Genomic DNA, 144,179 nt, shown 5'->3' with positions numbered 1-144,179 from the left:
TACGGATGAACCTTGAGGACATTACGCTCAGTGAAATAAATCAGTCACCAAAAGACACATACTGCATGATTCTACTTGTGTGAAGTACCTGGAGTAGTCAAAATTGTGAAAATAAAAAGTAGAGTGGCAGTTGCCAGGGACCGAGAAAGAGGGGAAAGAAAAGTTATTGTTCAATGAGTGCAGAGTTCTATTTTGCAAGATGAAAAAGCTCTGGAGTTCTGTTTTACAGCAGTGTGAATATACCTAACACTACTGAACTGTTCACTTAAAAATGATTAATACATTTTATGTTGTGTTTTTTAACACAATAAAAAACATCAATGTAATAAATGCCTCAAAAAGCTAAGATAAATTGTCAGATGGAGAAATGGACAGATAGGTGATAAAACAATAAAATGTTCATTGTAGAATCTAGATGATGGGTATATAGATATTTTCTGTAAAACTCCTTCAACGTTTTTGTAGCTTTGAAATTTTTTATAGGGAAATGTTGGCAGAGAATGAAAAAGTAAATCAATGTAGTGATTAAAATTTATATACATGCACTCTACATATAATACATATACTACACATATGTAGCTAATATTTTTAATTATGGCACATTTTTCTTAAAAATAATTAAACCTCTCTGGAAGAGTAGGCTATTATAAATATAAAAGAGAGACTTTTTATGACATAAATTTGCTTAACATTTTTTCATCAGATAACACGACCACACTGGTTTTAGAAAATCAGTTAGAGTGAAAAGGTCCTTAGAGGGACTATTCACTGACTTCTGTTCAAATCTCTGCCCCCCCAGTCCCGCTCCCCAGAGCAAAGTGGATTTCCTCACTTCTGTTTTTTGTTTCTCATGGTAATTTCCCTATCTTTAACTAAAATGCTTATACCGCAGTTTCTCATTTTATCAACTTTAGACACTGTCTGTTGCCTTCCTGCCCTGAGAGACGCAGGCCTGACCCCCATACATGACCCCCATCTCCCAACCCCCACCCACGCCACCCCCTGAAACACCACCCTCCCCCTCTTCTTCCTTCCCTGCTAATTACCCCCACCCCCTCCGTCCCTCCGCTGGTTAGCTCCACAACTTCAAACCGGTACCCAGGCCTCCATTTTTTATGCTACCATCTCTCAAGTCTCTGTGAGGGAGAGTTTTTATATTCCCAACCCCCCATTCTCCTCCTCCCATTCACCTGCCAGGCCTCAGATTGTTCACCGTGCCTTTACTCGTATATCATTGTGCCATTATATCAGTTTGAATGGGTCAAACAGAAACAAAAACCCCGCAACAACCCCATGTTGCAAATTCCTTCCAAAAGGGTGAAGAAGCACACCGCCAAGAATATAGTAGGCACTTTGCGAACACCTGGACAGTCAGGTGGTGGTTGTGTTGGCCAGCCCTAAGCTCCCAAAATGGGCCTTGCCATAGCCTCCTTAGCCCTGGGAGGCAGACAGCAAGTTCATCACGAGCCCAAGTGGGAATGCAGGTGAAAGGCATTTCACAAACTTCTCTCTCTGTTGTATAAACATCTACTCCGCATCCTTTCCAAGTGCTGCATTAGATTTTTAAAAGTGAGATTAAATAAGTTAAAGGAAGATAGGACCAGAATGGACTATTAGAGGAAAAGGAGGCAAATTGAAGGGATATCCTCAGTTTGTCTGAGCTGTTCCCCAAACTGCTTCTTCGTGTCTCTATGAGAGACACAGAACGGCCTGGATGGATTGAGGCATGAGCCCTGTAGCATGTTCCTCCTGCAGTGGTGGCCCTAATTCACCCTGCCACGCGTTCGAGTCCTGCATGTGCTGATTCTGTCACTAAATTATATAGAGCGCGAATCCAGGGATTCAGGGGTTTCAAGCATCTTTGTCTTCTCTTCCTCTCCTCATCATTCTCTTTCTGTCACTACGCTAAAGCCCAAGGCTCCCGAAATGCAGGCAAGTTCACTCTACAACCTTGCTTGACAATGTCAAACCCAGCGTATTGATCCGGGAGCTAGTTTATCAGAAACAGGTTGTTTATGATGTGCCCTGACATGCACCAGCCTCCCTGTGCCCTTTCCCCCCAGGATACTGCAAACAGCTTGTCCCAGGATTTCCTATACTGTTCATATAATGTAAGGGCCTCAGATTGCTGTCTGACATGGTGAACGGAGTGGAGAATATTTCCTACTTTTCTTATTTGACCAAAGGATAAAGTTCAGAGCACTTCCAGGCTTCTCTCTAATCATGCAAGTTTGCTGACACTTCTAAGGTGTGCATTGACCTCTGTTGATTCCAAGTCTAGAATCCTGGCCTCTATCTACCCCCAATAATATCCACCTTTGAATCTCTGGAAGCTGTGAATATGTTATCGAATAAGGCACAAAGGTCTTTCATATGTAGTTAAAGTTAAAAACTTTGACATGAGGAGATTTTTCTGGATTATCCAGGTAAATCCAACCTAATCACTTGAATCCTTAAAAACGGAGACCTTCCCTGACTGTGGGGAGAATGAGGCTTCAGCAGGACGGGGTCCGATTGATGCAATGTGGGAAGGACTCGGCCAGCTATTGCTGGCTTTCCAGATGGATGGAGGCCATGCGCCAAGGAGTGTGGGCGGCCTCTAGAAGTTGGAAAAGGCATGGAAATGGCTTCTCTCCTAGAGTCTACAGAAAAGAACACAGTTCTGCCAACACCTTGAATTCTGTGTGACCTGTTTGGGACTTCTGACCTCCAGAACTGTAAGATAAGTGGGTGTTGTTTTAGATGACTAAGTTTATTGTAATTTGCTTCAGCAGTATTAGACAGTACCCTGCCCTAGTCCAAATGGGCATGCCCTCAAACTATATGAATGTAACCAACTCTTCATAGTGACTAGGTGCTTGAGAGTTGTTTATAAACCATGTATGGAGAAATCTCTGTCATCTGGGACTCTTGCAGCATCTGCCATGGAGATAACTGAGTTTTTCCAAGTAGCTGAGGATTTATTCATTTAAGACATGAAACATTTATTTTAAACATTTTGGAAGATGAGTATTTTTAGCTTTTAAGGAAGCTTAAATTTTAATATTTTAAACACTCAAGTTTAATATTTTAACCTGTAGAAAGATTAAATCCTTTATAATCCTATATATATCTCTCCATATATATTCCTTCATATATATAGATAGATAGTTATGTACACATACATATATATTCCTTTCTACTTAAATGGAATACATTAAACTTCATTGAACATTTTCATGATGTATGGGTTTTATTTTATGTTAAGCATTACTTATTACCCAATACTATAGCGTTGCCCTTGGGGATGACTAAATATTGGAAAACTTCCCTATATGGCAGGTTTTCTGGAATGACTGTAATATTAAATATTTTGTCTTACTTTCCTTTTCCTTCTCAGCTTACCTTTCCTGACTTTCGGCCACAGTCACTATGGCTGTGAGTAAGGCTACTTGGCCTCACGATGGAGGCCCCCACTGTTATCCAACAGGGAATCCTGAACCATGTCTTTGCCTTGAATAAATTTTTAAAAGAACTCTGCTGTTGCTTTCCTGTTGGTTACCTTTCAACCCTGATTCATACTTTTGGGCACAGCTTTTCAGTTGGTGGTATCACCCTCACTGGGTGGCCGGCCAGTGAGAGGCGGTGGCCGAGGCCCAGGAAGTTCCCTGGCAATGGAGTCGAGCAGCAGATGTGTGGCAGGGCCTCAGAGGAAACTCAGAATCCCTTAGGCCTCCCTCTGTCCTGCGACCTGGTGAATCTGCAGTCTTGCTTTGAACGCCAGTGGCCAAGCATGAATCTCTCCTAAGAAGTTCTTTAACTGAGACTAGAATCAAGCCAGTGCGATTATGATCCCCCCTCCTCAAAATAATGCTCCTGCTCCAAACACAGCTTCAGAAAATCTAATTCAGCACAGGCCCCCAAACTCCAACCACAACCCTCTGAGATATGAGAGGTTCCCTTTCTTAGCAATCTGGCTGCTGAAGTCACCACCGGCGCAACTGACTGACAGAGGAGGCCCTTTTCAGGGGGTGACGTGGCTGGAACCCATTTTGCGTATGAGGCCCTCCCAGCATCTTGGCCCTGAGCCTCAGACCTATTAGATGAACTGAGACTCCTCTATGGTTACTAATCACTGTTAATGCAAAGAGGGTCAACAAGCTACCCAAGGTTAACTTAGGTTGGCCCAGAGAGTGTGCTGGTGCGTGCGTGTGCCCACATGTGTGCATTTTCTGTGTGTGAGTGTGTGACTCAGTGTGAGTGTAAACTGTGTGGGATTGTGCACATGTGCATGCATCAATGGCATGTGTGTGCATGTTTCTGTGTTATTGTGTGTGGCTCTGAGTGCAACCTTGTGTGGAGTTGTGCAAGTGTTTTGCATGTGTATGCATGTGTGTGCACATTCCTCTGTGTGGCTCTGTGAGTGTGAACTCATGTGGGGTTGTGTGTGTGTATGCATGTGTACGCGTGCATGTGTGTATGGCATGTGTGTTCACGCATGCAACCGAAGGGAAAACAGAGAGAGGAAGAGATAGAAGCACGGAAAGAAAAAGAGAGCCAACAAAGGAAGGCAGAGAAGTGGAGACTGGCAGGGACAGACAGAGAATGAGTGAGTGAGAGAAGCAAGGGGACACACGTGGCCGAGCGAAGGCCGAGAACAGGACACAGGACAGAAGTGAACAGAGGTGCTGGTCCCGTGTCATTTCCAGGGTTAAGAAATGCTCCCAAGGGGAAGCAGGCAGACTCCAAAACTCTCAGAAGAGTAATGTCCTTCCCCTGCCATTGGTCCGTCTCCTTGTGACACCATTGCTGTCTTCATGTGCTGGTGGTTCTTGTCACCCAGCTCCACCCCCATGGGAGACAGTGCTGCCCGGTCCAACCTAAAATTTCAGTGTGAAGCCTGTGGTTTCGTTTTTTTTCTAATAACTTAGCAACATCAAACAAAGGAAGTCATACTTGCCCTCTGCCTCAGCAAGGCAAACAGTGGCTGCCCCGGCCTGGGGACCTCCCTCCAAGGCTTCGCAGGGGAGGCTGGGCCGGAGGAGCTCGCGGGGGCCTGGGGTCTGTGGGGCTGAGGCGGCAGGAGTCTCTATATGAGAACAACCAAAACCAAGTCAGGCACTTGGTGCTGAGCTGTGAAGAGGGGGGGAGGAGTTGCCTGGGAAGGGACATGGCCATGCAGGAGCCTTCTCAAGCCTGTGGACAGACTGTCTGCTTGGGGACTCAGGAGGGATGTAGGCCCAGCTCCCCCACAGATCCCTGTGTGAGCTGGAAGTGAGGCTTTCCTGTGTAGGCCTGGGTGTTTTTCGTGTGCTGGAGGAGTTGCCCTGAATGAGCGGCTTCCAAATGTCTCTGGGGATTCCACAGAGCACCCTCGGGGCCTGTGGATGGCGGCGGGCGAGTGAGCAGGGTGTCCGGCTTCTCCTCTGCACTGACCTGAAGTGCCCCGTGTTTACACGCGACTTTTGTTTGAAGACTGGGAGCAAGTGTGCCGTCCATCTCGCCACCCCGAGCTGGACGCTGTCAGCATCGCCGCCAGCCCCAGCTTAATGACTCACCTTCCTACTGCAGAGGGTAGAGCAGGGGGGTGCGTGGCACCTTTGGGACTCTGGGAGAGAGTTGGCAGTGAATATTAGCAGGGGAAAGACTCATTTATTCACTTGATTAGGGGATTAGATTCTTCTTGGCTGGCCCCCAGTGCGGGAAAGTGACGTGCAGAAACTGATTCCTTGGGACTAAGGCACAGCTGCACACCAGCTGGAGAAGGAAAAAGGGTGCTCCCCACCCCGAAGGGCACAGTCTCGGCACCGTGGAATTTCTGGGCTGGGCAAACCATTAGTGGATGCAGTATTGGGCCATAAAGAAAAAGAGGGGTGATTTCCTTAAAATCAATGCTACCTTGATGATTGTAAATTCTGAGGAAACCAGGGGAAACCCAGGTGAGATGACTGTCCCAGGTTAGAAGGCCAGGTGCAAGCTCCATCAGATGTTGGTGGCCATACTTTACTGCCAGCTGACTGTTTTGTGTGTGGAGGCGTCCCAGCTGGTCCAGCCCAGCTCTGTCCTTCCACACCTCACTGTGACCCACCCACTTTGTCAACAAACAGACGTTATCCCTTAGGATATGCCATTTAGGCATACGTCATTTCTAGGCTCCTGAGCTGCCCGTCTCCTGTCACAGGTGGATTGGCCACCCACCTCATGTTCTGGAAGGATCAGAAAGCAGGCAACCGATGGAAAAAATCAACCCTCCCCTGTTGGATTCCCTCTGAGCTTTTCTGTTGGACTCGGGAGCTACCTGTTTTGCTGGAGGGGGTGGGGCGAAGCGTTCACCGCCAGACTGAAAAATGACCAACTGCTCAAAAGCCAGGTGGATAAATCTGCCAAGTCAGTGAAATGACACCCTGTGCCATTCAGAGGGTACAGCAAACACAGATGTACAAAGCAGAGGGGTAATTACATCTCAGAAGAAGGTGCTAAATATTTCAATGCGTGCCGGGTGCCGATTCTTATTAGAGGAAGTTTTTGACATTGGGTTTTACAGGCAGTGAGCCTGTGTACAGAGTTATGTTTTCCTCTCTCTTAGAAAGTGCAGTGTCCATATTTTACCATGTAGCAGGTTAATAGCTACGTTCCCCTTATGTAAATCATCAGTTACCTCCAACCTCGGCCTTAGCTCTCACACTGGAGCGTTCATTGCAGCAGCTGTCTCTTCGCTAGGGAAATCTCTCCATAATTGGACCACAGTTTATTTCTGTTTCCAGGGGCAACCACTTCAGATTGCTAGCATGGGGGCGGTTTGCACACATGAGTCATGCTGATGCGATGTGGCTCCTGAAGAACCAGCCGCGTCCTTGTGCCAGGTGAGGAGCGTCCCCTCCGCGCTCTGGGCCAGGGAGGCTGGCCCCACCGCTGCAGGAGCCACAAAGGCCGCTCAGAGGCCAGCGCGACTGCCACAGGGAAATGTGCGGATGGCCCTCGTGTTTCAGCTCATAGCTCAGCGTTTCCTGCCTTCACCTTGTTCTGTCTTCCTTCTTGCACTCCTATAGGGGTTTTCCAGAAAGGCACTCCTTCCAGACATCAAATGCCTCACATTCCTTCTCAGGCTCTGCTTTTGGCACCTGAACTAAGGCAGTAAGTCTCTATGCCCAGGGCCCTGAAGAGCCTGGCAGGCCCACGGCTCACCGGGCATCTTAGGCAGCTGCCCCAAGCCAGTCTGGAGCCTCTGTCCCCTTCAGAATGCTGCCTGGGCAGCAGAGGTGATCACAGTGACTCCACTCCAGCACAGAACAGGGGACAGCAGATCAATCACATCATTGGAGAGTGCTGTGCCCACTGGCCTCCGCCTCAGTAGATGGATTCTTTCTAGGATGTATCCACAAGGTGAAGTGTTTCAGATCTGAAGCCCAGGGGCTTATGGAGACGGACCCAGATGAACCCCAATGCTTTTCTGCAGACATCTAAGGGGCTGCTGTGAACGGGGTCTCCCGTACCAGACTGCATCTGTGTCTTCGTCCCCTCTGTCTGCGCTAACAGAATACCACAGACCGGCGGATTATAAGAAAGCCATTTCTCACTCTTCTGGACGCTGGGGAGTCCACACTCAAAGTGCCAGCACAATCTATATCTGGCGAAGGCCTTCTTCCTAGTTCACAGATGGACATCTTGCATGGTGTAAGGGACAAGAGAATTCTTCAGGGTCTCTTTTATAAGGGAGCTAACCCCATTCCATGAGGGTTCCATCCTCACCACCTAATTAGCTCCCAAAGGCCCCACCTCCACATATCATCACATTGGAAATTAGGTTTCAACATAGGAATTCTGGGGAACACCAGCATTCACTCTAGCGCAGGCTGTCATCTGAAATTCTACTTCTGGTTAGTTCTGTATGTTGAATTAGCTTGCCCCACAGTCTGGAGGGACAGCTGGTCCAGGCTGCTCAGGATGGGGGAGACCGGCGAGTCTCTCTTCCCTCTCCAGGCTCCTCCCTGCCCTGGCTCTGCCCCAGTCTGCCTGCCTTCTTCCTTCCTTTCAGATTCCCCTATCACCTTCTAGGACATTAGCCATTGTTTTTGTTCCCCCAAAGCCTATCTTGTTCATTGCTCTCATTACTTGATCAGCATAAGGCCCAGAGGTGGGTGTGGGGGTATATGCTAGGCCAAAGGGAATCCGATGCGTAGGGTGGGAATTGAGGTCACTGGGGGAAGGATAGTGAACAGTTTCTAAATTACAATCAATACACTTCTGATACAGTTTTTTGGGGTTTTTTTTTCCCCTTGTCCAGTCAGGGTTCTTATCCTTTATTTCTCAGGTTTTATGTGTTTGGGTCCTTGAAGGGGTAGAATATAATTCAGCTCAACAAATCCAATAGAATTCACTGGAACCCACCACATCCAGGGTGTCACTGAAAGGGTCAGAAATGTGCTATGGACTGAATTCTTCTGTCCATAACCTCCCTGTTGGGGGTTAGGGCTTCAACATAGGAATTTGTGTGTGTTGGGTGGGGCCTCTGCCCTCAAGCTGTTGATGGGATGGGCAAAAGGACACGGATGGTAAACTGAGGGTTCTCCCCAGGTCACACTTAGCCTGGTGACTCAGTCTCAGTGGAAGCTCCCACTAAGCAGAAAGGGGTCTTCAGAAAAACATCCATCTGTTATAATGGGGCTCTTGAGCCCTAGTTTTGATGACCGATGTCTCTCCCATGGAGGGTGTCTCCGCATTTCAGGACATTTAGCAGCCCTGCTCCCAAGTACCAGATGCTGGGCACACCTCTCCAACCTGTTGTTTCAGGAATCCTTCAGCAGGTGCCCACACATGTCAGGTGCTCCTGGGGAGGGGTGCTGCCTGATGGAGAACCACCGGACCTGGGGTAGGTACAGCTCCTTCCCCAGGTGTAGCTCTCCAAGGCATGTGACCTAGGAACTGCCCCACGCCTCTTATGCCCCAAAGCCAGAACAAAAGTGAGAAAGAGGGGATTGGATATGATGGAATGAGGGCTTAGGGAGCAGCAAGGGCACCTGGAGGTGCAGCCTGGAGGTCAGCGTGGCCTGAGGAAGAAGGCCGCTGGGACTGGGGAAGTACCTGCAGGGTCACAGGAGCTGCCGGGTAGAGGGACCAGCAAGGGCCCTGCAAGAGCTTCAGCCTGACCTCTGCCAGGTCCAAGGGCAGGGCCCAGCGGAGGAGCCCGCATTATAATAGGAACTGTCTTCCTCCCCTGCTTCTCTTCTCGCCCTCCAGCTGGCAGGTGAGTGCGGAGAGAGTAAAGATCAGGAGAATCATGCCCCCAGACCCAACAGGCTTCCCAACCAAAAAATAGCTCCACACTGGACAACGTGGGAGGACGATCTATTTGCCAGATCAGGTCTGTGTGGACCCCCAGGGGACTGTAGGCTGCGGAAAGCCCCGCGCCGCTGCCGGACTCCTCACCCAGCTGTAGGGAGGGGAAGGCTGCCTTCACCAGATATAATTCAAAGAGATGAAAAGTATCAATTGTGTTTAGATCATGATCCAATGCCAAGAGTTTATGTAGGTTTTATATAAATGAGTTTCAGAATATTTATCCTAACTCCACCCCAGCGTGCTCCTCGCAGAAACATGACCAGCTTGCTTAGTAGGCAGTGGAGACTCTGGCAGTGATACAGATTTTAGAATCACCCCCCACCCCGGCCCCGAATTCAGTGCCAGCTTCTGTAATTAGCATATTGTCATCAACCGGAATGTCTGTCCAAGCTGAAAAATGCAATGTGTAATTTATTGTGACTGGTTTTCCTTGAATGAAATGGAAAAAAAGTAAATTAGCCATAAATTTAGAGAGATGGCACATGGTGAGGCCTGATGGAAACCAGGCAATTGGCAGTCAGAGAAAAGGCCAGCTCCCGGAAACACACAGGGGAAAATTTACTTCCTGTGACGCTCCCCTAAATCCTGTGAGTGTAAGAAATGCTGGTATGAGCTTTGGATGTGTAAGGACTGGTGGTTCAGTTTGTCTAAGGGAGAAAGAAATAACATGCTGAAGGCTCTGGATGTTCCGGGCTGCAAAGGGCTATCCCCCGTGATAGGCATGCAGTGAGGAATTGACGCAAACCCGTCAGAGCTGTTTGTGGTCCAGGCCAGGATCTGACAGGGGACTGACCCGCTGGGAGGTTAGTCCTTCAAGGCCTGGCCAGTACAACTATGACGTCTTAGTCAGGTCAGGCAGCTACAACAAAATACCACAGACTGGGTGGCTTAAGCAACACATCTAGATTTCTCTCGGTTCTGGAGTCTGAGAAGTCCAAGACCAAGGTGCCGGCAGATTCAACTCTTGGTGTGGACCCTTTTCCCAGTGTGCAGACAGCCAGCTTCTTGCTGGTCCTCATGTGGTGGAAAGAGGAAGCTCTGGGGTCTCTGCCTCTTCTTACCAGGGCACCGATCCCGCCATGGGGGCTCACTCTCATCACCTCACCTAAACCTGACTTCCTCCCACAGGCCCACCTCCGAATACCACCCTGCTGGGGGTTAGGGCTTCAACATAGGAATTTGTGTGTGTTGGGTGGGGCAGACAGAAGAATTCAGTCCAGAGCACATGGAAATTTTTCCCGGGGCACAGATAACAGACCTTCTGTCAGAAGTTCTCTGTATTCCATCCGGTTGAGAACATAGATGGTGACGAGGTTAAGACTGAACTGTCACCTTTCACACACTCCACGCTTCTGGGAAACAACATGGGAGGGAGAAAAACACCAGAACAGTGGCGTGATCGACGAGAGCCTTCAAATATCATCTGCTGGGGTGCGTGTGTTTGTGTGTGTCTTGTTCCAAAAATAATTTAAGGTGGCTTACAAAGATAAAAACATTACAAGTCACTGAGAGAGATGAGGTAAAGAGACAATGAGAATATGGACAAAATTATAGGGCCAAGCCTTAAAATAGAAGGGAAATTAAATCTATTTTGCTTCAGTAGGGAAAAATGCCATGTTTTCTGGGAAGCCAGTGGCATTCTGTTCCATCTCTTTTAAATGAAGAGTAAGCAGTGTGAGTCTCAATTTAGGGACCTGCATTTTGATGAGTTTGTTCTGTTTTCATTTTGTTTGGTTCCCTGACCTTAAATCTCCATTTCAATGAGAAAATCGGGCTCCATCACAGGCCCTTGACAGTTTTCTTGTAAGTGCCTTCCTCTAGGGATCTTTTGGTAAGGAACTGGGCCACTCAGGAGGGTAGCAGACGAGGTCAAAGGTTCAGAAGGGATCGGAAGGACTGTACAAGACAGGAACTACAAAAAGAAAATTCTGGAGGGAACATTCATTTCACCTCTAGCATTTAGATGGCTCAGGATTTAATTATTTTCTAAGAGGAAATAAGACTAGGTAGGCCACCTCCACGAGAGCTAGAAGCTCCATAAATACAACAGGATTATCTGGATAATTGACTTGACTTTTTGCTTTAGCTGTGTAGGCACAGTGAAGCTGGGTAGTGTTTATTTAATCCTGTGATATTTTTATTTGGTGGAACAAAGGCTATCTTTTTTTCCAACCTCAAGACTTGTTTGCTGAGATTATCTTCATTTAAGTGCTCCATATTAATAAGCAACAGCTCTGTAGTCTCACGTAGAATAGTCATTTTTAGCCTCCAGAATTTAAAAGCAAAAGAAATAAGAAACAAGGAAGTTACACAAGTATATCAATACTTCCTAATGATTCCCCACTATCTACAGGGTCAAGTTCATTTTCTTAGCCACAGATGAAAGGATTTGCTGCATCCTCACCTTTCTAATTTGGTACCCCACTTTTCCTCCAAAAACTTCCCTCAAGGGACCCTTGGCCCCATTTAAAAGTCTTTGACTGGTGTCTCAGATCCAGGTACTGGCCCTCATGCCCTCAGTCAGTCAGGCGTGGGTGGGGGTGAGGCAGCAGGAAGTGCCAGAGAAGTAATGCCTCTTCCTGCACCTCCACGGGAATCAGTTAGAATCACTTGGGAGATTTTAGGACCTCACTTGGACTGAATTGTGTCCTGCCCCCACCGCCACCAAAATTCACATGTTGAAGCCATAACCCCCAGTACCTAAAAATGTGCTGTATTTGGAGATAGATCTTTAAACAGGCGATTAAGCTAAAATGAGGTCCTTAGGGTGAACCTAATCCAACTTGAATGGTGTCCTTATAAGAGGAGATTTGGGTGCACAGAGAGCACCTGGGATGCACACACAGAGGAAAGATCATGGGAGGACTCAATGAGAACAGAGGCCACATGAAAAAACAAACTTGCTCACACCGTGATATTGGGCTTCCAGCCTCCATAACTGTGAGAAAATAAATGCCTGTTGTTTAGGCCATACCATCTGTGGCATTTTCCTATCGTGACCTAAGACGACTAACTTAGGCATCCTCCACAAAGATTTTCTTTTCATCCAAAGTTCATTGTAATTATCCTCCTTCTCAAGTCATCATAATTATTTTCTGTGCCAATCTGAAAATAAAGCATGAAGCTTTGAAATTATTTTATTTAATTCTTTGCATTTTTTTCCTCTCCAATTCTTCATTCAGTCATCAACCAAATCGTTCTTGAGCACTACTATGTCCTGTTCTAAAGCAAGGAGTTTGCCTGTCTTTAGTTCAGCTGTGAATCCACCACAGAATCAGATAAAGCCTGGGACCCTCCAGGGCCTAGAAATGCAATGAGTTTCTTTTTGGGAGTCGTCTTTTTCTGATTATTAAAGTAACTGGAATTATGAAAGAATTTGGACAATACATAAAAAAAGTATGACTATAAAATAAAAATCACTCATAAATGCCACTACTTGGGAGAAATTACTGTTGAAATTTTAAAGAATTTTCTTCCAGTTTGAAAAACAGACACTGGGAACGCTTTCCCTTGTTGCAAAGAAGCTATTTAAAGAAATTTTCAATGCTGTAACAATATTCCATTGCATGGGTTTACTCTATCTATCTATTGACCTATCTAGCTATCTATTTTACCATTCACCTATTACTGGACATCTGACTTTTTCCAATGATGATGATAATAATGGTGATGTGGTTAAGTAGCTTGGCTTATTAACACTCCATATAAATCTTTGTTCAAGCTTCTGCTAATTTCCTTCTGATGGATTTCAAGAAGGGAACCACAGGCTCATGGGAGATGGAACTTTACAATTCTTGATAGACATAACCGAACTGCTCCCCTGGGGTGGTTGCACAAACCAGATATGGTTTTAATTATAATAATCAGGTACATGCTACAAGATCTTCCACTGCTTAGATTTGATAACCGCAAACTTAAAAGATGAAAAATCTTTATAAGGGAGTCAGAAAACTCCTACATAATATCAGGAAGTTGACTACAAAATGTTCAATTTTTTCCTTATTACACCTTAATTATGGCACATCATTAAGCTTGCCGTAATCAAGATGCAATACTAAAAATCCAGAGTTTTTTCAAGTCTAGAATTTTAACTCTAGTACAAAAAGTAAAAGGAATTTTAGAAGCCCCCTACCAACTTTATAAATTACAAAATTGCAGGCCAGGGGAGTGGATTTCTTAACGTCATGCAGTTACTTGTCAAAGAGATGGTACTGGCTTTCATGTCTCCTGAGGACCAGTCATAGAAATTTCTCTTAGCAGATTCCAGTTAGGGCAGCACATAGCAATAAGGATATGACCTGTTCTTAAACATTTCCTACCAGAGCTATCACTAACTCAGCTGCTTTCCAAGGACCTTCTCTTAATTGGTTAATTAGGGGAAGAGTGGTTTTACAAAGAGGATTCTGAAATAATGAATGTTCCTAAGAGGTACAGTTGGAAATGAAAATCACCCACTGCAGGAACTACCATGGCTTGTCTGAAGAGAAAAATGAAAACTTAATTCCTTTTGGAGCTTTTGACAGGCTGATGAAAGCCCCATGCTTACCTCCATTCTCAGAGCTTCGGGGATGAACAACTAGTGAGAAGTAAATGATTGCTCTCACTTACCTTGCAACCCGGGAGGAATGGATTGAATGTCCAAGGAAGGTGGGCAAGGCAAGATGTCGGTCTTCCTTGTCTGAATTTAGAGACTTAGAAGTCATTCTAAGAAAACTAAGTTTTATATCAGCACCATCCAATAGCATGTCTTGTGAGTCATAAATGTAATTTTAAATTTCCTAGTTGTCATTAACAAAAATTAATTTTTGTAATATATTTTGTTTAACCCGATATATCCCAAACATTATCATTTCAACATGTAACTGGCATAAAAATTATTGCGCTATTTTGCATTTCTTTGTCATATTGTCTTTGAAAGCCAGCATGTATTTACACTTATAACCCACCTCCGTTTGAACTAGCCGCATTTCGAGCGCTCAGCAGCCACAGGTGGTAAGCAGCTTCCATACTGGACAGCAGAGCCATACGCAGAAGAACTTAGTCTCCGGCGGGTCCATGGCTGTGAGTGTTGTCACCAAAGTAGAAGAGGTATCTTAGAATAGAAAAGACGATATGATCCTTTTCATCTTTTTAAACTGTCTAGAAGGCGATGTGCATAAGCTGTTATTGAGAAGTGGGTATGGGAGAAAGAGAGAAGTTAACTGAAGTTAATCAGTCTCAGCCGAGCACATATTGCACACTTGGCTGGAGCTTGAATTCCTGTCCCGGAGCCCCAAATGTCGCCCAGTGCTGACTGTGCAGCGACCACCCAAAGGCCGCCCAGCCCCCACACTGCCTTCATCACGCCCAGGGAAGCTCCGAGGGCTTTGCCAGAGAGAGGGGTGGCAGGGCTGCTCTGCAACAGGAGGCCGCCCTGGGCAGAATGTTTTTCTTACCAAGAACTCAGTCAAAAAAAGAAAGTCTCCCTCTTTAGGGAGGGTGTCTTTTATTTGCTTCTCTTTTTCTCTTCTAGCTGAAGGGAGTTCCTGGGAAAGATGAGTGCCACCGGAAGCGGAAATTCTTGGCCATAAAGAAAAACACTGCCCTGTGCAGCACATACCCTTCCCAAGCCAGGGTCTCGGCCTCAAAGCACTCAGCCAGGGTCCGGGCCCGGCTGCGCAAGGGCAGGCCCCGGAGAGCCGACGGCCAGGAGGGCTGTTCCTGGCGCGCGCTTGCCCACGGGCCAGGTCTGCCTTGAAAGCAAGTGGGCCCAGAGCCGCCCTTGCCAGTTTGGAAGGGGGATAACCAGCAAGGCCAGGGGCACCTCGATGCTCTCGGATTCCACACGTGAGGAAGCCTGGAAGCTGGGACTGAGGAAGCTAGAGGACACCTGGAGATGCCCACGCCCAAGAGAAGCGTCTAAAGAGGCAGAAGGCCTTGCCCAGGTCACCCAGCTGGGTAACAGCCAAGCCGGGGAATCAAATGTGACTCTCTGCCTGGCAGCACCTGCACGTGGAAGTAGATCCTTTTCTGTGATTTACTGCAGAAGGATCACTGTGTGTTTGCGGTTATTGGGAGTGCGGGCTTCTAGAGAGGGAGGACCATTCACTGGGAGCCCCTCCGCAGGTCATCACCAGGGCCGTGTGTGGAGATGCTCACGGCCACCAAGGAAACGCTGAATCCCAGACTTGCCACTTCATCAGGAAGAAATAAACACACAGCGCCTACTGTGTGCCTGGTACTGCTCCAGACACTAGGGATAGGCGGTGAACAAAAGGGGCAGGACCCCGGCTCTCGCTTTCCTCCTAGTGAGGGGAACAAACAATAAGCAAAATAGTAAATTACATAGTAGGTTAGAAGATGACAAGCCAGGATGGGGGACAAAGAGGACAGACAAGGGGAGGGTTGCCACTCACATAGGCTGGTGAGGGAAGGCCTCACCCAGAAGGTGACGTGCGAGCACAGTCTTCGCAGGTGTGGAATGTTCAGGCAAGCTCATTACTTTTCTGGACTCTTACAACAACAGTAGAAATAATAATAATAGTAATAATTATAATAGATAAATGTATTTAGAATGCTTACTCTACACCCTTCAAAGTTATTTGCGTGCATGAAACTCTCTTTAATCCCCATAATCCCATGAGACAGGTGCACTATTAACTCCATTTTACAGAGTAGAAAATAGGGGCAGAAACACATGAAGTGAGTCGGCCTGAGATCACATGGTAATAGCTCAGGGGGCAGGTTAACTCCAGAGCCTGCCCCTTTCTCTGCCAGCCTTAGAAGGGAGTGATCTCCAACCGAGATCTCTTAGGTCTTTCCCAGCTTGATGAGGCCCTTGGAGAGGAAGTGTTTCCGAGCTGAGTGTTGCCCAAGCTCGGGATTTACCTGGGCAGATTGCTCTTGGTGCTTCAGCGTTTTCTATTTTTCCATCTCCAAAATCAATGATTGCATGCTGTTCAAATATCTACTGTTTCTGGAGCGTCATGGGGGGCTTTGCAGAGGATACACAGATGTGGCACCGGTCCTCACAAGCGAGCCCTCAGAAACAGATCTCCACTTTGAGCAGAAAGGAGCCAGTGTGTTAGGAAGGTAGGCAGGACAAGATACCATCAAGAGGTTGTGCAACCAATGCCCAAGGTGGTCAGCTGCCATGGGGCGGACAAGCCTTGTTCGGGAGATTGGGGGAAGGGGAGGTTCTTGACGGCCAGGAGGATGTGAGTAGAAGGAAAGGTGTCACACAGATGGGACAGCACAGGTATGGGGGGGGCCACGCAAGATGAGTTTGTTTATCAAAACAACCCAATTCTAAAGTCTGTTTCCTAGAGGTATCAAGGTTAAAAAGTACAAAAGTGCTCCCAAATCCTGATTATCTGTTCCCATTTAGGGGCTAAGAAACTGCCAAATCAACAACATCAGCAAACCCCAAAGTAAATCCAGCTGGTGTGGGAATGCAGCTGATTTGACTTCCAGTTACATGGCCTCCTGGGACGCCCATTAGCTTGGCCAGGTGGGAAACCCTTGTGGACGGCGAGGAGAACCCATCTCTGCAGTAGAGGGGAGAGCTCTGGGTCGGAGCCTAGCCAGGTGAGCTTTGCACACCTTGTTATTTATACTGAGTGTGTGACCTTTGGTACAGCTTGTTTGTGTGTGTGTGTGTGTGTGTGTGTGTGTGTTATTTTTATTTTTTCAATTACAGTTTGCTTTCAATATTATTTGGTATTGGTTTCAGATGTCCAGCAAAGTGGCTAGATAATATCATACCTTACAAAGTGTTCCCCCTGATATTTCCAGTACCCACCTGGCACCATACAGAGTTATCACTATATTATTGGCTATATTTCCTGTGCTGGAATTTACATCTGCACGACTACATTGGGTAGAGCTTGTCTTTATCTTAGCTTCCCCATTCTGTAAATGGAGGAGGGAAGGCCACCTGCCTCCCTGCGTTGTTTAGGGACCCGCTGAGCTAGCCTAAGTGTAGCAGACACTGCCATTGCTGCACTCAGTCCTCCTTGGAGCCCTCTTGCTGGTTCCGTGTGCCTGTCCCCCAGTTTCTGAGGGCTTTGCTTCCAGAGGCTCCCACCTGACCCCTCCTTTGGGGCCGCTTCTCCCTCCTTCCCCTCCCCCCCCACCTACTTCTCACAGAGGCACCTCCATGGTAAATCACTTGCCCATAAATCTGCTTCAGGGGAACCCAAGTGAAGACAACTTATGAAAGCATTTTGAAAATTTGCAAGTGAAACATACTTGTAAGGAATTACCATTTGAAGTCACTGCAGAACTGACTGTACAAATCTTACATCTCTAAATTATTGGGGTCAGGACAGAACAAGAGGTCAAAAGGAGAGCTAAAGCTAGTTGTTCCATAACTTAACCACAACCAGCCTCCGTGACTAGCCACTCGTGGTTTTGTGCCAGCTGCCAAATCAGCTGGGAGCCTTCATCTTTCCTGGCCTCTGGGGACCTTCAGGGGCCTCCACTGAAGGCTGCGCTGTTTTCCACCCAGGGGTCTTCAGCTTATTCCCACGACACTCCCTGCGTGACCTTTCTCAGGGCTTCAGGAGAAAACCGAAGTCCTGAGTCTAGGACATGGGCCCAGGCAAGATTCAGTTCTAAGAGCTGAATGCGGAAGGCTCGCTTTTGGAAGTTGTTAAGGGGGCAAATCGTGCACCCAGATTTCTGATCAACAAAACTTAAATAGAAACCAAGGCCATTTGTTATATCACCAGATTTACTACTTTTAACAAGAAACACGCATGCTTTAAAAATAGGTCCTCAAAATTCAAAGTCTTGTTTTGATCTCTCTCATCCGGCTGATGATTTCCATGTTTTAGTGACGTCCATGGGAGCCTGGGGACGAGATGGACCCGTCACCATGTTCAAATCCTCAGAGTTTTCTTCTTTCTCATTTAGTGGGCACATTTCAACTCCCTTTCAAAAGCAGATCCCTTTAAGGCATTAGTAAATAATCAAGCTTACCTATGAGGCCCAGCTGCCTCATTTTCTCATTTCCAATTCTTCGCACCCTGTCCTGTTTACTTCTCATGCCAACAGCCAAAGAGCTAATGCATGTGCTTGCCGATCTGTGCATAGCACTTCTTTAAATTATGTGCGTCAGCCTGGCCCCCCCTGACTTTCAGAAACTAGGATAAGCTTAATCTGGAACTGGACTCAATCAAGGGTTGGAAGAGGAATGGGGAGTAACGAGTAGGAAGGCAGGAGGGCAGACCTAGCTGAAACTGGGAGGAAAGCCAGAGAGCAATTTAGTTCAGTGGTCCCCAATCTTGGCAGGGCATCATCTTCGGGACCTGAATGCACACAGACGTAGAGAATCAGAACCCCCACGCACTTCACCCCAACACAGCCAGGAGAGCCTTCAGCTCTGGAGAGGTCTAGCCCAAGATTTCCCTGTGTCCCAGGAAGTGGGCAGGACACAGGGAATCCAGAGCTCAGCACTAGAGAGGTCTGATTTAGGCAGGCTTATGGGGGACAGAGAGTGCATGTGCGGAAGAGAACAAGTAGGAAACCTGATAGGCGGTTCTGTTGCTTTTTACCCCGTAGGTACCGAAGAGCAAGGCGTAGACACCAACCTAGGAAATGGGCAGTTGGCATGAGTTGAAGCTGAGAGCTTAAATCCCTCCTGGCTTTTGAAGATCCGGCCAGGGCTGAGCCTTTCCTAGGGAGTCAGGCAGGGATTGAATGGACCCAAATGCAAACCCAGGTCCCCTGATTTTTGTTCAGTGACTCCATTAAGTGAGGCTCCCCAGGACTAAATACCAGAAAATAACTAGCTTCAATCTGCTACCCGGTCAGCCTGCCTTGAGACCAGAAGGTGATTGTTACATGGGTCCCTTCTGGAGATGCAGAAAGAGAAATGGGCTGGGTGTTTGTGGAACATTTACTGAGCATGAATCTGGTATAGGAGTACAAAACACTCAACCAGGGCCAGCTAAATCAACAGATCACTTATTGATAAGTCAAAAATCTTTTTCCAGTTGAACACATCAAACCACATGAATGCAAATTTTAAAATCTCTAGGTTCTGCTGGAATTTTTGTCGTAGCAAATATTGACTGATGTTGGTGGGCTCCTGGCAGGGTCCTGTCAATGGTCTGGTTATCTGGAAACTCTAACGGGTAGTGGTGGGAAGGGACAATCACAGGGAGTCAGGAGGCCCCACTAGATTCTGTCCTTGGATAACCCCCTTCAACTTACTGCCACAAGCACCCTCCCAGTTTCCCCCTTGGTGGGTTGAGGGTGTTGACTTAGAAGATCTCCAAGATCCTTTCTAGCTCTAAAAATGCTGATTTTTATGACAAATGGAGGCACCATGGAGAAAATCATCTGATGTTAATTTGGACTTAAAATCATTCTGATAAATGTTTTCAGGCTTGGGAGGTGGCCAGGGGTGCATTTGCCAGATCCAGATTGACCTCTTCCAAACCCCGTGTCTACATAAGGCTTGTGGCCTTGGGGAACCATTTGGAGTCTCTGGGTTGGGCAGATGGTGCAGAATTTGGTGCCACTGACAATAAAGGTTGGCCCATATCTGGCTGGACCCTCTAGTAAAGAACATATCCTGTGTTTTATTTCCCTTTTGAGCTGGATGGGGCTCTGGGCAAACAGACTGGAAAATCCAAAGTATTTTAATAGATACTTTGTCAAAAACAAACTCCTTCAAGGGATGCTCCAGACCTCGAACCGCACTGGCACAGGCCCGAGTCTAAACTGTCATATGGGCTTGGAGACCCTGCTTGGAGACATCCAGGAGAAGCAGGCCCAGGCCCACATGGGAACTGTCTTGCGGAGAGACTGGTCTCTAGCAGGGTCTGACCGCCATCTCTACATCTGCTGCTCTCCTCCTCTTCCTTTTTTTTTTTTTTTTTTTAAGAGGGTAAAGTGAAGAAATGTTTTTCTTGTAGGGGAATGTCAAAGCAGTCATGACAGTGGGTGGCCATCCTTTTGTATGAGTCTTTGACAAACAGTCTAATGTCATTGTAGAGGGAACTCTGCTTTAAAAAAACACTGTTCACAAAATAAAGAGTAAAAGGAATTTTTTCTGTCTTCTAAAGGATGTACTCTAAGTTCACTTATGTAGGGTGAGGTTTCCCAAAAGACTGCTCACAGGCAGAAAGGAGGCCCTTCGGTCTGAGTGTGATAAGTGATGGTTGGAGGCGACTGGCTCTCTTAAACACTCCCTGTGTGAGGCCATCCCTTTGCCGTGTCTCCTGTGTTCCTGTGCATTTATGATGTGGGTTTTTCCAATTGTAAAACTTTTATCCGGTGTACAGAAGGACCCAGAGCTAAAAGTGGGCTCACTGCAACACTTGGACACATTCAACATACCTCTTATCCCGCAATGATGGTGGTGAAGAGTGACCTAGATATCTCAAAATCACAGATAGTCCAGAAATAATTTCTATCAAGCTTATGATTGTCTTGTATTGTGTCTATAGTCCTGTTATAGAATCACATATTTTTAGAATGAGAAGATTAGTTGGTTCCCTTCCCTTTTTTTTAAAAAAAAAAAGTGATGAAAAAACATAACACAAATTTACCCTCTTAACAGTTTTTTTTTAAGGCTGAATAATATTCCATTGTATGTATATGCCACATTTTGTTTCTCCATTCATCTGTTGAGGAATATTTAGGTTGCTTCCTCCTCTTGGCTATTATAAATAATGCTAGTGAACATGGGTGTGCGAATATCTCTTCAAGACCCTGTTCTTTTGGATGGTTACTCAGAAGTGGAATTGCTGGGTCATATGGTAGTTTTCAATTTTTGAGAAACCTTCATACTGTTTCCCATAGCAGCTGCACCAATTTACACTCCCACTAACCATGCTTGAGGGTTCCCTTTTCTCTATGTCTTCACCAACGCTTATTTCTTGTCTTCTTGAAAACAGCCTTTCTGACAGGCGTGAGGCGATGGCTCACGGGGTTGATCTGCATTTTCCTGATGCCGGTGATGCTGCGCACCTTTTCATGTACTTGTTGGCCATCTGTATGTCTTTGGAAAAAAGTCTGTTTATATCCTCTGCTCGTTTTTTAATCAGCTTGGTTTTGGTTTTTGGTTTTTCCTGCTATTGAGTTGTGTACATTTTTTTAATATATTTTTGATATTAACCCCTTATCAAATACATGGGGTTAATAAACATATGATTTACAAATATTTTCTCCCATTGTGTAAGTTGTCTTTTAATTTGGTTGATTTTTTTTTTTTTGCTTTGCAAAAGTTTTATGGTTTGATGTAGTCCCCATTGTTTATTTTTGCTTTTGTTGCCTTTGCTTTTGTTACCAAATCCAAAAAATTGTTGCCAGGACTCATGCCAAGGAGCTTATTGCCTATGTTTTCTTCTAGGAGTTTTGTGGTTTCAGATCTTGTGTCCAAGTCTTTATCCTGAGTTAATTTTGTGTATGGTGTAAGATAGTGGTTGGGTTGCATTCCTTTGCATGTGGCTGTCCAGTTTTCCCATGCCATTTGTTGAAGAGACTATGCTTGCCCCACTGTATATTCTTGGCTCCTTTGTCATAAATTAATTGACCATATTTGTGTGGGTTTATTTCTGGGCTGGGCTCTGTAATCTGTTCCATTGCTGTGTGTCTGATTTTTCTGCCAGTACCATACTGTTTTGGTTACTCTAGCTTTGCAATGTAGTTGGAAATCAGGAAATGGGATGCCTTCAGCTTTGTTCTTCTTTCTCAAGATTGCTTGGGCTATGTGAAGTGTTTTGTGGTCTCATAAAATTGTAGGATTTTTTTTTCTTTCTGTGACAAATGTCTTTGGAATTTTGTAGGGATTTCATTGAATCTGTAGATTACTTCAGGTAGTATGGGCATTTTAACTATATTTGTTGTTCCAATCCATGAGCATGGAATATATTTCCATTTATTTATATTTTCAGTTTCTTTTATATAGTTTTCAATGATAAGATTTACCTCCTTGATTAAATTAATTCCCAGATATTTAATTTTTTAAGTGTAATTGTAAATTTTTTAATTTCTCTTTTTAATAGTTTATTATGAGTACATAGAAATTCAAGTGACTTTTATATATTGATTTTTGTATCCTGCAACTTCACTGCATTTATTAGTTACAAGTTTTTTTCCCCATGGCATTTTTAGCATTTTCTATATGTAATATCATGTCATCTGCAAATAGAGACAGTTTCTAAAGACTTCTTCCCTTTTGACTTGTCTACCTTTTATTGTATTTTCTTGCCTACTTGCTCTGGTTAGGACTTCCAATATTATGTTGAATAAAAGTAGTGAGAGTGAGCGTCCTTGTCTTTTTCTTGTTCTTAGAAGAAGAGCTTTCAGCCTCTCATCACTGAATATAACATTAGCTATGGGGTTGTTATACATGGCCTTTATGTTAAGGTATATTTCTTCTATACCCACTTTGTTGAGAGATTTTATCATGATCTTTTTTTTCTTAATGCACAAAGATGGATCTGTAGTTGGGGAGGGATTCAGAGAAAAATCTCTTAGCATCAAAAAGGTAGATGACCATGGTTTTCCCCTTGGTGGATAGGGAAACTGGAGCTTGGGAACCCTCACACATAGAGAGAGGGTCCTAGTGGGGAGTGGCCAAGAAAAAAGGGACAAAGGAAAAACGACAAGGAGAGAGCCTTGATGATGGGACAGGGCATATTGGGGAAGTGATGCCCGATGTTGAATTATTGCCAAGTTCGTGCTGTCCTTCAGCCCATGAGCTTCAAACCCTCCCTAAAGATAAATTGCTGCACACATGGTGCTGTTGCTGGGGGTGGGGGAGGAGGAGCAGTAGGGGCTAATGTGGGGCAGGACCAGGAGAGCAGCTGCAGGGAGGGGCCTGGAGCCCGAACGGGAGTAGGGGCGATGGTGCAGGTGTGCGCTGCTAGGAGAGCCAGGCAGTCTGGAGATGGTGCTGGCTCTCACTCTGCGCAGGGGAATGCATTTTGTTCTGTTATTAAAGAAAAACGGGGCTCAGGAAGGCTAAAGGGGACACTGTCCCTAAAGGTGACAACAACCAGTGAGGGGGAGAAAATGTGTATGTACCCATGTACATATGCGCAGGAAATTACCTGGTAACTAAGGCAGCAAATGTGAAAACGCCTGTTTATGGAGAAGCAAAGACAGGAAATGTTTCGAGAGTTTAGAGTTGAGAGAGATTCCTTTGGCCGGAGTCAGTGGTACTGCTGGTAAATGTTTACCAACCATCTTCCTGGGAAGAAAATAAAAGCTCCACTTTGTAGCATTTGCCACTTTCCTTGGTGTAAACAGAGTAGTTCCACCACAGTGGTGCAATAGATATAAATAAACTCAAGCATAGATTATAGTCAAATGCATTGTAGTAATTCAGAAGGGATGAGTTCTGAGCATTCACTGCCTTTGTCTCTAATATTTATTTCATTGTAAGTTTACGTAATTTGATTTTTAATAATGCCTGTGTTCAATAACCAGCTCTCAACATTCCTGAAAAATTACCAGTTTGCTTTTGTGAACTGGTATGAGCCAGCTCGAGCACACCACAGGCTGGAGCGTCAGGGGGTGCTTTGTGAAGGAGGTGGGACTAACGCTGGGCTTTGGAGGGTGGATAGGAGTTTGGTAGGCTTGGCAGAAGGCATTCTAAGCAAGGGAAAAATGTGGCAAAGGAGTGGCCAGTAAAGCAGACAGCATGAGTAATAACAGGCTAAGAAATTACTTTTTTTAACAAAAAAATAAAAAAGGATGAGAAAAACAATTAGGCATTAAATATTCATAACATATACAATGCATACCAGGCACCAAGTATTCATGATACATTAAATATGCGTAAGTTATATGAGGCATTCAGTATTTATAAGGTTCTAAATAGCCACAGATTGCTCTTACCCATTCTGGTCTCATGTGTCCCCTGCCAGGAAACAAAATCATACTGCTCAACAGGGTAATTGACAAGCTATAGCTGTGACCATGAGTACTTGGCCCTGCATGGCCCCCACAGAGCAAGTGAGTGTTATTGCCCAGGTACCTGCTGCCTGTGAGCCCCTTTGCTCAAACTTCAACTCTGGTCTCTGTGATCAAACCGTCAGCTGGGAAGGCTGATGTGGCTCAGAGAGAAACTGGATGTGTGAATGCTGCCTAATGCAGGGCTCAGGTACTCAGGCAGTGTGGTCCTTCACCTTACTTGTACCCTATGCCATCTCTTCCCTCTTGTTTCTCAATTTTTAAATTGATTTAGAAACTGTATTAAAGCTTTTAGTCTGTTTGGGTTGCTATAACAGAATACTTTAGACTGGGTGGCTTATAAACAACAGAAATTTATTTCTCACGGTTCTGGAGGCCAGGAAGTCCAAAATCAAGGTGCTGCCAGATGTCTGATGAAGTCCCAGTTCCTTGTTCATAGATGACTCTTGTCTCTGTGTCCTCGCATGGTGGAAAGAGCAAGAGAGCTCTCTGGGGTCTCTTATAAGAGCATTCATTAATCTCATTCATGAGGGCTTCATCCTTATGACCTAATCACCTCCCAAAGGCCTCATCCTCATCTCCTAATGAATATTATCACACTAGGGATTGAATTTGGGGGAAGGGGGGACAGAAACATTCAGTCTATAGCAATTAAGTGTCTATGGCTGTGTAAAAAAAAAAAATTACTCCCAAACCAACATCTTAAAATAAAAAAGGTATATTCTCTTATAATTTCTGCAGGTTGGGAATCTGGTCTGTCACACGCTGTGATCAAGGTGTTGGCTGGGCCTGCAGGCCTCTCAAGGCTGACTGGGCAGGGGGCGGGGGGAGGGGGCGGGGATGCTGCGTCTCAGCTCTCTTACGTGGGGTTGGCAGGATCCTCCAGCTTCTCGTGGGCTGCTGGCCCGAGGTCTCCCTCAGTTCTTGGCCCGCGGGCCTCTCCATAAGGCAGCTTACCACACAGCAGCTGTCTCCCATCACAGCAATGGGGCGAGAACGCAAGAGAGAGGGTGAGCAAGACAGAGCCAGAGTCATCTTATAACCTCATCTCAGGAGTGACAGCTCATTGCATTTGCCAGATTCCTTAGAAGTAGGTCTCTCAGTTCAGTCAATATTCAAGGAAGGTGTGAATACCAGGACGCAGGGAGCACTGGGGCTGCCTTAAAAGCTGCCTTAGATGCTGCCCACCACCTGATGTTCTGTGACTTCCTGTTTAGCCAGCCTAGAAGTCAACTGGGAGGCTGCCGTTGCATCAAGGTAATTCCCACACCATGACTTCCATAGTCTTCATCACTCTAGTCTCACAACAACCTTGAAGCATAGGTATTGTTATTGTTGTTGTTATCATTCCCACTTTATAGTAAAGGCATTGAGAGGTTGATGACTTGTCTAAGTTCACATAACTAACAAGTAAAAGAGTCCAACCTTGAACCCAGGTCTCCTGACATCTAGGCTGTGGCCTTTGCCTTTTGTTGTACTGTACTAGGTTGACAAAATGCATGTCAACTCAGAACTTTAGAATGTGACCTTATTTGGAACTAGGGTCTTTGCAGATATATTTAATTAAGATGAGGTCATACTGGATTAAGGTGGGCCCTAAAGCTATGGATTTGTGTCTTTACAAGAAGGTCCCATGAAGACACAGAGACCCGCATAGGCACCATGGCCATGTGATGATGGAGGCAGAAATTGGAGTGATGCAGCCACAAACCAAGGAATCCCAGGAATTGCTAGCAACCACCAAAAGACAAGGAAGAAGTCTGTGTCACAGCCTTCAGAGGGAATAAACCCTGCCCACACCTTGTTTCCGATTTCCAGCTACCAGAATAGTCTGTCTTGTTTTAAGCCACTCAGTTTGTAGTTATTTGTAATGGCAGTCCCAGGACACTAATTCATGTATTATCTCCCTGGAAGAAGATTCCAGCTGCCAACTTCCCCCATGTCTACCTTATGTTGAAGGGCTTCTGAGAGTAGATCAAGATGCCCAGCTACCCCAGCTTAGGCCCCCTCTATCAGCCCCTGGAGACTCCATCTAGAATTCAGTCTTCTGTTTTCACTCCTGTAAACACAAGGTTTCTGCTCAAATTCCAAGCCAGTTGCTCTAACCCAGGGCTAGGAGAGGAAAAGGGACTCAGAGGATAGTTTCATTGGCTGAGATCTCAGATGATGAACATTATAGGACACAAGCTATAGTGTGTGAGATTTTCTTCTTTCATGGTCTTGAACTTGAATGCCCTTGGAGCAATTTGCTCAGAGCAACTCTGTGTATATGTGTAGAGTTTTTGTTAGTCTCTGTCACTGCATAATTGTAATGGCTTATACTAAGAAGCAGAGGTCGGGTTTCAGCTGGAAAAGGGCTGGGTGTGGGATGGCTGTGGGACGCATTGTTCTTTGCCTCTACGTTGGCAGGTTCATGCAGAGGAATCAGCAGCATTTTCCAAAGGAGAGGGAGGCTGAAAGAATGTTGTTCAGATTCAGTGCGATGGTACCAGGCTCTCGCTCGTGTTTGCAGAGTTTTTGAAATACAAGCATTTCGTCCTGTAGGATAACAAATAGCTCCTCATGTAAATGATGATGAAAATTTAAAGATTATCCTTAAAATAGCACTCAAAAATGCCTGCCACTCTCCAGCTGATCTGATGAAGGCAGCTGTACCGCCTGTATTAACCAGAGCCCAATGACTACAAGTCCACCATTTGTAGTTCAATAGGCTTTCAAGCTGGAAAGAACCTTAAAGATGACCTAAACACACTCCTTGGGCAGAAGCAAAAACACAGAGAATCCCTTCTGTCTATCTAGAGCCTTCTTGGTCTTCCCTCCAAACCAGGTGGCCCAAGGGCTCTCTGCTCTCCATTTCTCTCCCTACTTGCTTCTCTACTGTTTTCTTCTTAAATCTACATTTTTTTTCCTCTACAATCTCTGTCCCTACAGTACCTATTATTTAAGTTGTGGGCACCACTAGGATATATCCATCCATCTATCCACTTACTTGTCTATCCATCTATCCCGTATTTATTGAGCAAACTGCTATGGGTCTGCCACTATGAACTATAGATGTGGAAAGTATTAGGGCAAGATCCTTGCTATCAACGAACTTGCAGTCTAATCATAGAGATAAAACTTGTATTCAAGTAACTAGACTCCAACTTGATTCCTTCAATGGAATACAGACTAGCTCCCCATCTGGCAAATCATTTGGAGCATTAGAGAAAAAATTGTTTTAGTAGAGGACATGGTTAGTTTTACAAGTTAGTGAAATGTATGTCAACCATATATAGTGAATTTTTCAAAATATCTCTGATTTAAAATATTCCACTGTCTCTTCAGTTGATGTGTCCCAACTGCTGGTCAGGAAAAGCTGAATGCCACGCAGTCTGGATTGTCTGCACCCAATCTGTGTTCTCTGCCACCTGCCTCCTCTGCCTCAGACAGAGTCATTCTTATTGCAAAGTCTCTATCCTAGGCCGTATATCAGCTACATCTTCATCAACTACTTGAAGTCCCACTTCGGACGGGGTGCTGCAGTGGGGGCAGCGGGTCTGCGGAGCTAAATGGGAGACTGAATCTCATGACTGTCATGCATTTAAATAGGCACCAAGAGAATGCCTCGGGGATGATATCGCTGGGACTTGGAGCCGGTATTGGGGATGAGTGGGAAGATACCCTGGGCAGTGGGACAGAATCGGAGAGATTCTCTCCGCCATTTCATCGCTTTACCCAGTGTCAGCTTGCTTGGCAGGGGCTCACTGGCTGGGGGCCTGGAGACACAAACCTTTGTAAGCAGAGTCTTGAAAGTCTTTGCATTTCAGTTTTATAAGTAAACGGAGCCCTGCTCTCTCTTTCCCCAGTTCATCTCTCTTAGAGAGGAAAACAAGACAACAGTGACTTTCAGATTAGTGCAAACACCTCTCCTTTCCATATGGGGACAGCTGGCTTTCCCGAGAGGGAAATGTCCACTCAACCATGGACAGATTTAATCAGAAACTAGGGAGCATGTCAGGGAATGGCCTCAAGGTATCCACGGTCTTATCCAGGCTGGTAGCCCTGACACATGTCCCTTTGCTATCACAGATGTTCGTTTCCCCCAAAAGAATTGACCTTACTGGTCTTTCAACTCCAATTGTCAAGGTAATTTTAAGAGACATTGTATACAATATGCACATTTGAAGTGAATATATAAATGTATAATAGGTTTTTGTTAAAGACAGACATCGTCCCTCAATAAAACTTACTGTGTTCATTCAAACATTTTTGAGCATGAACTGTGTTCTAACCACTAAAAAACCAAGTCACTGGGATGAGGCGTGACATAGCAGCTTTCTGGGAAAGTTGTTCTTCCTCCCTGCTCAGAGTTTCCTGTTTAGACCTGAAATGTACTCTCTCAGCCAAGTTCAGCTGGAGCTTCCCCATGAGCACCCTTAAATTCCACGACAAGGAACTCAAAGGCATTGTCCCAAGGCACTTGTTGATTGATATTGTCCGAAATAAGGTTCAGAAAACCTCTCTTCGTTAAATGTTTTGACTGCAGGCACGTAACTGATTGTCTTTTGCAGGGGCGCTTCAAGCACTTGGCAGCTCACATTTCCCTAGTCCTCTGTCCTGCCCAGGTTCCAGGGAAGACCTCTGAGCAAGGCCCAGAGGAGCTCCCTGGCCTCCTCTAGGATGGAAAGTGAGTTAGGATGCCTGAGCAGTATTGGTTTATAGCATCTCAGGCTGGAAAAGACCTTAGATACCTAACTTGTGTCAAGGTTCTCACTTTCCAGATAAGGAAAGCGAGGCCTGGAGTGGGTTATTGATTGTCCAAAGCCCTGGAGTCCTAGATTCTTTGAGTGGGAAGACACTTTTAGCCTTTTGTTACCTGGTTTCACCTCTAACCCAAAGGAACAGCACTTTCCATGTGCTCTTTGCCAGTTGATCACTGATCTCTACTCGGAAATGTCGGGCAATAGGGAGTGCGTGACTTTTTCTGTCCACTCTGTTTTCAGCTATGACTAATTGTTGTCCAGCTCTTCCCTATAATCAAAGGGAATCTGATTTCCTGTTGTATCCACTGACTACCTTTCAGAACCACCAGAACAAAATCAGAGCCTTCTGCATCCCAGGAGAATTATTCTCCCCAGGGGTCCCTTGACCAGACTAGACCATTCAGCTTGCCCTGCCATAGTTTCCCGGAAGGGTGAGGTCCACACTGACTGGCTTTCTTAGCGTGGCTTAGTGCCGCATGTTTGTTTATTTTGCTTTTATTTATTAATGATAACCATCACCATCTTTAAGTCTCACCCACATCCCCCCTTCTTTGCAGGTGCAGAAGGCTCTCATTAGAACATCAATGAGTTCAGCACATGTGTTAAAACCAGGGCAACAAAGAAAGCTGAGTGTGCTTCCTTTGACAAGACTGCTTAAGTATAATCATAGATCTGTCACAAAACATGCAGGCTTATGAGGGGTTGTCAAAGTCTTTCCTGAAGAAGTAGATGGTTGGTGGGAAAAGAAAAATTTTTTAGATGAACTGAAAAAGAACAAAGAAGACAAAAATCACAGATTAAATGATTTTATGAAAGTTTTGCAGAGCTGCAATGTTGCAAACTTGGCCTCGATTAATGATAATGCTGACGGTAACTGAAAAAGAGAAAAATGAAGTTCTGAGCTGTGTGTGTAATTGGTTTTGACATTTCCATTCTATGTGGTTTTTGTTCTCTTAACTTAGTGAGGGAGCGTAAGTTTTTACTCTCTTAATCCAGGGAAAGTGCTCATTTTCCGTCATCCACATTCCAACCCATGGTTCTGATGGGAGTAGAGGAAAGGGCAGGCACTTCATAAGCACTTGGCTTTCCTTAAGCCGTGTCCTGCTCAGATGATTCCAGTTATTAGGTTGCATCCTGAACCATGACTCAAAGGGGTTTATAGACGCTTAAGCATTTCTTTAAAAAGATTTTAAAAAATTTTTAAAGCCACTTGAACTTGTCTATCAACATGAAGAATTCAGATCCTCTGGATTCCGTAGCTGGGATCATGGAGGGTGTTCTAGTTTTCTTTGTTTCTCAGGCAGCCTCTTTGAGGTCCTGTGGTCGGACCGACCTAATCCTAAATGGGTCCCTCTCTGGCCTGAGCATCTGGTTGCTTCAAGGGCCAGCATCAACACGGCCCCAGGTCACATGACCTTGGGAGGAGCAATTTTAAAAAGAGCAAGCGATGACTGGAACTGGTGCTGGGCTCCCTCTGTGGCTGTCAGACTCCTCCGTGGGGCCTCATCGCTTCATTGCTCCCTTCGCATCCTCTGAGGTTGATGCGCCCACGCACCCCGCTGATTTCTAAGCCTCCTGCAACTCTTGAGCATAAATAAAGTTTCAGAATTCTTCCCCGTGTCAGCTGCGCTTTCCACTCTCTCACCCTGGCTTGCCCTGAATGAGAACTGCATCAGTGGAGAGAGTCGCAGGCCCTCGAACTGCCCCTCTGGCAGACTTCTCTATCTTCTAGTTCTCCAGGGAACTTCTCCTTCCCCTTTCTTCTTCACACACCCAGGCTCACTGAGAGAGCCTGACGTTCAGACGCAGCGGAACCGCTCTGCTTGGACAGAGAGCTTTGCGAAAATCAGCTTACCCTTTCCTCCAAATGACAAAGCAATTCCCCCCTTTAAAATTCCCAGTGATTGTAGTGAGGATTACGAACAAGCACTGCAGAGATCAGCTTTCAAATGAAATAGAAGTACTTTTTCCAGTGCCCTGCCCTAATTGCGGACTAGAGCAGAATGATTGAAGTTGGTTTTAAAAACTAGGTTGATGATGCTTCCAATTAAATTACATTGTCCTTGCGCATGCAAAAGAAAGGGACATCAAAGAGAAAATCCATTTGGCTGGCAAACAGAAATAAATGCCGGGCACAGACACTGAAGACACCTGGCATTTCTGGAGCCTGATGTTTGTTTCTTAGGTGAGGACAGTGAGTGACTTTAATGGAGCTGGGCGTGGCTATGTTTGTCCTCTAACTTGACTGTGAGTCTGTTATTAAAACCTATTTCCAGACAGAATAGATGTATTGATTGTCTATTTGTTTCTCTTTAAAACTTCTTTCTTATATTTTAATAAAGAAAAGTCATCTTTCAGGCAAGAAGTCAAGGTCGGGCTGAATGCATGTGAGGTGAGGGTTAGGCAATTCTAAAGGAAGTGCTGTTCCCTTCCTTTCAACCAAGAGAAATAGAAAATTGCTTGACCTTTAGGCAGTCTGTTCAAATGGAGAAATAACAAATATTTGTAATTAATATGTCATTTGTCTTTTTTACAGACTTTGACGTGTTTTGAATTTGTTCTCGTATGTAATTTTAACATTACCTCCTAAGATATTTTTAGACTTTGATTTATGCCTATCTAAAATGCATGTGATTCTAAATTGACATTTTAGCGAAAGAGGGTTTTGTCGCCCACTGTGAAGCAGTACCAGTGGCCCTGGAGTCACGGGGACCCTGGGCTGAGTCTCGGCTCCACAGCACTGTCTGGGTAACTCATGGCGGTCATTTAACAGCTCCTGGGTTCCGATTCCTCTGTGGTAAATGGGATAATGGCAGCCCTCGCTTCCTGGTGGTGTTGTGGAGATAAGATAGCACAGTGAGCGTGGCCACTTATACCAGGGCTGGGCACATACGTAAGGAGCATTAGCTGGTGTCCAGGGATGTCTGAGAACAGTGACAGCGAGGCTCTTCATTGGGCAAATGCCTCCATCTGAAAAGATCTCTGATCTCCACCGCCCTTCCCAGGAGGAAACGAGACAGCAAAGACACCTCCTGTGTGCCCAGGTTTAAGCCCTAAGTAAATAACAGATTTAATCTCATGGGAAACAAGCGTATTTTGTTATGGGTACAAAAACATTTTATCAGTGTTCAGACAAAGTAAACGACAGATGAAAGGATGTCACTTTTCCAATTTTCCTAACATGTAGGGCAAGGAAATGGCAGTGCGAGTTTCTCAGCAGCCTTAGGGGCACCCATGGTACAATAAATAAGACATGACGTCACTGCACAGTAAGAGCCCTGGACGGGCCTTTCCGGATGCCTGGGTTCTAAGCCCCTGTTCTGCCATTAACAATGGGACTGTGGGTAAGTCATAGGCGCCCTGGGCTGGATTCCCCTTAGAACATGATGGATCAGGTAGTCAGTCCCCAGAGTCCTGTGACCTTCTGAGTCCTCCAGCCAGCTCTCACCGGCTGTCATCTCCCACTTTGGGAGCTGATAAACACACTGTGTGACAGCAGCAGGACCATCTATCTTACAAAAGATCCCAGGCAAGATATGCTTTTCCTACATCCCGGGGGAAGACCCCCTCATGGCTGAGCTCTGAGGTGACATAAAGTGGCAGCCACCTTTTCTCACAGGGATTGGTTTGGGGATGTTCCTTTCAGGGTTACTGTCCAGTATCAGGGGGACGGGAGCCGTCCACGGTGAAATGGAGGTGGAGTGTAGGTCCTCTCTTTGGAGAAAAAATGATGTCCATGAAGAGATTTATCCAGATGGCCAACAAAACTTACCCATAGAACCTTCCATTTTTAGCTCCACGCTGCATGTCCTTGTCTCTGCATTGCAAGCCAGCCAGCTGTCTCTTGGCGGAAGTGTGTGCTGCCATTTCTTCCCCACGTGGGTTTCCTTGACGCAGTTGTGCACACTCCCTTTGAAAACACAGTCCAGTCCCCCTCACTGGTAAATCCAACACGGATCACTGTTGCTTTTAGATGAGGAAGCTCTCTCTTGCTGGGAAATGGGCCACCCGTTCAGTCATGCCTCTGGTTTGACTGCTCATGATTTGTGAAGTTATACATATCATTGTAAAGGGCCACGTAAGCAGAATACAAGCTCAGTACCAAACCGTTAGAATGAACACGAAGAATTCCCCTCCCTAATTTGCTCCTTCCTCCAGCCCACCAGCCACCATGACACCGGCAGTCAGGAAGCCACAAGAAGTTCAGGCTTTGTTGCCACGTTGGGCTTGCTTTCCACAAAACAGGTGATGCTCTTGTTGTGCTCTTCGTGGTTATTCAGTTTGCTCTATGTAAAAGACTGGAGTTTAAAGAAAGACAGTCTTTTGTAATCCACTACTTATTAAAAGTGAAGGCTGTATTATTGAACCTAAGTTTATGTGCCTGATGCTTTAAAAGGCTAAAACTCAAAACATTAGAGTATGGAGTAAAGGTTTATTGATCAAGAAGATGGGAGACCTGACCCTGTCTGGGTAGCTCAGTTGCTTCCCATATGCTGGGGTTGCAGGTTCGATCCCTGGTTAGGGAACGTACAAGATTCAACCAATGAATGCATAAATAAGGGGAACAACAGATCAATGTTCCTCTCTCCTCACCAAAAAAAAAAAAAAAAAAAAAAAAAAATCAGTAAAAAGAAGAAGAGGAAGAAAATGGGAGACCTAAAGAGTCTCAAATCCATTTTGCTCACTGAATTAGGTTAAACGTTTTTAAGGGGTCAGAGGGAAAAGACATGTGAAAGCGCTGGTGGGGCAAGTTTTAATTTCAGGACCTTGGAAGTTGGCCATTTATGGTAAAAGGGTATCAACACTGGACCTTCCTGGACAGTGGGCTCTTTGCTTCTGAAGGAGTTCAGGGGTTCAAGTCCTGGTTTTGTCATGGTACTTTGGTTCCATCTGTGGGGGGGCAAAGGGGGCTGGTGAGACTTTGGTTCTGGGCGCAGCTGGAGGCCGGAGTTCCCCCTTTTGCACGCGCTTTGGCTGCGTACTCACGGTTTTGCTCTGTTGTCTCTGAAAAGCAACTCAGTGTCTTCTTTAACAGGATAGGACCATTTTGAGCTGGTTCTGTATTGAGTTAGATCTGTATTGAGACAATATTAAATGTGTGGTTTATAAGTGGCACACTTGTATATAAATGGCCTCAATGGTTCAACGTATGATTTTTTGATTTTACAATGGTGTGAAAGTGAAAAGCATTCAGTAGACACCATACTTTGAGTCTTGATCTTTCCCAGTGCTAGTCAGTTGTAGCATGATATTCATGTGATGCTGAGCCACAAGCTACAGCTCCCAGCCAGGTGATTGCAAGGGTACACAACCAATTCTCTCCAGTACATGCATTGCGTTAGATGACTTTGCCTGAATGAAGACTAATGGAAGTGTCATGAGCATGTTTAAGGGAGGCAAGGTTAAGCTATGATGTTTGGTAAGTTAGCTGTACTAGATGCATTTGTGACTTAATGGTATTTTCAAGTTACGAAGGGCTTATTGGGACGTAACCCCCTTGTAAGTCAAGGGGCATCTCTACTGGGCGAGGCTGAATGCAGGGTGAATGTAAGAAAGAAAACACTGAACTAGGAAGCTACGACAAACCATCCAGGAATCAATGAGAGCCTTCGGCCCAAGCCTGGTGCCATCCATGGAGCACATGGCCCCGGCCTTTGGACTTACCTTTCCAGCCTTTTCAAGGACAGTGACTTTATAAAGTAGGTTGATTCAATACTAACACCTTTTCTGGACCAAGGCAGAAGGGACTCCGAGGCCTGCTTTTCTTTTTTCTTCCTCCCTCCCCCCTTTTCTCTTTCTTTATTTTTTTTAAAACTAGAACTTCCTACCGTATTAGTTTTCTATGCTGTTGTAATAAATTACCACCAACTCAGTGGCTTAAAACAACACAGATTTAGTATCTCACAGGTCTCGAGGTCAAAAGTGAGCTAAAATGAGGTCGCTGGCCAGCCTGCCTTCCTCCTGGGGGCTCAGGGAAAGAACATGTTCTTGCCCTATCCAGGTCCTAAGGCCACCCTCTTCCCTGGTGACATATTCATGGGTTCCAGGACTAGGACGTGGTAATCTTCTGGGGTGTGGGCACCCTTCTGCCTACCACGCAACCAGGTTCACTGCATGTTGCTGGGTGGGGGGTGGCGCAGACAGGACAGTGATGGTCCATGGCGGTGAGGTTTATGTCATACTTCTTTAGCTGTTGGAATAAACCAGGAGTCCAAAAATTCTGGAATGAATTAGGACCAAACCTGGCATTCTGGCTTCTTGCTTGCAAAATCACATAGCACTGCACCAAAACATGAGCTCGGCTGACATGATGGAAACAAGCATATATCAGTATTTAAAAAAATTATCCAGCATGTTTTACGAATGTCAAGGCACCCAAGAGACAAAAGGAGAAGATTTGCTGTTGAATTCAGCTCTTGCCTTCACTGGTAGGCAAGTCTTTCAGGTGAGAGTTCAGTGGGGGGCTTGTGTCTGTAGTGGAAGCTGCGGACAATCCCAGTGTGCTTTTGAAGGGAGTAAACGGAGCTTCTCCAGTGGCGGTGTTGACTCTTGCCCTGCCCTTATTTACCATTGTCTGTCCCTATTCCTGACACTGCAGGAAATAAAAATCAGATGTTTCTTTAAGCAGAGCCCTTGCTGCGTTTCCCTCCATCAAACAAATAGCCACCACTGCTCCCGAGAACAAGAGCAATAGCCATATTCCTATGCCTCTGGGACAATTTACATTTTTAAAGAAAATAGTGTTGGGGAGGACCTCAAGTTATCTTTAAACGATTCCTTCCCTTTCCCCCTATCAGAATCACAATCTCCAAAAGAATATTCTATAAGAAGGAGGGAGGTGAGATAGATGGGAAACTTCCTCCAGGTCTTTCTTTCTTTTCTGAGGGCCAGCAGCCAACAGCAAGTGAGATTATGTGATCAAATCTGAGGCTACGAAGAGGCAAGCTAATAGACCTTCCACAGACCTATTTTGTGTCCTTGTTTTAACCTTTAATCTGGTTACCATATGTTGTTGCTACAGGATTAGTTAATTAAAGGGCCTTAATTTCAGAACAAGGGTCTGGATTTGCATTTGCAATATCCCTGAAAAAAATGAGAAGAAATAAGTAAAATTGTTGACTGCAGAAGTCTGAAAAATCCTTAATTTTTTTAAATAAAAAAATTTAAAAATTAATCTGGGCTGGACAGAGAATGTAGAATTTACTCTAAATTTAGGAGCATTTTAACCCACAAGAAACGAATACTCACACTTTTTTCAAAGAACGTGATTATCCATTGGCAATAATAAAAACAGTGCCTATAGGTTTGGGACACCTCTAAGTAAACATTGTTTCCCACCCAGTTAGACAATGGTAAATATTTGCACAGAGTTCATTTAAATAGAGTCTGTGATTGTTTCCTAAGGCTGCCATAGCAAAGCACCTCAGACTTGCTGGCTTAAAACAACAAACATTTTCTCTCGCAGCTCTGGAGGCTGTAAGTGTTAACACCATGTGTTGACAGGACCGCTCTTCCTCTGCAGTTCCAGAGCATTGTTCCATTTCTTTCTCCTAGCTTCTGGGGGCTTCTGGAAATCTTTTGTATTCTTTAGCTTTTCCTTCCGCCCCGTCCCCCCTCCATTTAATATATCTTTTACTAACTCTTAAAAGGTCAGCATTTTTCATTGAATTTATCAGGGTCACATTGGTTAAAACCATACAGATTTCAAGTCTACAATATACACTGCATCCTACACTCATTGCCCAAAGTAAAGTCTCTTTCCACCCCTTTCATCCTCACTTGGCCCACTTCTGCCTCCTTCCACCCACGGGTCCCTCTGGCTACCACCATACAGTTGGCTCTGTCTGTCTGTCTCATGTGTATATATTGTGCTAATCCTGTCTCTCTCAACCTTTGCCTCTGTCTTTGTATAGCCTTCTCCCTGTGTGTGTCTGGGTTTTCGCATGGCCTTCTTGCTCATATGTCTGTGTCCAAATTTCTCTTTTTATAAGGACATTGGTCATTGGATTAGGACCACCCTGATACATTATGACCTCATCTTAATTAATTACATATGCAAAGACCTTATTTCCACATAAGGTCATAAATGAAGTTCCAGGTGGCCATGGATTTGGAGGAACGCTATTCAGCCTGGTACAGTTACCATTTCACTGGCTCAGCTTCTTCATCCGTAAAATGGGAATCATATTGCTTGTTCATGTTTGGTTTTAGTGTAATGGATAAATTATTAGTTTTCTTCAATAAGGCTCATTCTTTCAGTCTTACTCCTGAAATCTAGTAAGATTGGAATCTCAGCTTCTTCTGGAATTATTTTTATGTAAATTGAAAACCATTAAGCAGGGAATCTTTTTTTCTTTTTTTTTTTTCTTCATGTAATCTCTTTAGACTAGCATTTCCCAGAACACATGTTGGGAAATATCTATTTAATAATTTGGCCTATGTGTAAAGTAAAAATAATGAAACTAGAGATATAAGTGGTGTAGTCTGAATACTTGGGTCCTGCCCACCCTGAAAAGTCATCTGCTGAAATTCTAACCCCCAAAATGATGGTATTAGGAGGTGAGGCCTTAGGGAAGTGCTTAGGTCACAGTGGTGGAACCTTCATGAATGGGATTAGTGTCCTTAGAACAGAGACCCCAGGGAGTTAGCCCCACCTCTCTACCATGTGAGGATACAGAGAGAAATTAGCAATCTACAACCCGGAAGGGGATTTTTGCCAGAGTCTGACTGTGCTGGCAACTTGATCTTGGACTTACAGCCTCCAGAACTGTGAAAAATAAATTCACGTTGCCCAGTCTGTGATACTGTCTTATAGCAGCCTGAACAGACTAAAACAGTAAGTAATATTCTTGTCCTCAAATCTTTGTCCTTTACACACACACTTTGAACTGTTGAACACTGTGAGTTTTTGGCTTCAGGAGGGCTGTTTTGGAATTTCTACAAGTGCTGCTCGACTTTTCATTAGCGATTGGGTAACAGCCTCCTTTCTTTGACAACATTCAAAGACCCAGGATGCAGATGACAGCCAGTGGGGGGCGGGAGGTTAGAGGGTAGAGGGACTGAGCAAAAAGGAAAAAGGACCCATGGACATGGACGACAGTGTACTGATTGCTGGGGGGGCGGGGGGGAGGGGTGTAAGGGGACTGGATGGTAATGGAGAAGAAATACATAAAGATGAAATAAAAAATAAAATAAAGACCCAGGATGACTTTGGAGATGGCTACGAAGGACCATCATAAAGGAAGTGTGTATCTCATGAATACAAGGCAAGGACTGGGGTCCTTGCCTGGAGTACAACACAGGCATCCGTTACGCTCAAATCACTGTCCTGGAAGAGGTAACTGACTTCCAGAATGACTGTGTGGAACTCTGTTGACATATTCCCTTACAAAACTGGCCAAAATTATAAAAAGCAACCAGTTAAAGGCTCTAAAAATGGCCCTAAGGCCAAGCAGTGAGGGAAACTCCACAAAGATTTGGTAAAAAGTTGAGAGCCAGTGGCATTTGAAATAAGATTGCTGTCTCCCTCATCCCTCCAGCTCAGCAAGGTGAGGCTTCCACTCCTGACTGGCAGCTGGGAACAAAGGACTCCATTACCCTTGGCTCTCAGCTGGAGGGCTTTCTTCCAGGAGGAATGGGACTAGCATTTCCCATCCCCAGCTACCTGTTGCTGAAGCTCATCTGTGGGCAAATGTGGTTGGGAGGTGGGGGCTCCCTCTGCCCCAGTCTAGCTCATGGAGTGAAGGCTCTACCTTGGGTAAAGTGCACTGAGAGCACTGGGGCTCCCCAACAACCCCTGCCCTGGCTGATGAGGTGGTGGCTCCTTGCTGGGAGAGGCAAGCCAGGAGGGCCTCAGGCGGCAGCCTCTCCACCTTGCATAGAGTACTTAGCCACAAGAGTAGGAACGTGGCTCAGAATGAAGCTTCTGTTGTGCCATTCCCAGTTTCAGAGACCTCCATGCAAGATTTTGTCTGGAAGAGGGGAGGAGAAGCAGTGTGTAAAAACAGTCCCTAATCTCTTCCCAAAGGAACTGATTTCATTTACAACAGAGGGTGAAAGAGTTTCAATGTATGGGAATTCTCAAGGACAGTGGAGGTTGTGATTAAAGGCAACTTGGAGACGTGATTCATGGATTTAATGGACAAGACTGGATGTAGGCTGGCTAGTTTGCAGGAGAGAATGGAGGAATTAGAAAGCTGGGCGAAGCTCGCCTGAGGTCAGAACAAATGTCAAACACTAACCTGAGAAACTATTCTTTCAAAGGAGCCACAATTTGATTGGATTCATTTGTAGAGTAATTTATGCCTAGGGGCCCTGTGGACAATAGAGCAATCAGTAGGAGTTTCTTAGCTGGTTGTCATCAGTAGGAGAGGAAGAAACTCCTACTAATATCACAGTCAACCCAGGGTAACTGTAGGCAAAAAAAAAAAAAAAAAAAAGGTTGGGCCTCTTTGGGAAGCAGTATCAGAGGCTCAGAGGCTTAACAGTTTGTGTGTGCATGTGACTTCAATAAAATAATAAAATGATACAGTCAGTTGCTAAAATTAAACAAGTAACTAAGTGGAGTGCCAGTATCCAGAGTTGCCACAATGTTATCTAGAATGTTCATTTTCCAACAAAAGGAATGCAGTGAAGCAGGGAAGTATGACCCTTACACCAGGAAATAAGTAGGCAATAGCAACTGTCTGTGAGAGCAACCAGATGTTGAATTTAACAAAGACAAGACCTCACAATAGCCCCTATAAATATGTTCATGGAACTAAAGTATGATTAAAGTACTAAAGGAAGGTATGATGACAGTGTTGACTGAAATAGAGAATATCAATGAAGGGAGAGCAATTATAAAAAAGAAGCAAATAGAAGTTCTGGACTTTAAAAATACAATAATTGACATAAAATATTTCAAGAGTTGGGAAGACAAACCACTGAGTGGGAGCAAATATTTGCAGAAGATACTTCTGATAAAGAATATTATCTAAGAACTCAAGTATAAGAAAATGAGCACTCTGATTTTGAAAAGGGCAAAACATCTGAACAGACACCTCACCAAAGAAGAAATTCAGATGGTAAATAAGCATATGAAAAGATGCTTATCATGACATGCCACCAGGGAAATGCAAATTAAAACAATAAGCTACCACCACACAAGTATTAGAATGACCAAATTCTAGAACACCAAAAACCCTGAATGCTGATGAAGAGGTGGAGCAACAGGAACCTTTATTCATTGCTAGTGGGATGCAAAATGGTACAGCCCCTCCGGAACACAGTTTGGCAGTTCCTTACATAACCAAACATACTCTTACTATTTGATCCAGCAATTGCACTCCTTGGTATTTACCCAAATGTGTTGAAACCTTATGCCTATTTTAAGACCTGCGCACAAATGTTTATAGAAGGTTTATTCACAATTGCCAAAATTTGGAAGCATTCAGTAGGTGAATGGATAAACTGTGACAAATCCAGACAATATAATATTACTGGCACTAAAACAAATGAGGTATCAAACTATAAAAAGACATGAAAAAAATTTAAATACATACAACTAAGTAAAATAAACCAATCTGAGAGGCTATATACTGTATGATTCCAACTATATGACATTCTGGAAGAGAAAACCATAGAGAGAGTGAAAAAAATCAGCCATTTTCAAAGGCTAGTCTGGAGAGAGGAATAAACAGGAAGAGAAGATTTTTAGAGTAGTAATATTATTCTGTGTGATACTATAATGTGGATACATATTATTATGCCTTTGTACATACCAATAGAATGTACAACACCAAGAGTGAACCCTGGTGGAAGCTATGGACTCAGGTGATGATGTGTTAATGTAGGTTCATTGGTTGTAACAAAGGTACACACTCTGTACAGGATGTGCTTGCATGGAGGCAAGAGATATATGGGCACTGCCTGTACTCTCTGCTCAATTTTTCTGTGAATTTAAAACTGCTCTAAAAAGTCATTGAAAAAATTAACTAGCAGAAGGAAAGATTAGTGAACTTGAAGATAAATCAATATAAATTATGCCAACTGAAGCACAGATAGAAAAAAGAATGTAGAAAATAAACAGCTTCATAGAAAAGGGAGACATCATCAGTTACATTAACATACATCATAGGACTCCTGGCAGTAGAGGAGAGAGAGAAAGCAGGAAAAAATAATAATAAAAAAAAATTAAACAGAAACTTCCCAAATTTATTGAAAAACAATAACCTACACATCCAGAAAATTCAATGAACTCCAAATAGTATAAATGCAAAGAAATCCACAAATGGACACATCATGATAAAAATGATGCATGTCAAAGACAAGATAAAATCTTAAAAGCAGCAAGAGAAGAATAACTTGTCACACGCAAAGGTGTTCCCGTAAGATTAACAGCCAACTTCTCAACAGAAACAATGAGGTCAGACACAGTGGAATAACATATTCAAAGTGCTCAAAAATAAACACTATCAACCCGGCAGTTGATAGCATACACTCCACAAGTTAAAGGGCAGAGTTCATAAAGAGACTGGTGTAATGTCAGGGCCACATGTCCAGGGGGTTCCTGTGACCCTTTTGGGCTTAATAATTTGCAGATTGCAGGAAAACACTATACTTACAGTGAAATTTACTGTGAGGTCTAAGAGGATACCAAACACAGAGGTTCAGAGACTTCTCCCCATGGCACCAGTATGTGTCACCCTCCTGGCACATTGATTTATACACTACCCAGGAAACTCCACCAATTATGTCCAGAGTTTTTAGTAGGGTTTCATTACATAGGCATGATTTATTTAACAGTGGCCATATGATTGAACTCTATCTCCAGCTTACCCCTCCTTTTTCCCTCCTTGAAGGTCAGGAGGTCAGGTTAATATATGGCTCAAAGGTTCAGCTCTCTAATCATATAGTTGGTCTTTACAGCATGACCAGCCCCATCTTGAAGCTACGTAATGGCTCCCTGTGAGTCACCTCATTAGCATAATAAAATTAGGCAAGATCCAAGGGGTTTATAAATAGCAAAGACACTTCAGGAATTCCAAGGGTTTTTGAAGATCCATGCTAGAAACTTTGGGTAAAGACCAAATTCGTTATGTAAGACTCATGGCATGTCATCCTTTTTATATCTTGTTAGATTCAGTTTGCTAATATTTTTATTAAGAGATATTGGTTTGTAGTTTTCTTGTGATGTCTTTGTCTTGTTGTGGTATCAGGCTCATAGAAGGGGTTGGGAAGTGTTCTACTTTTTGAAAAAGTTTTGTGAAGAGTTGCTATTAATTCCTCTTTAAACATTTGGTAGAATTTACCAGTGAAACCATCTGTTATTGGGGTTGCTTGTATGTGAGGGACGTTTTTAAATTACTAGTGCAATCTACTTATTTTTATAAATATGTTAAATTTTCCTGTTTCTTACCAAATCAGTTTCAATCATTTTGGTCTTCGTAGAAATTTCTTCATTTCATCTAAGTTATATTATCGATTCAAAATCCTTTTTACTTCTGTAAGTTCAGTAATAATGTCTCCTCTTTCATTTCTGCTTCTCTGTATTGCTGTTCTGAAGATGGGCACGAGGAGAGTGCCCTGCTTTCTTTGGACAGGTACTCATACTTTGTGAGCATGGCACTGGGCAGGGGCAATGGCCTCTGGTCTTTTTGGCTTGTGTTTCCTGCTATGGAACCTCTGCCCTATGAGTGAGGTGAGGCGAAGGTGTTCGGGGCCCCAGTACTCTTGGCCTGCGATGGCCTGGGGTAGACCCTTCAGCATGTGAGTGTGTGGAAAGGGAGTCCCAGACCTCTTGTCTGTACGCACCTGGAATTTAGCCTTTGCAACACAGTGGGGTGCAGGGAGAATGAGAATGCTGGCAGCGGGCCTTCCTGAGGAACTACTGTAGCTCTTTACCTGGAAGGAAGCGGGAAGGAATCTAGTCTTCTTGACCACACCCACCTGGAGTGAAGCTCCTTGTACTGACCTGGGGCAGGGGGAGCAAAGGAGTGGGTCATGGCACTAGCGCCACAGATTCTTAAGGTTTTCATAGATTTTCTTGAATAAATGTCCCTTCATTTCCAGTTTGCCCTTGGAATAGTTAACAATTCATAAATAATTTTTATCAGTTATTCACTGGAAAGCAGGTCCTCCGAGCTCCTCACGTGATGTTTTGGAAGCAATGCTTCATCTCTGATGTTGGTGTATCTACCCAGAGAATGCGTTCTTAACCCCTGGCTTCATAACTTGGGGTGACCACGAACATTTCATACACGGCTAACAAAAGGCAGCAGACTGAGAAAAGGAACTTAGAAGGCATGTGGGTGAGGAATTAATATTGAAGAAAATGTTAAAGTATGAAATGATTGACTTTGATTAGTGAAGGTTAAGGTTATGAAGAGCTAGTATAGGTGTTCATTGAGCAACAATTGAAAAGCTTACATGCAGCGCAAGGTACACAGATTAGATGCAGGAAACAATCTCTTTGCCAGGCTGGTCACTAATAGGTTGCACTGCACATAAAGGTTGCAGAATAGCATTTTAAAACATGCCAGATCTTTTAGATGGCTGATCTCAAAAGCGACTAAAATGCAGCTCCTCTAACACCTTATTCATTATAGAATTTGGCAGGGGCACTTTATTAGAAGGAATTATTAAAATAACTTCAGTTTTGTCCCTTTCACCTACAACGCTGAACCATAGCAAAACACCCAAGAGTACTTTAAAGTTTACAACAGCAAGGTGCAAGTAAACCAAACAAGGTTCTGGGCCCCATGGATGTTTACTTTGTCCTTCCTCCAGAAAGGCAAACCAACAAAAGCAGCTGTCTTCCTACTTGACTTTGTGCAAGACTGACTTAGTCTGTGTTGCTGCCCAAAGATGGGGCACAGGGTAAACAGCTTCATCAGATTCCTCGCAATGATTGGATTCTTAGGGCACATCAGTTTCCTGAACATGGGCAAGCTATTGTTTTCCCCTTTTCAGGATGTGGAGATAAACTAGACTTCAAATATTTATCCTCCTTATCTTGCTTATTCTAATAAGCTTGTGGTGGCATTTCAAGTGAAATGCCAAATCCAGAACAATTTCAATTTAAAGAGATAGCTATTATTAAATGAGCTAATTCTTTTCAAATTAAAATCTTAAAAATATTAGGGGACGTGAATGCTCTTGTTGTTGGCAGGATTATACAAGTTGGCCTTTCCTAGGATTCCCCCCCACCCCCAATCTTCTCATGGCAGTTCAGTGACTTCTTCAATAAGAGGTAGAAGTAGCAGCAGGAACAGTGATACTTTCAGCTTCTCTTACCAACAAAATTAAAATATGCTGGGCCTATATTGCAATCATGATTTGCAAAGTATGATCAAATTTACTACTTATGAATGTTGTGATCTAAGATTGACTAGAACTTGAATTTTGGGTCAAAAGGGGAAACTAGAAACTATAGCTGGTCAAATATACAAATTATGCATACTAATACATATATACACACACACGCATGCCGCAATTTTTAAAATATCTATTTCTATTGTATATAGATTGATGGATAAGACATCTATAGTGATAACTAATTTGAAGCAGTCCTGTTCCTTTGGGGCACTTATACCCGCTGGGAAAATAATGAGCCAGCACTAACACATCGCTGGGTGAGAGGTTGCTTCACAGACTGAAAGGTGAATTTCAGATTGCAGGAGTTTGGAAATTTATTTGCTTGCCATTTCAGCTTTCCAAGCTCCTTGATTATATCTGCTCAACACCTGACAAGGCAAGAACTGAACACAAAATATCATCGATATCTAGATATATTCCATGTGTGATAAAACAAATCACGTAATAAAAAAGTATTTTTTGGAAAGCTTAAGAGCAAGGTCACATCTGTAAACTAGCACAATGACAAGTTGGATAGCCCATGGTTTCTTATAAACTTTCATTTTAAAGGAGTTTTAAAATATTCTAAGCAAGGTTTTATATACATAAAGGGTATCTGAAATCTTTTTTTTTTGGTGGCATATCCATAAAGAAAATAAGGGAAGGAGATGAATACTCGATCTCCCCACCTTCCCGCGATCCTTCTGTTACAAGTGTCTTACCTAGTTAGGAGTCTAAATATGCAATTGAATTAGCTAAGGATTGGAGTTACACAAAATTATTTATACTAACAAGGCTGCACTTAATTAGTTAAATGTTTTAAATAATTTTGAGTCTTACTAAAAATCTGTGAATGTACCAGTATTTATGTTGGTTTCTGGTATGTGTTTCATTCTAGAAAATATTATAAAATGCGAAGGAGTAACAAATTAGTTTGAAGGAAAACTAAATGATTTTTCATATATATATCTATAGATATAGAGATATCTCTCTATATCTATATATAAAATCTCAGGATTTTAGAATGACTCAGTACTTGAGGTCATCTGGTTCCAGTTCTCACCCACTGTGATAAATACTTGGATCAATTATCTTACAACCTCTTTTTGAAGACATTCACAGGCAGAGAACTCAGGGCGCAATGTTTGGAGCATTTACTGGTTGTTTTACGATAATACTTTTCTAACATTACCATAAAACAATTCATGAGGTATTTACACTCAGTTTTTATAGGTGAGGAAACTGAATATTGATGGAGGTGAAGTAACTTGCTCAAGGCCATTCTGTTAAGTGATGGTGTCAGGTTAGTTGGCACAAAATTGGTGTTTTGGATATGACACTATGCTGTGTGACAAATTTACTCTCATTTGACATGATTTCACATATTCTAAGATAGCCAGCATAGGCTCCTCCAACTTTTACTTATTTGGCACAGTTTGTTTCTCGTTACTCTTCTGGTCTCCTGTTCCAGGCACACACACAGCAGAAAATGCCATCATGGGAAACATGATCTTTTCCCACTTTAGTCTGCTCTACAAAAAATTCACAGTATTCATTGGTAAAAAGTCAAACAAGTATATATGGTAATACTAGTCCCTATAACCTGTACTGAACTCTGCAGTTATTAGGTGTTTGTTGTGTCTTTCCATTGATTTTTGTGCACGATTTCAGTTACTATGGTTTAAATCAACACAATTCCAAGTTCAGCTGCGACGGGATATTAACTTAGATGCAATTACCTAAGTACAATCTTCACTGTTAGCTCTTTTGGCCCACAAATCGCTTTGTAATAACAGGTTGTGTGTCCCATGATCAGCAACAATGTTACTTCTTTCAAAGTCTGTTGATGACTGGTCACTGTGCATGTTACTTCATGCAAATTGTGTAGTTGTGTTGCCGTCCTGTGTCCTAGTGATAGAGCTACGTGACAATGTTACAGATAATCAAAAGAGGAAACTGGCCTATAAGACAAAAAGTACAGCAAAGAAATGAAAAGTGAAAACACTGGAAGGGAAATTTGAATTGAATGCAAAGAGTTACAGGGAAAATAGCTGACCATGAGAATGTTCGATAGACTCTAGATTCACAAGCAGAGAAACTTAGTGAAGGTGAATTTACTGGCATACATCAGCAAAGAGGCTGTGACGAAAAGGGTGATGATATCCCACAGGAAGTGAATCTGGCAAAAAAATTTCACACTAACGGAATGCTTGGAAATATAGCACAACATTGAAAGCATGAAGATTAAAAGATAAGTGGATCCAAACTCAGAAGTATGACAATATGCCAGGGCAGAGAAAAGATGCTTGCTCTGTATCATAAATTTTATGAAAGGCAAGCAAGCATTGTTTAAATTCTCTTGATAAGTTTTCTTACAATAAAGTAAAAACTTTAGTTCTCAATATTTGTACTGTTTTAAGTTACAGTGTACTAAACATTAGCTTTACTTTTTCATTTTCCATACATTTATCACTGACGCTGAATCTTTAATATTTTAACATACATTTTTAAGGGTCATGGGATAATCCTATTTTCCCCACCGATTCAGCTTGCAGTCATTGCAGGGATCATCTATGTATTTGTATGTGTGGTATAAACAAATATGAACAGGTTAGAGCTGTTATTTTTTAACCAAAGTTTGTACCTTTTGACCCTCTTCACCCATTTTGTGCCTCTCCCTCATCCTCTGGCAACCACCGACCTGTTCTCTGTATCTATGAGCTCAGTTTTATTTTTAGATCCCCACCCCCAACACTATAGGCTCCTTTATTTCTTCTGGCATTTTTGTGTATTTTTTACATTGTCATTAATTCCTCTCAAAGTCTGTGTATGGTGTTAAGTAGAGTTCTTTCTTTTTTTCATTTCAAATAGTCTCAGTATCATTTACTGAATAGAGCACCTTTTCTAAATGTATTTAGAAAAATCTATTGGCATTATGATGGCATTTCGTTTTTGAATTATTTGCTTGCAAGCTTTTGTGTCTTTTTTAAACCAAGTCTTATGTTCATTTCTCCAAGAGTTCAAATAAGAAATCATGACTTTCATGTTTGTAAGCAGGAAGATTATCTCATGATATACTTTAAAAGCAGATTAAAAAGCAGAAACGTGGCTTCAGAGAGAAAATATTTAATGTTTCATGAAAAAATGTACAAAGCTTTAGAAAAGAGTTATTAGGTTTGTGTACAGTATGAGCACATTCTTGCTTTCTATCATCACACGTCTTACACTTCCTCTGATTCAGTAACGAGGGCCACTGTGCACTCATTCCAAACAGTCTTCTGTTAACACGTGTATTGAGAAAGTCACTGAGAATAGTCCAGAAATAAATTTAGAAATACAGTGTTGTATAAAAATATATTAATCTGTCTACAGGAAATGCTTAGAAATGCAAATCCAATCAATTTTTGAAGAGCTAGACCATGTCTAGAAACATCAATATATATCCTTGTATATTTGATTTTCATTGCATTTTTTTCATATTTGGAGAAAAATATAATCAAACCTTTGGAATGATAGGCATGAAGTCAGCACAGCAGACCAACTCTAGTCTCAGACATAAAACCACAACTTTATCAACACAAAATTTAAAATTTGACAAATTTATGAATTGTTACAATTTGAAATTATATATATATGTGTCACACAAAAAAACTTTGATTTGTCCATAATCCACATGTAAAATAATGATAAACATCTAATGACAAACAACTAAAATATTTCTAAGCTAGCTCTCAATGGGCCTAACAGTGCCATAACAGTGGGCTAATATAGTGGTAATTTAAAATTTTTTTGTATTAACCTACCTAAAATATAATTAGGAAGGTATGCCTCAAAACAGAGAGAAATTAATTTCAAAATCACATAGGGTACTTTTCCTTTGAAAACTGACATATTAGGAATTCTAGAAAAGAAAATTTACCACAACAAAATCACTGTTCTATATCTGGTATTTGAGCAACGAAAGTTCCTCAGCAAAGCCTCTACAGAAACTACATTGTTTTTAAAGAGAGGAAGCCTAAGGTATGGAGAGAGAGTGGTAGTGTATTTTTTTTACAGGTAAACCTGGATGATAAATATCAGAGGCATGCATGAACAAAACATTCTGACTCTATACAAACCAACACTTGTTAGCAATTTTGGATACTGTAATGAACACAATGTACAAAACTCTCACAGAATGAATAAATTTCTGTTGAGACTAAAAATAATGATTACAAATTCTAAAAATAGCAGATAGCTCCATGGTAGAGTCCTACATTTTCAGAAAAAGAACATTCTATTTTTACTCTCCATTACCATAATTTATCAACTAAGGTTTTATCCTATGTACCTTAACATTTTTCATGAGCATAGCACATGTAAGAATCATAAAAATACTGTTTAACCTGGGCATACTTAAACGAGAGACCTAATTTTTTTTCTCTATTTCTTAGTATTATGAGGCCTCATCTTCCTGTATTTTGAATGTAAATATGTAATGATATGCATTGAGCAAATGTAGTATTTTCTGTTTGCCCATCTAACCCAGTTTCAGAATTTCCACATTAAAAAAAAAAATCTGACAATTTTGCTTAACTCTGTATTACTGAAAACCACCAGGTCTGTAAGTCACCGCTCAGAGGAAGGAATGCCTGCCACACCCTCAGTTATACAATGCTCTGACTCCAAGGTTCTACGCTCCATGGTGCTTGTGCTGGGCTTTGCAGTGTGTGGTTGCTGGCACAGGCCAGGAAGTGTATTTGGAAATGCTTGTGATTCTTTTTTTGGTTTGGTGGTTTTTTTTTTTTGGTTGTGGAGCTTTCAATGGAATGAAACATCCTTTGGTCATACACTTGAGAGCAACGTGCCAGCAAAGAGGGACACACCAAGCAATGAGTAACTTTAACTAGCAAACATTCCGCAACAGGTATCTAGGGTTTTCACTTTCCAACTCTAACCTTGGAGATAATTAAAGTAAATCAGCAAGGGAAGGGGTGCAGTCGGTGGGGCTGCCGAGCGCTGCCTCCCGCCTGTCCCAGGGCTCTCTGCGGCCACACCCGCGGAGAGCCAGCTGCACCAGTCTGTCCCGCAGCCCCCGTAGTGAAAGGGCCGAGCTTGCTGCGCAGGAAGTACCTGCGGCAGATGAGCACCTGCGGCAGATGAGCCGAGCCTTTCTACCTTGTAACACCACTGTTTATGTTACCCTATTGCAAGGAGATGGGAAAAAAAATTTAATTATTCAGGACCAAATAGTGACTTGTGGTGAATGTGAATTCTTTACTTACATAAATGCCCTTACGTGAATGCTACTTCTAAAGTATATTATCACTACTCTTTTAAGTTAATATGCAAGTCCTTATGCATTTCAGAAAAGAGATTTTATAACAAAATTAACAAATTTTAGTAATACTTAATTTAAATTAGAAAACTAAGAATGAAAAGATGTTTCTATTTTTGTACCTTGATGATCACAAATTATAATCCAGTGGTACACAGCATTTTGTTTCATTCCTTCCAATAGTAGCTAAATTTGGAATGATAGGTTGACCTGGGGAAAACTTTACTGTTACAGAATTGCACGTACAGGGTCTGGCACAAATAACGCCCCTCTTTATTATTTACAGAATCTTTTACTACAAAATCATAGGCAGGTAATTCTGTAACAATGCCACACTCAAGCACACCATATAACATTTTAGGTGAAATGTTCAAATTAGAACTATAAATTATTATGCCCATATTTATTACCCTGCCAACCACACTCAAGCAGGTGTTACTTCTGCCGGACCCTATATTTAGGTCACTGTTGAGCCTTTATGTGTGTTAATGGACTGGCCAAATACTGTGTTTCTAGAGATCACTTTCCTTATTAAAACAAAATTTTCTTACATATAAATGAGTTTGTGGCATTTGAGACAGTTTAGTGCTAAGAACACAGTTAAACTTTATAAGGTCTTATGATTGCCTTTTGAAGACCAATTAAAATAGCATTCTTGGAACAAATCCTGAAAAGTTATTTAATTCATTAATACATCCATCTACCAAGAAAAACTCTGGATAACATAGGAATTTGAGAAAGAATGGTACAGAAAATCTTCTGGGAAACAGCAATTACAAACTGTCCCAAACCCTGAAAGAGTGTATAATGAAAAATCCAAAAAGCTAATCTAATTAAATGGATTTAAATTTTAAAACCAATAATCACCAGGACTTTTTGGGTTCTTTAGTTATTATATATAACTACGAAAGATGGGTTTTTAGGAAAACTACTTTGAGAGACATGGTAGATGAGCAGACTCCGCGGGCTCAGGCCCTCCCTAAATGTGGATCTGTTAGGCTTGGGTAACTGCTTATGACTTGTTTCTCAGTTTCCTCAGCAGTGAAATAAAAAATAGTGCTTCCCCCTCATAAGGTAGTTGTGAAAGTTAAAGGAGTAAATACATATAAAGCACTTAGAAAAGTGCCAGGCACATAGTAATCACCCAATAAACTTAGCTATTATCCTTACTGCTTTATTTAAATACTGCAAAGGCTTAAGAAAGCATTCATAAAAGGAAATGAGTACTCTTAATTTCTCAGTTTGTTTTCACTCTTCTAGAAGTGCCAAGGACTTAGGAGACCTATGTTCAAAGAAATGATCCATCCCTCACTACCCTTCAGTTATTCAACAGCACTGGCTGAACAAATGCTCACGCTGGACAGGGCTGCAGCATCAGGCATTATCCTGGGAGCTCTGATCCTGACATGTCACCGAAATTCCAAAGCTGTTTCCGGTTCTGCAAAATGGCCCTAACATCTGCTTGTCTGATTCAGCAGGTTACCCTGAAGCTCAATCGAGGCAAAATGCATAGAAGTACCTTGAAGATTCTGTAGAGCACCGTCAGAGTACGTTAGGAGAGTGTGGTCTGGGGTGAGTATGCCGGGGCCCTCTCAAAGGAAGTTTATTACTCGTCGTGGCAGAAGGTCTTTAAAATTTTTAAAAAATAAAACTGCAAGTATGCTTCTTTATAACTATTATATCACTTATAAAATAGTAATATCCTTTATTATAAAACTATTTCTTTCCTTGAGTCCCAACTCTGTGGAGAATTTAACATCAAATTGTTGGTTTTGTCTTGAAAACCAACTTAAGAAAGTTTCTTTTAGAACTTGTGGTTGAAGAGACGTCAAGCCATGTGTATATGGTCATAAATTATTATTAACTAAGCCAATAATTAGCATTCTCATTAATTACTAAATGCTTCACAAACACTATTTCATTGAATCTTTACAGCAACCCCAGGAGGCAGGGAGAGTGGCCCCATTTAAATAACCAGTTAGAAATCCAATGACCGCAAAGTCCCACTCTTAACCTCTACATTCCACTACACAATAAAAACACCAGAAGCAGCAGCAGCCATAAACATTCCTGTCTTCACCAAAGCACATATGTAATCTGGTAGATCTAAGAGACCTAAAACTATGTTGTCATCTTTGGTAATAAAAGTAGCTTTAGAAAAGGTATCATATGGTAAGTGCTTATTATTCAGCTCATTTAAAATTGTTAAAGAACATTTCCTGTTGTTTTATTTTTTTTAAATAACACATTGCTCATTGAAAAAATACAGGAAAATAGTTAAAATAAAAATATTCATAATTCCACCATTCAGGAGAACCAATGTTGACATACTCTGTCTGTATATATTTTTATGTAATTGTGAATGATGGAATTTAGTTGATTTTTGATGATTGTCCTTAAACATGATGCTGAATACGATGGCTACACTGAACTTGTTTTAATTGGCAGATACAAGCTAATAGTAAATTTTGTGCAAGCAGAAAATTATGTTACAAAGTATTATAAATATCTTCCCCAATTTTTCAACTATAGAGAAACAAGCAGAGAGTAACTTATTTCAGTGGTGTTAGCTCAAAAAACATATTGGCCATAAGAGAAACTTAGGTGAGAAATTCCTGAGTTTATCTTTGTATCTGTTTATGTATATACATGCACTCACTCACACATATTAAACCCCTTTTTTAGCTGTAAGATTTACAGCTTTCTACAGGCCTGATAACAAATATATTATTAGACCCATTAGGGAGAAAATTGGTTTTATTTTTTAGTCACTGAACTTTGCCAAAGTGACACTTATGGGTGACTAAACTGTAAAGTATTCCCTTGTGCATAGTTGTTAAATATTTGCTTGAGACAGCATATTCAAGATAAATAAAATTCGTTTCAGGGATCCTATCAATCCAGAGCATAAATGTAGGGGGAAAAAAGTGAAATGGTATCAGAGAGTGGTAGAAAAAATAGTGACAAACCAGTAGGATAATTTAGGGCAAGGATTCCAGGTATTACATCAAAGTGTTTGTAATGCCACACTCCTGGCACTTTGATTAGGTGACTTATACTACTGTCATTGGATATCATTATTTATGCATGAAAAAATAGCAAAAGTTAAAAATACAGAAGTTCCTACAGAAAACAGAAGGCAGACAAGGATCAAGAAATTTTTTGAAGTAATCTTTCTTGTACTTCCTCTTATGTGACAGATGTGTTAGTCATAAATTCTATGAACCTATTTATATTGCTTTAGTATAATTTACAAAAAGTTATACTAATTATATAAATATTTTGACTGTAAAAAATAATGCAGACTGGTGGATGGGTAAGATTAAGAATGTTCATTAAAACTATATTTTGAAAGTCAAAATGAAACACTGTCTAGACAAATGAAACATTAATAGATTCTAAGAAATATTTTTGGATTTTTAGTGTACATAAAAATGCTCACCATATGTGTGCAATATTGAAAAATTAATTATCAGATATACTTCAATTAGCAAGATAAAATTTTATAAACTCCTTTAGAGAGTGAAACTGTTTATGTCCTTAAATAGAAAAAGATAAAACCAAAAGATTCTCGGCCTATCCAACTGGAAATGAGTAGTATAATAATCAAATGATATTAAAAAATGACTATGGCCTCTTCTACGTAAGAGAATATTAATGTTATACACCCTTTTATTACAAAACATTTTTCTTGGAGAGGAAAGATTTATGAGGTAATTACATATGATTTTAAACAGAATTCTTAACATTTATACCTCTTTCGATAGCTTTAGCAGGTTACAAATTCAAAGTCATGATCTGTGCATTTCCTTACTTCAGAGATTTAGGTCACCTGAATAAAAGAGAATATTCAAAACTATATTTCAAAAAAGATATAAGAAAATAGTCAGATGGTGCTTAAAAGATTATACTTCAAACCTAGCACTGTTTTTGACGGGAAAGGCATATGCCATATTATTTATAAATATTTATTGAATATCGTTCACCTGATTTTAAAAAATCTTGTAATATGATTAAATCACAAACATATTGAATTAGTTTTAGTAAAAATAAGAATATGCTTTTAAATATTTATATAGAGAAATTATGATAAAAACTTTCAATATATTCGGGGCTAAAAAAAACCCCAGTGTTATCAAATCCCTGTATATTTCAGCCTTAATATTTTGAAGAGTAACATATTAGGATATATTATACATATCTATAGCATGAAGGTGCAACACATAGAAATTTCAATTTAAAGGTTTAAAAGTGATTTAAAAAAAAATCATAATAAATGGTCGAAACTTAAATTCTGAATATGGGAACTGAAATTACCAAAACCCAACAAATCTGCATTTAATGTTTACAAGTAAAATGTAAATTTCTAAAACAAACATACCCATTTACATCATTATCAGCTGTCACAATTCTTTATCATTACATAGTATCACAGTAATATGTCCCAAAGTCCCTTGGTCCTTGGAAGTCCTATTTCTGAGGACTCCTTCATTCTCTGGTAAGACTGCTTGTTCAAAAAACAGTTAAGGGAGTGAGTCTGTGTGTGTTTAGAAACTTTTCTGTATAGCGTTATAAGGCATTAATCATGGTAAGTTAGAATAGCAAATAATATAATAAAAATAGATACAAATTCTCTTTTCCACATATCTCAACTGAGAAAACCGCAGAAGAGAACAAAGACCACATTTACTGCCCAGGTACTCTCAAAGCTTCTACTCTGATGAAGGACTTTCTGGGGAGGAGGAGGCTTAGAACAGACTGTATGCCCTAGACGTCAGGTGTCCTTATAACCAGCTTGACTGAATCTTGGGCTCTCTTTAAAGTTATTGTGAAATCTGCACATTCAAATGTGCTGCTCACTATTAACAAATGTAGAAAAAGTGAGTTAAAATATTTGGTATCGTTATCAGTAATCACTGCAAATTATCTCAGGATAATATTCCATACTGTAAGTGCGGACTTAAGTCATGTGGCAATAGCAGCATAGATTACATCATGGTTCAGGTGACGGTCAGTGACTTAGCTGGTACCCAGCCAGAATGAAGGAATTCGTTTATAATAAATAATTAAATAAGGAGCAGAGCTGCGCTTTAATGTCAGTTGCTAGAACTGAGCAGTGAGTTTCTCGGGGTCCAGAGGCGGAAGTCAAGTTTCTTGTCATGAGTTACAGTGGCGGCGAGGAGGGAGGACAGGCGGCCGTGGCCACCCGGCTGCTAGCCGGCTCGCTCGCTAAAACACGTACTTGAGCTCTACCGGAGCCAGGCAGCCCTGCTGCGCACAAGTTATCTGCAAGGGCTGACTGAACAAAATCGCCTTCGTCATACAGGCGCCGCTGTCTGCGCTGCAGTAATACAGAAACACGCGGACAGATACGACGGCTTCAGGGGACGAGCAGTCCCCAGGAACCTGCAGCGAGATGGTTGGCTGGTTGGAGATACTCTCTATTTCTCCAGATGGTACCTGTCCTTGAAGAAGCCATTCATTGTCTAAAAAATACAAGGTAAATTGTTCAGACTGTATAAGAAAGATAAAAGTATTCAGAAACATAATATGAAAACTACAAAACAAGCTAGGGTCTACAAGTGCTTGTATAACTCTGCAGTGACTTACTTGCAAAATAAGACTATAATAAATTATTGACTATCAAAAGGTAATAATCACAAAATAACACTGATTTTTTTTAGACTTAAGTAACATGGCATATATTACTCTAATGGGCTAAACAATGTAAAAACTAGAAGATTTTGTTTACCTTTAACACATAAAACTTTTCCAAGACATAAATACATATGTTATCTATATATCTACCCATATAGATATATATAACAAAAGTTTAATAAACCATTAAAAACTTTAACCTTTTAGTATTTAAAAATTTTTAACGTCTTTATTCACCTGGTGCCTTCTGTTAGAGGAAGCACATACTTTCTTGGAGACGGTAGCTTTAGAGGGGGTTGGATGCTAAGAGCCAGCATTTGGTAGGCACAGGGTGTGCTTGCCTGCCTTCCTAAATAGAATGCAGTGAAATAATCTAATGATTTGCCAATGACTCGGGCCGTCGGTACAAAAACTGAGCCCCTACTGAGTGGTGATGGAACTCCATGCCTACTCATTAGCGTGCCTGTCTCTTTTTGACCTCAGAATGAGCCAACACTCAGAGCACCTGTCTCTGTTGGTCCTCTGCATCTTTTTAGTTTACTGCTTCTAATATTCTGTTGACTGAAAAATGAAATTTGAGAAATACATGTCAAACAAGAGTAAGGAGAAGGTGGAAGGTGAAAATCTAAAGAGTTAAACTAAGTCCAGAGTTTCGAACAATTATTAAAAATTATCTTTAAAATTCTGTGGCCTTCTTTATTTCTGGACTGAGGAGTATGTTTTATTTTATTGAATGTCTGATGGTGAGGAACTTCTTATGTTTTAAATCAAACAACAAAGTAAACTGGGCTGTTTTAATGTCTAGTTCTGGAAATAAAACATAGAAAATGTTTCTTTAGATATTTTTCAGATGCGTTACACATGGGGTTTGTGAAGTTATAATATACTAGTTGTGCTTTTATGCTGCTTTTCTCTTTGGCTTAAAACCTTCACATATGCTGAAAACTTTAAAATTATACAGACCAAAATTTAGTTAAAAATAAGTGGTTCTCTCTCTCTCAATAACTGGCCAAGAGAAAAAAAATGTTCTTTATCATAAGTGTACACATGTACCCTATTTTCAAAATAATTTTCAAAAATCCTAAATTATTGGAATTCTTGTATGAAACTTTATTGGCTCCCACACAATAAAAATGGGCAAGTGATAAAATAGCAAAGAATTTGCGCTACAGACTCTTTCACTTTCCTTTAATACTATCCATATTTATATTCTAGTGACTCAGTATTAATTTGTATGTTTGACAGTTATAGCAAACATGCTAATGTGTCATATTCTACTTTAAAAATTCATATCCCGCTCTTTAATTTCACACAGAGAAATGAAATTAACAGTGATCCCCAACGGATGCAACAGTGCTGGACGAATGGACCTAGGCAGAAGGGTTCGACAGGCTGCCGAGCACTTGGTCTGACCCTCCGGAGGATGAGGAGTGGCCAGGGTTTGAGGACACTTCTGCCCACAGAGCCAGCGCCACACGCCCTCCCGGCACGGCATGGCTCAGCCCTCTCCTGGGTGCGGGTTCCCCACAGGCTCAGTCACCCCAGAACCAGACTTCCAAATTCTAACCCAGCAGTTCCTCCTGGCCAGTCCACCAAGATCTCTCTGATCTTGTGGTGTGAACACCAAGTGTGTCGTTGCAGGACAGAGGCTGCCACCCTGAGACGGCCAAGGTAGGAAGGCCCAGAGCCTGGGTCTGGGGAATGGACAAAAGAAAACTGTGTGAGAGGGCAGGAGGGAGGAGGGGCCGAGGAGGAAATGGAAGACTGAGTGAGAACATGTGAAAGGGCGTGGGAGACCAGGACAGAGGAAGATGACGAGCGACGAGAAGTCAGAATTCAGTTCTGGCTGCCTAATATCTTACTGTAAAATTAACGTCCAGACTATCAGATGCGGGAAAGCCCTGTTAGAAGGCAGGCAGGATGCTGTTTCCTTACTATAAATTAGTAAGTTCATAACTAATTGAAAAACACATTCAAATCTTTATATAACTTACAGTAATTAAATACTTTGAGAATTGGCTCAAGCAGAAAGTGTTCTTAAAAGATCGCAAATTGGTAGACAGTGAGGACAAAGGCTCTGCCTGGATTCTGACTGAAGTAATTCATTTGCATTCAATTATATATCCTCCTGCAATGTTTATTCTTCTGCTTGAATGGCATATTTTTAAAATATAGCTTTGGAACCCATTTTCTTGCAGTAAGCCAGTAATGGAGTGTAAATTTACCCCTGGCATTTCTAAAGAAGAAAATGCTGCTTCAGGCTTAATAACTGGTAAGTTAAGTCTTAATGATACTATTATATTGAAATGAAATGAACAGCAATTGAAATCTCTCAAACACTTGATAGGTGCTATCTGGAAAAGTAAAAGATAATAAAACAGCCAAAGAACTGAATTGGAGGAGATTATGTCAGGTTACTTCAGTAAAAACAAAGCGATGCTTTTAAGAAAATCATACTCTGGGGGAAAATCAATTTAATACTTTAGAATCTGTGAGATTCTATCACGGCGTTACTGAAAGGTACAGCAGTAAACACAGTTAATACTGGACCAGGATTCCGAAGGCCTAAGTTGATGGCACATTACTTAGCTGTCTGCCATGGGAGCAGACCAGCTTATTAGCACTATTCAGTCAGTGCTGCCCTGCACTGCCTGCACCCTGGGGCTGCCCTTGGCCAAGCAGCCTCTGCGCGCACTGGCCTGGCTTTCCACTCACGACAGCTAGCCTCAAGCTGGTCAGCAATCACACTGTGTTTGCCTCATGTACTTACCCTTCTCTCCTCTCTCAGTTCATGGTCTGTGCTCCCCAGGGTACTCAGAAAACAGAGGCATCGGGAAAAAGCTTCCACAAGCACCTTCCTCCTCTGCCACCCATCTAGACCTCTGGGCCACACAAGGGGCCTTGTCTCCTCATTGTGCAAATGTCCACATTCCTGGCAGAGGCCAGCTTTCTACTTGTACACTTGGTCCCGTCCCCTCTCAAATCCTAAAGGATACTCACCCCACCACATATCAAACTCTCTTCTCTGCTGGATCTTCGACACCGATAAACATGCTTTTCTCTAAGCAACACTCCCCTTTCTAGCAACTACTCTATTTCCTATTAATTTTGTAGCTAAACTCCTGAATTATCTGTATTTTGTTTCTCTAGTTCTTTTCTTTCTATTCTTTTTTAACCTCTTCAATATCTCCTCCATCACTCTGAAACAGCTGAGGCTGAGGACATCAGCTAACTCTATAACATTAAATCAATGATCAATTCCTCATCCTTATCTTACCTGGTCTATCAATAGCACTTGACACGGCTGGTCACTCACTCCTTAAACCACGGGGTAACTACTCTCCCGGTTGTGCTCCTCCTTGCTATTTGCTCACCTGTCTCCTTTTCTGGTCCCCTCGTCCCTCTGCACTCCCACTGTTACAGTGCTCTGGACGGTGCGACTCCAAGGACAGTCCGTGGACTGGTTGGTGCTCACCCAACAGACCAGGGTTAAATCACACACAGAAACTGAGAGTAAGGTTTAGAAACTTTTATAACATTCAGATGTGTAATTGGTGGCTTTGAACTTCGTCTTTTTAAATAAATGAAATTAATTTTCAGGGCTAATCGTCCTAGAGCTAGTTTGAGAGGGAGCAGCACAATGAAAAAGACACTACACTAAGAACAAGCAGAACTGGGCTCAAATTCCATTCTTTGACCTAATTCAATGTATGCTCTTGAGCATTTATGATAATCAGCATATTAAGCATTTATTTTAATCACTATCTCTTTGAGTCGTTAATGTCCCCATAATATATAGTGCATGTTTTCATGGCTTTCATATTCGAGGACCTATGATTCTGAGACTGGAGAAGTCTGCCCCATGTGATGAACTTGCCTAGCAGAGAATGGGGACGATTATGATTGAGTTATTTTGGGTAAGTTACACTGTTCTTTAATAAAAGAGAAAGAAGAATTTCTAAGACTGAAGAAAACTGCTAAAGCTGGGTTAGATCTGGCCCTATGACTTCCGTCAAATCCTGCCCAACTATAGAGTAAAACATCATATACAAATGAGAAAGATTACTAAACATCAAGAACTTATGAACTATTCGCGAGGTTAGTCTCATACCTTCAGCTGTCAGAAACCAGCAACTGGGTGCTCCTTCAGTTAGCTTTGTTCCTGGAGGGAGGTCCAACCTGAGCTTGAACTGAAGAGTCTGACCTGGAGAGGCAGCCACTGGGGCAAGTCTGATGCTTGGAGCTGATCTGGGTAGTTTGGGCACTGTCTTCTGGTTTTCTGCCGGGGATGGGCCATCTACGACAGCATTTCCATCTCTGAAGACCGGGAGCTATGAAATGAGAGAATTTGTTTATTAAAGCACAGGTACTTTAAAGTAATTATAGAGTGAGAGAGTTTATTTTTAGACTTCAGTCAAAAATGAGGTTCAGGAATATATTTCATTTTGGCAGAAAGATTACCAACACTTAGGAGTGAAACAATTAAATAATTGTTCAGTATGTTTATAAGTGACAGGAAATTAAAATAAAACTAGGAGTGAAACAATTAAATAGTTGTTCAATATGTTTATAAGTGACAGGAAATTAAAATAAAACTATCAATTTCAATGGAGTGGATATAATATACATCCTCTTAAAATTTTCATTGTGAACTGTATGATGTCACTTGTATCAGAGCTCTATGATGACAGAAATGACAAATGATGATGACAATCTTTTTATTTTAAAATATATCTTGGAAATGCCTAGCATTTTAGAAAAAAAAACTTGCATTTCTTTTTTAGGCAGATGTGATAGATCAAGAAAGAACTTAAAATTTATTAGAGACCATGACTATATCTTTAAAAATTGATTAGAACTCATTTTTCTTTCAATCTTATTTTCAATGTTTTGAGAAATGTGGCTTCTACACTTCTGTGGAAGATTATTTCATAATGAATCCACCATAGTAAACAAAGATTACACGTTAATCCAAGAATCATTAAAAATAAGACTAAACAACCCACTCCACATAGTATGTGTGCACAGCATGTGTCAGGAGGTGCACATATTTATTCGTGTAAATGATTCATAAGTTTTACTTATTTTTTATTTTCACTGTTTATACTATTGCAGATGTCCCATTCCCCCCCTTTACCTGCATAAAGACAGATGACTCTTCTTTTTGCCTTTCTGAAAGTTCAAATAAAATTCTTTCCAACTTTCAGTATCTTTTTCAAGCACTCTTAATATAAATGGAATTTTTTACTTTAAAACTAATGATGTCCTTCAGACATTCACTTACTACTCTACCTACGCTTCACTTTCACCACCAGACAGCAACTAACCAAAAGTGCCTGTCAGTGCTGTGAGGATCTTAGAATCATTCATAAAATGATACCTTTTTAACTTACACTTTAGGGTTACTTACCACAGAAATTGTTTTTGTTTCTAAATCCATCACTTTAATTTGATGATTATTCGTGTCTGCTACATATAATAACTGGCCATTCTCTCCAATACACAAGCCTCCTGGTTCATTAAAAGTTGACTCAGTAAAACTGGAACTGACATTACTTGCATCTCCAGTTCCTGCTAATGTTACACAGTTTTTTGTTTTTGGATCCACAACTTTAATCTAAAAAAGAAATAATAATAAATTATACACCTGAGGCTCAATCTCATGTTTGTAGGATGGAAAAGTACACTATCAAGCAAGCCAGAGAATCCTACTTGTCATTAATATTCTTTAAAAAAAAAATTACAGAAAAAGAAGAGACACTTCCATATTTTCTTGAAAAAGCCAAACATTCAAATTATGGCCTAAGGAGAGATACTCCATTCTGAGTGCTGAAAACTATGTAAAATCCCCAGTTACATCTTGTCCTCTGGAAGCAATGTTTGATGAAATTATTTATGAAATTAAAAAAATTTCAAAATGTTATTTTTTCTTGCAATGGGACACAGTTGAACTGACTTTTCTCATGCGCATGTAACACGGGCTGAGGATTTGCTACTTATGTTAAACTTAACGATTTCTGTTCTTTCAACTGTATTAAATTTATAGTCTCATCACAAAACGTTTTCCACTTTTATAAAAAATAAAAATAGAAATAGTTGGATAGTCAATGAAATGCTCCTTTTAATTCCATTTTAATGGAATTATTTGCTAATAGGTGCTGCAACGATGCAACAGCTCCAAAATGTTCATTAGTTAAAAAACATTAATTTCTGTGCTACCTGCCTTCTCCTTATTTACTGAGTTTGTACTAAGCAGCTTTGATAGGCTGCAATGTGCAATTGTGGCTCTCGCCTTAGGAATGCGCTTATTAGTCCTTTCCCGAGCTCAGAGGAGCATCATAACCTCTTTGTAAAGAAAGGACCAAGAAAAGAACAGAAAGGCTTATGTGTAGTTGTCAAAGACTGTTACTCCCCTTTGTATTTTAGAGTGGCAACTGGAGGAGGCTCACAGATTTTTCAGCATTTTAAATACCACAGATGAAAAGCAAAGTGTTACATAATTCTGTCAGGACTCACCTTGTGATTATAAGAGTCTGCCACATAAAGTAAATTCCTTTTCTTGTCCCACGTTACTCCAAGTGGGTGCTGAAGCTTTGCACTGATTCCTACTCCATCAATGTCACCGAAAGCAAATAAATTCTTTGTTTTAAAAAAAGAAAAATACAGCACGTATTAAAATTTTTACAGTGTTTTGTTAGCATATACAGTGAAAATTAAGATGACTGTACATGCTACTTAAGTTAAAGGGGAAAAGATCTAATTTCCTATAAACAGAGCTGGGCATTTGATTCAGACAGGAAAAACATGATAGAATTTTGAACCTGTACTAATCTCTGGTGTTTAGTTTTACAGACAATAATCACACATCTGGTCAGGAAAAGGTCAGGTCTATCAACCTGATCCTCTTTCCACCATCCTGCCTAACGTGTAATGTACATTTTCCTCTTCTTTCATTAATCAATATTTTATCCGTCCTCTCCTCTCTGGCTTTGACATTTGTCTATAATCGAGGAGAGTAAGTTTACTTTTCTTAGCTGGTTTCGTTTGTGTTTCTTTATATGCACATTTCCTTTTGATTTGACTTCCACATTAACCTACGGACAGGCCAAGAACTCTCTCTCTTTCTCTCTCTCTCACATTTTATGAACTATTCAAAATTCAGAAAACTGCAGACTTGGTCGGCGGTGGGCACACTGTGCAGAGGGACCTTCATTACCGTGGGGTCCCTTTCTCCCCCGACAAGGTGCTTCACAGCCCCGTCGGTCAGCGAGACGGTCCTCACGGCACTGCTCTCACTGTCGGCTACAAACAGGCAGCCCCAGGGGCCCTCGGAGGCCAGAGCGAGCCCGGAAGGCTGGGCGAAGCCCGCCTTGTGCGGATACGCATTATTTCGATTCTCTTCATTTCCGCTTCCAGCGAACCGGAGGCAGGTTCCTTTTTTTAACTCACTGAAAGAGAAAGACAAGATCGACATTGTTATATTGTATCCAATTCAATTATTAAACAAATGAATGTAAATGAGGAAATAAATGGTGATAAGCATTGTAAAAATAAAAATCTAGTGATCTTGGCTCAGTTAGATTGTGCAAGTCAGATTCCACTGCAGTTTTTCTAATCATTAACTTATTTATCTATGGTGTAGGGACCTTTCTACTTTTTTTGGCATACTCAGACTGTGTATTGGAGAGAACGGCCAGTTATTATATGTAGCAGTCACGAATAATCATCAAATTAAAGTGATGGGTTTAGAAACAAAAATGGTCAAATAGGAAATCCCTGGCAAGGTCAGAATTATAATACGGATCGTATCATTGATGGGACAGAGTTTTTTTCCTCCAAATATGCAGAGATAGGTACAGCTAGATCCTAATTTAAGCTACTTCTCAGCTTCATGTAATATTAGGTTCTGAAAGGGAATTAAAAAGATTATCAGAGGATCCAAGATGTGGTGTAGTAGGTGGGAGCTACACTCTCCTCCTCCCAGGACCAAAGTGGAATTACAGCTAAATTATAGATCATCCTGAATAACCAACTGAAGAGCAGCTGAAGAGGAGGCATATAACCAAGGATTGACAGAAGACGCCACGTTGAGACTGGCAGAAAGGATAGAGATGTGAACAGGGTCCACCCACTCTCCCATGGGCAGTGGCTAAGGTTCCAGCAGGCTGTCTCACATGTGGGGGTTCTACCTGAGAAGCATGGGGTCTAACTCCCAAGTCAGGCTCCACCTCCTGGAGCATCAGAGCCAGGAAGAGGTGCTCACATAACATCTGGCTGTGAAAAGAAAGAAATGGCTAGAGACACAAAGCCAGAGAGGAATAAAATTTCTTTGCAGCCACTCACCCTAGGCTCTGGCAGAGGGAGTGTGAGCAGAGTCTGGGATTGTGGCTCTGGGGGGAGAGGTGGAGAGTCAGCTGCCAGGATCCCTGTGCTGAGCCATTCACCTACGCTGCAGACTCCTCTCTTAGGTGGAGCACACCCCTCCTTATGGAATCAGCATAGGGGAAAGCAACAGCCCCCTTTCACCCTCTAGATCTCCTCTCACCCTACCACGTAGTGTTACATCCTGCTGAGGGGTACAGCCAGAGGCCCCTTCAGTGACTCGAGCCTAACAGGCAGCTGGCAGAGATGGATCTCAGGGTGCTTTGGGACTTTTGCTGAACTGCTCTGGGTCTGGGCTGATGAAAGCTGTCCTTGGTACGCAGTTTAGTCCTTCCCATGTACACCCAAGCCCAGAAGAGGCAGCCACAAACTGGATTGCTGTTAGCTCCGAACAGGTCGCCCAGGGCCAGTCACAGGCAGCATCTGACGTTGGTCTACACCATAGCTCCTCCCAAGAGGCCCCAAACCAACACACCCAGTGGCCAGTTTCAGACAACAACAGAGAATGATCCAATAAGCTTCACAAGCAACATATACAAAGGAAGATCTCAGCAGGCATCAAACCCTGCTCAGGCGAATTGTTTTGTGCGGTCAGCACCTGCGTGGCATCTTGTATACCGTCGTTGGGGGTGACCCTCACAGTTGGCCAGCTGGAGGGTTGACTCCACAGATGAATGAGCCAATAGAAACCAAGATCAATTACGGCAGGAGGGCTCACATAACCCACACAAAGGACACTCCCAGGGCACCCAGCTCAAGTGACCAAGGGGACTATACAGAACAAAAACACATCCAAAATGAGGAGATAAAGAAACAGGCCCCAAATGAAAGAACAGGAGAAATCTCCAGAAAAAGACCTAAAGAAATGGAGATAAGCAATTTATTAGCTATAGTGTTCAAAAGTAATGGCTGTAAGGAGGTTTAACAGCATGAAAAAGGACCAGTCAAAATGAAGAATACACTGGAAGGAATAAATAGGTTGGATGAAGCAGAGGATCAAATCAGCGACTTGGAAGACAAGGTAGAAAAAAGTCCAATCAGCAGCAAAAAGAAAAAAGAATTTTAAAAAAATGAGGATAGTTTAAGGGACCTTTGGGACAACATGAAGTGCAACTACATCCACATCACAGGGATACCAGAAAGAGAAGAGAGCAAGGGATTGAGAACCTTTTTGAAGAAATAATAAAACACTTACCTAGCCTGGTGAAGGAAAAAGACACACAGGTCTATGAAGTAGAGAGAGTTCCAAACAAGATGGACCCAAAGAAGCCCACACCAAGACACATCATAATTAAAATGGCAAAGATTAAAGACAAAGAATCTTAAAAGCCACAAGAGAAAGACAGTTAACTACAAGGGAGCTCTCATAAGACTGTCAGCTGATTTTTCAAACATTTCAGGCAAGAAGGGATTGCCATGAAATATTAAAAATAATGAAAAGCAAGGACTTACAACCCAGACTACTTTACCAAGCAAGGTTATCATTTAAAATTGAAGGAGAAACAAAGAGCATCCCAAACAAGAAAAAAAATAAAGGAGTTTGTTACCACCAAAACAGTATTACAAGAAATGTTAAAGGGCCTGTTTTAAAAAGAAGAACAAACAGGAACATAGTTAAAAATATTATTTGGCTCTTGATAGTTTAAAGCTTAAATTTCCAAGAAAAATGTTTTGTTTTCTTGTACACAGTAGAGACTAGCAAAATAAATAGAAAGAAAACTTTTGAAAGATAATTAGATCAAGCATTATCTATTTTAAGAAACAGATATAGGATGATTATGCATGCTCTTTAACTAATCAATTATACAAATCAATTTCTTCTATACATTAGGGAAATTTCTACATAAAGGATTACTGCAATGATTCCTTTTGTAAGTTTATGCCAGAGAGACTATAAGGAATATTTGGTTGTATCTTGTATGGAGGAAAGGGTTGAAGCTGACTTAGAAGCAAAATAACAAAAGACTATATGCATATCACATCCAAATATGGCACAACATGCAAAAGTCCAAAAGTTGATATGCTCAGTTAGGCAGGGAGCAGAGGACAGAGGTAAAGGGATACAGAATGTATAAAATATGGTCACTTATTCAAAGACCTTGTAAAAATATTCTAGTCAGAGAAATAGAGGTAATAACATGTCAGACAAATATGTTAAAAGATAATTACTAAGGAGTCTTAATCTAAAAAAGGAGTTCCCTTAGGTATATAAGACATAGAAAGAGTAGGGAGAAAGAGTAATTTCTATAATGTTAGGAATCAGTACCACTTGTAGTTCTGTAATAAAGATAAGCATCCTTAAAATTATGATACAGGTCAATGTGATCTGGTGGACATTTTCCTATTAAGAATGAGAGTGCCCACTCTACTTATTTTGAAATTTAGTCCACTCTTGACCATCTAGGTCCAATACAGCCATCTCTTAGAACATTCTGGTCATCTCTCATTTCGTTTTATAATTATGTCCACGTGAAATGCTACTGGTCACTCCACTGTTCAGGCTACACTGTCATCTCCTGCCTGGATAGTAACAATAGCCGCCTCACTGATATCTGTGTCTCTACTCTTGTCTCTCTCCAAATGCTAGCTGTGTTCTTTCAAAAACACAAATCTTATGTCACTTCCCAGCATAAAATTTTCTAGAAAGGCATGGAGAATAATGTTCAAATCTTTTAAAAGGGCTCACAAGGAACTTTGTGATCTGGCTTCTACTGACAACTCCAGAGTCAATTCTTGCCTGGAAAACCCAGTCTAACTGGGCTCCCAGTCTAACTCCTACTCCTCTATCAGGTTTTAATTTAGTAGTTTCTTCCAGGAAGCCTTCCTTGATGGATTTGAGGTGTCCTTATTTACCTAAGGGACAACTTAATGTAAAGGACTACTGCAGTGCTTCCTTTCACACACAGCACCTGTACTTCCCAACTATGTTTTGTTTGCTAATCTGATTCTTCCTCTGCAAGCCCACGGAGGACAGCACCCACATTTTCTAATTTTATTCTTCATTAGTGAACATATTTCATCCCTCTTGCCTAGCATGTAGTATGTTTAATAAACAGCTGTTAGATGATTAATGAATGAATGAATGAGCTCTAGACGGTGGCTGCCATGTCAGCCTGCGTGGCAGAGCAGCGCTCCCCGCGAACCTATATGGGTGGGTGAGCAAGAAAACAAACCTTGTCTTAATCCACCACGCATCTGAGCTGTTTGTTAGGGCAGTGTATGTATATCCTGACATACCCTGACGAGTACAGTAAGTGCTGAAAGGGTGGAGGCTTGGGAAAGGGAATTCTGTGAACTCCAAGTTGTGCAGTTTACCCAAAAAGAGGTGTTGCCACTTACTTTTTCTTTAGGAGTCGGCTGCAGTCCAGCAGAAGCGCCCATATCTGATGAGTCCCCGCCATGGCTATCCAGAGGATGTCATCTCTTTGCGCCTCTAAATCTTTACAAAAATAAATAGGAAATATTATATACATATTTGGTTCATACAAAAACACCAATTTTTTGAGAAAGTTAAGGGAAGACAGCAAGATATTTATAAATCATCTGATAGAAAAAAAAATACAGCAATGTTTCAAGTTGTTTTTGAAAATTTTCTATTTCCCTTTTCAAAGATATACTTCTTTAGACTTATAAATTTACCTGTAAGTTCATGGAAAGTCTAAGTATTCTTAATAGTAATATGTTCCTGCATCTGTGGGCACAATGTTTCTAAACATTTGATTTTTTATTTTATGTGATAAAAGAAATGGGTTGACACACACTTTACAAAGAAACTGGCAGTCAAATACCTAGCACTAACCACCTAAATTATATACTTGGTAACAGGCTCTTTGAACAATTTCTCATGAAGAAACTGTCTCTTTTAATAGCTTAAGAAATGTGTATTTCTGGCATAGTACCAGTTTTTAGACTTAGATATACACCACAGCTGCAATTAAATATCAACTGCTTCATTTGTTAGGAAATTTTTTCAAAAAGATATAGCTGATATGCAAAAAAGCTAAGAGTACAATATATTACAATATAGCTGTTTATGAAAATTAGTAAGAAATGTTTGCTAAAAATAAATAATTAAAATGAATAAATAATAGTTGTAAAAACTAATTTACAACCTATTACAATGCGACAAGGCTCTATTTCTCAAATTAATTTTATTAAAATATTCAAGTATTTTAATTTTAGATGTATTCTGAGGTTACTTTTACATGTATCTGAGACATTTTAACTAAAATAACTTGTTTATGCATACACTCTAAGAAATATTTTAGCAAGGCTATTTTATGTATATTTTCTTTAACTTCAAGTAGTTTGTATTCAAAAGGAACTTTTCTTCCTTAACTTGCATTACTTTAAAGTGTCTTTCAATTTAACAGCAACAGCAACAACAAAAAAATGAAGATGGTTCTCAAACTGTGGTTGCTAAGCACTTTACAGAGGTTATCATTTAAGTTTTCTCAAAGCCCCAGCAGACAGGTAGAGCCATTAGGTCCTTTTTACAGATGAAGAAACTGAGGATTAGAGAGGTTAGGTAACTTGACAGAATCACAGAGCTGGTAAATGAAGGAAGGAATCTGAACCCAGGCAGTCCAACAGAAAAAATCTATTTCATGTGCTTTTTTTCTCTGTGTTCTTAACTGCTATCCTATAAAATATAAAGGAAAATAGTTTATTTCAATTTAATTTTTCATAGTCAAATATTTTTATAAACATAAATTGTATTAAAAGTGACAATGGCTTCCATTTATTCTGAGCACTCAGTCTCTGTTTAGTTATTTTAAAACTAAATCAAAACTTTTCGTAATTATTTTACTTTGCCCCTTCCATGTGAGGACAAAGTGGGAAGGTGACTATGAGCCAAAAGGGAGCTCTTCCTGGAAACCAGTCATGCTGGCACATTGACCTTAGACTTCTAGCCTTCAGAACTGTGAGAAAATAAATTTCTGCCGTTTAAACAACCCAGTCTGTGGTATTTAGTTATGGTAGCCTGAGCTAAGACATTCCTAGAGAACAGAAATGAGATGAGGAAATCTGCTACAGACACTTATTTAGTATCATATAGAGGTCCTAATACGTACAACAAGAAAAAGAACCAAAAAGTATGAAGATCAGAAATAAAACTATAATCATGACATGATAACAGGCTTTGAAAGCCGCTACCCTGCCAAAAAAGAGCTGTGCTGTGGTATGTACGGGAAAGACCAAGTCAGGTCTCCATTACCTAGTTCTCCCAGCAGGCCAGTCTAGTTCCACTAGGGTCTACCGTGTGGGGACAAAAGCTTTAGCATCTTGGTCTCTGCAACCTTATTTCCTTTGAAAGCTTAAGGAATGAGAAAAAGTGACCAGGCTGTGTCAGGTCAGGGGTCAGGTGTTTGGGATTCCACATGGCAATTAACGCTGGCGGTGGCAGCGAGAATGGTAACCGCCCAGAACACTTCCCATGTTTAAGGTGCTGAGATAATAAACATTTTACACAAAGTATTTCCTTTAGTAATTTAATATTTCCTGCCAAGCTCAGGAAGTCTAGTATCATCTCTATTTTATTTTTTTAAAAAATGAAATTCAATGGAGTTAAGTAATTCATTGAAATTCACATAGCTAAACCTTGAATAGTAATACACTAGTAAGTCTGATTGCAGATTATCAGTGTTCTCATCAAAACGAAGGAATACAGAAGTGAGCCCATGCTCCTCTGGCCAATTCGTGCTTGACCTGATCTCTTCTCCCTCCCTTCTGCCCCTGCCCCATGGATTCGGCTCTGGCTTCAAGTATCCAACTGCACTATCAAGTGCGATCAGAGATACCAATCTGATCAAGTAAACCAGGCTTTCTGCTCCAGGTTCACTCCGTATGCCCTTCTCTCCCTATAGCTTCTGGCTGACCAATCTTTTACAAGTAGCTTTTCCAGTCCTTTGCCTTTCCGTTTTTGGTTTGGTTCAGCTTGTCAACATCTCTTTGTGACTTTTATGATGAGACTCCATTCTTACCACAGACAATGATAATGACATTTACATATTAAACATTGTATGTTTGCCAAACACTCTTCTAAGTGCCTTCCATATATTCTCATAATTCTCACAATGAGCCTTTGATTTAGGTACTATCAGTAATTTCAATTTAGATGAGGAAATTGAGGCAAAAAGTCTAAAGTTACTTGTCCAAAGTCACACAACCACTAAGATGAGAAACGAATGAGAGCCAGGCGGTCTGGACCCAGCCCTAACCACCGTGCTATGCCGTCTTTCAAGAAGTGTTTCCCTGCCTGATCATTTATTTCATTGAGGGCTGGAGAATTTGTTCTTATAAATAAAACAAGAGTTTTTTTAAAAAAGGTAGTCTTTTATAATGTCTATCAAACTAACACAAATCATAGTAATAATTTATATTCATCTAAACTCTAAAGCACAAAGTTGTATCACTAAGTATGGGTATTAGTTTAGTTCCTTCTAACATGCGTGCAACAATCATGAACATTTCAATTTTAAATTAAAAGTACACTCACCATCACTGACTTTCAACAATCGCAAATTAAAAATAAAAAAGGCTAATGCCAAAAGCTAAAAAGGTTTTGCGAGTGTTTTTAAAGGCAAAACCTTCATAATTATTGCATCAATAAAGGTTAATAAAAGTTTCAGAAACAAGAATTAAATCAGCAAATGAAATATAAAAATCAAAAAATGACCTGCAATCCAGCTTTTAAATATTCTGTGTTATTTCAAGCAACTATGATCAAAAGAGGCCACTAACTAGAACCCTCCATAGCATCTGTGACAGCGTCCATTAGTGTAAATAGTTTTTCTCCATAGTCTCTAAACCTCCTAGGAAGCAAAGCCTGAAGCCATTAGGAAAAAGCAGCAAAGCGCACTGCCCCCCAGGGCACAGGAAAGACCCATTTGAGAAATGGAAGGAGAGTAGATGGAAAAAATCTCTCTGCCTCTGGGGGCAGGGCAGGGAACTGTCTTTGGCCAAAGACTCCACAGTGACACCTAACAGAGGTCCCCACTGCAGGGAGAAAGGCAAGAACCTCTTCAAAACCACTCACAGATTCAAGGCAGAGTTCAGCTGCTGAAGAGAAAAGGAACAGAAACAATGGAAAAAAGCTCCCCACCTCCATTCCCGGACCAGCACACAGGGCGTCCCTAACTCGAGGCTGATTAGAACAGCTGACAGCACTCCCTCAGCTCCAGTGCAGCCCAGTACAGAACGACCAGCAGCAGTTTGCCCTCGCGGAGCTGGCAAGGGTGGAGAGAAGCGCTCAGGGGTTCAGGTGAGGAGCAGCACAACACTGTGGAAACCCCGCCTGCCTCCAGGCCCACAGCTGGAGGACTTCAGAAGCTATGCTGAGCGACAGAACTCCCGGCAATAACGAAACCCAAACCCGGCCCAGCGTCTGAATGCCCTGACTCAGCCCCCCACAGTAATTGCATAAATACTATCAATCTCAGCCTCTATCGTTCCATACCAGATGACTGGGCTTTAATTCAAATTGAAAAGACAAACACAAACTAAGCAAACAAAACAACACAACTAAAAACATCTCAAACCAAACAAACTCCAACAATAAATACTAGTATCTCAGCCCCTATAGTTTCACACAAGATGACTGAAATTTATATAAAAATGAAAGATAAGCTTTATAAAGCAAGCTAAATAAATAAGCAAACCACCATCCAAATGAAACAAAACAGAAAAAACCTCCCATCAAAACCAAACAAGAAAACATTTTCAAGAGACAATGCAATTAACAGAAACAGACTCAGAGATGACCTGAAATCTGGAACTATATGACATGGGCTTGAAATTACTACGCTTACTATGTTAAAGAATCCAAAGAAAAATGTGGCCCACCTGTCTAAGTAGGTGAAGAATTTAACCAGATAAATGGAATCTAAGAAATAGTAATATGGAAATGCCATAAAAAATATAAGATGGAATTTCTTTCAATACTCTTGTAGTTGACTAGACACAACTCAGGAAACAATGACCATAAAGGTAAGTCAATAAAAATGATCCATACTGAGCCCTGGCTGGTGTGGCTCAGTGGACTGAGCTCCGGCCTGCGAACCAAAGGGTCATGGGCTCCATCCCCGGTCAGGACCTGTGCCTGGGGTGCGGGGGAGGCTCCCAGCCGGCGGCGCATGAGAGGCAGCCACAATTGACATGCCTCCCCCTCTCTTTATCCCTCCCTTCTGCTCTCTCTAAAAATAAATAAAATGTTAAAAATAAATAAATAAGAGTAAAAGCCTCATTCATTAGAAAAAAACAAAAACTACCCACATTGAAACACAAAGAGGAAAAAAGGGGTAAAATAAGATTTTTTTCCTCTACCAATAAGGACATCAAACAACAGACTCAAGAATTCTAAGCAGATTAACTCCTAAACATTTAAGTCAAAATGCTGAAAACCAAAGAGAAAATCTTGAAGGCAGCCAGAAAAAACAAAAAACACACTTTATATATACAGGAACTAGGAAAAGAAATAAATCACACCTTTTATTTAATACTATGTAAGCTATAAGACAATGGAATGACATCTTTAAAGTAACAAAGAAAAAAAACAAAGTCAATTCAGACATATACGGAGTAAAAATATCTTTCAAAATGAAGACTGAATACTTTTCCTGACTCCCTCCTGCTCCCCAAAAAAGGCCAAGAGAAATCACTGCAGGCAGCCATCTGCTACAAGAAATGTTCAAGTTCTTTAGACAGAAACACTAGCATTCAAGGACAGTTGGGACAAAAACAAGAAACAAAACAAAAAACCCAGCCGCACTGGAAAGCACTTTGGCAGTTTCTTACAAAATTACAAATGTGTAATATGACCCAGCCATTTCATTCCTTAGCATTTTCCCAATAGAAATACGTTCACATCAAAGCCTATACATGTGTTTCCAGGGACTTGAATCATAATTGCCATAAACTTGAGGCACACAAAATGTTTATCAGCTGATGAATTGATAAACTGTGGCACAGCCAAATGATGAAATGCTACTAGACAATAAAAAAGAACCAACTACTGATACATGCAGCAACAGGGAAGAGCCCCAAAAGCACTATGCTGAATGATACAAGCCAGGCATAAAAGGCCATACTGAGGAAAAAGAAATGCATTGCTGTCAGTGGCTGAAGAGTGTGTTGGAGGTGATGGGAGACAGAGCAATGGGTCACGACAAAATTTGGGGGTGATGGAAATGTTCTACAGCTTCATTGCAGTAATGGCTGTAAGACTGAATGAGTTTGTCAAAATTCATGTAACTTATACCTAACAAGAGTGACTTTTACTTTCTGTAAATTATACCTTATTTACCTGATTGAAAGACATCTTTAAAAACCTTATAAACACCAAGTCAATGTGGTAACAATCACCTCTCAAATTTTAGACATAAAAAATACAACTGCTTTTAATTATATAAAAAATACACCAGTCACACTGCATAAAATTTATTCCTCAAAAATTCTGTATCATCTGATTTTTAGAGAGTGAATGTTTTTATGGTATTTTATAGCATATTAATTGAACCCTGCAAAATATATTATTCAAGCACATAAGTACCAACACTGTAGATTTTAAGACTAGCATACTAAGTAGTTGAATTTTGATCATAAAAGGTTGTATAAGAACAGCTAAATGTCTATCTAGGGAAAATACTGATTAAAAGGCCAAGGAAGATTAATAGGATTCAGGCACATTATTCTTTCTATAAATGATTCTAAATCAGGTAAAGTCTACTTAGAGAATAGTGGGGGTTTTGGACTTTATGGTAAAAAATCTTTCAGGTTATTGTCTGGCATGAGTAAAGTCATGCATTTAGAAACACAGCAGACTTTCTGCTGAAAAATGAACTTATTGTAGTTAGTAATTACTTTCGGTGCATTCTGTAGTTCTGATAATATTTAGAGAGATAAAAATCAACAAAGGTGAAATAATCACTTTTGTAAAAATCACTTTATTTTTATACTTTTATCACTGTAATGGCATAGTTAGGTTAAATATTCAGACACTATTTAAAATACATACACAAACACATTTACATATTACATGTATGATTCAAATAATCAGAGGTATTTCAAGTCCCTTTGTTTAGTAGCTGGGTCTCTTGGTAGTGTATATATTTAACTATGTATTAGTGTTTGTTATTTTTCATTCTCTTTAATCTATTTTGCTTCCTTTTAAAGTTTGATTTTTAATTAAATATGCATATAAATAAATACATGTTATAAAGTTTTAATAATTACTAAACACCCATATGCACACCACCTGACTCAAGAAAGAAAACATTTGTGCTTCTCTCTCTGACTTATCAGAAGGAACCATCAGTCAAAAAAATATTTTTCACTTTCTTATTTTTTTAGTTTTACTATATCTGGATTGATCTCTCAATATATTAATTAGTCTTGTTTGCTACTAAACTTTCTACAAAAAAATCATATTGTGGTCTCTTCTGAAACTTGTTTTAATTCATCAACGAATTCCTTCTGATACCTGTCCTTGCTGCAAGGTACAGCTATAGTTCATTATTTGTACTGCAGAACAGCCTAATGCATGAAGCTATCACAATGCCTAATTTATTTTTCATGTTTTCTCCCAATAATGCCACTCTCAAATTCCTAACTATGGTAGAATTTCAAAAACATTTTATCAAATTCTTAAAATATTAAAAACTTAAGTATTTATAAGGACAATTTTTCTCATCCATAATGCCCTTAAAATTGTGTTTAATTCCAAATCTGTTTAAACCAGTTGTACAATTATGTAATTTAAATTTATATGAACCAATTCAACCTGAATGCAAAAAGGAAGTTGTTTCTATGAAAACAAAGTTGAATACTTTGGAAAGACTCAAAGAAATGTAGCTAAGTTCAATTGTTCTTGAATTAGAGGTGGTCCTACATTAAAAATTGGCCAAAGTTGTACATTTATATGTACAATTACATGTAGCTCTTAAATTAAAATAAAGCATTTTTACTTTATGATTCTGATTTAATAGATTTTCCCCCTAACATATCAATTATCATGGCCCATCACTTCAGCAAGGGATTCTACTGTTTATTTAGTTCTACTTTTTTTTTTTATCATCACCTGAGGCCATGCTTATTGATTTTAGTGAAATGGGAAAGAAAGGAGAGAAAGATGAATAAAGACATCGATGTGAGAGAGAAACATCGACTGGTTGCTTCTCATTCGTGCCCCAGCCAGGGACCAAAGCCACAACCCAGGCATGTGCCCTGACTGGGAACCGAACCTGCGACCTTACGGATTTATGGGACAATGCTCCAACAAACTGAGCCACGCCTGCCAGGGCTATTTACTTCTGCTTTTACTACACAAAGGATTCACATAATTTACAAAGAAATAAACCCTAATAAGAGAAATGCATTTAAAATCAGCAAGAAAATTGAAGCAATAGGTAATTAAGGTAGAAAACAAGAGATGAAGTTATACTAATATTAAAAATTGAATGTCATATTTCCATTACCCTTTGGTAAAGGTAAATTTGTCTCAGTTTCCTAGCTTTCAATACAACAATGCAAACACAATCATTTATGACATTCAAATTTAGGCACTTAAAAACAAACAACACTTAGGAAAAAGCGTAACTATATAATATTGAGATCAGAAAAAAATTTTTCCAGTCAATAATCAGAGAGGTTATTAATAAGGCAATATCCAAAACCACCAGCAAATCCTACAGTAAAAACAGGAACAAGTTCCATAGGGCTGTGTTTTGATGAAATACATAATATGAAACACATACACAAACATATAAGTGAATACGATTTTGTGTTGATATATTTTTTAATGAATGACATGTTGCCAAAATATAGTAAAAACAACTGTAAGGAAAACAAATATTCTATGATCCAGTTTCCCAATACTCTGACAATACATGAACCCAGGATTAGATTTTAAAGTAATTTAAATTAGTAGCTCTTAAAATGTTTTGGGTAACAGAACTCTTTGAAACTCTAATGGGAACCTGACCAATTCCTCCAAATCTTAAAAAGAATTTCTGGGAAGTTTAAGGAATTTGTAAAGCCTAACCATCAAGGTTAAAAACTCTTGGGCTAGAGTAGTCATTGTGATTATAGGTCCTTGATACAGTGCTCGGAAACCTTTTTCTCCTAGCCAGCACTTTGAAAAGTGTTGAGTTTAAGTGCATTCAAGATTACTCATCCTCTTGCCAAGTACCTGAAGTGAAGCTATTTTAAGCTGTAAGTTAAAGGAAGAGCCACCTGCTTATAATGCTGTTAAGCTAAGTAAGGTAGGACTCACTTCCTTGACTGAAAACTGAGCTTAATAATGACACAAAAGCCTCAGAGAGCATGTCACTCCAGCTGGAAGCTGAGGGAGCACTTGTCCATAGAGCCAAGATTTTCCTTGGAAAGCAATTTGGGTGCATTTCAATACAAGACAAACAACCAGAAATTCCATGCTATAAAGTATGGTTGAAAAAATTTTACCCTAGAAAAATATTTAAGCATTCCTTGGCCATTAAATAAATTGAACTTAGGAAAGCATCCTGTTTATAAACAATGTAAATTCTGATATATGTGACAGATTGAATTTCTGGTCTCAATTCTTCACTCCTGTGTACTAATATTATATGCCCACACCTTTGACACGGCCTCATTGTAGGCCAAGTGCCTATCCCCGCTCCATAAATCTAAGCTTAGTTACATGACCTACTTTGGTAACAGTAGGTAAGCAGAGATGACATAGCAAAGGCTTAATATGTGTAACTGGGCTTATTCTCTTATGCTTCTGCCCTTTGCCAAAAGAATATGCCCAAGGCGCTTCTGGTCCAAGGAGGAGGAGAAGCAAATGGAGCAGACGTGCACCCAAGGAACACCTTGAAACCAAGCCCAGGCTCTGCCTTGATCAGCTGATCCCCAATCCCATATGTGAGTGAGAAATAAAGGTTTAGGTTTGTATGAATTTTTGGATGATATCTTATGAAGCATTATTGCGGCAGTTACTGACAGACAGAGTAAATAAATACAGGCTGTAAGTTGCAAATGTAAAAATCAGTAACTGAATTCTATAAGGACTAGTACCTCTAAGTCATTGAGGGCCCACACACTAAGGGCAGCCATTTTTTTCCTTGGGGAGGGTAACAGCACACCAAAGTTACAGTTCTCATCCACTTTGACTACTTTACTGATAGGGATGCTTCAGACTATTTTTCCACCTAAAAGATTTATGCTGAAACAGCTAGTGGCAGGGAGGCAGGGTAAGTCCTAGTGGGGATGAGTATTTTTAACCCTGAAATTATTTAGAATTGCTGGTGCTTGGTGATGGAAAGAACACTGAGTTGTAGTTAATTTTACCATTGTTTCAAATTGTCTACATATAATCTGTTACCTTATTGATTGCATCTTGGATGTACTGCAACTTCTATCTTCCCAACCTTTTCCCTACTATGATTATTAAAACACAGAACTCCAAAAATGAAAATTAAAAAAAAAAAAAACCTTATGCAAAATTACCTAAGTTACATATATATTTTTTAGTACAGGTAGTACCAACAGTTCATTCAGTTATTTTATTAATATTAATTACAATGAAAAAATTAAGGTCTTTGAATTGTAAGCAAATTGGCATATAATAGAAAATCATCTCAAATGTAAAGGCATTCAATTAAACTGATGCTTACTTACTCTATAAATATATTAAGACCAAACAATTTACTCCTAAATTCCATTTTCAATATATTCTACTAACTTACTTTATTGATTACTGTGGTTTTAGACATGCAGATATCTGTCTCAATATCACTGAGAGCCAATGAAAATTAAGAGTACTTACGCCCCTGAATCATCTTATAGTCAATTAATGTAGGTAATAAAGATTGTAAAGATAATGTCAATCTTATTAATTGGCAGTATCTACAGAATTCAGTAGGGTAAAGTTTTTATTTTAATTTTTAAAAAGATGCTATCACGTTTCAATACAAATTTTAATCTAAAAAAAGAAACTATCATATTTTAAACTAATTTTCAAACTAGAATAAAAAGGACATTGTTAAATGGTATATAGTTCATGAATAATCTTTTGAACTCCTGAAACTATAATAATTCTAATTTAAGAGTATTCAGAACTACATTATTTGGAAGCTGTGGCTAAGATGACATTCTTTAATGTTAATTTAGAGTAATATATACTTTATCATGTGTATAAATTTGTAATGTTACATATATCATAATATATACTCTATCTTGTATACATTACTGCTGGCTTTGCTTTTACACAATTAACAAATCCCAAGCCATAGGCATAAAAATATAAAATTATTAGCAATAGAAGTAATCCAAATGAACAGCCCCAGAATGTTTTTAAAATCTTACATTGATTAAGCAAAGTTTACTTATATTTTATATTAGAAGCTTCATACCTGATGACCCCAATACTACATCCCATGGGGAACTAATGGGTTGTTCCTCTCCTTTAGCTCCACCTTCTTTATCTGTTCCTTGAATCCCAATGCCAGCTACGGTGCTCACCATCTCAGCTTCTAGGTCAATCTGCAGAAATTAATATATACTTTATGCATGTTCCTTTTTATTTTGTTTTGGTACATGAAGATTTTCAATAGAACATATACCAAATATTTGCAACACAAAAACCCTTTCTTTAAAAAAAAAAAAAAAAGCTTAAAGAAAAGCTAATCAAGGATAGGGCGACCTTCCTATTCAAAAAGCACAAAACTCAGTCCTTTTCATTCCTTACCCATCCATTCCCCTACTTTCCTCTTACCCACCTCCCTCATCATGCTTCTACTGGAACTGGTGTTGATCTCATCTTAACTATGAAATATTTTAAAGGTAAGTGCAATTGGAACTACCATACATTGTTGGTAGATAGATTGGTAGTTGGATAAAATATGTGATAAAGCTGGTAAGTGAAATGTTGATAATAGATGGTATATTTATGGATCTTTGCTGCAAAATTCTTTCAACTTTTTCTATGTTTGAAAATTTTCATGGTAAAATTTTGAGGGAAGGGTCTCAGGAGATGAAACAAGAGCATCTTATTTTCAGCAGAATGCACTAGTTGTGAGTTTATGCATTAAAGGCAATACAGTGTAATAGAACTAGAACTGCCTGTGTTCATATCCCAGATCCTGACTTAATAGCTGTGGGATCTTAAGAAAGTTACATAAAGATCTGGGCTTCAGTTTCCTGTAAAAGAATAAAAACCACAGTCATTAGGAGGATGAATGGATGGATGGTACTTAAATCAGTAATTAAGCTCTATCTGTCAATTACCAGCCAAGCACAATTGGAATACATTTAAAAAGGAAATATAAATGACCACAGGGTCATTCTTACATTTCTCCCTTTCTCCCTTGGCTGATTTGATGCTTTTTGGAAAATCAAACAACTTTGGTACTTGGTATGGCATTTATTTTAGGCACTTCATTTTTTTTTTTATTGATCTATATATTCTTAAGAAAGTATCACCATCTTGATTAGTGTAACATTATAGTAAATCTTGAAATCAAATACTGTCTTTTAACTCTGTTCATTTTCAATTATTTTAAATGTAATAAATCCTTGATTTTGCATTTTCATGTAAATTTTGGAAGCCACTTGCCATTATCTACAAAAAAGCCTGATGGAGTTGTGACTGGGATTGCGCAGAGTCTAAAGGTCAATTTGGAGAGAGATGACATCTTAATATTGAACCTTTCAATCCAATACTGAATTAATTTTTCTTAGCAAGCTTTACAGTTTGAAGTACACAAGTCTTTATGTATTTTATTAAATCTAAATTTAATCTAAATATTTTATATTTTTGTTGCTACTGTAACAAGAATTTTAAAATTTTAATTTCCAATTGACTCTTAGTAGTTTATAAAAACACAGTTGATCTTTTTACATTGACTTTGCATTCTGCAATCTTCCTAAATTCTCTTATTAGTTCAAGTAGCTTTTCAACAGATTTCATAGAATTTTCTATGTACATGACATGCTACTGGCAAATAAAAACGGTTCTTCCTTTGCAGCCTGTATACCTTTTATTCCTCTTTGTTGTCATATTACAATGGCTAGTACTTCCAGTACAATGTTTAACCAGTGTGGTGAGAGTGAGAATCCTTTCCTTGTTCATAATTTTAGAGGAGAAGCAAACAATATTTTGGATTAAGTGTAGCTACAGGCATTTTGTAGATGCCCTTTATCATATTCACAATGTTCATTTCCTTCTGAAGTTTGCTAATTTTTATCATGAATAGGTATTAAATGTTTAAAAATGTTTTTCTAAATATAATCATATAGTTATTCTCTTTGATTCCTTTAAATATGGTGAATTGCATTGATTTACTTTAGCAGTATCCTCTAGCATTATTTTTAGTGGCATCTCTAAAATCTCTTGAAACTGTAAAGAATATGATTAATATAACCTTATCTAAATTTTTACTGAACTCATATCTGCTAAACTGCAATAGTCAGCTAGGAACAGGCCCTTAAAATAAGAAATGTATCATAGAAACTGACTTAATAATCAAAGAATTCCTCTTGCAAAAATGCCAGGTCCAGGTGATGTTACTGGAGCATTCTAATGAATGTTCAGAAACATTAATTCCTATGTTAGACAAATTTTTCCAAAAGTAAAAAAAAAATAAAGAAGGAAAAAAAAGAAAACTACCTCATTTGATTAGGTCAGTGTGACCTTAATTCCCAAACCAGGTTACAATAGTACAAGAAAATATAGATCCATTTAATTAATAAATGTGAATTTTTAAATACTAAATATAATTTTGGATAACCGAATCCAACTTGACTTTAAAAAAATTTATCATTAGGCAAGGTTTATCCCAGAAATAAAAAGATGGTTTAACATTAAAAAAAATCTATTACTATAATTCATCATATCAACATACTGAGGGGCAAAAAGTTTACACAATTACTTCAATGAACACAAAAAATTTACTTTAAAAATTGTTTAATAAAATAATTCTTAGTAACTAGGAATATAATGTTTCTTTACTTCATCAATATTTTTTCCTAAAACTACAGAAAATATTAAACACTGCAGAATATTTACACACATTCCCTTTATGATTATGAGCACGACTAAATACCCACTATCATTGCTAATACTTGAAAGCAACTAAGATTCTACCCAGCAATATAATAAAACAAGAAGTGTATAAATAAGAAGGGAAAATATAAACCTGTCATTTGTCTTTTTTCCAGAAATGGATTAAGCTGATCCTAAAATTCATAGGGAATTATAAGGGACCCAGAATACCCAAACAATGTTGAAAAAACAGACTGTGGGAAGACATACTTAAATGACTTCAAAACTTACTACAAGTTACAGGAATCAAAGCAGTGTGCTATAGATTAACGGAATAGACCTGAAAGTCCAGAAAATAAAACCATGAATGTATGAATAATTGATTTTCTACAAGTTTGCCATGATTATTCAATGGAGAAAGAACAGTCTCTTAAAGAAAAAAAGATTCTGAGAGAACTGGACATCCACATGCAAAAGAATGAATTGGATCTCTACCTTACACCATATATAAAAATTAACTCAAAATGCATCAAAGACCTAACTGTAAGAGTCAAGACTATAAAACTGTTAGAAAAGACATGACTTAATTTTTGTGACCTTGAATTCGGCAATGGATTTTTACATGTGATACCAAAAAGCAAAAGCAATGAAAGAAAAACAATAAATTAGGAATCATCAAAATTTAAATTTTTTGTGCATCAAAAACATGACTAAAAAAATAACAAGGCAAACCACGGGATGTAAAAAAAGTATTTGACAATTATATATTTGATAAGGGCTTTGTAGCTAGAATATATAAAGGGCTCTTATAACTCAATAATAAAAAACACAAATAACCCAATTTAAAAACTGGCAAAGAATTTGAATACACTTCCGAAAGGAAGATATGCAAGTGGTCCACAAGCACAGGAAAAGACGCTTGACATCATTACTTATTAAGGAAATGCATATCAAAAGCATGAGAAACCACTTCATGCCTCATAGGATGGCTAGATTTTAAAAAATGGAAAACCTACAAGTAATTACAAGTAATGGTGAAGACATGGAGAGATTAAACCCACCTATAGTGGGGGTAGAAATGTAAAATGATGCAACCAGCGTGGAAAAGTTTAGCAGTTTCTCAAAAAGTTAAAACATAAAATATAAAACATACGACTCAACAATTTGAGTACTTAAGTATCGAGCTAAGAAAAATAAAAAAGTATGTCCACATGAAACTTGTACATGAATTATTTATTCGTAACAGTCAAAAACTGGAAACAACCTAAATGTTCTTCGACTGGTGAATGAACAAACATAATGTGGTATATCCATACAATGGAATGCTATTTAGCAATACAAAGGAATAAACTACAGATGAACCTCAAAAACATTACGTAGAATGAAAGAAGCCAGACACAGAAGACCACATATTGTATGACTCTATTTGTATGGAATGTTCAAGAGACTGTCTCTTTAAGATGAGTGCTGTGGGATGGGAAGGGGAATTAACTGTAATGGGTGTGAAGGTTCTTACTGGGAGGATGAAAATGTTCTAAAAATGATTTATGGTTATGATTGTACAACTTGTTAAATGTACTAAAAATTCTTGACTTCTGTATTTGAAATTTTTGCAACATAAAATGTATAATGTTAAAAAAAACAAGTCCACAAAACACTACATGTTTTACAAGGTCATATACAAATAAGAAGATGACCTAAGCATATCAGAATGCCTGCCTGCAGGTGTGCTTATGCAGGAAAAAAAAATGGGAATCTGGATGAAGAGGAATTTGTAAGTTATAAATTATTCTAAACAAGAGGCAGGTCTACAGGAAAAAATGTGAGCTGTAAAGGTAAGATTATGACCAATCCTCTGTAAAGGAGGTCTTAAAAAGTAAAATACAATAAATATTTTTAAAAGAGAGGAAGAAATAATAATTTCATTTCACTTCTTATTTTTGCAGAAACTAAACTAAGTCATATAATATAAAAATAACTTCAGGTAACCTAAATTTGTGATTATGCTAGTTAAAAAGTATTTGAAATGCAGTCAATACTTCAAAATCCAGTAAGTTCTCAAGCAAGAGAAATAATGTACAATTGAAAAAGGAAAGCCCTCCTTCAATGTTACAAGGTAACTACTCACTGCTTCAATTCCCTGTTGTCTATGAGACTATGATAAATTAAAGAAGCATACAACCCCAAAAAGATAGGGCAAAAAGATAATTATAAATATTGACATTTAAGGACTTAGTAACAGTAGAAAACCACTTTTTTGCCCAAGTATATACCATGAAATCATTAGTCCCATAAATAGTTCTGCCTAAAAAGTGATTGTTCATCAAGTAAGTTTAGAAATATGACTGCACACATATCCCGAAACCAATGTATTCACAATACAGTAGCATATTAAAGTCTCCAAGAGACTGTCTCTAAGACTTTCAAAAAACAAAATCTGCTTTAATTAATAAATCTAAAAAAACCTTTTTTTATGTAACACCTTTCATATTAAGAGAAATATACACTTTAGAAAATGCTTCATTAAGATGTTCTTTGCTCATAAATTCATTCAGCAATTATCTACTGAACACCCGCTGTGAACTAGGCCCAGTTTCTGGATGCTTAGCAGTTCGGAGGTAAGGAAATCAAATGTTGTGCCCTCGTGGAGATTTACAGAACAGTGAATATTACGTATATAATATGTGATAATATTGTTAGATAAAATGGGCAAAAATGTCAATAGAGAAACAGCAAGAAAAGCAAGGAAGTATCTGAAACAATATATTTAGGCAGAATGGGTTAGATAAATTTACCTCTTTACCTCTTCAAAAAGGACTGCAACTTAAAAAGACCACTGGATTACAGTCAAACTATTCATCAATAAGGAATGTTGAAATAACTACGTACTTCTATAACGGATATATGATGCAGTCCTATCGTTCATGTAACTAGTATGGAAAAAATAAGTTAAAAAAAGACTGCAGAAGATTATGTAAGTACATAGGATTCTACCATTTGTTTAAAAAAGGGTTGTCTAGAGTCAGACTTTTTACTATAAATTTATTTGTACATGAGTCCAAAATTTCTGAAAAGACACACATTTTAATAATGGTTACCTGCGGGGAGCTAGAATAAATGATCAGGGACTTTTTTACCTTTTGTATTAATTCACCTTTTTAAAACAAGTTCACATATTACTTTTATCATGAGATAAAACAAATTTTAATTGATAAGTATTTGCAAGCAAAGCAAGACTGCAGAAAGACAGAGAGTGGTATGATATTTTTTCCCTAGGTTTCAGAAAATTTAACTGAAAAACGACAGCATCATTTTATAATACTGGTTCAGAAAATACCACAAAATGAGGAGTTTTGGGGTAAGCAGGTACATGATTTTGAAAAAAAGGGACCAAAAAAAGGGACTTGATTAAGGAGTTTATTTTCTGAGAAAACTACAGGCTGACACACAGAGAAACAAGATACTTAAGAATACAACTAAAACCAATTGCTCTGAAAACAGCTGAATAAGGATGATTTGAAGTATTTAAGCATCACCTTCTCACTTTAAATATTAATGTAGCAACAAGTATCAGTTTTTCTTATTGGAATCATTAACACTTTATTTAAAATGGAAAATTACCTTTCTTATAAGGTGGTTTTCAGTATCAGCCACATATATGATATTGTTCATTATGGCTACACCCTGTGGTGAATTAAAAGTTGACTCTGAAAATATTCCATCTCTTCTTCCAGGATTGGGTCCTAAAAGACAGATAGCCATAAGACAAAATTTTTCCACTTAATAAACCCCCCAAAATAAAATCTGTATTTAAAGCTGAGATTTCAATATAAATAACATGATGTTTCTACATGAATACTGAAGTGTCTCCTAGGACACCTGTCTTTCTCCAGAGTAACAAGTGTTGCTAATGACAGGGCTTACTGGATAATGGTACTAGTGCACTTAACTAATGTAACATATATCAAAAGAAAACACTTTAGAAAGCATCTTAATTACCTAGTCCTAGACCAGAAAGAATTAAATATAATTTTCATCTTTTAGCATCCAGATGAATAATACTTAACAATTTGGGAAGACATGTTCATTTGATAATACCACCGACCCTTGAACAACGTGGGATTGAACTGCGTGGGTCCACTTACACAGGGATTTTTTCATTTATTTTAAATTTAAAGAGCTAATTGACTTTATCTAATGATTCATGAACCAGGCAGCATTTCCATCTAATAAGTAGAAAGGAGTTCCCTACGTAAATTTTTTTCAATAAATACTGTAAATGTATTTTCCTTATGATTTTCTTAATATTTTTTGCTACCTTACTTTATTGTAAGGATATAGTATATAACACATAATATACAATATATGTGTTAATTGATTGTTTACATTATCAGTAAGGCTTCTGGTCAACAGCAGGCTATTAGTTTACGCTATTGGTAGTTAAGTTTTGAGGAAGTCAAAAGTTATATATGAATATTCTCCTGTGTGGATGGTTGGCATCCCTAAACCCCACACTGCTGAAGGGTCAACTGTACAATGAAAATTAGGAACCCTCTCCTTATAAAAAAATACACATATTCATAATATGTCACAAATAATTTCCAGGGGTTCCTAGACCCTCAAGTCCATACAAGCATTTCTTAACAGTGCATGAATACTAGGTTAAGAATACTTCATTTACTACTTCACTTTGTCACAAAGTTCTATATCATCTCATAAACACTGTGAGAGACAGAGCGATCTTGGTCTAATGGTCTATTTTTCAGCCTTTGTAGTACATGTGGACTTTCAAGAATGGAGAGTACACAGCAGAATAAAATATAATTGTTATTTCTTTGACCAGAGGACAAGCCATTCAAAGCCTCTAGGTCAGCATTTCTAAACTATGCTTGCAGAACTCCACTGTCTGCAAGATGTTAGTAAGAGAGGAAATATAATGCATTGGAAAGGAACATAAACTCAAGAGCCCAACAGACTTGGTTTAAATCCCAGGTCTACATCTTCTAGGCTGATGATCTGGTCAAGTTCTTTGTGTCTCAGTTTGTCTTCTGTAAAATGGAACTAATAAAACGCATAGCACTGGGAAGACTAAATAAATTAACACAGGTAAAGTACTCAGAATAATTCTAGATATATTTGTACTAATATTACCAATATTATTATCAATAGTTTTACTATTATCCTTATTAATAATAACAATATTATTGGTGGTGGTGACAGTTCACTAATGGGGAAAAAAGGGAGAGAATTGTGGTCGCTTGAAATTCCAAAGTACTGTGTGCTGTTATGTATGAAGTACATTAGAGTAAAAGACACAAGAAGTACAGTAAAACCACCACCAACAAAAATCTGTTAAATCACATTTAACCAGTGTTTCCTAAGTATATCTGATGACAGAATTCTTTTTTAAAAATTCTAGAATAATTATTAATTTATTACAAGTTAAGGATATTCCTAGACATATGTTTGGGAAAGCTAGCTTACTGCTAGTTCTCTATTCAACAAAAAATATTTGCCCTGGCTGGTGTGGTTCAGTTGGTTGGAATACCGTCCTGTTAACAGAAAGGTCACAGGTTCAATTCCCAATTAGGGCACACCCTACGTTGTGGGTTAGGTCATTGGTTGGGGCATATGTGAGAGGTAACTAATGGATGTTTTTCTCCCTCTCTTTCTCCCTCCCTTACTCTCTCTCTAAAATCAAAATCATGTCATTGGGTGAGGGGAAAATATAGTGTCTGACCCACAAAAAACCAGAAATTCTGTGTTTAAAAAAAAATTCACATACACTATTTCAAAAATTATAGGATCTATTAAAAACTCTTAAAACCATTTAAATTCAACCTGCTACAACAGATACTTATTGAATAACAATTCTACTAACTGCATGTCATAAACCAAAACACTAAGATGCTAAACAACATCAACAAAAACCCAACATAAAACACAGGTACCCTAACAAAAAACAATGAACAAGAAACAAAAAAATCAAGAGCTAAAGGAAGAATAACTTGGCATATGAAGAATAGCACTAGGGGTTAGGAGTATGATTAGTTTATTTGCATTAGGAATGTAGGCATCCTACTTTATGTCCTACTGCTGCATGTCTTACTAAAGCAGAATTGCAGAGATGAATCACTTTTCTCTTTGATTAATATGTTGTTAATAATAATAAATTTTAAATTATTAAAATTTTATTAATTATGCAGATTAGGTAAGAGCCTTTTTAAAATCTACAGCCAGGCAGATAATGGAGTAAAATGATCTATACTTGAATGACTCTTGTGTTTTGCTACACTCAAAGGGAAATGATCCAGGAGCATGCTTAAACTCTTAGGGAAGGAAAGAGAAGTAAAATTATATACAAACCCTAGGCTATTTATTTTATAATCTAAGTCTGATTTTATAAAATAGGATACTGTTCCAGTCTTAAAAAACTAAAAATATGGCTATATTTTTATGGGAAGTTAAATATAATACTTCCATTTAAAATGCCCAAAATTCAAAATTTATATAGAGCATAGAGTAGATCCTCAAATAACATTCAGCACTGTTTTACTGTAACGTTGATGACATTCTACAGGAGCTTAATTTAACTCTTCTTTGTATCAGTTAGCCTATGTATAACTTTTGTTTTATGTTATTTCACCTGAAATTGCATAGCCTATTGATGGTGTTAAATGAGGACTTACTGCAACACTTTCATAAGATACAATAATTATGGTAGTATTTTTAAAAACAAGGTAAGGTATACAAATATACTTTCAAAAGTACTGATCTAAATATTTCATTCTTTTGCTATGAATAGGGCTTTATAGGTATCTTTGCTTTCTGAGGGAGCATGAAGAGATTAATTCAGATACCACACATTAATTAACAACATAATTTGATGAAGTTAAAAGTCAATCCATACTGCCTTTCTATAATTATTTATAAATTTCAATTTTAATACATTTCCTTGAACTTTTTCATTAAAAATGCATGATATGTCATAATTAGAAACAAACTTTACCTCCAATGCTGTACTGAATTTGTCCATTCTTCCAGACGACCAAAATTCTATGATGTCCAGTGTCTGCTATTACCAATCTCTTAGAAACATGGTCTACTGTTACTTTGCCAGGAAACAGCAGTTGTGAAGGTGGCAAAGTATCTTTATAGAGTTTTATTCCAATTTTATTATCTCTGATCTGTCCTCTGTCTTTGTAATACTTTAAAGCTATTGAAGTATACAAAAATAATTTATCTTTGTGTCCCTCTCCAATCAAAGAAAACAACATGTTTCCACGGGGTCCAAGTATGACCAGAGTGGGCCAGCAGGAAACCTCCAGCTCTTGCCAAAGGCTGGCATCTGCATCATTAACCACAGGGTGGGTGATGTCATATCGAAGAACAGCACTCCTAATGTTATCCAGGACTTTCTCATTTGGAAACTTAGCTGAGTGAACACCAACAATCAGAAGACCATCTAAATGAAGAAATCAAAAGTGAAATATTAAGTATTAAAGTCTGAATAGCATCATCCATACATAGCAACATTACATTAATAAATATAAACAGTCCAGAAATAAAAACAAGAAAAAAGGCAGAACTAAATTAGTGTCTCCAACATATGTATAATAAACCAAAATTTAAATCTCATGACAATGTTAGTAAGTACATAAAAACATAGGATCAAAGTCATGTGACTATTTCAGGATTAAAACCCTTTGTGTCCTTATTCCAGACAAAGCTTTAAAAAAATTTTATATGAAGATGTTGAAATTTTCTTAACTGCTCCCCCAACTGCTGTAAGCCTCTTTGAAATTCACAGTGACTATGTCTGCTTTTTGTTGGTATTTACTGTCATATTATCCTAAATTTTTCTGTCCCAACTACGTTATAGGTTAACAGTATTACAAGCAAGGTATTTCTATAAGGTCTTTGATTTATTTAAAATTCCTATTACGTAATTTTTAGTACAAAACTTAGTGTAGATAGCAGAACTGCTCAAAACTAATGACATATTTCTTTTATTCAATCAATACTGTATGCCAACAAGATAGTACAGGAGGAAAAAAGAAACATTAAGCTGAATTAGGAGGAAAAAAACCCAATATTGACTACCAAGGTAGTAGAGGAGATAATGGCTATGTAAATTACAATTTCCCAACACACCTATCAAAGCTATACAAGTCAGAACGAAGAAGAAATAAAACCCACACAAACTGGGATGTGTAATTGCCTGACAGCTCATCCTTCCATTTGTAACTATTAACTCCAACCCAAATCACACACATACACATACCCTACCTACGGACTAAAAAAAGGAAACAAAAGCATGTAGACTGATGACATTTGGAAAAGCAAACCACATGAGAGTGTCTCTAGTTTTATTTTGTGTTGCTTCCTTCTTCATGGCTTCACACTAAGGTTTTAATGTAACACATGTGGCTAAAACTCAAACAGAAACCCCACTACCTTTCTGGCTCAAAGAACCAGGGAAAGGGTGGGAGAAACCCTGAGGGAAAGAGAGCTAGCACAGGTGATTCTCTATTTCTGAGTATCATTACTTACAAGTCTCAGCTTACTTCCTAAACTACATGTGTGAGACAAACCCACAATGCATAGCAAATGCTTGGAGAACAAGAATTGAATTACTAAGTTGATGGAAGGGCACAGAGATGGTGAAAGATGACACAAAAAAACAAAAAACAAAAAAAAAAATTTACAGTCTGAACTAACAGGTTTGAATATCTACTAAAACAAACCTATCAATATATTCCCCAGAGGTTTATAACAAAACCCAGAGCCTGCATATCATAATATTTCAAGGTCCAGGAAACAAGGCAAAATTACTTGGCACTCGAAGGACAAGGTAATGTAACCTACCGTCAAAGAAAAAAAAATACAACTAAAAGATACTGACACCCAAATGAAGATGTTTCGAATAGTACACAGTCTTCAAAGGAGCTATAACTATAGTCCATGAGGTAAACAAACACACCCTTGAAATGAATGAAAAGATAAAATATAAACTAAACAAAGAAAGAGGAACTGTAAAGGAAGAACTACATAAAAATTTTAGAACTGAAAAAAACCATATGTGAAATAAATTCACTGGATGAACTCAAAGGCAAAAAGGAGATGTTAGAGAAAAGAGTCAATGAACCTAAAGATAGCACAACAGCCTCAGTGGTCTCACCTCCAAGCGTGGTCGCAGGGATCTAAAAGCAGTATTTGCAAATCCCTTTATCTACCGTGCTTGGCCAAAAAAAATAAAAAAAAAAAAAAGAAAAGAAAAGAAAAAAGACCTCCATATCTGAGGCTGTTAGATTAATGTTATTATGGTTGTATTAACAAGATGTAAACTGTGCTGTCTATATTTTCCCTTATGGCAGTGTAACTATTATATATTCATTTTCTGTCTTCATAATACTGCCCTGTCCCACCTCTTGCAAAACATAGTCTATTATTCTTTGTAACTGAGGAAGAATTGTGGACTGATAAAGAAAACAATAAAAATGATTCTGTAATTACCCTTAGAAAAATAAAGATGGCTCAACAGAAATTATCCAATCTAAACAATACAAAGAAAGAAGATTAAAGGGAAAAAAAGAAGAAGAACAGAATCTCTGGTACCTGTGGAACAGAGAACAGTTCCAAAATTTCCAATATATGTGTAATTGGGATCCAGAAGGAGTGGCGATAGAGATTGGAACAGAAAAAATATATTTTAATAATGCCAAAACTCCAGAAAATTTGGTTAAAGATATACATTTACATGAATGGATAGATCATACAGACAAAAAAATCAACAAGAGAATGGTGGCCTTAAATAACATATTAGACCAGATAGATTTTAGATACATATATATAAAACTTACATCCAAAAGCAACAGAACACCTTCTTCTCAAGGGCACACAGAATGTTCTCAAAGGTAGACCACAGATTGGGACACAAAATAATTGTTAATAAATTTAAGAATGAAATCATATCAAGCATCTTTTCTGACCACAACAGTATGAAAATAAAAGTCAACTATAAGAAGAAACTGAAGAAATCATAAATATGTGAAGATCAAATATGCTATAGAACAATTATTCAGCCAATGGAAAAAAAATCAAAGGAAAAATAATAAAGACAAATGAAATGAAAATATGGCTTATCAAAATCTACAGAATGCAGTACTAAGGAGCAGAGTTTATAGCAATCCAAGCCTACCTCAAGAAACAAGACAAACCTAAACAATCTAACTTCACACATAAATAAATGAGAAAAACAACAAATGAACCCTAAAATCAGGAAAGGAAAGGAAAGAATAAAAATCAGCTGAAATAATTGAAATATAAACTAAGAAGACAATACAAAAGATCAACAAAAGAGCTGATTCTTCAAAAAGATAAAATCAATTAACCTTTAGCTAGACTAAGAAAAAAAGAAAGAAGGCTCAAACAATTAAAATTAGAAATGAAAAAAGAGAAGTTACAATGGATACCACAGAAATGCAAGAATTCTAAGAGGCTAATGAAAACAGCTATCTGCTAACAAATTAGAAAATTTAAGAGGAAATGGATAAATTGTTAGAATCATACTGAATTTGACTAAATCATGAAGAAACAAAAAATCTGATTAGAACTATCACTAGTAAGATTGAAACAGCAATCAAAAACTCTGTAAAAACAAAAGTCCAGGACCAGATATATTTCCTAGTGAATTCTAACAAATATTCAAAGATTTCATACCTATCCTTTTCAAACTCCTCCAAAAAAATCAAAGAGGAAGGAACACTTCTCAATTTATTTTACAAGGCCAACATTACCATAACAAAACCAGACAAGGAGAACACACAAAGAAGAAAATTATAGGCCCATATCTCAGATGAACATAGATGTAAAAATCCTTAATGAAATATTAATACTAGCAAACTGAATACAACAATACATTGAAAGGATCACACACCATGATCAGGTGGGATTTATATAAGAGCTGCAAAGATGGTTCAACATCTGCAGTTCAATGTGATGCACCACGTTAACAAATTAAAGGATAAAAATCATAGGATCAACTCAATAGATGCAGAAAAGGCATTTAAGATGCAACATCCATTAATTTAAAAAACTCTCAATAAAATGGCTAGCAAAGAAAATTATCTCAACACAGTAAAGGTCATATTTGATAAACCTACAGCTAACAGCATAGAAAACAGTGAAAAACTGAAAGCTTTTCCTTTAAGATCAGGAACAAGACAAGAATGGCCACTCTCACCACTATTATTTAACACAGTATTGAAGTCCTAGCTAGAGCAATCAACAAAGAAATAAAAGGCATTCAGATTGGAAAGAAGTAAAGCTGTCACTACTTGCAGATGATGCAACTTTATACATAGAAACACTAAAGACTCCACCAAAAACTGTTGGAAATAATAAACTACTGCATTTAAGTTTCAGGGTATTGGGTTGACCAAAAAATTTGGTTTTCCCATAAAATAGAAGACACTATTTTCATTTCACTAATAACTTTATTGACTTGGATATTTTGATTACATTAGCTATCTCCCACATGTTAGAACGTTGATTGTTCTCAATGTCTGGATTTTATTGCTATTAACTTCAACTGGTCTACCTGACCGTGGAGCATCGTCCAGCAAGAAATCTCCAGCACAAAGCTTCACAAACCACTTGTGACATGTTGGAGCACTCACAGCACCTTCTCCATACACTGTACAAATCTTCTTTTGTGTATCAATTGCGTTTTTACCTTTCTTGAAATTATAAAGCATAAAATACCAAAAATGTTATGCATTTTCTTCCATTTTCAATATTAAAATGGCTACACAAAAATTCACCAATTTTGATTTTTTAAATACATGCTGATATGACAGCTGTCACAATGTAATCTAACAAAATTTTTTCAAATGAAGATAAAGACAACAAAGAACTACTAGAGCCATCTTACAGAAAAAAACAGACGAACTTTTTGGCCAACCCAATACAAAATCTATTTACAAAAATCGCTGCATTTCTATATACTAATAACAAAAAAAAAAAAAATCAGACAAGAAATTAAAGAAAAAAATCCCATTTATAATTGCAATAAAATAAATAAGAATACATTTAACCAAGGATGTAATGGAGGTAAACACTGAAAACTCTAAGACACTGATGAAAGAGACTGAAGAAACAGAAAGATAATCTGTCCTCACAAATTAGAAGAAACAGCATTGTTAAAATGGTCATCTTACCCAAAACAATAGATTCTAGGCAATCCCTATCAATAGCCTAATGACATTTTTTACAGATATAGAACAAAAATATCCTAAAATCTGTATGGAACTACAAAAGATCCTAAATAGCCAAAACACCCTTGAGGAAAAAGAACAAAGCCAGAGGCACCACATTTACTGATTTCAAACCATACTACAAAGCTAGAGTAATCAAAGCAGTATGGTTTTAGCAGAAAAACAGACATGTAGAGCAATGGAATAGAACAGAGTCCAGAAATAAACCCACACATATATGGTCAATTAATTTATGAAAAGAAAACAAGAATTTACAATGAGGAAAGGATAGTCTCTTCAATAAATGGTGTTGGGTTTAAACTGGACAGCCACATGCAAAAGAATGCAACTGGACCACTACCTTACACTACACACAAAAAATAACTCAAAGACTCGAACATAAAACCCAAAACCATAAAACTCCTAGAAGAAAACACAGGCAATAGGTTAAGTGACATCAGTCTTGGCAATGATGATTTTGGTAGTGGTGGGAGATTTAACACCAAAAGCAAAGGCAATAAAGGCAAAAATAAACAAACAAGACTACATCAAACTAAAAAGCTTCAGCACAGCAAAGGAAACTATCAACACAATGAAAAGGCAACCTACCAAATGGGAAAAGAGATTTTCAAATCATTCACCCTATAAGGGGTTAATATCCAAAATATATATAAAGAACTCATCAATCTCAACAACAACAAAAATCAAATAACCTGATTGAAAAATGGGCAGAAGACCTGAACAGACATCTTCCCAAACACCTACAGATGGCCAATAGGCACATGAAAAGATATTCAACATCACTAATTATCAGGGAAATGCAAATCAAAATCACAATAAGCTATCACCTCACACTTGTCAGAATGGCTATAATCAAAAAATAAGAGATAATGAGTGTTAGAGAGGATGCAGAGAAAAGGGAACCCTTGTACACTGTTGTTGGGAATGTGAATTAGTGCAGCCACTATGGAAAACAGTATGGAGAATCTTCAAAATTTTAAGAACAGACCTACCATATGATCCAGCTATTTCATTTCTGGATATTTCTCAGAAGAATACAAAAACACTAATTCATAAAGATATATGCACCCTCATGTTTATAGCAGCATTATTTACAACAGACAAGAAATCAAAACAACCTAGGTGTCCACTGAAAGATAAATGGATAAAAAGATGAGATGTGATATACACACACATACACACACACAATGGACTAGTACTTGCTAAGAAAAAGGTGAAATCCTGTCACTTGTGACAAGAATAAACCTTGAGAGTATTATACTAAGTGAACTAAGTCAGATAGAAAAAGAGAAATACTGCATGATTTCACTCGTGTGGAATACAGAAACAGAAACAAAACAAATAAACAAAATCAACTAAAAACAAACTTACAGAGGCAGACCACAGAGGGGAAGGGGACTGGGGTAAAAACGGGAAAAGGGGCTCCACTGTATGGTGATGGGTGGTAACTAGACTTTCGCCGGTGAGCATGATATAGTACATACAGATGGCAATGCATAATGTTGCACACTCAAAACTTATACATGAGTGCTACCTCAGTAAAAAAATAAATCTGTAAAAAATGGGGGATATCAGTACCTTCCTCATTTAATATTTGAGTTTAAAGTTGCTAATTATGTCACATCCTTACCACATAACACCTGGCACAATAATAAGCCACAAATATGTGTACTGTATTACCCATTTGCTTTTCTCTTTTCAGGTAAATTATGTTACTTAGCAAAAAAGAACAGGAAAGAAAATGAAAGGAAGGAAGGGAGAAGGGGAAAGGGAAAAGGCTAAAGGGAAGGTAAAAAATGCACCAGGCTCTCCTGCAGCTCACAAACCTTGCAGATTTTCTGCTGGCTCACCTCGCTGGTTGTGAGGGAGCAGCTGGGATCCACACCTGCACCAGCTCCTGCCGAATCTCCCTCAGCGTCTCTGTCTCTAAATCCTAGGCCAGGTGAGTGTTTACCTCCATAAAGAAGTGTGTCAACTTACCCTGCCGGTCACCTCATACTTAAGTTAGAAACTTATATGGGTTCCAGTTCATGCTTGCAGGTCGCAGCAGGCCCTTGCTCTCCCTCTCCTACTTCATATTCATCTTTCCTTTTCAATTACCTGGCTGCTGACTTCCAGGGGAGGCACTACGACATAGAAGGAACAGTCGCATGTAGACTAGATAACCAGCTCCCACAATTACATAAAGATCAAGTGCCTAAAATAAATCCTTCATTATTTCTCATTACTTCTAGTATTTCTGCTTCTCTGATCAAATCCTAACTGACAGACCAAAACTCTCCATCCTCGTTTTGGTCTTAGCTCTACAAATACACATATGAAATTGTCATCCATTTGGTAGTTTCCTTATCACACCTGGTTCAAAGCTCTCCCTCAAGCAGATTCACCAGAAAGTAGATTCACATGTACACAATATTTTCTGAGTTCTTGGATATTCAAAATTTTTCTATAACCCTATTTGATTCTTAAAAGACAGCTGTTTGAATATATTATCCTTGGTTTGTACTTTCACTACCTAAGATTCTTGAAAATATTGCTCTACTGTTGCCTGTCTTTATACATTTATGAAAAATCTGTCCAGTGTAATTTACATGCCTTTAAAAACCATCTTTTTTCCTGGAGGTTCCGATGATTTTTTAAAAACAACGTTAAAGTATATTTTTACTAGGATATCTCTTTGGATGTTCTAGGTCAACTTTCCCTGATATGTGGTAGGACCTTTCAATATCAGATTGAAGGCTTCCTTTATTTCCAGGACATTTTCTTGGATTCTAATTTTAGATATTAGCTCCAGTTAGTTGTTTTGATTTTATTCTTCACAGCCTCCAAGTAGTCTTATGTTGGACCTCTTCTGCTGTCTTCCAATTCAATCATTTTCTAGCACTTTTTACCCCTTTCTTTAGCTCACCGTGATTCCCTAAGTTTCTCCCCCACTGCTTTATTTCAATGTTCCTGATTCCATTTTTATATGAATTTGTTGTTCCTTAGGCATCCTGTAATTTAGTCATTTCTAATATAATTCTGACCTTTTCCTTCTATTTCCTTTCTGAGTTCAAATAACACATTTCTTCCTTTTTTTCCCCTTTTTGGTTCATTTCTGTTCTTAGTTTTTGAGTTTCTGATTCAAGTTGCTTTTTCATTATTCCTAAAAGCTGTTTGAGGATACATAATTCAATTGAAAAATTGTGTTACAGTTTTTGCCAACGTTGTGATTGTTTTTTAAGTGAGAATTTTCATCAGCATTTCAACTTTGAGTCATATTTTTAGCTTTTTATGGTTTTATATGGATGTGATATTTTTAATATTCCTATTCAAGTTATGGACAGAGCTCTCAGTTTGAGAGTGCCCTCTTCTGACAGTTCCCTTTTTCTGTGCAGCTTCATTTTTGGATAGCACTGTTGTAAGGAGAGGTTGATGTGTATTCTTCCTTAGTTTCTGTAGGATCCTTAACTTCTCCCGCTTACTCTCCCCTCTCTTCAGTAGACTATTTCCAAGAGAAACTACACATCTATACATCTGATTCTCTCCCAGAAGCAATGCTTCTCTGAGACTCCTGTTCCTAATTCCACACTTTTTCAAGAGCTGGTGCTACAATCTGGTATACAAACCTGTGTTCAGTTTTGCATTCAGTATTGGGGTTTCTCTCTCTGCAGGTAAGGGGGTTACTCTGTGAGTCACCAAGAACTCTAAACCACTTTTTTGCACGGATTGTTTAAGCCTCCCCGTCTCTGTTCTTAGTACCTGCAGGCTTGCAGCAGTGGGACCGGTAGTGAAATTCAGTTTATTCCCCAACTTACAGGTAATGTGAAGGCCATAATATTCTGTCTCCTAATACTGCTGAATGTAGGTTTAAGTGTAGTTTCATTTACTCTCCTTGTTATGTTTGGAGAGGAGCAGAAAGCAAAAAGAATCAAAACCACGTTGGCCACTGTTTCCCTCCAAACCTGGAATCACCACAGATAAATTCTTGTTCTTAGCATCAGGTTTATTGAAATGTAATTTTCTTAAATGTTATCCTTTAATACTTTGTTAATTGATTAAATAAATATAACTAAGTCCTAAAACCAGCCTCTTGCTTAGTGGAGAAAAATGAGAAATCAATTACAGGCATAAGAACTGGAAAATTTCTTTGCAGATAATATAGTATGATAGGGAAACCCCAGAGAATCAATTATAAAACTAAACCAAATAATAAAACATTCAGGAAGCAGCAGGGTATACAATTAATACATGAAAATCAATAGCATTTAAATACCTATATAATAACCAATTGGAGAATATAATGGTTGACAAAACCCCATTTAAAATAAATAGCTATAAATATATGAAAAGATATTGGACCCTCTCTAAAATGCAGTTGAAAACTACACCAAGGTACCATTCATCTCTCACTTTCGATCAGTAAAAATTAAAAAGTATGCACACACTGCTAGTAGGAAGGCAAACTGGGTCCACTCTCCTTGTGGAATTTGGTAATACCAAACACAACTTTAAACACATTTAACTTTGACCCAGCAATCCCACTTCCAGGAACTACCCTTAAGATATACCACCAGCAATACAAAAATATATCCACAAGATTATCCATTGTTTGCAAGTACTGAATATTGGAAACAACCTAAGAGCCAATACATACATAGGATAGGAGAGGGATGAATAAATTACATTACACACACATACACACATACTCACAATGAAGTGTTATGCAGATATTAAAAATAATCAGGAAGTTCTCTACATGAAGTCACTGCCAGGATTTTTATACGCTTTGCTTTTTTCAAGCAGTTACATGAAAAAAGCAAAGTGTACAAATATGTCTACAGTAAGTCACCTTTCGTGTAAAAAAAAAAAATGCGAACTAAAAAATAATAGAAAGAATTGATGGGAAGGGAGATATAACTTCCCTCAAAAGAGCACATGATCTTCTCGCAGATGCGTCCAATCTGCAGCCCACAGGCTGCATGCAGCCCAGAAAGGCTGTGAATGAGGCCCAACACAAAATCGTAAATTTACTTAAACCGTTCCGAAGACTTTTTTGTGCTTACGTGTCGCGATGTATTTAAGGTGTGGCCCAAGACAACTTTTCTTCTTTCAGTGTGGTACAGAGACACCAAAAGGTTGGACACCCCATCACAGAAGCAATCCCCACCTTGCTTCCTCCCACCTTCGTGTTAATACTCCTTACTTTCCCTCCTTAATTCCAAATGTATGAAAGAAACTGTAAAGCTGTCATTTTCTGGAACATCTGAGATCTTGTTTCATGCATGTCATCAGTTTGGCTCAAATAAACTCATAAAAATTCTCTACAGGTTTGGATGTTCTTATGTCAACAATATGAACTATATCGTATTGTCTAAATAGAATATCTTTATTTATCTTCATACAAGGACAATTGCCAAATAATGACACCTCCCATTTTTTTCAGTGTTAAGAACCTTAAAGAATACAGGAATTTTTCTTAAAATATTTTGCTTGTTCTTTTAATCACACAGAACAATGGTAGGAAGGACTTGGCCCATGTGTCTTTTCCCTTTGTCAATTCTGCTTTATCCTTTCACTATAATAAATTATAGTCATGAGCACAACTATCTGCTAAATCCCGTGAGTCCTCCTAAAGAATTATTGAACCTGGTGGTGGTTTTAGGAATCCTGACACAAAAATGAAATTATATACTGAATGCATAAAAGGTTTAGTTTCACTATAAAATTAAAAATGCATTTTTCTAATTTTTAATAAAGTATAAAACAGAAAAACAGTATATGCTCATAATAAGAATACCAGCCTTTATTCAGTAGTAGTATGGCATTTAGGTTTTTAAAATTCTAATTTAATTATATATTAACATACACCTAGCAGTCACATTTTAAAACATACCAAATTTTCCTAATAGTTGTTTTCTTACAAAACAAGAATGCCTTTCCTTACATAATAGCCATTGTGCTAAAATTGAGTATTATGTAATAACATACCATTAATGTATCCAGCATGAAAAGATAAAAGAAAAATTTAGAAACTCTCAAGTAGAAAAGGAAAGAAAAAAAAAACCCACCAAGGTACTTGTCAGTGTAATATAAATGGGCACTGAACTGTTAACACTTAATAACAACTTCAGAGACAGTTACATTTTAAAAAAATAGTTATTTATTTTAGAGAGAGGAAGAGAGGGAGAGAAAAGTCTATGTGACAGAAGCATCAATTGGTTGCCTCTCACATGTGCCCTGACCAGGAGTCTAACTGGTGACCTTTCACTTTGTAGGCCGACGCCCAACCCACTAAACCACACTGGCCAGGGCAATAGCTACAACCTCAATGTTTGAAAATCAGAACCATTGATTACTATTAAGTACAGTACCTTTTTACTTTTTGCTTTAGACTCTTTGGCATTATAATTTTCCCTATGCTACTAAAAGTGATACTAGTCACCATAACAAACCTGACTTTAAAAGCTATTTTACAGAGGAAGGAAACTGGTTATTAGATTGGACGAAGGACACTGGGTATTAAATTGGACCTCTTTCAAGGTGTTTAGAATTAATGAGGACTTCCTCTCAAAGCTGAGCAATTCTGGCTTACTGATAAAGTGAACCGAATAGTCCATGAATTTAAAATAAGTTGCTCCATGTCACTTTCAAGAACTGTTAAAATTGTTGGAAATACGTTCAGAAACATAGCAGATAGTAGTGACACATCCTGTTGCAAGAAAGCAAGCGAAGTCAGTGACACTTCACTGACCCTTGCTGTAATCACCTCTGGGTACGCCTGCTTTTGTGACTATGAATTGAACTTACCTCTGAGCAATATAAAAATCTTTCATTTTTAAGCTATCAGCATTTTCTACCAGCAAATACTACCATATTATTGAAATAATGTTTCTTTGAGATTGTAATGTTGAGACCATTTACAATTTTACTTTTCGGAAGTGTATGTAAAAACAGCTTTTTGTTTTGTTTTTTGGTGACAATGTGCTATAAAAATGATGTTTCCGGTAAAGTGGTAAAGACATTACAAAGAAAGCCACTGAAATGTGTTCCAGGTATGGGGTTAACCAAGAAAGCTAGCCATATACAGTCTTCAAGGGGTGTCTTCAGTGTGGAAATAGATAGCCCTGGGACTCTCAACGCAGCCTGCAGGGCCTCTCTAAAACTCAAATTTTATCATGAGATCCTTCTATTAAACAAAAAACAAACAGAAAATCTTTAATATCTCTGTGTCTTCGATGAAAGGAAAAGTCCAACTATTAAGAATGTTTACAAAGCCCTTCACAACATGGTCCAAACATAACCTACCTTCCACTTCCACTTCCAGGAGCCCCCAAGAAACCTACTCTCCTGTGCCTTCCTGTTAGTCTACCTGTCGCTCCCTCCACCAGGAGGGTCCCTCCTGTCTCATTTTCATTTTCAGCTGCACTGCCGCTCACTTTCCCAGCTCCATCTTACTTGTTTCTTTTTCTGAAAAATCTTTTCCAATGCTCCTAGGCAAAGTGAGTTACTCCTTCCCTCAGGTTCCATAATGCTTTTCATTCAGCTTTCACACCTATTTCCCCAGCAGTTAGCAGAGTACCTTACACACAATACATGTTCAAGAAACGTATTTATTTACACAGACTTGAACAAGACACACAGGCATTCAAAACCTAAGAGATGAGATACTCATTATTTCTTAAATCGATATAGATAAATTTTTCAAAACATGATTTAGTTACTGGGAATATCCGAGTTCTTGATAAATATCATTGTTCAGCTATTTCAAGTTACCACCTATTATAATCGAAAAGCAACTAAAGTTTCATTAACACTGAAGATTTTATCTATCACTCCTCTTTTATTTTTTAAGTTTCAAAATATCCTTCATCTTGTACATGTATACTCTATTCTCATCTTTACTCACAAGATCAGTGACCCTCCTTTACGTCTAAGAGTAGAGCTTCAATTAATATCAACCTAATTAAACAAAAGCTTCAGTTTCACTTACCCCCTGCCATGTTCTCTTTTAGGGTGAGGTAAACAAGAAAAAAATATGAAAAAATTTCAAACCTCTAAGCAAATACTAAGTATAATGTCTTACATCTTCAGAATTTTCAATACCATAAAAGGATTTCCTAGTGTGCTTCGGAAGACATAAAGCAGGTCAAAGAAAAAGTATCCATTATGATATTCTGCATTCCACTGTTATTCATGTCATTTGGAATTAAAGAATAGTCACATTTCCTATTAAGAACTTTAACCCTGCCCTGGTCAGTGTGGCTTAGCTGGCTGGGTGTCATCTAGCAAACCAGGAGGCTATAGGTTCAATTCCCAGTAGCGGCACAAGCCAGGGTTGTAGGTTCGGTCCTAGTCAGGGTGCGTAAGAAAGGCAACCAATCGATGTTTCTCTCTCACGCCGATGTTTCACTCCCTTTTGTTGTTCCTCCCTCCCTACCCCCCTTCTCAAATCAATAAACATGTCCTGAGATGAGAATTTAAGGAATGGGGGAAAAAAGAAAAAAGTGTGCCTTTGTTCACTGGTATGTGAGGGGATAAAAAGAACTTTAAACCTTTATATCACAGTTCTCGAGAAGAGTATAAAGTCAGAGTCACGCATTTAAATTTTCTCACAAAACAAACTCGGGTAAGTCTAGGTATATAAAACGACCTTTTAAAAATACTTGATCATAAAAAAAAAGTGTCTTATGTCCTATCATTAGAGAAAAATATACTAAATATACTAAATGCTGGTTCCAGTATCACTAAGCTTAACTCTTCATGAAAAGGTACATGGCTCCTTAATTCATAGGTTAAAAATCACCGAAGTTTTGCCAAATGTTCATTCTCCTATGAGCAAATGAGTCAGCTGCTCTTCCAAAACCTATGCCACAAGTCTGTTAGAAGCCAATTAAGAGGCAGTTACCTTTATCAGAGTAGGTGTGTTCTAAGGCATGGAGATCAGGCAACAGGTGAATACAGTTTATGCAGCAATAGGTGAAGAAATCAAGGACAACCACTTTTCCGCATAGATCCTTGTAGACAGAAATCGGCCCTTCTGTGTTCAGCCATTCTAATCCTGAAATTTACACAAAATAAATTATCACAATTAAAAAAAAAAAGGCAATTTATCTAAAACTTTCCACTAAAATATGAACCATGATGGAGGAGGGGAGAGGATAGGGGAACAAGATGGGAATGAGGCTGTAATGAGGCAGTCTACAAATACAGCAAGGAAAAGCTACCAAATTCTTTCAGAAACAGTATAATAGTCTGTGTGTGAAAGAAAACAAGATCAAAACATTTAGGTAAAAACAAGAGGAAATACCAATATTAAGAGGGCCTAAGTACACAATTAGGTAACAAATGGGCTAATGAGAATGAAAGTCAACCTTAAGAATAGCAAGACACGACTAAACATCAAAAAGGAGCAAAGTTTCAAATAAAAGGATAACATACAAAATGCCTAAACCAATTTCATAAGAGCAGAAATGCTCTAGATTTGAGTGAAACCTTAAATACAAAATATTTTAAATACAAAGTTAAACAAAATACACTGTTATCATAGATTTCATGGCAGCAACATTAATACTGTTGAAGAGTATGTTCCCTTCACCCCAAAGAAAAACAAAATCTCATTAATCTGTACTTTTGCAAAGCAGAATTTATCATTACTTGACCATTATTTACAATTTTAACTATGTACTATGAAGATAGATTTTGTTAAACTATTATTAAAAGTACAACATCTTCATGTAACCAACTTACAAAAACACAGATAATGAGTTGGTTGCTTATAAATAAATAAATGCAGCTACTAAAACTATTAATTCTACCTTTTTGAAAGTATGGTTGACATACAATATTTAATTATACCTTAAAGCAGGTATCTGGAAATATTTTATAGAAACTGAAAGCCAGAGTTAGGGAGGGCAAGTGCATAATAACAACTCATGACTAATAACAGTGACTGGGTTACTCAATTATAACAAAATTCTAAAAAAAGAAAAACCAAACCGCAAATCAAATTACTATTTTTTGCCAAATCATCCAGCCTAGAGAGGTTTTAAGGTATAGTGAACTCTTAATTATCCGTTTTAATATGGTGTTAACTGTATACCAGATCAAGCGATCATACAAAACTACAAACTAATTTATATTTTACATCCTAGTTGCAAAATATTTATGAATCTATCTTTTAAATTTATTTTCTGTAAACAGTTAAGAGTGGCTTAGATTGGGGTAGGGAAAGTATTATTACATGTCAGCTATTGTACTAGGTGCTTCTCAGGCTTACTAATAAATTTCATAAAAACAATAATTACAATAAATATAATTTTAAGAGATACTAACATTTACCGAGCTCTGCTATGAACTAAGAACTTTACATATCCTTACCACCTTTAGTCCACATACTAAACATGAGAGGTAAATACTCATTCTATTTTGTAAGTGAGAACGTAGGCTTGGAGAAGTCAAGTAACTTGTTCAGAATCATGCAGCTAACAAATGGAAAAACTGGGATTTTATGCTAGGTCTGCCTGACCATCCATAATACCACAGTTTCCCATAAACATGTGTTTCTTTTAAGACATGAAAAAAACATACTGTTTTTGAGACCGGGTTCTGTTTATGACTTCTTGATTACAGTTTACTGATAAACCAAGAAAAAAAAAAAACCTCATCTCTAGTATTCTGTTCTCAGTAATTACCGTAGGTCCAGTAGAAAATTTGATTATATCAAATATGAAGCTTGAATATTTTCTTACATTATTTGCCAGTCACAGAGGTCAAATCTCATGATAATAAAATACACTCATTGTAAGTACAAACAAGACTAGAAAATAAAAACACTGCCCTAAATCCCTGCTGATGGCCTGCTCTTTTATAAGTGTACTGCATGACTAACTTCGCACAAAGTTTTTAAAAAATATGCATATATATATATAAAAGTATATATATACACCTATATATCTATCTCTTTTAAAGTTTCTCTGATGGGATAAGCACTCATGCTCCCAATTCTTTTAGAATTCCACAGTATTTCAAACCCAGTATAGGCTTCTTATAATATCAGAAAAAATAAGCACTTTTCAAGGTGGGAGGCAAAAGGCTTGGAAAGACACACAAGACTGTTGTCAGAGGTAAGGTTCCGATAAACCTACCTCCCGTGAGATACCGAACCCTGCCACATCCAACCAATTAACTATACATGTGGTTTCAGTGTCATGCCAGGAGACATGCCAACACCACCAGGCAAAACAATGACAGTCCCAAGCAAAGAAGGTAAAGCAGGGTTTCACTTATCATAGCAAGACGTGCTTCACAAATAGCAGTGCTGGGAATATCGGCCCCCTCGTGTTCCAAACACTCAAGGCGCTGGGATTCAAATCGTGGAGATGAGCCCCATTTGATTCCGATTTATAAAATCACAAGTTTCATGACTTGGAACAGAGAAGTGTGGCCCGGCCAATCTTGGGCCTTTATAATCCAACCCTCACAGATATTAGTTGTGAGGCCCTCGGCAAATTAACTTAGCCTTCCTGTGCCTCAGTTTCTCAAAGGTAAAAGAGGACTAATAAGAAGAGCGCACCCACGGATTGCAGGGAGCAGTAAGATAATACCCCTTAAGTGTTTAGAACTGTGTACCACAGAAGTGATTCATACTTGCTAGCTAGTACAATGCACAAAGATGAAGACGATGGAGATGATGACCCACCAGATTGAAAGGACAGGGTGGCCTGGACTAATCATTGCCTCCCGGGGCCACTGAACATCCCTGGACCGTCTCGTTAGTTAACAACCTAAGGTCCCGATGGGGCTCGGGGTTCGGGGCTCAGGGACGAACAGGCAGGCCACCGCCCCCCCTCAACCACCGTCTGCTGCCGCTTCGGGACACCTGGGAATAGCAGAGATCGAGAGCAGCGGCTCCCGCCGGGCAAAGCGCCCGGCACCACCCCGCCTCGCCCACCGCTTCAGGGGAGGGCGCCGTCCCCGAGGAAGGGGAGGTTCCGGAGGGGGTCCCCACCCCGAAGCCAGCCCCTCACCTTCCGGAAACTCGGGCACTGACAAGTCCTGCTCCCAGCCGTCCACCTTCTGCAGATACTGGTAGACCAGGCTGTCCTTTTCCTCCTGGGTGACGGCGTCGAGCAGGGCGTACTCCAGCGAAGTCTGAGCCGGGAGCAGGCCCGACAGGCTGCAGCTCCGGGCTCCGGGGGCCGCCATGTTATCTCCGGGTTGTCCAGAGGCGGCCGCCCGGCCCGCGGACTACGCTTGTTGGGGATGACGGAGGGAGCGCTTTCTGGCCTTTGGATTCAAAACGGCACATTCACCTCACTCTCCACTAACCCCTCTAAAGACACTTTTTCCCCTTTGTAAGCATGCATTCAAATACTAAAGTTACTGCAAATCGCCGCCAATTCCAGGACACGTAATTAAACTCCCGCCCCAAACCACCCCGCCCCTTCCAAGTTCTCCGGCAACAGCGCAGCCTGGACTTTCAGAACGCCAGATTCAACAGGAAAAGTCCGCTGTTTAGCGTTCTAGAAGCCGTAAGAAAACCATCCCCCCCACCTTTCCCTTTTCGGGCAAAAAATAAGATAAAATGAATCCGCAGAACTTAATAGAGATTTTTTTTTTTCCATTCTTTTCAAACTCTGGCTCTTAGATCGGAACCAGCCGATTCGACACAGCACTGGTCGGAGGAAGCGGTTCCCGCCAAGACACAAAAGGTAAGGGAGTAGGGACTTCCTCAAGAGAGAGGCTTCTAAAAGTTGGGATTAACTGACCAATGGCTTTGGCTTACACACAACTTAAGTAACTTGTCGCCCCGCAGTGCTGAAAGTGCGGGCACGAATAGAGTGTCAGCAGAGTAGGGGGAGGGGGCGCGGAGGGAGCAGGCGCAGCTCGACCTGCTCTCGGGGTGTTGGTGGTGGCAGGTGGGCTGCGGCCAAGATCCACTGGGGCCCGGCTTCCGTCTTCAGAAGGGGAAGGCTGTGATTGCTTTTATGGAGTGGAATGTGCTAGCAGCTCGTTCGCTTCCTGCCCTGGAGGGGGTAAGGCCCCCTCCTCTGGCCGCGCAGCCTCCAGCGTGTAAAGAGAAGGCAGAGCCCGTGGGAGGCAACGGGCTGGTGAACCTTGGCTTTGACGCTGGTGGAGACAGGGCTGGCCACCTCCAGGATGGACCACCTCTGTTGTCTGGAGGTAGAAGTGTGGTCTCCGTGCAGGCACGACTTAATGTATTTGAATTTTGTTTATTGTGCAGTGTTTGTTCATTGCTGCTGGAGGAAGATGGTGAACTGACCCAGGAAACTGAAGTTGTTGAATATCCACGAGTCATGGACAAGGGCGGTTTTGTCTATTGGGAATCACACACTTGTTTGACTATGGAGTGACTAGGGTTAATTAGCAAACTTGAGGCAGCCATTTGGTGTTTGAAATACCTGCTGAGCCAATTGCCCAGGGACTGTGGGTGGATTTGTGAATTATCTGGACAGTTGTCCAGTTGAAAGAGAACTGATAGCTTTATAACAATTTTACAAAGCTTGTTCTAAGACTCTGATTAGGGCTTACTTTTCAAACTATTACTGATTCTTATTTTTATGAATCAAGTCTTGGAAAAGGCACGGTAACTGGATGAAATAGCCACAAAAATAGAAAACTTCTCATATGCTACCCCTGTGGTAGATTCTCTTTATTTATTGTAGTAGGTGTTCTCAGGTATAAGGTTTATAGTTTGCCAATATAGTCATTGCCACACCTTTAGACTCCCATCAAGTTTGGGTATTTTGTTACTTTTTGTTTACAGCAAAATAATTCCATTTAAAAATGTTGTAACAAGAAATAGATTCTCAATTTACTTGAGATTAGTGCTCCTTTAATGATAAAAGTCATTTTGCCATGTTAGAAGGCACTTTTTCGGAAGAAGATATCTGGGAATACAAATCCAAAAGAAAACCAAAATCAGTCCATGCAAATAATTGCCCTGAGAATGTTCCAAAATCTGACAAAAAAGCAACAGATGGAAAGTACCAGTCAAAACGAAAGAGAAAAAAAAGAACTGTGGAAGCTAAAGAGAAGGTGGAGGTTCCTGAAATGTGCCTTCAAGAAACAAATAGTCAGATTCCTGTCGTTTCTAGTCAGAATTCTAGTTGTGAAGATGGTATCCAGCAGTCCCAAGGCAAGGAGACCACTCCAGGAAAGTGCAGTAGGACTAGCAAAGACAAACACGTGTCTCCAAAGATACGTCCAGTTTACGATGGATACTGCCCAAACTGCCAGCTGCCTTTTTCCTCATTACTAGGTCAGACACCTCGATGGCATGTGTTTGAGTGTTTGGATTCTCCACTGGTCTCCGAAACAGGTAAGATTACAAAAAACACAGTGGTCTTTAAATCGGCCTGCAGTAGGCCAGGCACATCAGTCCAGTGAAACAAGCAAGGGAAACAAACAGAGAAAGAGATGAGACACTATGAGCACAAATGACTTCACCCTGGAGGCGAACAAGGTAATATGTGTTCACCCTTCTTGAGCTGGGAGAAAAAAAGAAAACAGCCAATGGTATAATTGTCAAGAATTTTGAAAACAGTCTAAATGCATTTTATTTCATAAAAGTCCCTAAACATTTCAGTCATTCTTCATAAATGCTCATTAAACACATTATGCTAGATGCTTTCACTTTGTTTACTTTCTTGACTCACAACAACTGCACAAAGTAAGTGGTATTGACAGTTTCTAGCCGAGGGTTTATAAACAACTTGTCCATTAAGACTGTAATAATAAAAATGTGCCAATTGGTAACTAAAGTAATGCTATGTTTTTATCTTTGAAAATATATAGTAAATGTCATGTTTAAAATACAGAAAATTCAACTTGGAATATATGGAGACTGGGTTGTGATGATTTGTAAATTTTGCAGTTATATATACAGTACATAAACTTAAATCTCAAAGAATTAAAACTCAGTAAAGCTAATACTCAGAACGGCTTTCATGTTAAATATGATTCAGAAGACATTTTGTTACTAACTTCGGGAACTCCTAAAGAACTCCTAAAATTCGGCATTGGCCTTTCTCATAAAAGTATAGCAAGGAAAAGCCTCATCAAATGTTACTAATTTGCTTTTAAGTGGCTTGAAAACCAGAAATGGAAGTTGGAGTCCCACAGTGCGCACCTCAGGGTAAAATGTCTTATTGATGAAACCACCTCAAAGAGATTCTTTTTCTTCCTTTTTCTTTCTTTCTTTTTTTTTTTTTTTTTTTTTTTTTTTACTGTCTATACTCTTCTGAATAGTCTCAGATTTGAACTTTATAACAAATACTTTCGTGAGGCAATTTTAAGTTTTAAGCAATGAAGTCTTTTAATATAATGTAACATTTACAGGGGGAGGGCGGGGGGAAGAAGGCATCATTATTTTTATAAACCAGAAAATAAAAATAGAAGGGGATACGTGAAGATGGTTTACAGAATGTTAATCATAATGATAGGATGGGGAATGGTTTCCAGATTAAGATCTTATTAATCAGTTTATCAAATTGAATTTCAAATTTTAGAACAGAATCTAAATGGTCCAGGGTATGAACAGCTGTAACTAATTAAGATTGTTATTATTATTATTGTGTACAGTGTGAATATTAACTAATGGAATATAATTTGCTTCTACAGTTGTCATAAATCTGTGTTTGCTCCATAAGAAAAACTGGGGAAGAACTTAGGTTCTGTGAGAGGTACATCACTCTTGATTCTTTGTTGCCTGAGCAATAGTGAATTAGTGAAATTGATGGTGTCAATTTTTAGCATCTGTTTAAGAAGTACATAATGTAAGCACGACATGGATTTTGAAGCAGCTCATATTTGTTTGGTTTGAAAATAATAACTAGACCTTGCAAAAAAGACACTGGATTACCGTTATTTTATCCTGATTTTTTGATTCAGGTAAAGATAGCTGTTGTTCTAAGGTCTCAGAGTAGGACGGATGCCTTTACGCTTACATGTTCATTATAATACGTAATTATAATGCTGACACTGCCAAAACTTAGTCTGGACTTTGATGCTCTAATACTTATTTTCTTTAATACAATTTTCAGAGTGTCCTGATGGTCTTCTGTGTAGCTCAACAATTCCCTCTCACTACAAGAGATACACTCACCTCCTGCTAGCTCAACGTAGGGCTGGTAACAGTCCTTTTACGAGTCCATCACAGGGATCAGGTGGCAGTTTCACTGAGACTAATTCAGGCTTTCTTTGTAGCCTGGAGGAAAGATGGTCTCCATGTCAAAAACAAACTGAGAACTTTAAAAACGTTTCAGTTGATCCCTGGCTGGTGACACAGTGTCTAAGAAAATCTCAGTCTCCAACTGAAACCAAGAAAAAGACTTCCTCTTTGACAAATACCCAAACGTCCCAACAAGCTCCACAATTTACACAATGTTTTAATAATGACGGACTGGTAGGAGTTGGTTTACCTCTTGCTGAAGAATTATACAGCCAGAACACCTCAGAACACATAGATGTGCCGTTGCCAGAAAATGACTTTAGCAGCTGTGAAATCTCCTATTCTCCACTTCAGAGTGATGAAGAAACTTATGATATGGATGAAAAGCTGGATGATTCACAACAGGAACTATTTTTTACAGAAAGCACTAAAGATGGCAGTCTAGAAGAAGACGACAACAGCAGTAGTTTGTTGAGAAACTTCCATTGTCCCTTACTGAGGGATCAGGAGAGCGGCTCCAAAGTGAATAGCATCTTAACTCAAGATAAATACAATGAAGAATTGTATAAGTACAACACTCTGAACAATTCATCTCAACATTTCCAAAAGGAAAGTATTACTTTGTGTCGTGATCCAGCTTGTACTGATGATGGTTTCTCATATCCTTCTGCATTAGCAGAGGGGCTTGCTCCTTCCAGTTATCAGGCTACTAAAGCAAAACCTGATGAGCCAGAACTTCACTCATCTCCATCAAATAAAAAGAAACAGATAATTAAAGGATCAGCTGTTTACAATAAAATTTCTCCCCCACTACTTAAGAGTGAAATGTCAGAAGGTTTTGAAAGCCAAGGAGGAAGGTGTCTTTCTTTCCATCCAACCCAAGGTCAAATTAGAGAATTATCAAGAAAGAATTTCAGTGCTAAGAATAACACTAACTCAGCATGTTTCTGCAGAAAGGCATTAAGTGGTACGCTAGACAGGCAAGTTGATGGTTTAAATACAAAGACATTTTCTAGGACACCTACCGCTGCCAAGTCTTTGAAAATGTTGCCGTCTAGTCCTCAGTGTAATGCAACACACCCTCCTACCAAGGTAATGAAGCAAATGGATATAGGTGTGTATTTTGGTTTACCACCTAAAAGAAAAGAAGAGCAATTGAGGGAGGAAAGTGCAATAGAAGGGATGAACTTAAAACCAGTTGTTAGTCCTAACAAAAAAAGGGCTGGGCAGTGTAAGAGGAAAGCAGAAAAATCTTTAAGTGATTCAGAATTGGATGCAAAGAATTTAAGTGAGAATTGGCAATCTGTGGAATTTTCTAGAAAGAGGGCACAGCATCAAAGAAAAAAGCTGAGAAAGTCAGACTCACTACAGGAAGGAACACAGCAGAAGCGGTCAGGTGACATTGTTAAGATAAAAGCTGGAACAGGGCATTTAAATCAAGACCAAGTTTTCATAAAGTCAGCTCGTGGCAGGCTGCGGAGAGGCAACACGAAAATCCCACAGATACCTCATGCAGAAGAATTAAAAAGGACATGTCCATTCTATAAGAAAATACCTGGTAAGTCGAAATTTCTGTGCCATTTCATATCCTTGTAATTTTTCATGTCTTCATAGGTGAGTTAGGAGGAAAATAGGTGGTAAAATGAATTTTGTTATTGAAGGAACCAATAACTTCTGAAAAGAGTATAAATTATAAATGAACACTGCCAAAATATACTTGGTTTCGGGAGATTTAAGTGCTTTATTGATGATTTAGAGCTGTAATTTGTTCAAAATAGAGTATAGGATTTTTGTACATCATAGAACTAGTTTTGCCTTAAATTACTTTGATTGTTTTATGTATTTTACATAAGTCTAAAACTAGTATATCATGTGTTGATAAGTCTCAATAGAATCATTTGCTTTTTCACTTGCATATCATTGGGTACTTCATGAACACATTTTAGAACAGCTCAATCTTTTATTATTATTAATATTATTATTACTGCTCCTCTAGGGAGACTTTTTCAGGCTTTTTTTTTTTTTCCTTGTTTCCCTTCCTCCCTCCCTCCCTGCACAATGAAATTTAAGTGATATATTGTCTGTCTGTTACTGTGCTGTGGTCCTTTGCAGGGCCACAGACCATTGTAATCTGTAAGGTTATTTGGGCTGCAATCACTCTGCCCCCTTAGAAGCCTATCACCGTCCCCCACAGGGAGCACTCGTGGTTGAGAGAAAATTGACATTCTCCTTTGGCTATTTTGCAGAAATAAAGGAGTTGAGGTGCGCAGTAAGTAACGGGAAAATATTGAAAGAAATAATATTCAAAATAAAACAAAAAAATAATTGGTATGTAGTTTGGTATTTTGATTTTTCATTAATTATTCATTAAAAAAGCCTGTATTGGGATATTTAGTGGAAACTAATAAGACCCGTTTTCATCTCTAACATCCCCTTTTGTTGACTTAATCCGATGTAAGTTTTAATTTAAATTACAAAGTTAAGTTAGACGTGAGATGTGAAGATGTTGTCATCAAACTATCTTTTTCCCTTTTGGTGTTGCTCAAGTGGTTGTGTTGTTATTTGCATTGCAGGAACTGGCTTTACAGTTGATGCCTTTCAGTATGGACTGGTGGAAGGTTGCACAGCCTATTTTCTCACCCATTTTCATTCTGATCATTATGCTGGATTGTCTAAAAACTTCACATTTCCAGTTTATTGTAGTGAGGTAAATTTTAGTATTCTAAATTATGAATTTGTGGAGTTCAGTGAATTTCTAAGCAGTGTGGTTAAAAAGGAATAATTACAATGGTAAGATCTAGCATTCTTCTAGACAAGATCTGAGCAAACAGATTCCACCTTGAGAATCTAAAATTCAATGAGTTCTTGTCAATTGTTATAAAAGGTTTTTTAACAATATTTTTAGTACATGGAAACAATAAATAAACTACTTCACAATTTACTAAAAAAAAAAAAAAAAAAATCTATGTTTCTCTTAGTAAACATTTATTGAGTACCTGAAAAATAGTTCAAGGCCAAGTACCTAACTTCAGGGAACTTACAGCCTTCGAAGACACATTCACAAGTGATACCAGGATAGGATCAGTATTTGAACAGATAAGGGAATGGAGTGCCTGGAAGTAGGGAGAAAGGAGTACTTTACTCTGTCCCAGGCTAAAGTTAGACAAAGTTTCATGAGGAAAGAGATTATCTTGAAAGGTAAACATTTCAATGCATACTACTAAAGGCTGTGGCTAGAATTTGATTTAATTCTCACAGCATTCTTGAATTATCCTCTTTTTAGTAATGAAATAACTGAGGTTAAGTGACATGTCCCAATCCCAGAGCTAGTCATAGCAGAGCCAGATTTTGAAACATGTTTGTTTGATTCCAGAATCAGGCAGAGAGTGGAGTTTGTTACAAAAAGACAGATGTATGAGAAATAGACCCATTCCGGGCACTTCAGGTGTTTCAGAATGGCTAAACACAAGACAGGGAATAATAGGAGATAAACCTGCAAAAACAGGTAGGGGCCAAATCATGAAGTGTTTTGTATGTCATGCCAAGGATGGACTTTTTGCAAGTTAGAGCCAGTGACAGTATTTAAGCAAAACAGTGACACAAGTCACCTTAGGAAGTTTTTCCTGGCATTCTGGAGGGCTTACATTGGATCTAAGTGGGAGAACAGGGAGATTATTCAGATGCTTGGGCTCTGAACTAGATATGAAATAAATACTTTAGTGTTTCACTGAATCAGCAATAAGCACATTCGGTTTTGCAGATAACCGGCAATTTGTTGAAGAGCAAACTTCATGTGGAAGAACAATATATCCATCCATTACCAATGGACACTGAATGTATGGTGAATGGTATCAAAGTTGTTTTGCTTGATGCCAATCAGTAAGTATTAAAGTTGTCTAAATAACAGCCTATTTTTTTAATATTCAAAAGGAAGACACGTTAGCATCTTTTCTTAATGGAACTTTTAGAACTTTTCTAATGGAACTAATAGGCTTGGTATTTCTTAAAACTTCACTTAAACATGTTTGTCCTTTTGAAAAAAAATAATGTACCCAATTACAGAATCAAAGCATAATATAGAGATCTTCTAAATATTATTTAACCCATTTTTATCCAGTTAAATTACTATGCTTGACAAATGAGGCTCCTTATTTTTTTTTTTTTTAAATATGTTAACATGTCGCTGCTGTTCTTTAAAAGATAACCTTTTGCCATTTCCTTTAATATCACTTAGATAAATTAACAGCTGGTACTCCATGCAGATACGAGAGAGTTTTCTTTTCCCTTTAAGTAATTTTTCAGACCTTTAACACTAAAGAACTAGAAAACATTTCTTGAAAATTGTTTTCCTTCATTTTTTTACATGTAAAGTACTATCACTATTTACATTGCAAAAATGCAGCTATCAACTTTACTTCTTTCTGCTTTTCATAGTGTTAGCCTCATGTACATCTGAGACCATAGATGCTTAGAGAATTAAAATTAAGACTAAATCTAGGTCTCCTAAAATTGAGGCTAGTGCTCTTTCTTCAGATTTTCTTTAAGTTTTTGTCTGCTAACTTTGCCGCTGATTTCTTTTAGTCACCAATTATGACAGCTCCAATTCTGATTTTTTTTTAGTCAGCTTTATTGATGTGTAATTTACATAAATAAAATGGACTTATTTTAAGTGTTAGCTGAATTTTGGCAAAAGTACATACCCATATAGTTTCCACCACAATAAAAATGTAGAAAAATTTTCCCACTCTAAAAGGTTTCCCTGCGCTCTTTTTCCATGAGTCCCCAAACCCCACCTCTGGCCCAGGACACCTTTGATCTGTTTCCTATCACTATGGATTATATTTGTCTTTCCTAGGGAATTATCTAAATGAAATCATACAGTGTCTTCTCTTTTATGTCTGGTTTCTGTCACTTATGTTTTTGAGGTTTGTCCATGCAATTTTGTGTATTAGTACTGTGTTCCTTTTTTATTATTATTGATTAAGATCTATTGTATAGATATACTACAATTTATCTCCTCTCCTCTTGATGGGCAACTTGATTTTGTTTATTGACTTTGTATCCCAAGATCTTGCTAAATTTGCTAATTAGTTGTAATAGGTTTTTGGTAGATTCTTAAAAATTTTCTATATGTCCAATAATGTCATCTGTGAATAAAGGAAATTTTGTTCTGCTTTTTTTCTATTTGGAGTGCTCTTTTTTTCCCCTCTTGTTTATTGTACTGGCTCAGACCTTCAGTACAAAGTTGAAGAGGAATGGTGAGAGCAGACATACGGCCTTGTTTCTGATCTTATGGGGAAAAACTTTCTTTCTCCATTTAGCATGATGTAGCAGTAGGTTTTTCACAGATGCCTTTTTTCAGGTTGAGGAATTTCTCAGCTATTCTAGGCTGCCAGGAGTTTGTAATCAGGAGTGGGTGTTGAATTTTGTGAAATGCTTCTTTGGTATTGATGTGATCGTATGATTTTTCTCCTTTGAATGTTAACATGGTAAATTACAATGATGGATTTTTTTTAGTGTTAAGCCAGCCTTGTATCGCTGGGATAAAACCCACTTGGTCTTCATGTATTACCCTTTTAAAAAAACACATTGCTGGAGTGGATATGCTGATATTTTGTTAAGGAATTTTATGGCTGTTTTCGTGATGGATATTGATTTTTATTTTTTTATAATGCTTTTGTCTGGTTTTGATATCAGGGTAATGCTGGCCTCATGAAGTTTCACTCCTCTATTTTCTGAAAGATTGTTGTGTTGTATTTGGTATTATTTTTTTCTCTTAAGTATTTGATAGAATTCCCCAGCAAAATTATTGGGGTCTGAAGTTTTGGAGCAAGGAGGTAAAGGGAAGGGTTTAATCACAAATGTAATTATTTCCTGTGTTTTCTTAGAATTCAAAATGAAAGCTCCTGTGTTTTGGCAGTAATTCCCAAACCCCATGCGTCAGGGGTCCTGTAAGGCCCGCATTAGGTTCCGTGGTTCACTAGGACTCACAGGACTCAGCAAAGCTGTGGATCTTGCACAGCTTCTCACAGGGAAGAAGTACAAACGAAAATCAGCAATGGGAAAAGGCAAATGGGGGTGAACCCAGGCAAAACCAGGCACAGGTTTGCAGGTGTCCTCATCTGGTAGAGTGGCGCAGATGTGCTTAATTCTCCCAGCAACAATGTGTAAGGACACACACACAGTGTGGCCAACCAGGGAAGCTCACTGGAGCCTTGTTGTCCTTGTTTTTATGGAGGGTCAGTCTTGCAGGCAGGCAGCACCACCTGACTGAGGCTGACCTCAGCCACTCAGACTCCTCGCGCAGAAACAGAACTTCGCCCGAGATAACATTATCAGCCTAGACTGTCTCAGGCACACATAATGCACTCTTACCAGCCGAATATTCCATGGGCTCAGAACGCATCTCCCAAGGACCAGTCCTAAAGACAGGCCTTTCTTGGGAATGTGTGGAGTTTGAGAAACCACACCTGCTGAAGCAGTCCTGTCCAGCAAACTCGGTTTTTGTTGTTGTTGTTCTTACTGTTTTTGTTTTAATATTGTCAACTTCCTTAACTAAAGTGCTGCATTTTCTCTGTAGTATAATGCTTTGTCATTCTGGTCAGCTAATAAAGTATATTAACTTGTTATTGAAGTAGGTACTCTTCCTTCAGATGCTTTGCCTGTGTTAAGACTATTTCTTTGAAATGTTTGCGTTCAGCTGTCCAGGTGCTGTTATGATCCTTTTTTACCTTCCTAATGGCAACGTCATATTACACACTGGAGACTTCCGGGCGCATCCCACCATGGAACGTTCTCTTCTTGCTGGCCAGAAAGTCCACACGCTGTATTTAGATACCACGTAAGAGAAGCTTTGTTTGTGTGCTTTCTTTTTCCACAGACAGCACTGGCTGTGTGTATTATGAATAATTGGAGCATTTGTTTAGGTAATCAAAACTCTGCCTTTTTGTCATTTATCATTTTAAGGCTTTTTTATCAGAGGTATGCTGTTTGAAAAAAAAAAAACTTGCTTAAGGACAAATTTGGGATTACAAGTCTTAACTGACTGCAGCTCAATTTTTCTTATAATTTCCTTTCAAAAATACAGTTAATATGAGAGTCCTACTACTGAAACAAGGAAAAAAGCATTGGGGGTAAAACTTTAGGAAAACACCCTTTTATGTTATCCTTTCAAAATATCTTTAACTACAATGTACAGTTGTAAAGAAAAAACTGAGGCCAAAGTATGCTTCTGTTTCTAAATAGTAGTCAGAATTTGTTTTATTCTTAAAAAGGTAATTTCCAACTGACAGCTTTGAATTCCTAAGTGCTATGAACATAATGGTGTAAGCCATTCTCTTTTTATTATTTATTAAAATACCTCACCAACTTGTTAGAAATTAATTATGTTACCTATTTCAACCTGTTTCAAGGAGAAATGAGTTTGGGTGGCATGTTTTAGTAAAAGGTGGTCTTTGCACATCCTGTTTTTGAACACTAGCTATTTTCCCATTTCTTTATATATACTTTAAACACTAGGTACATTAAGAAAATAATAAGTTTTAAAAAAAAAAAACCTTTTCTTGATACTTAGTACTATTCTACGTGCAATTCTGAATGTATTTGTGGGTTGTTACAGGAGACAGGATTAAGACTTTATTCTGATGGCTGATCAGCAAAAAAACAGTTTTGAAAATTTGGAGAAATATGTTTCTTTGGTGTTTGTACTTCATGACTCTTTTAGTGAAAAAGCACTTTTCATCTCAAATTTATATATAGGTAGTAGTCTTACAGTTAGTTTTTCATTGGATGTTATCATTTTGACGTATACCCAACTGGATTTGTTAAATTCCTACAATGCTATATATATTTCTGTATCTTCAAAGAAGAGAAGATAACCATGTGAATATTAACTGTTAGATCTAAAACTACTTCATTAAATTCATGTTTTATTTTAATATTTTAATCTTTTTTTTTTTTTTACTATAGCAGAATTCTCTAGTCTAAAAATAATCCCTAACAATAGATTATCTTTGATAGTGATTGGGGTTAAAGAGATATTGAGGTTTATAATTCAGAGCTAAAATAGCTGGCTGGCTAAAAATATTTTTGAAGAAAAAAAGGCGATTTTTTTATTTGAGGATGATAAAAGAAACATAATGGAAAAAAGTGCACTGAATATGCAGAATCCCATTGTAAGTTATCAATAGCTGGTACCGAATTTTATCCACAGGGAGTGAGATATAACTTGCAGTGGTGTTTATATTATACTGCTGTTGTATGTCATTTTGTTAGAGCTTATTTTCTAAAATTGCATCCAATTTAGTGCTATGGTTTTCTTGTTACTCCTTTAATAAGTACCATATTTCCACATTACAGATACTGCAGCCCCGAGTACTGCTTTCCGTCTCAGCAGGAGGTTATCCAGTTTGCCATCAGCACTGCCTTTGAGGCTGTAACTCTAAACCCACGTACTCTTGTTGTCTGTGGCACTTATTCTATTGGAAAAGAGAAAGTCTTCCTAGGTGGGTGTTAGCTGTATCTAATTTACATTAATATATTATAAAGATCAGCTTCTTTTTGCATAAAGCGCTTTCAGTCTCTGTTTCTTGAAATGGTTTCCTGAAATGGTTCAATATTACTCTGAAGTTGAAGGAAAATTTGATAGTTTGATTCATTTAAACTTTGAAAAGCTTAATGTAATAGAAACATTTCATGTGTGTTTATGGTAGCCTTTATATCTACAAATGGTTATAGAGCAAATGCCCATGCTCCGTTAGTATTTTAATAAACTTTGAAAGATTTCTAGTACATAGTTGTGTTACTGCATCTTTCTTCTTTCTTTCTTTTTTTTTTCCTTGTGTTACCGCATTCGTTGATGATAACTATCAATTAATTATCTTAGAGGACAGTTTTAAGTTTTGTTCCTAAATGATTTCTGGGTATGTAGCTAGTTTATCTAAATAGTACTGAACTATTTTGCAATGTACTTTCCATTTCTTCTTTAAGATACAAAGTGATGAAGCCAGTGTATTAACTACTCCAAATTTAGTTTCTTCCTGTCTACCCTTTTCTTTACATATTTTGCAGTTTTTAAAGACTAGGTTTTTAAAAATAAATTCTTGGTTTTTTTCACAACTTATTCTACACAGTTAACCACCAAAATTATTCAGCCTTTCTGAGATGTTATGGCAAAAGTGTGAATGGTTTGATTTTCTTTTTATTTGATAAATTCTTATTTTAAAATTTGGTTAAGTTGTAATTTTTTTTCATAAGCTGTAATTTTTGTATTTTTAACCTTTTTCTTTGCCTATAGCCATTGCTGAAGTTTTAGGTTCAAAAGTGGGCATGTCCCGAGAAAAATATAAAACATTACAGTGCCTCAATATACCAGAAATTAATTCCTTCATCACTACAGACATGGGCAGTTCCCTGGTTCACCTTCTTCCAATGATGCAAATTAATTTTAAGGTAAGCACCCAAGAGATACATCTTTTTGGGATGAACTGGAAAAGGTAATCTTGATTATTGAAAACTAGAATTCCATTTACCTGCATTTAACACAGAATAATCCAATTACAGTGAAGTCATCACCTATAGTAAATTTGCCTTAGAAAATGTTTTAAGGGGAATTGAAACTGTTTCTAGTTTTTTGTGTGTGTGCAGCTCTATATTGGCACCCGCTTGCCCACTGGGAGGTTAGGGAGTAAAGAGCTGGCACAAGGAAATAAAACATGCAGAAAAGTATTAGGCTACCTGGGCACCTCCTGCCCTTAAGCTTGTTCTCCAGTTCTTCTGGGTGAGAGAGGAAACAAGTGGAAAATTTTAAGGAGTTCTTACTTTTTCACAAGCCTACTATTCTGTATTAATATCGAGCCCTTATAATATTGATATATGGTTGAAGTTTACTTGTGAGGATTAAATAAAATGATGGAAGTACATCATAAGAGGAAGTCCTAGTATTTGTTCTGAGGTATAAATTAAGATGCATAAGATATGACCTCATGATTTGGAAGGGCTTGTCCGAATTATTCATATCCTCAGATTTATTCCATTTGCTAATATTCTGATACCTAGCAAAGGAACCCATCAAACCTGTATATTAAAAATGATTCAGAACATACTGCACATAAAAAAGTGTATTTTCCTTTTTTTTCCTATAATGTTCATGAAATAACTTTTATGGAGCTTTTGAACTAGCTTGGGATGCTGATTATTCTATCTTATAAATAATAACACTTGTATTTTATAAAGAAAATGAACATTTTGGGCCTGTCCCCTGAGTAAGGAAATCCTAACTGGTTCATAAGGTTAAGGTGAAATTTTTATGGCATTTTTTTCATGAGTATATAATTCATAAGAAATTTCAGGGATAACCAAGTCAGACTTTTGTTCATTGGTGTTTATGCCAGCCTTGCAAACTTATTTTAAATTTGGGATGCATCCAATTTGTATGGAGGCTAATGAGATGGTGATTAGTCATAAAATGAATAGATATCCTGAAGAGGCTATAGCATTTTTAAATTATTTTATGTAACACTTTTATTATCTAACTTAGTTTGCTTCATTTGAACAAATTATCCACTTTGGAAGACAATAAGGGTGCAGAAATATTATGGAAATGAAAGGCTTAGACCTTTACAAGAATGTTTAAAAGTGCCATATGCTGCAGAAAGGTCTTACAGGGAAAGCAGGGCAATTTGGCAAATCTTTGGTGACTTGTATAAGAACTGACAGTGGAGGAAGCGAGATGGCCCAAGACCAAGGAATGAATGAGAAAGTATACACATGACCAAATGAATGAGAAGATACACAAATGGCCAATACACACATGAAAAGAAGCTCAACATTGTTAGCCACCAGGGAACTGCAAGTCAAAATCTCAGTGAGATACCCCCTCACACTCACTAGCGTAGCTATAATAGAAAAGACAGGCAACACCAATTGTTGCTGATGCTTCAGAGAAATTAGAAGTCTCATTCATTGCTGGTGAGCTTATAAAATCATGCAGCTGCTAGGGAAAACAGTTTGATAATTTCTTAATGAGTTGAACATAGAGTGACCCTATCACCAAGCAATGCCAGCCCCAGGTATGTGCCCTGGCAAATTGAAAACATGTCTACACAGACACTTGTACATGACTGTTCATAGTGGCATTATTCATAATTACCAAAAAGTAGAAACAACTCAAATGCCCATCAGATGATCAATGGATAAACAAAATATGATATGTCTGATATGTCCATAAAATAGGGCTATTATTCAGCTATAAAAAGTAATGAAGTACTAAATATGCTACAGTATGAATTAGCCTTGAGAACATTATGCCACGTGAAAAGAAGACAGAAAAGACTACATTTTGTGTGATTCCGTTTATGTGAAATGTCTAAAATAGGTAAAAACTGTAGAGACAGTAGGTAGATAGTAGTTGTCATGGCTCAAGGGAGAGGGAATGGGGTGTGACTGTTGATGGATAGGCTGTTTCTTTCTGGGGTGATGCAAATATTGTAGATTTATAGGGGTGATATTCATACAACTTTGTGAATATAGTAAAAACCAGTGAACTGTTCACTCAAAAAAAGACTGGACTGGCAGTGATCTGCTTTAAAGACAGTAAAAAGAATGAATGAATGAATGAATGAGAAGTGAAGAGAGACAAGAAGCATTCATAGATGATGGCTGTGAGGCGGGGCCAGATGTGTTGCGGGCCAGAAGGAAGTACGTGAAAGGGACTTTGTTTGCTTCTTTCTTCGTTAGCTGTAAGAGAAGAGGATTTTGTTCTGTGAGGGACCTGGAGAAACTGGAGATATGTGAGAGGAGGAATAATCAATGACGTTAGGGTTCTGCACAGGACCTGGAAACACTGTTAGAGGGATTCATTAGCTTCTAGAGGAAAAGGGTCACCTCGCCCTCTTTGACAATTCCCTTGCAACCTACGACTTTTACAGATTGTTTGTACTGATGATATGTATTGCCTGCTTTTAGAGATCATATAGTTACAAATCTAAACTTAAATGAGAATTAAATCTTCAAAACAACTACAAAGTCAAGTTCCATTTTTAATACAGGAATTTAAATCAGTTAATGACTTAGAAGTGTTCATTTTGAATGTTTTTGGGGTTTGTTTGTTTTTTTAAGTGTTTTGGAAAAAGGAATGATCTGAAATCATTGTCTGCTTTTCTGTATTTGTCATCTGTTGTTGGTATTGCCTTCAGGAGACCTTCCCCTTCCTCCAGTAAAGTAGCCAGATGTTAATGACGTTTCTGATGATTTCTTATCTTCAAAACACAGATAGAGCAGAGGTTGGTGGTTACCATGAAGCTATATTGTAGTTAGTACTTAAAGCCATTCTTTTACCAGCCAAAAATAGTTTTGTTGCATCAGAACTTAGAACTCTTTGTAAAAATATACAATGTCCGGGGTTTCTAAGGCATGCTTTGAAAGCCTGAACAACTCTATAAATAATACCATTCATGCTGTCCAGTTCAACATCTCAATTTTACAATATGTACACTATGTAGAGTTGACCACCACCCTGATTTAAACCTAATCGACTGAATGTGGGACAACATTATAACAATCTTACAGATGATTCTGTTGGCATACGTGGACACCACTGGTACCAAGAAACAGAGATAAGCCATAGATGAGGAGCTTGATGTTCACTAAAGCATTCTTAATCAATAAAATCCCTCATTAGAGTAGTTCTCCAACTGTGGTTAATTAATGACTAGTGGCTACTGGCAATCTTTTCTGTGTGTTTGGCTTATGTAATAATAGTGTATGTTTTTGTTTGTGGCACAAGTTAATGATGTTTTTGTGGTAACACTAATTTGTCTTTTGAAAAGCAAAAATTGCTTATCACTTAATTCTCCTGAGTGTTTTTGCAGAGATAAATATGAATGGATAAGTTTGATGACCTGTATTGAAAGCTGGATTCTCAGCTTATGGTATCATATGTGTAATTGCTCTAAACCTCAGTTTCCTGTTATTTCCTTTTATTCATGAGGACAAGGGGGAAGAGATTAGTAATTGAACAAGTTGCATTATATTTCCTAATTCCTAGACTAAGCAAAATAAAAAACTTGAAGATTTGCAAAGCCAGGGACAGTGTAGTGAAAACTTAGTTATATATCTATAGCAAACTTTTGGAGGGGTAGAAGTTGGTGAGAAATATGATCACTTAATGGTGTTTATTCTTGAATTGACTTCAGATTAATAAAAGATCATTGTTTGCTAGAAAAAATAAATGAAAGAATTGTTATTATCAGTAAGACATAAATGCTGATAAACACCATAAATGTTCAGCCTCTTACTAGTAATCAAATATAAAAGCGAAATAACGACGATTTGTTCGTCTTCTACCAAATTCGCGTTTTTCGAATGCCAGTAAAGGAAAGCAAATATTTCTATGCTGACATTCAGAGAAATTGACACTCTCATCCTCTTGGATAGTAGTAGAAATTAGGGGTAAATCCTTTAGCTTAACAATTCCATTTCTAAGAATTTATACTAAAAAATGAGTTATTTGTGAAAAGGTCAAACTCTTAAGGCTCATAGGTGCTGGTGGTGTATTAGATGAAGAGAGTTAAGAAAAGTTAAGAAAGGGCTGATAGTTTCCATTAAAAAAGACCTAGAAGGCGGGGTTTACTGACTGCCTCCTTCTCCCCACCCCCACCCGAGGCCGTAAGCTCCCAGAAGGCCAAGGCTGTGTCTCTCACCCACCGCCCCAACAGCAGCACCTGGCGTAGTGCTGGCACAGGTGCTGATTGGGTGAATGACAAGGTAGGTGGCTAAATGGGTACCGGGATCTTTTAGAACACTTCAGTAGTTCAGAGTATGCAAGATTAAGGAAGAAAAAGACTTTTGGAAATCCGAGAAGGTGCTATGTGCAGTTTAGATTTTTTATAATTTTAAATAAAACCAGAATTTTACTATAAATTTATACTAAGCCTTTGAAACTCTGGGTGTCATCTGAAGACCAAGAGTATTAGACTTTTTAAAATATCCCTTGTGCCATTATTATCTTGAACTGGATTTCTTTTATCTTTCAAAGATTGAACTTTGGCTATTGGTTTTCTAAGAATTTTATCAAATGTCATCATTACAATGACTTGTTTGGAACATTTTATATTGTATGCATGATTTGTTAGGGAAGCATAGTTCCTCCAAATGTAGTAGCATGAAAAGTTTTAATATTACTTTAGTTCATACTTAAACCTGAGAAGAGTACCACTGTACATCTTTAAAATGCATGTCTGCATTGAGTATATAAAATTATTTCCATCTTTCTATACATCGGTCAGGCCTGTTGGTGTACATGCAGGGGGATATGTTTGAATTGATGTTTATCAGGGTTAATATTTGTATCCAGTAAGAATGCTATTAGATACTAGTATCTCTGATTTTAATATTCTAATATTAGTAGGATTTGGAGAGATGTGTTTTATTTTGGTAGCCATCTGAATTGTAATTTTTAAAAAAATCCTCACCCAAGGACATGCTTATTGATTTTAGAGAGAATGGGAGGGAGGGAGAAAGAGAAGTAGAGAAATACCAATTGGTTGCCTTTTGTACGTGCCCTGAGCAGTGAATGAACCCACAACCTAGGCATGAGCCCTGACCAGGAACCGAACCCCTGACCTTTTGGTTGGTGGGATGATACCCAACCAACTGAGCCACGCTAGCCAGGACTGAAATGTAATTTTGAAATATATAATTACTTATGTAAAGTTGTCCCACCTTAGTTTTTTCTCTGACTGTTCTTAAGCATGCTTAACATGAAATAAGTGAAAATACTTTTTTGAAGTAAGACACTAGATTGTTGCAAGCTGATGTTTACCAGGTGAAAACTTCCTGTGACTATGCCAATGTAACTGCTTTAATCATTGTTTTATCCCACATAACCCGTCTTCCTTAACCATAAGATTGATGATCTATTTCTATTTAACAGGGTTTATATAGTCATTTGAAGAGGTATGATGGGAGATACAATCAGATTTTGGCTTTTCGACCTACAGGATGGACACATTCTAATAAGTTAACGAGTATAGCAGATGTTGTACCCCAGACCAAAGGAAACATCTCGATATATGGTATAACTATTAAATTTGCTCACTTCTAATGTTTATAATTACATTTTTTAGAAGGGCTGTAAAATAAAAGAGGCAAGAAAAACAAGCATGAAAGAATCTTTAACAATTTAAGAGTTTCACATTGCTCTGTGAACCCTAAACCTGTATCTTTAGTATATAATAAACTGATATACAGAAGTATGACCAGAGTAAATAGACGTTGACTAATAGAGATACTGTTGTTTGTGAGATGAGTGAAAGGGAGAGGGAGTTTTAGAGAGACTTGAAAGGAGGTGGCGCAGCCGTGTGCTGCGGGTGTGGCTGGCGCTGTGACGCCCAGAGCAGGACAGCGGGTCGATGGGGCAGCAGCCAGCGTGACGGGCTTGACTGGAGTTCTTTTCGTCTCTTGGAGGAGGTTTACTATTGTGCTCAGAAATGGGCTTATTGCAGTAATGGCTGATGGAAACATTTCGATATGTCACTAGTCCAGTGACACTCTCAGCCTCTAAAGACCCTTTCTCCCTTCTCTGGTACTTGATCTTCAGTAAAGAAAATGAAGGGGTTTTTTTAGAGGATTTAATTTGTTTTCTTTTTGCTTATTTTTTATGTGTGCAAAGCTTGGGGACTGGAATCAGATTTATTGCTCTGGAAATCAAGTGTCTCCTGCTTGTTGTCCTTCAGATTTCACTCATATTTCTTCTAGGATTTTCTTCAAACTCATAGCTGGGCAAGGGGCTTAAAGGGAAGAATTATTTAAAAAGAAGAGCCTAATTATAAATAAGAACCTACAGAATTGCATATTATTGTCTACATAGAAAAGTAATGAATTTTTTAATGTTCAAAGTTTTGTATCATTTCAATATTATTTAATCTATATTTTTCGTAAAAGATAAAATGTATTATGAAAAATAAAGCACCAAGGAGTTTTTGACAAAAATACTCTGGATTGCTTTCCTTTTATTTTGCACTTGTGAATTTTTTTATTACTTGATTTTTAGCAGGCAATCTTTTCTTTTGTATTGTAGGAATTCCTTATAGTGAGCACAGTAGCTACCTGGAAATGAAACGTTTTGTTCAGTGGCTGAAGCCCCAGAAAATCATACCCACCGTGAATGTTGGCACCTTGAAATCAAGGAGCGCAATGGAGAAATGTTTTAAAGAATGGCGAACGGAAGCCGGATATTGATGTTACCTCTGAGGACTCAGAAGTAGTTAAGTAACTTAGATATGTCTTGTCAATAGTTAAATATTTAGTGATAGGAAATGCATTCCGTGTGAAAAACCTCAGGAAGGTCACTTATAGAGCTTATTTTCTTATTTAAATTTGAATAACATGTTCATGGTGCTGAGCGCCTCTCAGCATCATCAGTGACAACTGAGGCTGGTCTCCCTGGTACCCATGACTCTTGCCCCTCCCAGTGGGGGCAGTTATGTTGTGCATCCAGCCGTAACAAAGGAATTAAAGGCAGGTTCAGGGACCACAGGGATTCATTATAATGGCTAATTAGATTGAAATCATTATATATAAGTAATTATGTATCATTAAAATTATTTAATTTAGGGCATATTTTTATGAGATAAAAGTTTTATATGCTATGTATATGTAAATAAAAATCTTAAACTTGCTATATAGTGTCTTGGTTTTTAGGATTTGTAACTATGCCATTTATGCAATTTTATAAAATTTCAGTAAAAGTAATTCAACATTTTATTTTGAAGAAGATGAATCAAAGAGCCTATATAATCACCCGAGAAAGGATGGAGGAAAGTTTGCAAAAATGATGTTTATCTGAACTGTGTACTCAAGATATCAGAGAGCTAAAATTTTAGATTACAATGTTTTTTAAAGTGAGATTATATAATTTATTTATGAATCTTAATCTCCCCAACACAGATTAAATAACTGGATCAAAATGAAAATTTTAGGCCGATGCATGTTAAAAATGTTTTTATTGGGTTTAAATATGAAAATGGCTAACATAATGAATATATGCATGTGTGCAAATGCGTATTCATATGTTACCTCTAGCGGTGACGTTAATTCGGGAACTTAGTAGTAAATTTTTTCATGGAAAATTATTTTCAGTAATGATTCCAGTCACCGGAAAGATAGTATTCTCCATGAACTTTATTTTCATGAGCTTGGATTTTACTTTGTTATGGAGGTAAGGATGGTAGGGATCACGTTCATAGGAGGAGAAGCTTTCAGGGGCACAGTGGTAATGAATCCCGTTTGACTATGCTCTCAGTTAACTTCAGTTATATTTTTAAAATATTTTGATTTGTTTGGGAGTAGTGCCTTAAGCTTTTTATGTTACTAAGTCACAATTAGAAAAAACTTTAAAGATTCTACAAATTCAATATTTGTAAAATCACTTGGGGTCATTTTTATTTATTATTTGATAGTTTTTTTTCCTTGAATTATCATTCTTTATTGGTAAAAAGGTTTTTAATGATTTTGAATGTCTTACTTTGATAATCCAGGCATGTTAGTTAAGAGCAACCACAGCCTGCCCTGGCTGGAATGGTTCAATGGATTGAGCACCGGCCTGCGAACCAAAAGGTCGCTGTTTCAATTCCCAGTCAAGGCACGTGCCTGGGTTGAGGGCCAGGTTCCCAGTTGGGGGCATATGAGAGGTAACCACACATTGATGTTTCTCTCCCCCTCTTTCTTCCTCCCTTCCCTGCTCTCTAAAAATAAATAAATAAAATCTTTCTAATAAATAAATTAAATAAAAGCAGCCACAGCTTTTAATTGTTCAATACAAAAACGTCTTTGTATACAAACAGCACCACTTAGGGCAGCTTAGTATGATTTGTTTGACTGCTATTGCTGAAGAATATACAAAGCCTCATTTAGGGACCATCCCAAATGGTTTTATAAGTAAGTCACAATCACAGCCAAGTTTTCTAGGCTCTGTTAAGTGCTATATGTGAAATTTTTAGTTCCAATACCCAACATTTTGATAGGTAAAAGTTTTTATTTTGAAGTGAAATGGAAGGAGGGATCTACTTAAAGTAATCCAAAATAAATAGATGATAGCTCTTGAGCATCCTAAATGTGTGTGGAGAAGGAAAAGTAGAATTAAGCCAACATAGGGGAAATGTTCTATATGTGAGTGTGTATTTGGAACTTTTCAGGACGCTTTTTACCATCTTATCTGACATTGAACGTTGAACTACCAGATGCAGTGACGACAAGCCGATTTCAAGTTCTCGTGACTTTGACGTAACAGGATAATGTTTTCCACTTGATGTCAGTGTCTTTTAGATCTAAATTATTTATCACTTACTCTATATTTATTTAATGTTCTGGTTTTCAGAACAATTAAATTAATGTTTTGTTCAGTTGCTGAGTTACAATCCTGTGAACCAAATACATACAGAATCTCCTTATTTGATCCTGAATAACCATCAGTAACTAACGAACTAAGAAGAAAATTATCCTCAAGTACTAATTTCCAAAATGATTTGTCTTGAAAGAGTATTGATAGTGACTTGTAGCTTTTCTGGTGGACTTACTACTTTTCATTCAGTTCATTTGGTATTGATCTTAGAAAAATTCCAGTAAAGAATTTATTTGAAGTAAGGAAAGTCATAAGTGTAATGGTTATAGACAATAATAGAACAGTTTGGGCACAAGAATTACTTCCAGTCTGAAAAATTGGAAGATTTTAGCTTGGTAATCATTTTAATATGCCAATTTTGTTTCATTTTTCCCTTAATATCTACCCTTTTCCCCAAAAAGTATACATAATCTCTTTCTGTAGTAACTCATTCCCCCAATGATTTCACAGTTGCATTTTGGGTAAGCTAGAAATGATTTATAAATCATATGTTATAGACTATGAAACCTTTTTTGCCTCACCCTACTCCCTGCTGGATTCATAACACCTAATTATGTCTTGGGGGTTTTTTTCCATCCCTCTGTCTTTCTTTCTCTCTCTCTTTCTCTCTTTCTCTCCTATTTTGGTGAATTCACGTGGTTTTCTAAATAAGATATTTTTATAGCTTTGTTTTAATACACACTGAAACATAAATATTACAACCTGAATGTAAGAAAGTACATTTTAAAGAACTTCCAGATTCACCAGTGTAGAGCTAATTAGACCCCGTTTTTCTGAAGCACTGAAACCCAGACTTCTTAGAGACCCTTGCCCAAGGGCACTGCACATTCGCTTTAAGATCTAATACTCTTTTCACCGTCTGGTACAGAGACAGTTCTAATAAATTGTAAATGCTTGAATGAACCTGGAATAAACAATTTAAAAAAAAATGCGTCATTTATACTTTAAGAATTTGACTTCCCAAATTCTTTTATGTGTTTCTTCACATGAACATAATCTTATTCCAGAAGAACCACTGACAATAAAAATGTATTAAAAATACTCAGGAGATTGTCTTGGTACATTGAAATATCTGTTCTGTAAAGTCCATTACAGTATAGGAATAATTTTGTGAATAAACTCTTTTTGGTTGAGCATTCACCTTAATTTGTCACTAAAACCAGTCATTAAACATTTGAATCCTCCCTTTAGGAACTTACATTCTATCAATCAACATTACTTATTGATTAGCTGCTATGTGCCCCAAGATCATGGAGATTTAAAAACACCTAAGCACACTATTTTCTTTGTCCTATATATGACACATGTTTTTATCAAGGAAAAAAGTTTTGTAAAGTCAAATTGTTACTGTATAAGCCCTTTTGTATTGCAAAATGGAAAGCAAGAACTTAAGATCTTAAAATGGCATCAAAGCAGTGCTTTAACACAATGTTAGATAATGTTAACTGTTTTTTTAAGTTTGTTTGAAAGCACTGTTTTGAACTTCCTGTTGTGGCTCTGAGTTCTGATTATGTATCACATGGGGCAAGCAGATAAAATTGTAAATGACCTAAAAACAACAGTATCTGGAAGGAGAATAAAGGCCACTTACCCTTGTTTTGCTAAGTCAACCAATTTTTTTATTAGTGTCTTTTATTCATGGAAAGAGTGCCCAACTCTGTTTTAACAGCTTTAGTGAGATAGAATTTCACATAAGTTTTAATTCACCCATCGTGCAATCCAGTGGTTTTTAGCGTATTTACTAGAGTTGTGAAACCATCATCATAATCAATTTTGGATTATTTTTATCACCCAAAAAGCAATTCCATACCCATGTAGTTATTTCCTAGTCTTCTCCTCCTACCATCCTACCTCTTACCCTAGGCAACAACTAATCTTTGTGACTGTAGATTTACTTATTCTGGACATTTGATATAAATGGGTCATAATGCATGGTCTTTCATGATTGACTGTTTTGACTTAACAGTGTTTTCAAGTTTCCCCCATGTTTAGCATGTATTAGTACTTCATTTTTATGGATATGTAATATCCCAATGTTTGAAAATACCACATTTTGTTCATCCATTCATCTGTCGGTGGGTAGGTGAGTTGTTTCCACTTTTTGGCTATTATGATAATACACTTTAACATTTCTGTGCAAGTTTTTATGTGGACATATATTTTTATTTCTTTTCAACATATACCTAGAAGTGTATATGTCGAATGGCAGGGTCATATGATAACTATGTTTAAATTTTTTGAGGGACTGTCAAATTTTTTTCCCAAATGACTACCATATTTCATTCCCGCTGGCAGTGGGAGAGGGTTCCAATCTCTCCCTGTCCTCACCAGCACTTGGGATCGTCTTCCTTTTGGATCCCGGCCATATTGGTGGGTGTGAAGTGGTATATCGTTTTTATTTGCATTTCCCGAAGATGAATGATGTCGACTGTCTTTTTACTAACCCTTTTGGAAAGAGGGCACTTTACGAAAAACTTAGTTAAATGGTTGTTCTAAAATGTATTAATTTAAACTGAAGCAAAATAGTTTTATAGTCTTTGGCCTAGATCTGCTAGAAGATGATGATGTTTAATAATGACAAGCCTACAGTTTTAGTCCAGTGAGAATTATGAGTTAATAACAAGATAAATTTATAAATGCATGGCAGCATACAGGCACCACGAAGTGGTTCTATGCAGCGCAGGCAAGGCAGACTTACTGCTTCAGCTTGCAGAAGGAAGCAAAATGATCTTTATAATTATAACATGGAAAGGGAGACTTGAGATAGGAAGGTTTTGAATATCAGGGTAGATAACACCAGCTAACCTTGAAGAAGCAATGTCATTTACAAAAATGGCCCACAATGGTTATGTGAATAGGTAAATGTAAATTAAATCTTTATCCAATTTTTAAACTTTAAAATTGTGGCACAGTATTTGAGGTCTTTTCTGAAAAGTAGATAATGAAATCAATAACTTAATGGGTCCCATTTAGCCCTAATTCCTATTATTATACATTTCCTGGTTAACATCGAGTTCTTTAAAATCGCATAATAAAAGTGCTGTGTTTTAAACAACTCAGCTATTCACATCATGAGAATAGATAATCTTTTTGTTTCAAAGCTGTTGACTTTTATATAAGAACTCTATACTTATTCCAGGTTGCGTCCTAGTAATTTATTCATATGTATTAAAATTTTAAACACGTTTCTGACAAAGAACAGGTGAGAGAAGTCAGAAGTCATTAGAAGGTCAGCATAAAGTTGTTTTGTTTGGTTTTTTAATCACCATTGAAAATCCCTGGATAAGAGGAAACAGATGGGTTTAGTTACATTACCCTTGCTTTGCCAAATAAACAGTTGAGGAAAATGTGAAATATCCTTTTGCTGCATGTCTGCATCTAGGCTAGGAATGGTGCTCGATGTGGACCATGCTCGTCTTTTCAGCTGCTTGATATTTAATGGTAGAAGCTTGAAATCTCTTCTGATACACAGTATGAAAAAGCTTATTTGAATCCTCATAAAATAACTTAGTTTTTTTATTCAGAGAACATTCACCGGATGCTAATTATGCGTAAAACAATGTGCTGGGCAGAGGAAGAGGCTTGGGTTCCTTAGGGAGGTCTTCAGAGACCAAGTGTCATTGGACTAAAGGGGTCCATCTGCCTGCACCCAACAAAGCCCAATCAAACAGAGACAGGAGTAGAGGGAGACCAGTAAGTAGCTTGGATGTGGGGTTATAGATTCCTGGTGCTCATTCATGTGAAGTCATTCTGAACAGTTGGATCTCCGGGGCTGCAAGATCTTGGCTAGAAATAGGTTTGAGAGTCACCAGCATAAAAATGGTAACTTGAGTCAGAGAGGGAATGATATTTCATTAGAATATATACATAGGATGGGAGAAGAAGATAGGGCAGAGCCTCCCAGTGACTCCCAGGTTAAAGGACAGAGGCCACGTAGGAGAGTAAATAGGAACAACAGAGAAAAGGGGAAATTGGGTGTCACAAGAGAAGGAACAGTCAGCAGTGGGGAATGCTGCCAGCAGAGCCTGAAGATCAGTTCTGAAAAAGCCTGTGTATTGAGAACAAGGAGGTTGTTAGTGACTGTCACTTGGGGAGTTTTAAAATATACAGGAAAATAGAGATTGTGCACCATTTTATTGTGTTAAAGAGACTGATGGAGTGATCTACCACCTTTTCCTCCTTCATAGTTTTTCCCCCCTTTAATTTTAATGCATCTCTGAACTCGTGTCCACTGCTAAATTCTCACCTTCTTATCAAAGTTCCAAGGACTAGTTTGGCAGCGGGGAGGTTTTTCCACTTGGTCGCATTTGTAATCAGTGCATTATCAGTGAGCTGACAGGGACCTGTTCGTGCTGGTTCAGAATGTGGTTCCTGCAAAGCCTGTCTTCCAAACACATGGCTCTCCCTGCTTTATGATCACATCCCCAGCTCCAGTGCGTCTTATTCATCTTTCCTAGAATAAAGATATACACACACAGAGAGAGGTCCAGAAAAGGATAATTGAGTTTAAAGCTAAAATATATGCTGCTGTCAAGTCCTTGATCATTGATTGACATTTGGGTTGCGTATTTTCCTGAATTTTCTTGGCTAAGGATATTCTCAGCCATGGTTATTTTCTAAATACAGCTCCCCCGCCTTCTTCCCTCAAGATATCAATTCTCTTTTCATCACAGCTCCATAATGCTATTACTTTTTCTGTATAATTAACAAGCCCTGTTTGTTGCTTCTCCTTAAACAACATGAAATCTGTTATCTTTCTCATCTTGTGTTTCATGATTTTCTCTTTATAACTCTTGGAAGCCATCAGTAATTTGGCAAATTGCACAGGAAAGTTAATAAGCATGATGTTTTGTAGTAGAGTGTACTGTGTTGAAACAAAATGTTTCATATTGTTTGTCCCGTGCTTTGTTGTCAAAACATTCATTCAGACAACACTCTATTGAGCACCTTCTCAGTGGCGGGCATCACGTATGTGCTCTAGATTTCAATAGCAAATACAGGTTTTAGCAGCTGTTCAATGTCTGTGAGTGGATGAGAGACCTCAGGCAACCCCGACACTGGTAGTTTGGGGGGGCATAGGAGACATCGCACTTGGAAACCCCTGGAGATAAAGCCGTGTCAGCACTCCGCAGGGGAGGGGTGGGACCTCCATAGCAGCCCAGACAGGAGCAGATAGAGTGATGAACGGCAGGTCTTGAGTAGCTTTTAGACATGAATGTAAGTAGGTAAAGCACCTTCGCTCCCCGGCATGGCTCTTTCATGATGAAATCCTTTTGGTTGGAATGGCCCCCAAATAAAGAAGGAAGGGAATTTTTCCAGCTCCAACAGAACGTGATGAAATTAACCAGGTGAGCTGAGAATACTGCCACCATTTCGTGATGTTCCGAGGGGTCGGGTTAGCTCTGCAAAAAGGACATTGGTATCATACAACTTGCAATTAATTTAGAACTCTTTGCGAAGGGATATGGCTGATACAGAGGGTGTAGTAAAGAAAACTTTTGCCTTAGTTTCCAGAGACTAATTTAGTCCTGGTTCTACCAACTGATTTTGTGACCTTGGTCAAATTCATTCACTTCCCTGAATCACTGAAATAGGTCTGTGTCCCCTACTGGGATGCAAGAGCTGCTTGATCTCTAGGTCATACCTCTATAATTCTATGGGTCTGTTAGCTCAGTTGCTTTTTTTTTTTCTCCACCCAGTGTTTCATGCCTTTGCAGGACTTGGACAGAATGGTTTTGGCCAAGCTGCTTACCACAGTGCACATGTTCTCCAACACTAAAATATGTCAGATGAAAAAGTGTTCTGAGCCAATTTATTTTGTTCATTTACAATTTTTTTTTTCTTGGCTATAAATAGCAGAACTTCCTCCAGCTTAGGTTTGGGGACTTGGAGGTAGAGCGATGGGAGAATCAGTCAGTCCCTTATGGCAGTATTAACTAAAATGGTAGGAGTAGCTCTAAAACGTGGCCAGGAGACAACAGCAGCAGAATAGTCTGCCAGTAGTAACGAGAGCATGCAGAGCACGTTCATTCTCTAGTGCTCTCAGGGTACAGAGAGCACCCGGGAGCAGAACAAATCCACAGATGCATATGACTCATTTTGATAAGATGTGGATGCAAAAAAGTGGTAAGACCTTTGTATCAGTTACCTCAGTTGCCAAGTAATGCCTTGCGGCTCAGAACTACAGTTCCCAGAGCCAACCTAGTGATAACGCTACATTGGGTCGGCGTTGGCAGATCTGTGGAAACTCTGGTGATTCCATTGACTGACAATGCACTTCAGTATTTGCTCCTCCCCCATGCTTGGAATAAGCTGACAGCCCAAGAGGCATGAACAAAAAGGATATATCTGAGCGTTGGAGGTGGCTCTGGGGAGAATTAGAAGCGAAACACAGAAGTTGAGTGACCCCGAGTACGAACCACCTGTTTCCTGCTCATAGCAGAGGATATCGGCATCCCATTCCCATGCCTGTTCCCAGGATCCCCCCTACAGCTCAGGATAGCCAGGTTCCCAGATGGAAGATTAAGTCCCTATTTGGCAAGGCAAGACCGAGGTCTGGTCCCTAATGGGAACACAGGAGGACAGAGCTGTTCTTTTGGCAAAAACCAGCTTTTCAAAGTTCCATTCTCTTTCCTTTTTTTGGACTATTCTCTGAAGGCAGCTCTTCAGCCACCAGGAAAATGGATGCAAACCAACTGCCAGGACACAAACCCCACTGTTCATCATTCATCCGTTTCTGCAGCTTCTTTCCTCCCGTCACCAACAGCTACATGTTCAAAAGATACTAAGCATGTCCCTCTGTTTTTCCCTCAAGGGGTTTGTGGAGACATTTTTCATCATTTCCTGGCTTGGTGAGAGGATGTTGTTAACCAACTGTCCTTTTACTGGTCAGATTACAGTGTCAAGACTAACAGGGCAGCTGGTTTGCTTCACCAATAAAAGAATGAAAGGCCTTGCTTGTAAATAGCTTTGTCTGTGTTAGTAACCTCTTAAATTAGTCATGCTACCCTCGCAGTACCCGACTGTTCCTTCAAAAGCGCGGCTCCATTCCTAGGCTGGGAGTTACCCCTGGTGACTAATCTTGATAATCAGTTCCGGGAGGTCTCCACGGCGGCAGCTGGCTTTGAATTTGGTGGGGCAAGGGGACTCTGGACTGCTGGATGGTTGCCTGCTCCTGGTAATGTTGGAGGGGTGTCTGTGTACAGAGGGGTGGGGGAGGAATCCTCCCTTGTTGGGATCTGAGCAATGATGTGCTACTTCACCTCACACCTACTGTAGCCATCTTAAAAATAACAAAGGTAATTGATTCCCAACTGATGCCAAGACTCTCCAGATGAAGTGGCCTCTTGGCTTTCTGAAATTGAGAATCTTGCCTCTCCAAGTTCTGCTAACAGTTGCTACTTACCTACTCCATCTTCTTAAATACAGCCCTCTGACAACATTGTAACAGGTTCTGAGAAGGAGGCTGGATAATGGAGAAAAGTTTATAGTGCCTAAATGAACACCGCCCCCCCACACACAAAAAAATAAAGGAGGAAGAGGGGGAAGACACAGAGAATAGGAACGAGGAGGAGGAAAAGAAGGCAACCAGGTGATGAAATGAGGCCATGTTTTGAATCAAAGAATTTGCCTTTATCTCTTCTGGAAGCATCAGAAACTTCCAGCTGCAGAATGTTCAGTTTGCTCACGGAAGGACTTTTTAACTCTTCATGGGTATCTTTGTAAGGTGACAGCTGTAGTAAGTTGAGAATAGCTAAAACAGCTCTTCTTCTTTCTAGGATTTCTCAAAGCATGGCCCATGGGCCTAGTTTAAAAATAAAAATAATAAAAGACAAATTCCTGGACCAACATCCATACTTCCAGGGCTGGGGTTTGGGAATTTGCAATCTGCAGAGGTTTTTGCTTCTATGTTGAAGGAGAAAAGCTGCAGATGACTTGTAATGCCTCACTACTTGAATCCATGGGTCCCAGAGCTCTGTTTTTCTCCCTGTAAGAGATAAAATTTAACAGTTTTTTAGCACTTGACTCATCAGCCAAGAAATGTGGGTGTTGCTTAGCTCCCGGCATCCTGCACATTAAAGAAGTACGTGTGTACAAATATTGAACGAGAAAACAGTTGCTGCGTGGCTGTGATGCACAGTCAGATATCATAAAATATACCTGCATGAGAGGTCATGAAAAAAATATAAAGAATTAGGAAGCTCACCTACTGGTAGCTTAAGAGTAGAAGTAAGTATAAGGGAAAAGACGGCACATCTGGAAGCAACGTTTGAAGGAAGAAGTGGCTTTGTTAGGGATCTCTTGGCCATCGGCGCTGCAGTGACTCCCCAGCAGGAGCTGCCTTCTCGCCACACGGGAAGCACTTTTGCCTGCCTTGTGGAGAGCACTTTTAATGGTGCTATAATCTGGGGCGGAAGAACACGGGGATCTCATGCCTAGCCACAGGCCGGCTTGTCCCCATAACGCAAACCCCGCTGCTGGATTTTCTCTGCTGTGGGCTCCATGTCCAGGAGCTTCCAGAATATGATCGAAGTGACCCACAGAGGGGAGGGGTGTAAGGATCTTAGGGGGGGGGCAATCCCGCTAACGGTGCAGTGAACAACCAAACACTGGGGACACCCGAAAACCTGGTATTTGAGACTGACCCAAGGCACAAACGAGCAGATGAACAGCCCAGAAAGCCCCTGTACTTTCCATTTTATATTGTACACTGACCCCGTCCCCTAAACGTTTTTTTCATGGGTAGGAGTAAAGGAAGATTTTCCCATATATATTTAAACCTAAACGCAACTAAATCTATCAAAAAATAGGATTTTTAAAAAAATAAACAGGGAGACTGAAAAACTGATATTCCAACAAGAAAACAGTCAACGATAGTTTATTTTTGGCATCCAGAATTAAGGTTTTTGGATGGTCAATAATCCACTTTGAGTGGATTAAATGAACACTTTGCAGAGGGTTGAATTGGCTAGAACACAATTCTAGTTTTTTATTTATAAAGATTTATGTTGATTAGGGAATTTTCCATTTTCACTTAATCCTAATAGGTTTTGACAAATACTGCTTACCTCTTGACTCCACATACTTATTCTCTTTTTTCCTAAAGAGGTGACAGATGAAAGAGATCCAGCTTGCAAAGGCAGAGGAAGGAAAAGCTGGCTAGGAAGAGGGAAGAGCATGTGGGAACGTCTTGCTGTGGAAAAGAACTCAGAACGTTTGAGGTGCTGCAGTGAAAGCCCGCGTGGCGGGGATGCAGGGAGCCGTGGGCACAGCGGGCCTGCTGGGCCGGGCTGACCCCGGCGGGGGTCCTGGGTTTTATGCTGAGGGCGGCGGCGTGCTGCCAGAGGGCTCTGTGAGTGGCCCGAGCCACACCTTCAAGTCAAGAATCTGTTTCTCAAAATTTTCAATAAAGATGGAATAAGGTGGAAGTAAAGCAGTCTATATTTTGATGTTATCTTGATTTTTTTGATTGATTAGTCAACTAAAATTAATTGATTAGACTTGGTATTTATTATTATTATTGTTATTATTATTCATTGCTTTTGGGGGCAGGGGAGGAAGGGAGAGAAAGAAGCATCTATTGGTTGCCCTCCCACAGTCGCCCAGACTGGGACTGGCTCCCAGACTGGGGATTGTACATATCTGGACAGGGGGCCGCACATGCCTGTGCCCAGCCTGGGGACTGAACCCACAACCTAGGTATGTACCCTGACTGGGAATTGAATGAACAACCTCTCAGTTATGGGACAGTGCTCCAACCAACTGAACCACACCAGCCAGGGCCAGACTTGGTATTATTGTACAATAAATAAATACTTAAAATAATTGCCACACTTTGAGGATAGCTAAACACATAGCCAGTGACTAGCACAGGACTCTACCTCATAATACATGCTTAATAATTTTTTATTGCTAGTGCTGATCACTCTTACTTCAGCCTGGGAAGGAAAGATATAGATAATGAATATATATCAATAATGTCTGTAAAACATTATCAAAGGGGGTACAAAAGGACGCTATGAACTGCAATGAAAGGAAATGAAAGAAATCTTTGTTATAAAATACCTACTGAATAGCAGAGCTGTTAGCTACATGTGTGAAGTCACTGCTAATGATTTGTAATAGTCTTCACTACATAAGGTTTTTATTCATTTATTTATCATTTTCCTATGTTCTTAGGCTCTGATAGGGTTTCTGATCACACATAACTTTTGCACTTAAAAAAAATTCACTGTATTTCCGAATATCATTTCCCTCCCCCCTTCTTGTCATTGTTATTGGGTTAGCCATAAAGTCTGTTACGTAATTTTTGTATGATGGCTCTTAGTAGTGCTTAGGTGTCTTTAACTTCATTTGAAACAATTGTGTTAGATTGTATTGTGACAGCTGTCATACCAGTGTGCATTTAGAAAAAACATCAAAGTTGGTGAATTTTTGTGCAGCCATTTTAATATTGAAGATGGAAGAAGATATACATTTTTGGCACATTATGCTTTATTACTTCAAGAAAGGTAAAAATGAAACTGAAACACAAAAAAAAAATTGTGCAGCATATGGAGAAGGGGCTGTGACTGATCAAACATGTCAAAAGTGGTTTGCGAAGTTTCTTGGTATTATTGACATTTTGGCCAAATAACCCTTAGCTGTGGGGCTGTCTTATGCATTGGAAGATGTTTAGCAGCACCCCTGGCCTCTACCCACTGGAAGCCAATAACAGGAGGTAGCCGAATTACTGAAAATATCCATGTCAATAAAGTTATTGAAATGAAAAATGTATCTTTTATTTTATGGGGAAAAAAAATATAACAGACTTTTTGGCCAACCCAGTACATTTGTCTTTGCTTTGGAAATCAGTCAATCTATCAGTTTTTTACAAGGCCACCTTTTTCCCTCCATACTCTCAAATAAAATTGTTAACCCCCAGAAGCCTAGAGAAACTTAAGTAAAAATTTTCTATGTAAGTTAGGCCCTAATTTAGCCAGTATAAAAATAACCTTGGAGAGTAACACTAAAGGATGCAATTTCAACACTATATTATTCCCAAAGGATTAGGGGTGACCCTTAGGCATTCTAATGTCCTTTAATAATCCATTTTGGTTTATCATCCAAGAACTCATTTAAAGCTTTTTTTGAGCCCATTTGTGTTTTCAACCTGTACCTCTTGGAAGGGTGAAAAATTCCTTGATTTTATAGTCATTTGGAAATTCATTTATTTTAAATTCACCTTTTTCACATTATACTTTCAAAATGTCACTAGTGTGCTACTCTCAGTCTCCTCCAAGCTTGGTGGCTTTGAGTGCCGTCTTCCAGGGGGGACAGTACAAGGACAGGGAGAACAACACTCCTCTGCACTCTTAGAAAAGGGGCCGATGAGGAGCAGACACAGGGGAAGGGGTCCGGCCCAGACACAATCAAGAAGGAGCCACTGATTACTTACTGTGGTCTGGCCTCCTTGGGAAGAGGAAATCAGAGTTTTATAAAAGAGCTGAAAAAATGGAGGTTAGCACAGTCCGGGGCTCGGGAGTCAAACGGCCTGGGCCAGAGTCCCCACCAGTTACCAGCACGTTATTTAAACTTTCCAAGCCTCAGCTCCTTCTTCTCCATAGTGCGCTCATAATTAGCCCTCAGTTTACAAGGTGATCTGTCTATTAGGTAAGAAGACGCGTGCAGGCTGGGTGCTCTGATACACCCCAGCGCTTCCGTCACAGAATGTCACTTCCACACTATCGTTTCAAGGAATCCTGACCACGCACCCCCCAGGGCCTTCGGATGCAGCTCTGATCCTTCTTCAGTGGGTCTTGGAATGCAGTGACTGGACTCGCCCAAAAGATTCCGAGTGCACTAGAGTTTGCAGAGTTTAGTTTGCACACCCCTTCCTGAGGACCCTTTATGTTTTGCTAGTATTTGTTTTCAGTTGCACATTTGGAGCTCAAACTCTCCTAAAACTCCAACGACAACTTTTCAGCGGTCTCGGTGATGCTTAGATCCCATAATTATTTAAGCGTGGCTTCCTCATTCCCTTGCCTGCAGTTAAAACTTTTCCATTTTCATTCTGGCCACTGTTTCAGAACTCAGCGAACTCTTCTGCTATTTATCCTTATTAGCTTGGCATTCCACTTCTGGAAAAATGTACCAGGATGGACAAACTCAAAGAGTTCATGTCTGGATCATTTATAAAAATTTAGGACTAATTCTGGTACCGATGCCAGGGATGTCATTAATATTTGCAGTTTTATATTCAGAGAAGAATCACCCACTTATCCCTAGTTCTTGCTTGAGTTCTGAGTTCTTCTGGTATGGATTTATTTTATTTTAGGACTAAAGCCATGTGCCTCAGATGATTTGCACGTTAGCTTTAGGTCATGATTTTTTCTGTATCTGAGATTTTGCTTTTTGCACAATTAGCTTTGAGTTCCTAAGAGCCATTGTTGGAGGCAAGTGCAATCCCCAGATTGGAGAGAAGTCTTCTTGACCCTCAGGAGCACAGGCATGTAGGCTGCTCTGCTAACCCGCTTAGCTAGGCATTGTGCCAACACATGCCCACTAGGTCTTCACTAGGGCATACGAATTACAATTCTAATTTGACTGTCTTCACTAACCTCAGAACTTTCTTTTCATGAATCAAGTAACATAGCTGAAATTGTTATTTAACATTGTAAACTTCACATGCCAAAATCACTACATTACACAAGGATTACTCACAAAGCTGTCCTGCTGTTTTCGTGTTTTGTCAGTCTTTGGAATATTAATCACGTGTGGATTTGAGTCCTATAAAAGATAGGTGCTTCCTGTGTACCTTCGAATGAAGAAATAAGGAGGGAATTTCAATTTCATAGCAAGTTGGGGCTTTCCTGTGATGAAAGGAACATGTGTGGCAATTCTGCGTTTTAAAAGCCAAGAGTGAATTCTGTAACATTCTTGGTACTGTTTTGTTCTGACTCTAAATTCCAATAGTACAAACGAAAGCCAAGCCTTTCTTGGAGTAAAATAAATAATGGGCAGTAATCCTCCTTTGGCTTTTCTGGTGCTTTATTATTTGCAAACCGCTACCCCACTCATCTCTCCAGCCCAAACTCAGACCAGTGTGCATGTGTCCCAAAAGCCCTTGCTCAGAGCTTTGGTCAAACAGTTTGTTCTCTTTCAAGAACCAGGTTTGGATAAGCTCAGAAAGTTCCCGGAGGCAGGTTGGGTTAGAAGAACATTCTACTTTTTGTCCATATCTTTAAATCTCCCCAAATGCCCCTTCTTGGGCTTTCACATGTGCTACTCAGATGTGTCGCCTAGTGTCCTTTTAGAATAGGGGACCTGCAGGGCACTGCAGGGAATGGACTAATTCCACACCTTTTACTCCGTCTCTGTGGCAGCCATTCAAACCATTGGGTCTTCTACAAGCTGTTTAATGCTTTTTGCTCATGCATCTAATAAATCTGGAAGTTGGGAGTCCTAGATTCAAGCTCTCATTTCAGTACTAACAGTTAGCTGGGCATGTCTGTCGAAACTCGAGGGTCCTTCAACCTCACTCTGTAGGTATGACTGTTAGATTGGGTGGCCTTCCAGCTCCAGCATTCCGTGTCTTATGGAGGAGCTTTGAGTGTCTCCTCTGAAGGAAACAGGTAGAGGAGACTGTGAGGGGGGACATGGAACAGCAGTCTTGGTCCTGCCCCTCAGTCTCTACAGCACAGTTGAGGATTGAACTCAGAGAAACAAGAGCTTCTCAGTCTAAGGGCAAGTAGCTGACTGCTGAGGCTCATAATTGCAACCGCAAAGCTTGAAAACAATACTCAACATAGTTTGTAAACAAATCTGTTATTTCTTGGAAGGCCAAATATCATCAACAGCCTTTTGCAATTTATTGGAGTAGGGACAGGCATCTGTAAATTGTGGATATTTACACAGATGAAATACAATACTCCAAAGAGATTAGACTGCATCTCAGGAAAAATGAAATGTCCAGTCACTGTACTGTAAATTTAATTCCAACCAGAATCCTTATTAAGCCTCTGGGGGCAGGAGAACATGGGGATATAAACATTTTAAAACTTGGCCACTCTCCAGAAGCCGGCAGTTTGAAATGCAGTGGCTCTCTCTTTCCCTTTGCAGACACGAGAATGTCCTATTTTAGTCATAGTTCAGTAATTTTATTGAACCATAAGTCGTTATTAGCCAGTTCTTGAGACACCAAGAGAAAGTCAAGGCATGTACACATTTCTAGAACAATGGCTACGTTTTCGGTGAATATCCGTAACCATACTTGGTCACGAGTCAGGGTCTTCATTAGACCCAGCCCTTAGTGTAAGGCGCTAGATGTGGGAAACCCTCAAGGAATAATGCCCAAGGGACTGACCTGAAATTCCAATGTATCCAAAAGCCAACTTTATTTTCTTTTGCAGTGAAGACTTTTTTATTTTTATTATTTATTTTTAATGGAATTTATTGAGGGTGACATTGGTTAATAAAATTATATAGGCTTCAAGTGCACAATTCTATAATACATCATCTGTACATTGTATTGTGTGTTCACCGCCCAAAGTTAAGTCTCCTTCTGTCACCACTTATCCCTCCATTACCCTCTTCTCCCTTCCCCCACCCCTCTTTCCCTCTGGTAATTACCATACTGTTGTCTGTGCCTTTGTGGGATTTTTTTTGCTTCATCCCTTCACCTTTGTCACCCAGCTCGCTAACACCCCTTTCTTCTGACAGCTGTGTTCTGTATCTATGAGTCTCTTTCTATTTAATTTGGTTGCTCATTTTCTTCGTTAGGTTCCACATACAAGTAAAATCATATGGCACTTGTCTTTCTCTGATTGGCTTATTTCACTTAGCATAATACTGTTTGGGTTCATCCATGTTGTCACAAACGGTAGGATTACTTTCTTATTTACAGCTGAGTAGTATTCCATTGTATAAATGTACCACAGCTCTTTTATCCACTCATCTACTGATGGGCACTTGGGCTGCTTCCAGATCTTGGCTACTACTGTCTCATTGCTGTGGCTAGTACTTCCTGTACTCTGTTGAATTAGACTGGTAAAAGCAGACATCCCTGTCTTTTTCCCAATCTTAAGGGAAACACTTTTAGTTTTGCCTATTAATGTTGGCTGTATGTTTGTCATATATGGCATTTATTACATTTAAGTAAGTTCCCTCTATTCCCACTCTGCTGAGAGTTTTCATCATAAATGGGTGCTGGATTTTATCAAATGCTTTTTCTGCATTTATTCATATGATCATGTGATTTTTATCCTTCATTTTGTTTATGTGGTGAATCACATTTATTGATTTATGGATATTGTACCAACCTTGCATTCCTGGAATAAATCCCACTTAATCATGATATATGGCCTTTTTAATATATTGCTTGATCCAGTTTGCCAGTATTTTTTTTTTTTTTAGAATTTTAGCATCTATGTTCATCAGGGACATTGGCCTATAATTTTCTTTCTTTGTAGTGTCTTTATCTGGTTTTGGAATTAGGATAATGCTGACATTGTAAAATGAGTTGGGAGTCTTCCCTCCTTTTGAATTTTTTGGAATAGTTTGAGAAGGATAGGTGCTGGTTCTTCTAGGAATGGTTGGAAAAATTTACCCATGAAGCCATCTGGTCCAGAACTTTTGTCTGTTGGGGTTTTGTTTTTTTTTTATTACTGCTTCAATTTCATTAATGAATTTCATCTGTCTATTCAGATTCTGTGATTTTTCCTGACTGAGTTTTGGAGGACTGTCTGTTTATAGAAATTTATCCATTTTGTCCAAATTGTCCAGTTTGTTGGCATATAGTTGTTCATAATATTTTCTTACACTCCTTTGTATTTCCATGTTATCAGTTGTTAATTCTCCCCTGTCATTTCTGATTTTATTTATTTAGGAAATCTGTCTTTTTTTCTTGATGCATCTGGTTAAAGGTTTGTCAATCTTGTTTATCTTTTCAAAGAACAAGTTCTTGGTTACCTTGATATTTTGTTGTGTTTTGGGGGGGGGGTCTCTATTTTGTTTATTTCTATTCTGATCTTTGTTATTTCCTTTCTTCTACTCACTTTGGGCTTTGCAGAGGGTGGGGCTATTGCTTTCCCTCAGGCTGCTGCCATAAGGAATGCAGCGCTCCACGCAAGAAAGATGGAGTCTGCAGTGTGGGTGAGTGACTCAGCACAGCTACCCTGGCAGCTGACCCTCCAGTTCTTTCCCCAGAGCCACAAACCTCACATGACTCTAGTCCACTCTGCCTTCCCTCCACCAGAGCCCAGGGTGAGTGGTTGCGAATGAGATTTTTGCGCACTGGCCCTTGATGAGGCTGCCTGTGCCTCTAGCAGATTCTCACCTCTCCCTGGTGGACAGAATCCCTGCTGATTTTCACAGTCAGATGTAATATGGGCACCTCTTCTCGCTCTGGTGCTCTGGGCTGGGAGCCTGGCATGAGGTTGAGACCCCTGTGCTCCTCAAGGGGAACATTTGCTGCTGAGATATCCTTCCAGAATCTCAGCCACCACCTGTGGGAATGGGCCAGGTCTTTCCGCATCTCCACCCTTCCTGCCAGTCTCGATGTGGCTGCTTCTTCTGTGTTCAGTTCTATTGTTCTATATCTTAGTGGTAATTCTAGTTTGGTCTTGAGAAGGGGTGAGGGTAGCTTTCACCTTACTCCAC

General features: G+C 39.0%; 2 protein-coding genes across 4 annotated transcripts; one reads left to right on the top strand and one right to left on the bottom strand.

Annotated features, from left to right (window-relative positions):
- Positions 1-47,429: 47,429 nt before the first annotated feature.
- Positions 47,430-105,371, bottom strand: NHLRC2 (NHL repeat containing 2). 2 transcript variants are annotated; one of them, XM_054581552.1, is made up of 12 exons: positions 104,976-105,371; positions 101,855-102,007; positions 87,699-88,154; positions 84,311-84,432; positions 78,060-78,189; positions 67,009-67,108; positions 62,504-62,735; positions 61,804-61,926; positions 60,698-60,904; positions 59,399-59,618; positions 54,011-55,115; positions 53,431-53,461 (listed from the first exon to the last, which is right to left on the bottom strand). In XM_054581552.1, exons 1-11 carry the CDS (start codon positions 105,151-105,153, stop codon positions 54,859-54,861), a joined length of 2,178 nt encoding a protein of 725 aa, XP_054437527.1. In that variant the 5' UTR covers positions 105,154-105,371; the 3' UTR covers positions 53,431-53,461; positions 54,011-54,858. The 2 variants fall into 2 exon arrangements, with proteins under 2 accessions (XP_054437528.1, XP_054437527.1); XM_054581553.1 differs by lacking the exon at positions 54,011-55,115 and having other exon boundaries at positions 47,430-53,461.
- Positions 105,372-105,621: 250 nt separating this feature from the next.
- Positions 105,622-125,990, top strand: DCLRE1A (DNA cross-link repair 1A). Of its 2 annotated transcripts, XM_054581551.1 has the most exons (10): positions 105,622-105,659; positions 106,193-107,290; positions 109,014-110,699; positions 111,715-111,848; positions 112,902-113,020; positions 115,842-115,982; positions 117,500-117,645; positions 118,437-118,591; positions 124,074-124,215; positions 125,220-125,990. In XM_054581551.1, exons 2-10 carry the CDS (start codon positions 106,828-106,830, stop codon positions 125,378-125,380), a joined length of 3,147 nt encoding a protein of 1,048 aa, XP_054437526.1. In that variant the 5' UTR covers positions 105,622-105,659; positions 106,193-106,827; the 3' UTR covers positions 125,381-125,990. The 2 variants fall into 2 exon arrangements, with proteins under 2 accessions (XP_054437526.1, XP_054437525.1); XM_054581550.1 differs by lacking the exon at positions 105,622-105,659 and having other exon boundaries at positions 105,896-107,290.
- Positions 125,991-144,179: the final 18,189 nt, after the last annotated feature.

The sequence above is a fragment of the Pteronotus mesoamericanus genome, unplaced genomic scaffold, assembly GCF_021234165.1.
Source record: "Pteronotus mesoamericanus isolate MK-2021 breed Mesoamerican mustached bat unplaced genomic scaffold, CSHL_Meso_final contig_657, whole genome shotgun sequence".
In the NCBI taxonomy this organism is placed as follows: domain Eukaryota; kingdom Metazoa; phylum Chordata; class Mammalia; order Chiroptera; family Mormoopidae; genus Pteronotus; species Pteronotus mesoamericanus.
Note: the sequence above shows the minus strand (reverse complement) of the source record. Positions and strands in the feature narration are given on the sequence as shown.

Bases quoted from the DNA above. Each gene is read 5' to 3' on its own strand.
- DCLRE1A (XM_054581551.1), top strand. From the start codon at position 106,828: ATGTTAGAAGGCACTTTTTCGGAAGAAGATATCTGGGAATACAAATCC. The intron at 117,646-118,436 runs GTGGGTGTTAGC...CTTTGCCTATAG, and splicing joins AAAAGAGAAAGTCTTCCTAG to CCATTGCTGAAGTTTTAGGT. The intron at 124,216-125,219 runs GTATAACTATTA...TTTGTATTGTAG, and splicing joins AGGAAACATCTCGATATATG to GAATTCCTTATAGTGAGCAC.
- NHLRC2 (XM_054581552.1), bottom strand. From the start codon at position 105,153: ATGGCGGCCCCCGGAGCCCGGAGCTGCAGCCTGTCGGGCCTGCTCCCG. The intron at 62,736-67,008 runs GTAAGTGGCAAC...TTTCTCTTTCAG, and splicing joins AGCCGACTCCTAAAGAAAAA to TGAGTTAAAAAAAGGAACCT. The intron at 60,905-61,803 runs GTGAGTCCTGAC...TTTCTTTTTTAG, and splicing joins CAGACTCTTATAATCACAAG to ATTAAAGTTGTGGATCCAAA.